The sequence below is a fragment of the Myxine glutinosa genome, chromosome 7, assembly GCF_964187855.1.
Source record: "Myxine glutinosa chromosome 7, kmMyxGlut1.1, whole genome shotgun sequence".
Taxonomy (NCBI): domain Eukaryota; kingdom Metazoa; phylum Chordata; class Myxini; order Myxiniformes; family Myxinidae; genus Myxine; species Myxine glutinosa.
In genome coordinates this window covers 108,634,365-108,778,543 of record NC_136267.1, presented here as the reverse complement: position 1 = coordinate 108,778,543, position 144,179 = coordinate 108,634,365, and positions in this window count along the sequence as shown.

Below are 144,179 nucleotides of genomic sequence, written 5' to 3'. Positions count from 1 at the left end.
CGTAATGCAGCTATTGACTTGATTCTGGTATCTAAATGTATGTTTTTGGGGGCAAGGAATCCAATGGTACCAATTTCAACTTAATATTATCTATCACAGTCTGTTATATAATTTTATTTGGAAATTATCTCGGCAAATATTGGATTCAACACAATACTTTGAAAAGAATGTCTTGGTTCTGTAAATATAAATAAATAAATAAACTATACTAAATCACTAGTAACAACTCAGACAAGCTCATATATACTGGCAGTCTAAAATATAAATTCATATCCCATTAGAAAACAAAGTGACCCATTCATTTGTGTTTTTCATATGCATATTTTATGTAACATTACATTCATATTGTCAATAAATACCAAACATGCATAATCCCCTTTTCCTAGACCCTTTAAGCCATCTTTTGTGTTTCTAGAGTACAGAAATTTCTTGTATAGGCTTCCATCTGTCTTGTTTCCTTAACAATGCACTGTAGCATGTCTTTAACAATGTTTACAAACATGACTCCACTACATGTCTTTAATCACAGCCCTGACCCAAATAAAAGAGTAGAGAGGCTGCATGTGTGTTGACCCACATCAACTGTGTTCTTTGTGTGTGGCTGTGTTTAAATCACCTTGTGACTCCACATAAATGAGTTAATTACATACAATCTGGGCTCAGCTAGACAACATTGTGTGGTCAGCAATGAAGACGAGAGTCTGAATTACATGTATGCAAAAGACCTTGTGAACCAGTGAAGCAAATACACGGGTAAGCATGAATTAAATCTAGGGCATGATATAATTTCCATGATGTTTACCTCTACACTCAATGGTGGAAGGAGGTAATGTTTTGATCCCAGCTTGTCTGTATGTCTGTTTGTCTGTTAGTCCACAAAATTCCAGACAAAGCTTGTAGTAGTGGTAGTTGTAGTGGTAGTGGTGATAACAGAAATTGTTATATAGAACTGAACTTATATTATTATTATATGCAGAAAATAACTTCATTTCTATATGCCCTGCAGTGGACAGGTTAATTGGTTTATGCACTGAAGGGGTCACCCTGGTGTGCACTGCTGTGTTCTGCCTCACTGAGTTGTTCAGGTATGATGTACTCAGCACAAGCTTACCTGATACACATGTGTGCTGGCTAAAACCACTTGTCTGGTGGGCACGACAGAGGCAGGTTGTCTAATAGCCAACCTGGTCTTACTTTTTTGGGGTTTATCTGAAATTCTTACTATAAGGCTTTAAATTAGAAATGTTTTATATAAAGTAGTATTTTGAGTGAAGTGTGTATTCCACACTGACAGTTTTGACATGTTCTGAATTTAACACGAAGGCTGTAATTAACAGAACGGGGTATGTCTGGAAAATGTACTGTCCAACCTAATAAGAGTTTAGACTGATTTATATTTAAATCTTGGCTGTGTAAATATTGTAAGAATTTATGAATTCAAATGTTTTGTAAATATTCAATAAATTTGGGAATATTTTTTAACTAAAGAATCTCATGTGATTTTATTTCTCTTCTTGCCTCTGGTATGGGTGAAAATTTAATTCCGGCATAATCTCACAAAACTAATTCCCTAAGTGTGCCAAGCTAAATGCTCTACGATATAGAGGAATTATCCTCCTCTCCATTAGTATGGCGGAGGAAACCCCTCTATTATATATATAACAAAATGTTAACATTATATCATTGTATCGTTGCAGATTCAGAAGACAGTTCCACCATGTCCAAGAGCTTCAGACTAGCTGATGTTGAGCGAACTTCACCATCAACATCACAGCACCTCACCACAACTGACTGGAAGTTATGCCTTATATGTCAAGAGGACAAGACGGAGACACTGACCAAACCTGACCAATCAAAGAGAAAAGACATTGGGAGTGGGTACAGTTCACTCGCAGAGAACTTGGTCAAATTCAGTGAACTTGGAGAGCTTCCAGGATCATTTCACCTGGAAAGACTCGATGATGGTCATGGCATTGAAGCTGCGATGGTTGCACACGGTGCAAAATATCATCAGACATGCAGGCTCCAGTACAACAACACCAAACTGCAGAGAGCACAAAAGAGAGCACTCAAGAAAGAATGTGAGAGCGATGAGGAACAAGCTGCATGCAAACGCACCAGGTTACATTCACGCTCATCGAGTACAGAGAAGAAGGTCCCAGAAAATTGTTTCTTCTGGGGCTGACAGTCTTCGGAAAGCTGCAACATTCCAAATGGACAAACGGGTGCGTGCCTGTGCAACCCTTCTTGGTGATACAGAACTGCTGGGCCGTCTCAGTGGTGGGGACATGATAGCGTTGGACGCCCAGTATCACCCACGGTGCTTGATAGGACTTTACAATCGCACAAGAAAGGCCCAGTCAACAGGATCACAGGACACAAAACAAGAGCGAGCAATGTCGGCAGTTGTCTTCGCTGAACTCGTCCTCTGCATTGAAGAAACCAGACAAGATGAGGAGACGGCACCAGTATTCAGATTGGCTGACCTTGTCCAGCTCTATCAGTCCAGAATGGAACAGCTAGGAGTCCAGCTCGACACGAGAGTCCACTCCACACGACTGAAACAGAGACTGTTGGCTCAGTTTCCTGACATGCGGGCACACACCAAGGGGAGAGACATCCTGATGGCATTTGAAGAAGATGTCGGTGCTGCTTTTGCCAAAGCCTGCGAGCTGGACAGTGATAGTGATGCAGTCCATCTTGCCCATGCTGCACAGATTGTTCGCCGTCACATGTTTGGAGAAGCCAAGCCCTTCACAGGATTCCCTGAAGTATGTCAAGAAGAATCTGTGGCACCGTTGCTGCTTGCCCTAGTCAGTATGATCCTAGAGGGACCCAGCATCAAGGAACAGATGGCAGACACTAACCCTGCAGCAATTGCCACAGCTCAGATACTGAAGTTCAACAGCATCAAACACAAGCGAACACGCTCACATCTGCATTGAGCTGGTTTCTTGCAAGTGCAAGAAAGGGTGTGTGAGGCGCTGCAAGTGCAAAAAGGCTGCCCTTCAGTGCACAGCCCTCTGTGTGTGTGAAGGGGACTGCACATGACGATGAGTCAACAACATACATGTACTTGTGGCAATGCTGAACTTGTTAACATGACACTGTTTATGTACACGTATCTTCAGTACCGGTATATACCTAGCCTCAGATACCAGTACACCTAGCCTCAAATACTAGACCATGTAGCATGTCAGTATTATACCTAAGACATTTACAGAACTAAGACATTCTTTTCAAAGTATTGTGTTGAATCCAATATTTGCCTAGATAATTTCCAAATAAAATTATATAACAGACTGTGATAGATAATATTAAGTTGAAATTGGTACCATTGGATTCCTTGCCCCCAAAAACATACATTTAGATACCAGAATCAAGTCAATAGCTGCATTACGTCCAGAGATAATAGCAAATGTAGATTTCAAGTGGCGGCCATTTTGAAATCCAATATGGCGGACATAAAGAGAGAATTTCAAGTGGCCCAATATCTGAAAATGTTCGCAACATATTAATGTACATTTGTGCCAAATTTGGTGCTTGTATCACAAAATGCACAACAGGTTTGCTATGCTGCTACACTAACCTGTCTTCAAGTGGATACATTTTCTCCTCTCCAGATTTTGTGCACAAAAATGTGAAAATGAGGCTAGGGTTACACATCTTCATAAAATGGCTTCCATTGTTGATCTATTAAATGCTGCTATATTGAAGCTTTTGACGTCCATAATGTTCACAAGTAAATGCTTGCAATCAAGAAAGCTAACTTAATATCTTCCAACTACTGTACAGCAAATCCATTGATGCAAATCCTCCCTACAAAACCTCCCCGCCTGAGGCCACCACAGAATCAGCTGTGGACCTAGCCTAAAGACCTAGTCTAAAGAGATGTATCCTGCAAGACAGCAGTGGGATTTGCAATCAGTTTCCTTCTCCGAAGTGGACTGCCTACCAACGCTGAAGAGCTCCACCTACCCTAGTTGGATTTTTTTTTTTTGGTATACAAGATCGAGGCTCATGTAAGATACTCCAGAGGCACAGAAAGGAGGAAACACATTTGGAAGTGAGGCAACCACAGACGCAGTAAGCCCCACTAAAATCAATCACCAAAAAAAAAAAAAAAACGGACACACAAAACATACGAAAAAGGGAGCGGGAGACAAGATGGGGAGAGAGAGGGAAGCACACAAGTACAACAGCAGAGAAGAGGGACAACAGAAGATCTGTGGGAGGGAGAGGGCTTGGGGGGAGGAGGCACGGGAAGGCGGGGGGTGGTGGGAAAGTATAAAACACATGGACACTGCTGGAACTTAGCTCTTTCACGAGCCTCGATTCAGTATACAAAAAAAACTTCCAGGAAAGAAGTTGGTATTTCAAAAAAAAAGTGGATTTGGGGTGAATTAATGGGGTAGAAGAGATCAAGGTTTTGGATGGGGGGAGACAAGAGATGGTGGTGAACAGCTGTTTTAAAGATACTCCAGAGGCACAGAAAGGAGGAAACACATTTGGAAGTGAGGCAACCACAGACGCAGTAAGCCCCACTAAAATGAATATGTGATACAACAAATTTGGTACAATGTTTAGTCGTCATGGTGATCAGTTACATCATAACAAGCTATTGTCACTCCCATACAATGCAAAATGTTGTGACAGGCATCGTCTCCAGATAACTCCAAAGAGTCGGCGTGTCTTTAAAGACCACGAACGTCGTTCTAGCCGCTCATCTCTGGCCAGCTCCCCACGCCCAGCAATCGACCGCGTTACCACTACCGATGAGATGATCATTATGGATGGTGTATCATTCTGGAAGCTATGTAACGGATGTTTATTGGCTGAGCGAACCAACGTTATGCGTCGCTTCCTGCGATCTACGAATCAATCTAAATCTGAGCAATGAACCCCTCAGTTGCATTACACCGCTATCAAAATGGACAGGGGCTAGTCAGGACACAAATTTTAAATAAATAAGGATCTGCATACACAATGCACGTATTTACAAAGGAGGCAATTCACAATTATATGTGTACAGAGAGAGCACTCATGCATTTCGCTTAATCCTCTAAGGCCTAAGTGAACATTCATGCCAACAGATCCTTGTACTGTCTTTTATCAGTCCAACATTAACATTGGCACCAATCATGCATCCGACATTGAGAGGAGAGATGGGCAAGGTGGCAAGATGACGATAAGGAGATAAAGAAAGGAGAATATGGGGACGTGTTGAGCCCCTGCACAACTTGCACTAGCTCAGTTGGGCTAACCCCACCTAACTTTGTCTAACTTTGTCTTTGATGATCTCAATGAAAACGAGAACGGAACTCCGTAGAGAACACATCTCCGCCAGGTTTGATGGTCTCAATGAAAACGAGAACGGAACTCCGTAGAGAACACATCTCCGCCAGGCTGAATAGTTTATGTTTTGTATCCCACTGATAGACCTGATCTGCATCTGGACCTGCACCAAAATCTAATTGGCTTGTTGTTGTCACGTAACCAACTCATCCATGATGTTTTGTCCATATCCATCCATGACTTTTTGAAATATCGTGCCATATATCGTTTTGGCCCCATCTCTCAATGGCGAAGAACCACTTAAAAACTTATTCCATCCAGATCCGGATTTGGACTTCACTAAATTGAATCAATTCGTCCTCATCGAACACACATGTCCACCAAGTCTCTTCCAAGTCCATCAATAAATCTTTGAGATATCCTGCTCATAGACAAATGAAAAATCACTCAGAGCGACACTTGGCAAAAGAGAACAAAGTAGAATGGCACTCAGTAGAGCATCCTTTTGACCTCAAAAATAATTAGTGGTTGAATTATGTGACCTGATATGCAAATCGTCTTCAAATTTTAAGTTATTTGGATGAAAATTGACAATTTTAGAAAGTTGGCCTATATTGACCTTTTGGCCTAGGTTGACCTCAAATATAATTGGTGGTTGAATTCAGTAAGCTGATATGAAAATCCTATACAAATTTCAAGTAAACCGAATGGAAATTAAGGATTTCAGACATTTGAAAAAAGTGGTTGCCCTTTGGACTATGTTGACCTTTTGGCTTATTTTGATCTAAAAAATAGATGGTTGTTGAATCGAGTTAGGTGACGTGCAAATCCTATTGGTTCACGAGTTATCAAACAGAGTGACCACTATATTCGTCATGGGTGTGTGTCTGTCTGTCTGTCTGTCTGTCTGTCCGTAGCATAACTACCCGATGATATCATCCGATCTTGATGAAACTTGGGTGGGAGGTTGATATCATGATCTAGTTGTGTCCTCTGTAGAGTGGGCGTATTGCGCCCATTGTGGGCGGAGCCACGCCTGAAAAATATGTCTTTTTAGGGGGTAATCGAGTTCAAGCTACATCTTCTCCGAGGGATTTGTTGGAATCTGACAGGGGTTTCAGTATTTGGTTAGGCCAATGTCATGTGTCTAGCCCCACGGAGCTCGATTTTTCATTTTCGCCCCAAGGTCAAGGTCACAAGGTCACGAAATTTAGAAAAGTCGATTTTTGATGGTTTTATTACATTGTTCGCTTCCTGATAGGGTGAAATGTCGTACATGATCTTATCCCTCTCAGGACCAAATTAATAATAACTGTAGGAAAAATCTGATATTTGAGGAAAATGATCCAATGGGAAGGTTATTTACGATTTTATGGAAATTTTTTATGTGACCGATACATGCAGTGCATTATGCGATGTTGCATATTTGCAACATTGGTCCGATTGGGAATTTTACAATGAATAAAACAGGTCTTATGAAGTTTGAATTTATTAAAAGTGTGGTCATCATATTCAGTGAAACGGTCTTTTACATGTTCAGGACAGTAGTTAAGTCTGTATTATGGATCAATAACATAATAAGAAAGCAAAATCAAAAGTTTAGTCATGCCCTGAAATTTACTTTTTCGTGTGATACTCTAAGTAACAGTTTTTGTCCTTTGTAAAGCACAACAGCACTTTGCACTTTTGGCAGGCCATTTGTGTGTAACCCTTGCTGCACAGCCTGCATCGTCCACGTTTTTCAGCATGGGTAGGAAAGTGATCGAGTCGATCGAGCCTGACATCAGCAGAAGGTGCGACGGTTCTCTGCTGTGGTGGTAGAGGCGGGGTGGGTGGAGGACTTCCATCTTCCAAAGAGGGTCTTCCTCTTTTTCTACTGCTCACGTCAGCGTGTTTCCCTACTTGATAAGTGCGTCTGCCACTTCAGCGTGGAAGTCGAGAAGTGGCATATACTTCTGCTGTTTCTGGTTGAGGTGACGCCGGCAGAGGAGCCAGCCATTGACCAGAGATAGGTCAATCAAATAGTACAAAATACGCAGATACCAACGGCGTGGGCGAATACCAATCCGATAAAGCGCCATGAGCATGTCTGCCAAGTCCACCCCACCCATGTTGGCATTGTAGACCTTGACAAGGTGGGGTCTGTCCACCTCAACAAAGTCCTTCTTTACTTTTGACCACCTTCTGCATTTATCCACGGGATCCGGCCCAATGTAGGATGATGTCAGCAATACTGCCTTATTGTCATACCACTTGACAATGGTCAATCCTGTGGTTGTTTCATATTTGACGTCAAACGAGCCACGCCCAGCTTTACCCAGTTCCTTGTCAGTTTTGAGGACACATCCACGTAAGTGGTTGCGGTTTATAGTAGCAACTGCTAGAATCCCCATTTTCTTCAATTCCACAAGTAGTTCAGGTGAAGTAAACCAGTTGTCGAAAAAACACTTGTAGTTCAGTCCTTTTGGTATCTCTGCTAGAAGACGCAGTACTACTTCTCCACCCACACCTAATCCACGTTCATTCGCGACAGTCCCTTTGCCAGTATAGATTTCAAAGTCATAGTTTATTCCACTCACACCTGCCCTAGTGAAAACCTTTATCCCCCATTTGTGCGGCTCGTTTTTTATGTATTGTTTCATGCTACTTCTGCCTTTGAAAGGGATCATTTGTTCGTCGATTGAGATGTTTTCTTCTGGTTCCACTTTCAAACAGTTTGCACGAACCTTCTCGAGTACTGGACGAACCTTGAACAATGGATCGTAACCAGGGTCACCTTTTTTTTTCAAATTGGTATTGTCGTTCATATGGATATAGGTTCTAAGGTGGTCAAATCTTTTCCTCTCATAACTCCTGCGACTGCTTCATAACGCGTAGTTTTTCGCCAGTACATGCGATAAGACGGCATATGTACTACAGTCATCATAATGTGCATGCCAATAAATTGCTCCATTTCAGCAGGAGTACTTTTCAGTTCTGGGGCATTCTTCATAACTGCATACAGGTTGGATTGTTCAGCTATAAATTCAAATACAGATTCGTCCATGAAATGGTGAAAATACCACTTTGGACTGGGTATTTCGTCTGGCGGAGGAGAAAATGCATGTCCCCGGAATGTTGAATCTACATCAGCCTCTGGGGGTTTCCTTTGCCTCCAGATAAATTCTTTGTTGACTCGAGCTGGTACTGGCTGGAGTTCTTCTTCATTATCTTCATTGTCATTGACTCTGACTCGGTGGACTTGATGGATTTCAATATCCAGATGACTCGGATCAGCTCTTGCCATTTGTTCCAATGTTTCGTCATCAAGGCTAGCATCTGAGTTGTCTGTTTCGCCATTTTCGTCGAAATCAGGATCAGCATCTTCATCGTCTGGCAAGGATTCATCGTCAGAAATGGCACCATCAGGAAGACAAACCATCTCAATCACCTCATCCGTCGTATATCTTCGTCGGCCAGCCTTGATACCAATTATAAAGCCTGCAAGAACAAACAACAATGCCAGAAACACTGCCCGGAATGAATACTCTTGGGTACCGAATTGCCGGGGGGGTTGGAATAAGCGGGGGGGTTGGAAAATTATGCCCTGAATAATAATTTTATAGAGATTATGCCCTGAATAATTCCCTTTAGTAATTAACAAACATAGGGGAAAAGAAAACCACCATATAATACATTGTAATACACAACACATGCAATCCAAAACAATAAACACATGACATCAATTGTTACCTGTATGGGCAAATGTTGCATATTTGCAACATCAAAATACACCAACCCCTAGGAATATAACCAACTGATATTATATTTCTTAACTCACATCTACTTTATCTATACATATTCAAGATTTCTCTTATACAGTATTGCGTTCAATAATGCAGATGATTCTTATGAAACTTACCTGAAACAGAAGCCTACAAAATCACCGATCCGGCAAGTATGGTGGCCGACATATTCAATGTAAGACAGACCAGCCACCTGGCGAGTTGCTTGGAAGCTGTCAGTTGCAATCCTGCAACAAAGTCCCGCACTGGCACCTAAACGTTTAGAAACACTAAAAAAAATGCAAGTACTGGCAATTAACTAATTGGCAATTAGCTGTTGCAAATTTGCAACGCCTGCCCGGAAAGGGCCCCTTTCACATACATTATCACATACATCATGAAATACAAGTTTTCCAACAAATTTCAGAATCTTCGACCTTTGACCTTTGAAGGTCACAAAGGTCAAATTTTCAAAGTTGTCGGAATCGAACCGAATTTTCGGTATTGTGTAGCTAACTAACCTCATAACTGATTATACATTATTTTCTATCTCATTTCAAGGTCAGTAATCCTCGTTTTGACATTTCCAGGCCAGCACCACACACATTTACGTACAGCTGGCTCTTAAAGGCCTGCGCACGCAGCGCATTGGGGCCCGATGTAAATAGGCATGTACACCGCATATCCGCATATCAGGGGCCGACACCTGCCACGTGGGCCCCCGAACCCCCAGTCCTGACCTGTTTCGGTGATAGTCCGTCCTTTGTCATTGAATACCGCTCGCTTGTGAACCATCGTCCTCTCCTGACTTGTTCAAATTTCAAGTCAATCAGATGAAAATTGAGGATTTTAGAAACTGGAAAAAAGTGGTTGTTCTTTGGCCTATGTTGACCTTTTGACCTAAAAAAAAAATACATAGAAATCTGTCAGACAACCCACTCTACCATTTAGTGAAGTTTTGTGAAGATCAGTAATTGTGACCTGTGGGCAAGTATAAGTGAGCGGACAAACACGCACACAAACACACAAATCGGAGTAATCAACATACTTTTCAAAAAAAAATTTTTGCCAAGTAACAAACAGACAAAAAGAGGTGAAAACAACCTCTGTCCACCTTCGGTGGTGGAGGTAATAGTAATTCCGACGTAAGTCCCGCCACAATACCATTGTAAGAATAAACAAGTCAGGAGACGACGATGGTTCACGAGCGAGTGATATTCAACATTGTTCGCTTCCTGATAGGGTGAAATGTCGTACATGATCTTATATTATCACATACATCATGAAATACAAGTTTTCCAACAAATTTCACAAAGGTCAAATTTTCAAAGTTGTCAGAATCGAACCGAATTTTCGGTATTGTGTAGCTAACTAACCTCATAACTGATTATACATTATTTTCTATCTCATTTCAAGGTCAGTAATCTTCGTTTTGACATTTCCAGGCCAGCACCACACACAATTACGTACAGCTGGCTCTTAAAGGCCTGTGCACGCAGTGCAATGGGGCCCTTTGTAAATAATCAGGAAGCGAACAATGTAATAAAACCATCAAAAATCGACTTTTCTAAATATGATGACCTTTTGACCTTGACCTCGGGGCGAAAATGAAAAATCGAGCTCCGTGTGGCTAGACACATGCCATTGGCCTAACCAAATACCGAAACCCCTGTCAGATTCCACCAACTCCCTTGGAGAAGATGTAGCTTGAACTCGATTACCCCCTAAAAAGACATCTTTTTCGGGCGTCGCTTCACCCACAATGGGCGCAATACGCCCACTCTAGGCAGGACACAACTAGATCATGATATCAACCTCCCACCCAAGTTTCATCAAGATCGGATGATATCATCGGGTAGTTATGCTGCGGACAGACAGACAGACAGACACACACCCATGACGAATACAGTGGTCACTGTTTGATAACTCGTGAACCAATAATTCTGCCTTGTCAAAGCTGCTTGGATAGCTTACGTGTTGTTTGAGTTGTTAGTTTGATGTTTACCCATTATCGGGGATGATTTTAGGGGCCGATATATCTCAGCCATGTCCCAGAAGTAATCTTTCCAAACATAGACAAAACCCTGATAAATTTTCTGAGTTGCAAGAGGCAGATGAAAGCCATCCCATGGATGGTCGAGGGTTTGTTAATTATGCTACCTACGGCTTTTGGGATGACAGCGATATTATGCTATTCCAACCATAGTGATACCGGAAGTGATAGTGATATTTTCACACTAGTCATTATCAGATGTATCAAACTTCATAAACGGTGTTCTTTCTGACGCCATGTTTATCTCAGTGCACAGCATACATTGTGGTGTCCAAAATTTAATCACATACTTTTGTTACCAACAAGGAAGACATTGCTCATGGTGTGTAAACCTCTTCCCATGCAGACAGCATATGGAGCGGTGATGTGTGTTTCATCACAGAAAGGCACCAAAATTGATTCAAGGGGACTGGAAATAGCTGAAAGGCACCGGAAGACACTCAATCAGGCAAAACTACTCATGTTTTCTCAATTAGATGAATTCTGAAAATACCCTCAAACTGTAACACAGAATTACAATAGCTGGTATCAAAGATCACAAAGTACAATCGCATGCTAACACTGTTTTAGGAGATGCACAATTAAGTGATGGTTCAGTAGTTTTAAACGATATTGTAATCTCGAGACAGTTTGTACCGTTTCAATAACGTGCACATTGAGTTGTGCCATTCCTCCACATGAGGTGCACCACCAAATTTGAAAATAGTCATGATTTATATTACGAGGCCGCCCTTTTGTCATCAATTTTTCAACAAACTTTTATGATGAGAACATAGAGAACACAAATTATTAAAATTTACATTTTGTTTTTATAAGCTGTTGTTTTCATCAAGTTTAGTTTGAGTACAAAGTAGAACCAGATGGTCTTTGCATTTTGGGATGCTTTCTGGTTTTACTTGATGTCGATTACATTTATACCTTTGTCGCCTCTAATACAAGAGCTCATATGGGCATGTGGCTTTCGCAATCATTTTTTTGCTAATTTTTTTTTTTTTTTGCATTTTTTTGTGCCCAAGTGTCTGGCTCCTTCCGTTCTGCCATATTTTTTATTTTAGTCTGGTGAGTATCCCTTTACTATACGCATCAAGCAAGACTTTTCAAACTAAACTAATTTCTTTAATTGCATTGCCTTGAAAGATGACACAATCCATGCCCGAGCTGCCAAGGTCTGTGCTACACTGCAGATGAAGGCGATTGGGTTGCAGGAGTTAAAATTGGGCTGGCAGGATGGTATGCCCACTCGTGTCTAGCCTGGGTTCGAATCTCAACCGATCAACTGTCATCATGGTATTTCACAGGCAGGGCATTCATCAATTTGTGTGCAGTCTCTCGAAGGGATGTTAACCTGGCGTCCTGTTTGCCTTAGTTAGTAGATGTTAAACATCCCACGGTGTCCCTTGCGAAGAGTCGGCGAGCTATTGCTGGCATCATGGCCAAATTCGGTTTCTGCTCCAATACTGCAGAGAAGTCAATGGAGAACAACCCAGTACAATCCTTGCCAATAAACTGCTTTAGCAGCACCGATGCTCTGCAACAGAGTATGGTACATCAAAATAAAAATCAAAAAACTAAATATATATATATGACGCCATGTTTTTGTCCACCTTTGGACAAAAATCTATATATATAAACGTGAGTTGTCTGTGTGTGTCCAGTTTTTTGTGTGTCTGCGTTTTATTCAGAGATGGCTGAACGGATCCTCATCAAACTTTCAGAGGTTCATCAGTGAGTGCCTGGGAGTGTTTTAGGCCAAAAAAAATAATTGAAAAACAAAAAGTTGTTTTTTTTGGAGTTAAAAAATAATAATAATGATAATAATAATAATTTTTTTTTAAAAATCGCTCGATAGTGCTGAAGCCTTTTAAAATTAATGACAGAGTTATATACAAGTACACATTCGCATAAATAAATACAAAACAATCACCAGACATTTGAACACAAATAAATCAAACAATTCCAGAAGTGTACGAAGTTGGTAGTACGACGCCGTTCTTCTTCCTGATTGGCAAAACACAACTCAGAAACGTTTGGCAACTTCCCCCCCCCCCCTTTCCCTCCCATTCCCCCTCCCCTTCCCCCCCCCCCCCTTCCTCCACTCCCCTCCTTTCCTCCGCCTCACCCCCTCCCCCCCTCCCCCCAACCCCCCCTTATGAACAAGACAGGTATGAACAAGACAGGGCAGCATGTAGAATCATAATAACATAATCATAATACTTTAAACAAACAAAAAAAATACCTATTTTGGGGGGAAACCCCTCCCCTCCCATCCCGTGTATGTCCTCAGACCCTAATTTTTCCAATGCCTTGAACAAACATTGGTACATCACGGATGATGAAGGTTGTGATGAAGTTTCGTCGAAATTGTGTGTGCAGGTTCTGAGGAAAAAAAGCAAATACCTATTTTGGGGGGCAACCCCCCCGTAGATCCCCAAAGAGGCATATTATTTTTAATGCCGTGAATAAACGTTGGTACAGAACAGGTGGTGAAGGTTGTGGTAAAGTTTCATCGAAATAGGGTATGTAACTACATAGAAGAAAGCAAATATCTATTTTGGGGGGTCAAACCTGAACCCACATTGACCCCTGTAGACGCCCTCAGACTTCGATTTTCTTATTGTTGTGAACAATCTTCGTTACATCACTGGTGTTGAAGGTTGTGGTAAAGTTTCATCGAAATAGTGTGTCTGGGATGGATTCTTGTCCCTACCAGCTCCCAGCTGATTTGTGGAGCGACAACCCGAAAGAATGGCCTCGTAAAGTAAACCACATGAAGAAACACCTCGTAAAGTAAACCACATGAAGAGACGCCTCGTAAAGTAAACCACATGAAGTGTCATCCCGTAAAGTAAACCACATGAAGAGACATCTCGTAAAGTAAACAACATGAAGAGACACCTCGTAAAGTAAACCACATGAAGAGACATCTCGTAAAGTAAACAACATGAAGAGACACCTCGTAAAGTAAACCACATGAAGAGACGCCTCGTAAAGTAAACCACATGAAGAAACACCTCGTAAAGTAAACCACATGAAGAGACATCTCGTAAAGTAAACCACATGAAGAGACACTCGTAAAGTAAACCACATGAAGAGACGCCTCGTAAAGTAAACCACATGAAGAGACATCTCGTAAAGTAAACAACATGAAGAGACACCTCGTAAAGTAAACCACATGAAGAGACATCTCGTAAAGTAAACAACATGAAGAGACGCCTCGTAAAGTAAACCACATGAAGAAACACCTCGTAAAGTAAACCAGATGAAGTGTCATCTCGTAAAGTAAACCACATGAAGAGACGCCTCATAAAGTAAACCACATGAAGAAACACCTCGTAAAGTAAACCAGATGAAGTGTCATCTCGTAAAGTAAACCACATGAAGAGACACTCGTAAAGTAAACCACATGAAGAGACGCCTCGTAAAGTAAACCACATGAAGAGACATCTCGTAAAGTAAACAACATGAAGAGACACCTCATAAAGTAAACCACATGAAGAGACATCTCGTAAAGTAAACAACATGAAGAGACATCTCGTAAAGTAAACCACATGAAGAGACATCTCGTAAAGTAAACCACATGAAGAGACGCCTCGTAAAGTAAACCACATGAAGAGACATCTCGTAAAGTAAACAACATGAAGAGACACCTCGTAAAGTAAACCACATGAAGAGACACTTCGTAAAGTAAACCACATGAAGAGACATCTCGTAAAGTAAACCACATGAAGAGACGCCTCGTAAAGTAAACCACATGAAGAGACATCTCGTAAAGTAAACAACATGAAGAGACATCTCGTAAAGTAAATCACATGAAGTGTCATCTCAAAGTAAACCACATGAAGTCATCTTGTAAAGTAAACCACATGAAGAGACACCTCATAAAGTAAACCACATGAAGAGACACCTCGTAAAGTAAACCACATGAAGTGTCATCTCAAAGTAAACCACATGAAGTCATCTTGTAAAGTAAACCACATGAAGAGACGCCTTGTAAAGGAAACCACATGAAGAGACATCTCATAAAGTAAACAACATGAAGAGACATCTCGTAAAGTAAACCACATGAAGAAACACCTCGTAAAGTAAACCAGATGAAGTGTCATCTCGTAAAGTAAACCACATGAAGAGACGCCTCGTAAAGTAAACCACATGAAGAGACATCTCGTAAAGTAAACAACATGAAGAGACACCTCGTAAAGTAAACCACATGAAGAGACACCTCGTAAAGTAAACCAGATGAAGTGTCATCTCAAAGTAAACCACATGAAGTCATCTTGTAAAGTAAACCACATGAAGAGACACCTCATAAAGTAAACCAAAACCAAATGAAGACATATTGTAAAGTAAACTACATGAAGAGGCACCTCGTAATATGGGGTTGTGTAATGGGTTCACCTTGTTATCGAAACTGAACGAACTTTTATTTAAAAAAGAAATTATAATTTTTAAAAATATATAATATAAAAATATATAAAATATAGTATTGTAAAAAAAAATTTAAAAAAAAAAAAAAGGAATACGTGTCAACGTTTTCGGAGCATACAAACAATGTCATGCAAATCGACGTTTTTATAATAAAGTTATTCCAAAACGAAAACCTGCCGGGCCTCCCAGACCCGTACTTGCACAGTCGGGTTAAGCTTAGCAGCATTAATTCGTTTTCCGGGTGGACAGCACTATTAATACAATGGAAGTATATCACAAAATGTGAGCTCTGTCGACTGTAACAGCATGGCTTGCAAAAGCAGAGTTCACCAATCGCTAGATATAGTAAATTTTGTCATATTTCACTCCAGATTTGGACATTATTTAGTCTAGAGCATCCATCCTCATATCCGAATACAGATTTTGATGATATGCTTCAATTATGTAACGATAATTATCGATCGTGTTTCCAAGGCAAGGCATGTTTGAGTAGGCCGAAACAAAATGGCGGCTTAAAAACCTAGCGAGGTGCAGTGGGCTGACCAAGATGGTGGGCCACCATATTGGTACACCACCACATTGGGTTTTTAGGGCGTAGCCCATCGGGCAGAGATGTCGAGAACAGTGTTTGTCCGTCTGTATGTATGTATGTCCCCTCAAACGTATACCAATCAGAGCTGAGAATCTGGTCACATGACAGGGTGATGTGATTACGTCTGATGTCATCATGGCGGTGCTGCAGATGACTCTCCATGCACCGCCATTTTGATTTATATGCCGTTCATGCCGAACATATCGTCAAACCTGTCATATATCACCATCGCCATGGTCTACCTTTACGTTTTTCATTCAGTGTGAAGCACAAACAAACCGATTGTTAAAATAATCATCAAATATCAAAAGCATCGGCGTTACGGCTCTTCCAACAATATGGTACGGTACGTATAGGCCTTAGGCGTTATGACTCACCGTCCACTTCGGACAAATTAAACCCAGGTTTCGTAATACAATGGTATCGTTTCGGTAGTGTCGTTTTCGTAGTAATAATATTGTTATGTCGGTGGGGTAGGGATTACCTTCGAACAGGTAGGATGTATAAATTAACATGCTCTGGATGTCGAGTAAGAACCATCACCATGTAGCAAGTTTTGTAGCAAGCCAACTCAATGAAAGGGGATTCTATAGTCAGAGAACCAGGGGGGACCCCACTGCTAAGAAAGCACAACTGGAGATTGCCAAAACACACCTGAACAAGCCAAAATCCTTCTGGGGAATGTCCTGTGGACAGATGAGACCAAAATAGAGCTTTTTGATAAAGCACATCATCTCTATGTTTACAGAAACCAAAATTAAGCCTTCAAAGAAAAGAACACCTTCCCTACAGTCAAACATGGAGGAGGTTCAGTGATGTTTTTGGGTTGCTGTGCTGCCTCTGGCACTGGGTGCCTTGAATGTGTGCATGGCATCATGAAATCAGGAGATTACTAAGGCATTTTGGAGTGCAATGTTCAACCCAGTTAGAAAGCTGGGTCTGTCGAAGGTCATGGGTCTTGCAGCAGGGCAATGACTCCAAACACACTTAAAAAAAACCACTCAGGAATGGTTCAAGACAAAACACTGGACTGTTCTGAAATGGCCAGCAATGAGTCCAGATCTAAATCCCATTGAACACCTGTGGGGAGATCAGAAAACAGCAGTTGAGAGAAGGCACCCTTCAAATCTGGGGGAATTGGAGCAGTTTGCAAAAGAGTGGGCCAAACTGCCAGTAGAGAGGTGTAGGAAGCTCATTCATGGCTATAGGAAGCGCTTGACTGCAGTTATTTTGTCCAAAGGCTGCGCTACCAAATATTAAGTCGAAGGTGTCAATAATTTTGTCAATGCCATTTCTTTTTATTTTCTGATTTAAAAGGATATATTAAGTTCTAAATCAAAAACAAAGGTTCTGTAATATTATCAGTGAAATAAGGAATTGTGGAGACCAAATACTTTCGTCAATTTCAACTTATTTTTCAAGAAAATTGTGAGTTATTTGAAAAAAGTGCAAGGGTGCCAATATTTTTGGCCACAACTGTATATATTCTTTACAATGAGACTTACAATTCTTTCTTCGCTGAAAACACTTTGAAGCATAGGCTTGTTGTAACAATGGCGTAGCAATAGAGAGAACTGGAAAAATTGAGCACTTAAACAGTTCCAACAGAGCTTCGGATGAGCAACGAGTTCATTAATGCATGAACATTCTCTGGGCAACAAATTTAATTCAAACCAAACTAATCCATTCTTTATATGATTATGGTAACAGAAGTTTTCTCAATGCTGTTAATTTCAAAAGTTTGATGTAACTCCACAAAATCCCTTCCACGAGTGTGTTCCTGCATATAAAAACCAGCCTCGGTGATCAAAACAACAGCTGATCTTTAAAAGTTCTTGTAATTGTTTGAGTTTTCAGCGTCTCCAACCACCCGGCCGGAACCTGGCCAGCATTAAGTAATGTCACAGTGGGATGCTGGAAGCCATGAATTTTTTTTAGTACATCAGGTGAATGTGACATGGTGAGATAAGCATGTTTCCAAGGCATGTCCTTTCCAAATTTCAGCTTCATTCAGTGTATGGGTTTTCTTTAGAAGGAAAAATTATGAATAAAAATGATGGTCAGTAATAAAACAGGAGTCTTCTGTTAAAATGGAATAAACGGCAGTGTGCAAACTTGGCAGAAACCCTGTGGAGAGGTGTCCTTCATGCTTTGGTATGCAAGCATCCCATGCTAATCCCGAAATGCCTTTGGCGCAGGATGGTGCCGACTTCGCTGTGCTGCTTCAGCCCGAAGCGCATACAGGAATGCTGGAAGTGCGCCATGATTTGGTCTCCTCATGTGCCATCACCATGTTCGCCCACATAACATTACTCTGCCATACCTTTTACGACGTCTGTCACTCGAGTGTGCACATACAATATCAATCGCACTAATTCTGGCATTCTGACCAAAGGCAGATTCAATGCTGCCAAAGAAGCTCCATGGCAATAATTACACTGTTTTCGCCATTACTCTTTCAGTGGTATAGTCAGGCTAGAAAATTGCAATTTGTTTGATGGTGCCGGTGGTAGCTCGCTTACTCTTCGCGAAGTACACTTTGGGATCTATAAGGTCCACCAACTAATTTTAGCAGAAGGGATGCCCAGCAGTTTAACGCCCGTCCGAGTGACAGCGCACACAACACCAGGATGGCAGTTTATAGGTAGGCCGGGATTCCAACCCTGGCCAGACAGCTCAGAAGTGCATGCGCATACTGCTCCGCCATTCCTGCCAGCACACACAAAATATAACAAAGGCATAATATGTTGCAATGTTTCTCTCAACCAGCTGTGCTTCGATGGCGTATGTCGTTACCTAAATGAGATCACATTTTTCTCAGCTGGAAAGCCTCGTGCTGTGCGAATCAATCACTGCTTCAGCCGAAGAAGAAATTCCCTGCAAATATTTAATGAAAGGCAATGCCTTTCGTCGGGGCATTTCACGCTTGTAAACTTGTACATGGGTTTTATCGTGCGTAGCTGAATGCATGCTTATGTTTATTGCTCTACCTTTTTCATCAATGTCGTAATAACAAATCACCGTATTTATGGGGCAGAATAGTAATTTAATCATATTATCCAATAATGCAGTAAATGATGCTTCCTGTGCCATTTTATGTTGTATGTTGAGTTTGCATATGTTGTTGTGACTTTCCATATGTTGGAAATCCAATCCATATATCCATATGTTGTTTCCATATGTTGACTTTGCAAGCATTAACTTTATTCTCAGAATCATCATGGAAACACACATTGCCTTTGGCAGCCAGGTTAGCTCGGTTTATACAAGGTTAGTGACAAAAACCTGGTTTTAATTGTTATTAAATCAGCAAACTTTTGTGAAACCATATAATTTATATGATACATAAGAACTAAAAGTTTGAATGTTCAAAATGTCCTCCTTGAAGTTTGGCACACTTTGGTTCTTCCAAAGAAGAACCAGCTTCTTACCCCCCAATCAATCACACGTTCTCCTGGGCGTGGCTATTGCTTGTTGGTTCTCCAAAGTCATTGTGGCGGCGGGGAATAGGTATGGAATAGTTTCTGATGACCGACTGAAGTGTTTTACATGACAATCTGGAAGCAAGCAGAAAAAATATATATAAAATGTCACAGCCCCCATGATTTTAGTAATTTTGCTGTGCAGAGTTAAAGGCCGTCAGTCGACCATCTTTGCTCGGATTACAAAACAAAATCTTCTGCATATGCACACTCTCATGAATCGTCTTTGTGCCAAGTTTGAACAAAATCAATGTACGCATGTCCGAGAAATGGTTGTGGACACATTTAATTACCAAAATTGCCACCAGTTGGCCATCTTGGAACTGATCTCAAAATAAAATGATACTCATATGCAACTAAGCCATCATTCATTATATCTGTGTGCCAAGTTTGAACAAGATCAGTAAATGCATGTCCGAGAAATGGTTGAGCACGTGTTCAATGCCGGGGTTTTTTTTACAACTAAAATGGCCGCCAGTCTACCAGTCGGCCATGTTTGATCGGATTGCAAAATAAAGTGAAGTGCACGTGCATGTCATCATGTACAGTGCTTGTGCCAAGTTAGTTTGAACAAAATCGGACCATATATGTCTGAGAAATGGTTGGGGCCATGTCAAAGTAACAAAATGCCCATCAGTCAGCCATCTTGGATCTGATCCAGAAAGAAAATGACTTGCATATGAAAGCTATCATTCATTATTTGTGTGCCAGGTTTGAACAAGATCGGTAAATGCAAGTCCGAGAAATGTTTGAGGACGTGTTCAGCACCAGGTCTTTTACAACTAAAATGGCCGGCAGTCGACCATCTTTGATCGCATCGCGAAACAAAATGATGTGCATATGCCTTCCATCACGTATTGTCTTTGTGCCAAGTATGAACAGCATCGGTCATTACATGTCCGAGATATGGTTGCGGACACATGGACGAACGGACTGACGGACGGTGGGGACCCAATCCATAAGTCCATTGGGGGCTAATAACCCTCATTACAGCATATTTGGGTGAAGGGATGTTCATTGGGTTCGCTTTGAAAACATTTTTCTGAACAAATCTACACAAAATATTAAGGTGAAAGGTCAGGAGATCTTGGAGGCCTGCAAGGTGCTTGGTTTCAACAGGATGGAGCAAATGCACATACTGCTCGCTTTTCTCTTAGGTGTCTCAACAATAATCACTTTCCTGGTAAATTTACCACCTGGTAAGCACAAAGAATATTTCTCGCATAACTCCAGAAAAATGGGCTGAACACGTGTATGTGTTGTACGTGTACAAAAATATTTGTCATGTGTGTATATATATATATATATATATATATATATATATATATATATATATATATATATATATTTGTATTGTTGTGGATATGAGGATTGTATTTTTTTTATTGTGTGTTGTATTAATATTGCTTTAGTCTGGACCCTCCTGCCTCCAGTGTTGTATAAAGGTCAAAGGGCATTCCCGTAGTTAATTCCATAAAGCATACACGTTAGCCAATCATAGATTTCCCCCCTTGTTGATAGATATATCTTTATTATGTGTATTAGGGTAAGGCCTTGTTTTCCATTAAGATGACACTCCATTGCACTGCATTAAATAAGAGTAGATCCCCTTCCTTTCACTTTCCCCTTTCATCATTGCCAAGTCTCGATTGCAAATTACATCCCCTCCAAAACCACCATTGAACATGTGCTCGGATCGGGGAAGAAAGGCGGGTCCCCACCTCGTCATAGAGAGGAGGAGTGAGTCAGCCCCACTCAACCAACCACGAACAAGGGGTTGGACTTGGAGAGGGTGTGGAGAGAAACATCAAGGAGGTTCGCGAAGGTTGAGGGGCGGGGCCTATATAACCCGCAGCGGGACGCTCCCCAAGCAGATGAGCTTTGACAAGAGTACATTGAGATCACCCAAGGAAGCTTTGTACACCGCAACGGCTGATCAAGTGGGCCGATGTTTGTTCCTAAGCTGGTGCCTTTCCGAGCAGAGTCCGAGGCTGGCATGTGAGCAAAAGAACATAGAGAACATTAAGGAGATCATCATCCAGGGAAGCACAAAGCCTGTTGTAGTCCTGGCAAAGCACGCGACGTCCACAGCAGCAGCAGCAGTGGCGGCCACAGCAGCAACAACACTCAACAGCCGCTTGGGGCCTGGACGGCGGTTTTGAGCAGGGCCGCGAAGGAACGGCGGCTGCCAAACGCGCCGATCGTGCTGCCGGACCCCTTGGACTTTCCTCTCCCTCCAGCCATCCACCTCCTGCTTGTCCATCCTTTTTGTGTACGTGAGTTTGTTCTGTTTGTTTTGTCCCTGGGTAGTTAATTAAGCTCGTATAAGCTAGCGTTGCACTGTGTCTCTAAAATCTTCTGTATATTATTTTCTTATCTTTCCTTCCCCTTGGTTTTTTTGAGCCTGTACATAGTAAATAAATTAGATTCGTATTTCCAACCTTTTTGTCTGCTTCTTCTTCACATCCGTGTCGCCTTAGTCTTTTCCCTATTGAATATCTGTGGCGCGATCCGGCCAACGTTTGGGAATCGGGTTAGTCGGGGTAACTGTACGACCGCGGGGCCATCCACTCGGCAAACACAACATCTTATCCGCGGGCCGTAACAATTGGTGTCGGGAGCGGGAACGGACCCGAAGCACGCGTAACGCGCTCAAAATTACAAGCCGCTGAAATTGTTTTAAAGACAAAACCCGAATTTTGAAATCGCGCCATGGCTGGTCAAGGCGACGGGATGTCGGTGGGAGAGATAGACGGGGTAGAATCGACCCAGGACCTGGGGGAAATGTATGTGGAGGAGAACAATGAGGAGGTGGTTGAGGAGGTTTCAGGCGCGCAAAATGGCGCTCTCACGCATGTGGTTGAAGGGTCCCAAAATAGCAGCGCCGCGGAGGGCGAGCCCGCGGTGGCGGCTGGGGACGCTGGGCAAACCGGGTTTGACCTCAGATTATTCTTGACCCAACTGAATGCAAAAATGGATAGGATGTAGGGCCAAATGGGGGCAATGAGGGACGAGACGAGGGCTCAGAGAGAAAAATTGGAGGGAATAAATGACCGGGCCAAAGAAGTAAATGAGGGACTGGCGAGGGACAAGGCCAGGTATGAGGCAAAGCGGGTGGAAGGGGACATTGACCGCGGGGTGGGCGAAAAGGTCCCAAGGGTGCACGAGGAGGTAACGCGGGTCAAGAAGCGCTGGTTGAGCGAAGCGGAGAAAAGCGCGGGTACAATGACGGGGGTAGAAATCACGACACGGGGTTTGGAAAAGCCGGCGACCGATGAGGTAGAGGGATTTTATTAAAGCCAACGGTCGTTGAGGTGAGTAAAGAAAAAGTGGTAGTGGGCATTGAAATTGAAGAGACCGGGGATTTAGAAAACCACTCGTGGCGGGAGGAAAAGATGGAAACTGTACAAAGTCCGTGCTCACATCACGATGCTGTGCTTAATCCTTATAAAGATTTGCAGGTGTTGGTGCAGGGAGGAAGAAGAACCCCGAAGGTGAGACGGGCTGCATGTGGTGCCGGGAGATTTTGTAAAAGGGGGTTTGGCGCGAAGAGAATTGTCGCGCGATTGGGATCAATATGGCACCCGGGCGTTGGTGAAGGGTCCGGTGTGAGTGGAAATAGCACGCGAGAAAAAAAAAAGTGTGCGTCAAGGGGTGAGCGTGTTACGAAGCGCGAGTGTGATACCGAGTGCGAGCGAGAATGCACGTCGGGGTGTACGGAGTGTGACACAGGGAGTGAGAGCGATACGGAGTGTACGTGCGAGGGTGAGAGTGACCCGGAGAGTGAGTTGGTGGTGGAGCGGGTGCGAGAATGCATGCTTGGAATGGTTGAGGGTGTGCAAGGAAGCACACCTGAGTTGGTCGTGGCGCGGGTGTGGGAGAGCCCATCTGAGCACGTTAGTGGGTGGATGCAAGGGTGCACGCCCATGGTGAGTGGTACGGAGTACGTACCGAGGGAGAGTGTGCAAGACGGTGCGCGAGGTGTGTTAGGGGAGTGTGTGAACGGCGAGTGTGCGCGAGAGGTGTGGTGTGTAACAGGGAGTGCGTTGGTGGAATGGACGGACGGCGTTGGAACGCCGGGTTTTGTGAGTGTCAAAAGGGTCGCGTGTGTGTGTGGGCATGCGAGTAAAGCATCGACGTTGAACGGGGTAGCGTTTAGGGCGACGGATAGCCGATGCGAGCACTTGGGGCGCGGTGCGCTTTGTTGGATGCCAGGCCCGGCGCGGATCGATACTGCGTCGCTTCTCTTCGAAGCGTCGTTGCCGATTCGGGCTTGGCCCCGCCCCGCACGGTCGAGTCCGGGCCTTGTCGGGCGAGGCGACCGGTCCGGTTCAAGGGCGAGGGGGAGATTGAGCCATCGGGCCCGGGACCGCAAGGTACCGAGCCGCGATGATGCGTGGAACCTCGGCCCGAGCATGCCTCCTCCCCAGAGTCGTGAAAGCCGGACGGATTCAACCTGCAGGCGACCAAACCACCCGAATTCATTGCGTGGCGTTGCGAAGCCGAGTTTAATGATGTCATGACGCACCGAGCCTAGGATATAGCGGACGATGATGATGATACTGATAGTGTTTTTGATCCGAAATTTAGAAAAGTGAATAGCATTGGCTGAAATTTGATGTGCCAAATTTATAGTGTGAGATACCCGATGTGATGGGATGGCAACTGCCATCTCTCACAGCGGGGGCAAAGGAGCACTAGATTTATGGGGTTTGGCAGTGAAAACTAGCCCGGGAGGGTTTGGATAATGTGTAGGGACCTAGAAGATGACATTAGGTAACGGTAAGATTAGGTAGTGACAATGATACCTGTAGTGGGGACGCAGGTAGATTAGTGTGGATGATAATGACGTGGTATGTGCTTAGTTTAAAGGGAAGACGGGGAGCACTAAGTTAGCAGGGCAACAGGTAGATTAGATGATGCCGTGTGTGAGGAACAGGTGAGATTGCACAGGTGTGCAACTGGACAGGTGAATGGAGCAGTGTTTGAGTGAGTGATGGTGATGTGTGTTGTGTTGACCAAATGGTCCAGGAAGGAAGGAGGGTGCAGGTGGCACCAGGTGTGATTGCACAGGTGTGCAACAACAGGTGTATTGTGAATGGTTGAGTGGAATAAATGGTAGTGTGGAATATCTGGAGTATTGGAATGGATGGTCGTGGGGTGAGTATGGTGGAAACTATGGAGTGGAGTGGATGGTGCGAAGGTGTGAATGGGGGAAGGATGGACCCCCATCACGAATACCCGGGGAGGGTAGTGTAAGTGTTAGGTAGAGGGTATAGGTAAATTGTGGTTGGATATTGGCATCTGTGGTGCGGGTGAAAGAATGGTAGTTGGATGGGTGCATTAGTATTGTGGAAATGGCTGGGCGTGTAGCCTGTTAGTGTGTGTAGTTGGTTTGGGCACTCCACCACTGTGAGGATGTCGGCCAGGTGAGGTCGCAGGTGGGCTCTGGGAGCCGCTAGTTGTTGTGGATGGGGCCCGAGGATCCGGAGGACGGACCTGGGTAGCCCAGTGCCAGAGGGCACCGAGGGGTGACAGAGCCAGGAGGGGCCTTCCCCAGTTAGATAGGTGAGGGAGAGGAGCTAGGTAAGCTCGGGTGGCAACTGCAGTGGTGGAGATGTGCAGGTGGGTAGACCTGCTGGGAGAGCTACACGCCCCAGTCCTGAAATTGTGCAAGGGCACAGGGAGTTGCATCGGGGGAGTCAGACCCCAAATTGAGAAGCACCACAGTTTGGTCAATGGGAATTGGTTTTTAAAACCACATAGAGTAAGATTGCCAATGGATTGGCAGGGAAAGACCCCGGTAGTGTAAAGTGTGTTAATGTCATTTAGAAAGTAGTTAGGATAAACATCTCCTCGCACCATCTGCATCCACTCACCTGAGATGACGTACCTCCACACCATGCCATGTTTTATTATTTTTGATGCGAATGTTTGGAATGTGAGATGCATCATGACGTGGGTGTGACATTGTGCTTTGATGTTCCATCTCTCCCTCCTTATGAGGATTGATGATGAATTGGTGATGGCAAATTTTGGTTAGAGGGATTGTGGAGACGAATTTGGTATAGGGGAAATATGGAGAAGACGTGACAGTCGTGACGAATTTGTAAATGTGTAGATTTTTGTAAATATGGGGTAGGGGCAAGGGTAGAGTAGGTGACAGGGGGGGTGACTTACGGAAGGGACGAGCTTTTCTCACTTCGCTCTCCATACGCATTTCGCCTTGCATTGCCTTGTTTGATGTGTACCCTTGTGACCTTACCCCTCACTCATCTGTCTCTCCCCCCTTCGTCTCCCACATGAGGACCTGTGCGCCACTGGGCGCCGAGGGGTGCGTGCGTGAGTCCGCCATTGTGCGCCCGGAACTCCCAGAACCAGCTATCTGCATCGATGCACCACATTATGGACCACATGTCTGTGGCCGAGCACCACTTATGGACCCCATGGGTTGGGGCATGGCCCCTCTGCTGGAACCGGCCATGAAGGCCCGAAATCTTGCTGGCGGACCTTGATCACAGGGCACCGATGCCCCACAGGTGAACCACACTAGTCGGCCCTGTGGGCCATAAATAAAATAAATAAAAATGGACACGTTGGGTGCATTTTAATAGTGCAAATAGGCCGCCAGCAAAGGAAGATGACAACACCACGAAAATAATAATAGCCAGCAGAGGGAGCCGAAGAGCAAGAGACCACCTGCAGGGTTAGGGGTTGTTGTTTTTATTTTTATTCATGAACAATGATGACTGTGCACCGATTGGTGCTTGAGGGTGTGTTGGTGCATTTTGGGTGCTTTCATGGTGCGTCGATGCAGAGCAGACTGTCTCCCCCCAGAAAGAACAATCACAGGTCCTGGGTTAGTTTTGTAAATAAAGTAACGTCATTGTAAATAATGCTCCCCACCGTCAGTGTATAGTTTGAAGACCATTCCGCAATTCGGTTAGCTGTGGGCGTGAGTCTGTTAGGTAGGGTGCAATGGAGCAGCGGGACATATTTATTTATGTTTTAAAACTGTCGCACTCAGGGTCAGGTTAAAAGTAGAGGGAACTACACCACGTGTCACACTAAGTTAAAGTTATAGGCCTGGGACGTGCCTAAGAGGAGGAGGGTGCAGTGTTGTGGATATGAGGATTGTATTTTTTTTATTGTGTGTTGTATTAATATTGCTTTAGTCTGGACCCTCCTGCCTCCAGTGTTGTATAAAGGTCAAAGGGCATTCCCGTAGTTAATTCCATAAAGCATACACGTTAGCCAATCATAGATTTCCCCCCTTGTTGATAGATATATCTTTATTATGTGTATTAGGGTAAGGCCTTGTTTTCCATTAAGATGACACTCCATTGCACTGCATTAAATAAGAGTAGATCCCCTTCCTTTCACTTTCCCCTTTCATCATTGCCAAGCCTCGATTGCAAATTACATCCCCTCCAAAACCACCATTGAACATGTGCTCGGATCGGGGAAGAAAGGCGGGTCCCCACCTCGTCATAGAGAGGAGGAGTGAGTCAGCCCCACTCAACCAACCACGAACAAGGGGTTGGACTTGGAGAGGGTGTGGAGAGAAACATCAAGGAGGTTCGCGAAGGTTGAGGGGCGGGGCCTATATAACCCACCGCGGGACGCTCCCCAAGCAGATGAGCTTTGACAAGAGTACATTGAGATCACCCAAGGAAGCTTTGTACACCGCAACGGTTGATCAAGTGGGCTGATGTTTGTTCCTAAGCTGGTGCCTTTCCGAGCAGAGTCCGAGGCTGGCATGTGAGCAAAAGAACATAGAGAACATTAAGGAGATCATCATCCAGGGAAGCACAAAGCCTGCTGTAGTCCTGGCAAAGCACGCGACGTCCACAGCAGCAGCAGCAGCGGCGGCCACAGCAGCAACAACACTCAACAGCCGCTTGGGGCCTGGACGGCGGTTTTGAGCAGGGCCGCGAATGAACGGCGGCTGCCAAACGCGCCGATCATGCTGCCGGACCCCTTGGACTTTCCTCTCCCTCCAGCCATCCACCTCCCGCCAGTCCTATCATCATTCCCCGTGTGAGTCTGTCTTTGTTTGTTCTGTCCTGGGTATTTAATTAAGCTTGTATAAGGAATTTGCACTGTGTCTCTAATATCTTCTGTATATTATTTTCTTATCTTTCCTTCCCCTTGGTTTTTTTGAGCCTGTACATAGTAAATAAATTAGATTCGTATTTCCAACCTTTTTGTCTGCTTCTTCTTCACATCCGTGTCGCCTTAGTCTTTTCCCTATTGAATATCTGTGGCGCGATCCGGCCAACGTTCGGGAATCGGGTTAGTCTGGGTAACTGTACGACCACGGGGCCATCCGCTCGGCAAACACAACATCTTATCCGCGGGCCGTAACAGTATGTATATCTGTGACTGTCTGTCTGTGTGTGTGTCTGTGTGTGTGTCTGTGTGTGTGTGTGTGTGTGTGTGTGTGTGTGTGTGTGTGTCTGTGTGTGTGTGTGTATTGTCGCACAACCGCCGAAATTAATATCTGGCGGTCGCGGATGCCGATCACGAAGGCTTTAACTCCGAGGCGGAAACTCAATGGCAGATTCCAAAATCTAAAACACCTAAGCGGGAATGGAGGGAAGTGGTGCAAGTCCCCGCAGCCTTAACTATTGAAATCAACCACCTGGTAAACTGCGTTCAGATATATGTACAAAAATAATGCAAGGGTTTACTCAGGAAAAGCAAAGACAGTAAAAACACATGCCGGTAATAAAATTTCCTACTTCGGGATCCCGCACACAACAGATTTCAAACACAAACAGGGGATGTGAATTAATAAAAAGAACATGTTATGTTAAATGTTTACGCGGAGCTCAGCTTATCTGTCTTTGTCGTCTTCTTCTGCTGCTGTCCAACACCAGCCCGCTCGGCCGGACCGCACACCACGAGCCTCATGGGTGAAGGCTTCAGCTTCACATGAGGCCAGCGGCTTCACATGAGATCGATCCCCACACGAAGCACGAAAAGACGGGAACGGAGAGAACGCAGGTGTGACTGCATGTCTCGTCCCTCCAACTCGCTTCATAACTGCCCATTGCCAACTGCGCACTGCAAAACCAACTCTCGACCACGAATCCACTCTCTACTGAACTGCCAGGGGCCAGGAGTGAACTCGTCTCAACTCAACACCAACTCGTGACTCATGGGCTGCGCGACTCTCAACTCTCAGCCCTCCTCCTCAGCTCCTGCTCAAATGCGCACACGAACTCTCGATCCAACTCCCAGCAAAGGCGTCCGGCGCTGTTAATATCCCTGGCTGGTGACGTCAGCTTTGGCACACTGTCCTGCCAATCAGAGCCTCCCCCGACTCGCCGGCTCGTCCAGGGGCACGCCCACTGCGCCACTCTCACTCCCGTCCCCTACTCCATGGTCACAGCACGTGCTAAGCGCAGTGGATAGGCCTCTCGGAGGTGTAAATGGTGGCGGCCAATTGTGGCGGTGTTCTGGCCTGATTTCTTCCTAAGTCATGTCAGGGGGGGAAGGGCGTCATTAATGTTGTACTAAAGGTCCTAACGAGTGTCTATGTGGTCTGCAGTGCCATAAGGGACAAAGGTTTGACTACCAGGTGAGACACACAAGGGCTCTACTCATTAACCCCTATACTACCTAACACATGAATCTCCTGGTAGATTCACAATCATACATCTTAACCCGACAAACGCCTACACATGACTTATTACAGGAAGTGTTCCTTATCGCGACATCTCGAAGCATGTTACCTACTCAGATCTACTCTGCTCTATATATATCACGACCCAAATTCGTAACAATATACATACAGTGCATTCAGAAAGTATTCAGACCCCTTCACCTTTTTCACATTTTGTTATGTTGCAGCCTTATGCTGAAATCGTTTAAATTCATTTTTCCCTCATCAATAGACACTCAAACCCCCATAATGACGAAGACAAAACAGGCTTTAAGAAAGTTTTACAAATTTATTAAAAAGAAAAAACTGAAATATCACATTGACATAAGTATTCATACCCTTTGCTATGACACTTTAAATTTAGCTCAGGTGCCTCCCATTTCTCTTGATCATCTTTGAGATGTTTCTACACCTTGATTGGAGTCCACCTGTGGTAAATTCAATTGATTGGACATGATTTGGAAAGGCACACACCTGTCGATATAAGGTCTCACAGCTGACAATGCATATCAGAGCAAAAACCAAGCCATGAGGTCGAAGGAACTGCCTGCAGAGCTCAGAGACAGGATTGTGTCGAGGCACAGATCTGGGGAAGCCTACAAAAAAAATCTCTGCTGCATTGAAGGTTCCCAAGAACACCGCGGCCTCCATAATTCTTAAATGGAAGAAGTTTGGAACAACCAGGACTCTTCCTAGAGCTCGCCGCCCGGCCAAACTGAGTTAAATGTCCTGTGAATAATAAATCGCTCTGTCCATCCCCATGAACAGTTACGAGCCCTCCGTGTTTGTCCCGTGCCTGTAATGTGCCACAAGCCAAACCCCATGTTGATTCCAGAGTGCTCAAAGCCATGCCATGATTTTAAGACCGAATGAGGGAAAGTCGTTGTAACGGTCTGGCATGGGCAGGGCTAAATGGTGGTGTGCCAATCGACACCGGGTTTTTCACCAAGAGCTCATTTTGATCCGGTGCTGGCCCCGCCCCACCAAGGCATTATGAAAGAGCTGCAGGGGAGCGGCTGAGCGCGCTCGTTCTGCCTTTGGTCTAATGGTAGCTCTGGTTCGGGTTCATCACTTGTGAAAGGACACTTGGGAGGTGGTGCTCATGTTGGCAGGAAGAGCTGGGGGTTGAGGCATTGGGACGGTCGGAGCGAGCAGACCATAGAGCCGAAGCCAAGCCACACTGCATATATCTTTTAGATCTCACACAGTCGGCTATTATCTCACTTTCTCGTCAGATCTTTCATAGTGTATAGATTGTTCTTATTGAACTCAAGAACTAACCCCACACTGAACATGAACGCCCTTGAGTTCCTGCCCCCCCCCCCACGCCCCCTTTGCATGATCCCACTTGCGCCCTGTAAATCATTACAATAAATACCTTGTTGATGCTTATTTCAAATCTGTCCACGTACATATTTTCCTCTGTTGATCCAGCGCTGTTCACACATTAGGTTCATCTGGGAGGTTATAATTCCCCAACTGATTGGCTCGTTAGTCTCATATTCACCCCACGGTTTAAATCTCAGCAGCATTAATCAAGATCGAATTTGGATAAGGTTGGTGCATATCGAGGGCGCGTGGCCCAGCCATAAGCCCACGTTACCTCCAGTTAAACGGTAATAGACGATGGACACTGGAAAATGTGGTTAACTGATTGGCACTTGCAGTTGACTAGCAACTTGCTGCGGCACAAAGTTATTCATGCGCGGTAGGCTCAGGCCCGGTCAGTCCGAGGGGGAACCGAGGATACCCCCCTCTTAGAAAACCTGAAATCCGTGACCGTAACCTTATGTATGGATTAAAAAATAAATAAATCGGTCCTGTTTTGAGCAAGCAGACATGGCATAATGGAGGAGATAGCTTACATATTATAATAATGCCCTTGACAAATCATAATTGGACTGCGATGGCTGCCTAAGCAATCCCAACAACCCATTCAGATATTCTAGTGCCAGGAGTGGAGCTTGGTGGGCATCCAACACCATATAGATAAAAAGTTGTGGCAAAAAAGAGATACCCCCTGGAACACCAGCTGTCAATGAAGTCTGGAGGAGAGGCGCTTGGTGAAATGTATTTGCAATTAAACTGTTGAAGCATGTGACATGTCAGCTATTTTTGTTTGTCGTGTAATCCCCATTGCTGCAAAATATGTTCAGGGCATGGAGTATTTCAAAAAGCCACCATCATTCTATTCATTTATTTCCTGTTGGAAGCTCATTGCAAACCCCTCATTGAGCACATCTGTATGTTTTTTGTTTTGTTTATTTTTTGCCAGGAACTGTTTTAATGCGAGACGAGACGGCGATCAACACCATGCATGCACACTCAATCCACAAGGGAAAGTTGGCAATTGAACACGTTAAGAAAACAAGAAGCCAATTATTACGATTAAATCCATCATGTTATGTGGGAAAATTGCAAGAGAATGCTCCAGACTGGAAAGTCAGCGAAAGATTCCTTTCCATAGCCAATGGAGAGGCTTTCCAGGAGGGCGGAGTGGGATTGAAGAGAGTGAGGGAGTTTGTTCCAGAGGCAGGAGCAAAGAGGAATGAAGGAGTGAAGGTGAGCAGAGAGTCTTGATTTTGGCAATGTCACCAGAAGAGGGTTGCTGGCAGATCTTGTGCGACCTGTATGAATATTTGGGGGACAGAGCACAGATAGAGCTGGGGGAGCTAGGCCAGATAGGGGTCGGTAGAAGAAAGAAAGACCACCTACCTGCCTGTGGTGAGTGAGTGAAAGGCCCTCAAAATCAGGTTCATCGCAGGAGATTCCAATGATTCTGAAAGCTTTGGTTTCAAAAGCATGAAGCCGAGCTAAGTGTGACGCAGGAGCACCAGCCCAAACAGGAGAGCAGTATTCCATTGAGCTGTGGATGAAAGCCTTGTATGTGGTGAGGAGCTCAGGTGTGCCAAGGAAGGACTTTACACGACGGAGGATGCCCATCGGCGACTGGCTTTGGAGGCCAGCTTGGAAATGTGGTTTTCCCAGGAAAGATCATGGCAGACAGTGAGACCCAAAATCTTCAGTGACAGAACTTCTTGGAGAGGATTGTTGAGAAAGTAGATGGGAGGGTTGTCCAGTCGGTCTTTTCGGAGGGACATAGTAAGAGTGTGAGATTTGTCAGGGTTGAAAGACATGTTCCACTTGTTTGACCAGTCTGTGATTTTGTCCAGGTCTGCAGAGTGTGAGGAGGCTGCAGATTGCCGATCTGAGGGATGAGGAATGGAACGGCAGAGAGTGGACTCATCAGAAAAGAGATAGAGGATTTTCCAGAGTCGGAGAGATCATTGATACAACAACAACAGGCATTTTAAGGCCATTTTCCCTGGGAGAGCGGGGGTTAGCCTTGCGGTCCCCATGACAATCTTCTCCATTTTGTCCTATTTTCTGCATCTCTCCTTGTTAACCCCCTTGCCCGCATTTCTTCTTCGACCATCTTCAGCCAAGTCTTTCTCGGTCTTCCCCGTCCTCTACTTCCTTCTACATTCATTTCCATCACTCTTCTCAACCAGTCACTTTCATCCTTCCTCAACACATGACCAAACCATCTCAAACTGTTTCTCTTCGCAGCATCCATCACAGGCTCTATTCCCATCATCTTTCGCAATTCATTGTTCATTGATGAAGACCAGAAAAAGCACAGGGCCCAGAACACTGCCTTGGGGAACTCCAGCCTGAACAGGAAGGGGAGATGAGAGAAATCCATTCAAGGCCACACGGGGGGAGGGGGAGGGAGAGAGGGGGGACAGGGGTGTGGGAGGGGGGAGGAGGGAGGGAGGGGGAAGGGGAGGGCGAGGTGGAGGGGGAGAGGGGAGGGTGAGGGGGGAGGGCGCGCGAATCGTCGAATCAGCGCGCTGCTCTGCCACCGATTCAGATTCCGTGTATAATATTCCTCGCTGAAAAAAAATATGGATCTAAAGATGAAAAAAAAAAAACCCGATGTGGTGTGAATGGCAATGTTCCTCGCTGAAATGTGAAAAAACGCAATCGCGCAGCAAGGAACATCAAGTGATCGCTCTGAGCGATCGATTGCAACTCTGCGTCGTGTCGTGGGCGTGGCCAACGTGCCCTCATGCTCCCAGGTGATTGGCTAACTCGAGCTCGAGAGAGCCATAATGCGCTACGTTATGGCAAAAAATATGGATCTAAAGATGAAAGAAAAAAAAACCCATGTGGTGTGAATGGCAATGTTCCTCGCTCAAATGTGAAAAAACGCAATTGCGTGGCAAGGAACATCACGTGATCGCTCTGAGCGATCGATTGCAACTCTGCGTCGTGTCGTGGGCGTGGCCAACGTGGCCTCATCACTCCCAGGTGATTGGCTAACTCGAGCTCGAGAGAGCCATTAATGCGCTACGTTATGGCAAAAAATATGGATCTAAAGATGAAAGGGGAAAAAACCTATGTGGTGTGAATGGCAATGTTCCTCGCTGAAATGTGAAAAAACGCAATAGCGCGGCAAGGAACATCACGTGATCGCTCTGAGCGATCGATTGCAACTCTGCGTCGTGTCGTGGGCGTGGTCAACGTGGCCTCATGCTCCCAGGTGATTGGCTAACTCGAGCTCGAGAGAGCCATAATGCGCTACGTTATGGCAAAAAATATGGATCGAAAGATGAAAGAAAAAAAAACCTATGTGGTGTGAATGGCAATGTTCGTCGCTGAAATGTGAAAAAACGCAATCGCTTTTCGCTCTGAAATACATGCGAACGCGTAACTGAGTTAATGGTGGTAAGGAACATCACGTGATCGCTCTGAGCGAATCAGCGCGCTGCTCTACCATTCCGGTCATAATATTCTTCGCTGAAATGCGCTGAGGTAAAAATATGGTAAAACAAATATTATGAAATAAATTTTTAGGCCAGCCATGTTCTTCCCAGGCTCAATGGCCATGTTTCTGCCAAATATCAAGTACGTGAGCCTCTCCGTTTAGGAGTCTATCGGTAACATTACACACACACACACACACACACACACACACACACACACACACACACACAAACTGTGTTTTATATATATAGATATATATTTGTGCAGCGTCTGTCCTGTCCTGTGTTGTGTTGTGTTGTCACTGAACTACTTTCTCAAACTTTTGTGAAATCGTACCAAACGTCGCACTGGAACCTTCTCACCACGCCACCATCACCACCTCCGAGCTCTGATTAGCAGCTCCTGCTTACCGTCAGCGTTTCTGCTGCTCCGCCCCGGTCCTCCTCTGCCTGCGTCGTGTTAACTCGCCCAATATGAACCAACGTTAACGCAAAAGGGATTGAGGCTACGGACGTAGGATGATCGGTGGCAGTAGGGCCTATTTTCTCCTGGCTCTTACTCAACGCAGACTAACAATGGAAAGGAACTAAGCTCACAAATACTAAGACATAACTATTCTATCGCGAGGCTACATGTTGCGCGTGTGACTAACTATGAGGGGCAAATTTTTACCCTTATTAGACTCACTGTACAACCTCAAAACCGCAACAATATATATATATTATATATCTATATATATATATATATTGTTACGGACCGCGGATAAGATGTTGGTTTTGCCGAGCGGAGGCCCCGCGGCCCTAACAGTTAACCCGACTAACCCGATTCCCGAACGTTGGCCGGATCGCGCCACAGATATTCAATAGGGAAAAGACAAAGGCGACACGGATGTGAAGAAGAAGAAGAAGAAGACAAAAAAGGTTTGCAATACAAATATAATTTATTTGCTATTTACAGGACCAAAGAAACCAAGGAAGAAGGAAGGATAATAAAATAATTTACAGAAGATATTAGACACAGTGCAACGCTAGCTTATACAAACTTAATTAATACCCAAGGACAGAACAAACAAAACAAACTCACGTACACAAGAAGGATGGAAAGGCAGGAGGTGGATGGCTGGAGGGAAAGGAAGGTCCAAGGATGCTGCAGCACGATCGGCGCATTTGGCAGCCGCCGTTCCTTCGCGGCCCTGCTCAAAACTGCCGTCCAGGCCCCAAGCTGCTGTATCTGAAGCTGCTGCGGCTGCTGCGCTGCTCTGTGTACGTCGCGTGCTCTTTTCAGCACTCTGGTCCAACCACACAACTGAACAACGTGCTTGCTTCTTGCCCAACTCTCTTGCTTGGTCCAACTTTGGCGAGCAAGGCGACGAATAGCAGGCTTTGTGTTTCCCTGGATGATCTCCTTGCAGTACCTTGCGCGCGCGCTTTTATAGCGCCTCCGGCGATCAAGCCGCCGGCCTTTAGGACACGCCCATCGGTCAGCTCGCCTCGGCCCTGATTGGTGGGCACAGGCCCTCTGACCGCGAGATGAGCACATGCTTAATGGTGGTTTTGGAGGGGATGTAATTGGCAATCGAGGCTTGGCAATGAAAGTTTTGGGAGTGGGAATGGGGAATGAAAGGAATCTATCTTGTTTCACTTGGTGCAATGGAGTGTCATTTTAATGGAAGACAAAGCCTTAACCTAATACACAGAATAAGGCAATAAACTACTCAACAGGGATATTATAGTGTCCTTCATGTATGCTTTATGGAACTAACTATGGGAACGCCCTTTGACCTTTATACAACAGACTGGAGGCAGGAGGGTCCAGAATAAAGCAATATTGCACAAAAATTTGCTATACAATACAACACAATAAAAAAAACACAATCCTCATATCCGCAACAATATATATATATATATATATATATATATATATATACATACATACACTGCATTCATAAAGTATTCAGACCCTTTGCTATGACACTTGAAATTTAGCTCAGGTGCCTCCCATTTCTCTTGATCATCTTTGAGATGTTTCTATACCTTGATTGGAGTCCACCTGTGGTAAATTCCATTGATTGGACATGGTTTGGAAAGGCACACACCTGTCTATAAAAGGTCTCACAGCTGACAATGCATATCAGAGCAAAAACCAAGCCATGAGGTCGAAGGAACTGCCTCCAGAGCTCAGAGACAGGATTGTGAAGAGGCACAGATCTGGGCAGGCCTACAAAAAAAATTCTGCTGCATTGAAGGTTCCCAAGAACACCATGGCCTCCATAATTCTTAAATGGAAGAAGTTTGGAACAACCAGGACTCTTCCTAGAGCTGGCCGCCCGGCAAAACTGAGCAATCGGGGGAGAAGGGCCTTGGTAAGAGAGGTGACCAAGAATCCGATAGTCACTCTCGCTGAGCTCCAGAGATCCTGTCTGGAGATGGGAAAAACTTCCAGAAGGACAACCATCACTGCAACACTCCACCGATCTAGACTTTATGGCCGAGTGGCCAGAAGGAAGCCAAACAGTTCAATCTTGGTTTCATCAGACCACAGAATCTTGTTTCTCACAGTCTGAGAGTCCTTTAGGTGCTTTTTTGCAAACTCCAAGCGGGCTTTCATGTGTCTTTCACTGAGGAGAGGCTTCCGTCTGGCCACTCTGCCATAAAGCCCAGATCGGTGGAGTGTTGCGGTGATGGGTGTCCTTCTGGAAGTTTCTCCCATCTCCACACAGGATCTCTGGAGCTCAGCCAGAGTGACCATCGGCGCCTTGGTCACCTCTATTACCAAGGCCCTTCTCCCCTGATTGCTCACTTTGGCCGGGCCGCCAGCTCGAGGAAGAGACCTGGTTGTTCCAAACTTCTTTCATTTAAGAATTATGGAGGACACTGTGCTCTTGGGTACCTTAAATGCAGCAGATATTTTTTTTATAGGCTTCCCCAGATATGTGCCTCGACACAATCCTGTCTCTGAGCTCTGCAGGCAGTTCCTTCGACCTCATGGCTTGGGTTTTGCTCTGATATGCATTGTCAGCTGTGAGACCTTATATTCCAAATCATGTCCAATCAATTGAATTTACAACAGGTGGACTCAAATCAAGGTGTAGAAACATCTCAAAGATGATCAAGAGAAATGGGAGGCACCTGAGCTAAATTTCAAGTGTCATAGCAAAGTGTCTGAATACTTATGTCAATGTGATATTTCAGTTTTTTCTTTTTAATAAATTTGCAAAACTTTCTAAAATGCTGTTTTCTCTTTGTCATTATGAGGTATTGAGTGTCGATTGATGAGGGGAAAAATGAATTTAAACGATTTCAGCATAAGGCTGCAACATAACAAAATGTGAAAAAAGTGAAGGGGTCTGAATACTTTCTGAATGCACTATATGTGTCATGTATAAAGGAAAGATATGGGAAAATAGAGTGGGTGGCAGTTTGGTTTTAGAGCCCCATTCAAATGAACTTTTGACACGATATGCAAATTAGCTGGTGCAAGTGGCATACGTTCACAGCACACGCTGCACAGAGCCATCTGTTGAACTAAAATTCGGCACGGAATTACCCACTAGGAAATGAGGAAAAGGGGGAAAACCTCTCTACCCTTCACCATCACATTATATTACACTGTAACCCACTACACAGGGGGAAGGAGCTATTCTAATCTTAGACTATGGAAATATCTACACTAAGGGACCTGTATGTTGGGTGCTGTTGCCATTGCCTTGTAGTTCATAAGCGTTGGGGTTGAATATCGAAATAAATATTACTAAGCTAATTTTTTCATAATTGCAAAATACCCCATTGAAGAACACTTCAAAGGTTTCCCATGTCTGCTTCCTTCACAACTCGGCTAAGTGTGTGTGTGTGTGTGTGTGTGTGTGTGTGTGTGTGTGTGTGTGTGTGTGTGTGTGTGTGTGTGTGTGTGTGTGTGTGTGTGTGTGTGTATATTTGACCAAATGGTTGCAAGCTACCAGCAAAACTTAATGTTGCTTAAATACTTTCAAAAAAAACTCTGCCAAAGCAGTTGGAGAACATCTTGAAGCTGTTGATTTTACAACAGGTAACATTGAAGAAGACTGGAAGTACTTTTAGGAAGCTGTTTACTCTACCTCACACAGGACCAGAAGGTGGACAATCAGACATCACCAAGACTGGTTTGACAAGAAGGTTGACATAAAACAGTTTCTTGATGAAAGAAACACCCTTTGCAGGACTCACCTAAGTGATCCATCATGCGCACCAAAACAATTAGCTCCATTCTCTACCAAGTGCAGCAAGCTTCAGTGTAAACTAAGGATTATGTGTGACAAATGGTGGAGTAATAAAGCCGTTGAAATCCAAAGCTATGCTGAGAAAAAAATTATCGTGCCCTTATGACTGTATTGTCCTCAACAAAATGTGTCAATGCCCCTCAAAAGTGCAGTTGGAGCAACTCCACTGACTGATGAGGTGCAAATACGAAATTGCTGGACACAGCACTTTAACAACTTGCTTAATTGTGAATCCAGCATCGACGAGGATGCACGGGAGCAACTAAATCGACTGCTAATCAAAGAGGTATTTGCATAAGAACCAACACTGATCAAAACCGCCAAGGCTATAAAGGTTCTCTCCTGTGGAAAAGCTTCTGGATCTGATGCCATCCCTGTTAACATCCCTGCCAAGGCTGAAGGTGAACACTTGGCTGTTGCAATAACAGAGCTTTTTAGAGAGATGTGGCACCTAGTTGTGATCCCACGAGACCTCAAAGATGCAGCCATCACCCACCTGTTCAAACGGAAAGATTCCAAGTCTATGTGGCAACCCCGAGGAGATGTCACTTCTTGTGACCTCTGGGAAGATCCTGACCAGGATACTTTTGAATCGCTTCCACCAGCCCATCATTGAGGCTTTTGTTCCTGACAGTCAATGTGGATTTAGAAGTGGTTGCAGGATATCTGATATGATATTCTTTGTCAAGCAATTACAAGAAAAGAACCAAAGATGTGCATGTAAATTCCAAAGACATGGATCTCTACCTGGTGTTTGCTGACCTAACAGATGCAGTTTAAGACTAGAACGGGCACTCGGTAGAGCGCATACCTTCGCCGCAGCTACTGTTCTGTACTTGGTAAAAATACGATTTTGACCTTTTCGTGACCTTGACCTTGACCTTTGACCCGATTGCTCCCAAAATCTAATCAAATGTGTCCCGTATAATAACCAATCATCCCACCAAATTTCATGCAATTCGGTTGAATACTTTTTGAGTTATGCGAATAACATACACACACACACACACACAGACATACAAATAAATACACAGCGATCAAAACATAACCTTCCGCTTTTGCGAAGGTAATAAAGAAATGTCATAAAGAAAATGTGATCAAGAAATGCAGTTTAGGATAAAGAAATTAGCAGACGCAGTTTCAGATAAAGAAATGTAAGGTGCAGATGCAGTTTAAGGTAAAGAAATGTAACAAAGAAAATGTGATAAAGAAATGCAGTTTAAGATAAAGAAATGTAAGGTGCAGATGCAGTTTGAGATAAAGAAATGTAAGGTGCAGATGCAGTTTAAGGTAAAGAAATGTAAGGTGCAGATGCAGTTTAAGATAAAGAAATGTAAGGCGCAGATGCAGTTTATGGCAAAGAAATGTAATAAAGAAAATGTGATAAAGAAATGCAGTTTAAGGTAAATAAATGTAAGGTGCAGATGCAGTTTATGGCAAAGAAATGTAACAAAGAAAATGTGCTAAAAAATGCAGTTTGAGATAAAGAAATGTAAGGTGCACATGCAGTTTAAGACAAAGAAATGTAATAAAGAAAATGTGATAAAGAAATGCAGTTTAAGGTAAATAAATGTAAGGTGCAGATGCAGTTTATGGCAAAGAAATGTAACAAAGAAAATGTGCTAAAAAATGCAGTTTGAGATAAAGAAATGTAAGGTGCAGATGCAGTTTAAGACAAAGAAATGTAATAAAGAAAATGTGATAAAGAAATGCAGTTTAAGGTAAATAAATGTAAGGTGCAGATGCAGTTTATGGCAAAGAAATGTAACAAAGAAAATGTGCTAAAAAATGCAGTTTGAGATAAAGAAATGTAAGGTGCAGATGCAGTTTGAGATAAAGAAATGTAAGGTGCAGATGCAGTTTAAGATAAAGAAATGTAAGGTGCAGATGCAATTTCAGATAAAGAAATGTGACAAAAAAAAAGTGATAAGAAATGCGGTTTAGATAAATAAATTAGCAGATGCAGTTTAAGATAAAGAAATGTAAGGTGCAGATGCAGTTTAAGATAAAGAAATGTAAGGTGCAGATGCAGTTTAAGATAAAGAAATGTAAGGTGCAGATGCAGTTTAAGATAAAGAAATGTAACAAAAAAATGTTATAAAGAAATGCACATTTAGATAAATAAATTAGCAGATGCAGTTTAAGATAAAGAAATGTAAGGTGCAGATGCAGTTTAAATAACGAAATGTAATAAAGAAAATGTGATAAAGAAATGCAGTTTTAGATAAAGAAATGTAAGGTGCAGATGCAGTTTAAGATAAAGAAATGTAATAAAGAAAACGTGATAAAGAAATGCAGTTTTAGATAAAGAAATGTAAGGTGCAGATGCAGTTTAAGATAAAGAAATGTAATAAAGAAAATGTGATAAAGAAATGCAGTTTTAGATAAAGAAATGTAATACTTAGGCAGTTAAGACCGATAAATGGGGCGTATCGTTCATTTTTTCAGGAAAGCACCAAATTTGGCACAGATGTAGTATGGACCTCTACAATTGTTTTCCTGAGGGGCGCCCAAAAATTCAGAACCCCTGGTGGCCGCCATATTGAATTTCAACATGACCGCCCTCTGTGACCTATTTCCCTCAATAACTTCTATACTATGAGCGATAACACCACAGTTCCAGTGTCTTACCCCATGTTTTCATGGTCTCTGAATCCAATGGGATCAATTGCATAAAGATTGGCATCCATCATCTTTAATTTCAAGATGGCCGCCATGGTGTTTCCATTTTCCTTGAATCTCTCATAGTATTTTAGGTAAAATTTCAATTCCAAGTGATACACATTGTTTTATTGGTCTCTGATAACAATGGAATGGTATTAATTAATCAAAGTTACACACAGTTGCAGTTTTAACTTAAAATATTGTGGGCACTTGAAAGGTGGAGGCTCTCGCACAGACGCGTAGTACTACAAGCACTGTCCATCGCAGTCACACAGTGATGTGCAGGGCAGATTTGCCCTGGAGCATTTACAGTTGCCTTTACAGGCCGACTTACAATGGCAGCTTGTAAGCTCTGAACATGCCTCCTGTATCAGTGGTATTGTGGTCCAAATTGGTGTCCAATAAGTCCCTGTTTTCATCCAGCCCCAATCAGCTGGTGATGGAAGTTCTGGGTAGGGCACAAGTGCCTGACTCCATACGTGTCCAGCCTGAAAACATGCACGTTTTGGGTGTTGTTCGAAGGCGTCTGCTGTTGGGGGAATGTGTTCAATTGTTCTTGCCTTCTTCGTGAACAAGTGTCAGCGCATATCATTCACTGTCTTTATCTCGGTAGTCTGGTCATAGAGGATGGCAACATATATTTCTATGCTCTGTAGTTCCATAGTAATAGCGTCCACAGATGGCCTAGAAGCGAGAGCATGAAAGGTCTGCGTGATGCTGGGGTATGCCTCCCAAACCTTCCAGGCTGTCTTTTTCCCAATTTGGGCAAAAAATGACACTGTGTCGCAGCCAGTGAAGGCATGAAATAATGGACATCCTGCGGCCAAGGCCGGTGGCAATTTTATGGATGGCAAGGTAGCGGTAGCTTTTACTAGTGCCAATGGCAATCCAGAGTTCCTCCACACCGTGTGGCTGGTAGGTAAAGTAGTGTGCTATTGCCAAGACCACAATATCAGAATCTACAGTTCGAATCAATACCCGTTTTCTCCCCTTTTTCACGGCATCCAGGACATGTAAAAGGACTCTTGTATCCGCTTCTTCTTGTGTACATGGGCTCAGGTGCTTGATGTCGGCATCTGGTTGCGATGTTAGCACGCTGTCACCAATAGTTGCATAGATCTCCTTTCCTTTCAAACCATCCACCACCATATGTGATAAGAATCTGAACAACTCCTCCTTGTTTTCATCATTCCGCAAGAAACTTTTCCAGTTCCCTGGTATCTTCGTTGCAGGTAGAATGCGATGGCGCGATCCGGACCCCCTCTCTTGACGTGTGGCAGATTTTAGGCTGTCTGGATGGTAGGTGTCCCATACAATGTCTACACAGCTGGTGTCTCGCAGTTGACCTTCAAAGTATGGGATGAAAATGTTCTGGCCATATTCATAGAAGATTTTTGCTGAGTCCCCTGGCAGAACGTGGACAACTGCCACCCCATCAAAGACCTTTGCCTCCACCTGTGGACCCACATGGACAGCAGGGGAAACTTTCTCCAACGATTGTAAGAGGTCCGATTTAGCGCCCTGCCGCATTTTGCCATTGTTGGTGATCGCTGGAGGAAACGCCTGGTTCTCATGGCAGAAGAAGTTGTCCAAGTCTCCTTCTCGCCGCTGACGCACAATGTACAATCGTGAAAACAGATGGCAGTCATTCTTGAGTTCTGCTATCATTCTCTTCACCTTTGATTTACCAACTTGCTTTGGACTATTGAAAAGTGGAAGCTTATTCCGAGAGATTACATCATCTATAGCTTTCTCCTGCTTCTCCAGACGCTCTTCTATGAATGTTTGGTACTGTGTTTTACCAATCTTTTTAACGTGCATGGCAGTCTCTCTAACGCTGGATGGCATTATTTCCTTCGATTCAAGTGATAGAAGATCATTGCTGTCATCTTCGAACGGGTTGCCCATCTCCTCAATGGTTGAAACAAGGGAGCGCACATCTTTGGCAAATGCTTGTTGTATACTACCAGTTTGTTCATGGTGTAGGTCCCTTTGCTCCTTCGGCTTCAAGTACAACTCTTCAAACTCTTCGATCATTCGAGCTACCTCAGGGCCCGCTGTCATCCACCTCCTCAGTGCAGCAGGGTTTTCAGTCAGGCCGACCGCTCCACCGTCTCCTTTCACGAGTACATTCAATTGTTCGTGAGCCTGATCGAGGCCTATTGATGAGAATTTCCGTCCAGTCTTGTTGGCAGTGAATGAGCCCTGGCAGAAGTTCTGGTAGACAAGTGGACTAGTTTCTCAGAGCGCCACCATATCTCGCACATGAACAGGCAACCATCTGGCATAGTTAGTGTGATCCATGGAAAAAAACCAGGATACTAGTTGTGCTGTGGACTCCACATAGAGTTTGAAGTTTGAGCAACGAATGGATCTGACAAACTGGAAGATGGACAGCTGGAAGTCTAAGACAGTAGACCAGTACAAAAACTGTGGATGGCTATCTCTTTGTCCTGAGCACCAGTCGTCAAAGCTTCTTGGTTGATCTGTGACATCCAGATACGTTCCATATGCTTTCTTCTGCAAAATGTGTAGTGCGGCTGCTGTGACTTGGTGTGCGTGCCTGGCTTTGCACAAGTTGGATGCATGGATTAGAGAATCAGCTGTACCCGCTGTAGCGATGTTAGCCTTGGTTATGGCATTCGTCCATCCACTGCCGTCCATGAAATCACCAATTGTCTTGAGGGCAGCCATCTCCATGTGCAGTGGCCCCAACATCATAACCAATTTGTCTTCACCATAAAGTTCAGGATGACTCCACTGTATCCGCTTGCCAAGTGCATAGAGGGCTTGATCCATCGTGATGACTGGTACTTGCTCTGGATTCAGGAGTTGTGTGGCAGCCTTTACAACTTTTATGACATGAGTGATCATGGCAACAGATGTTGATTTTTCTCTAAACATTGGCATCAAGGCTGTGGTCACCTTCGGCTTCACCATCTGATGTAGGTGGCCAGCATGATATGCAGCCCAAGATATGAACTCATCACGATCTGATTTCCCTGAATCATACCATCTTTTCAGTTCCTCCAACCAGTTTGTCTCCAACTTTCTGTCTTGCACCCATGCATCAGACATTGCCTTTACAGGCCCTTGCAGTTTCGGCGCGAAGAGGTGTTTAGGAAAGCAATCAGCAGGCAACACACTTGTGTAGGTTGCAGGGAGTGGTTGAATTTGTTTGGGTCCCTCTTTCGATATTATCAATCTTCCACGGTCTTCTCCAGGATCATCCTCTGTTGGGTGCTGGCAGAGCGATATCGCAGTTCCATGGAAGGAATCCTTTGCAGTCACCGAGCTGGGATTGTGGTCGATATTATCTGCTTGTGCTGTCGTGAAAACGCCAGAGCGTAGCTTGGGAGGACAAACAACACCATCGGCCTCAAACTGTTGAATAGCAGCATTTGCAGCACTCGCTGACAATCCCAGGATGCGGTCGTACAACACACACAGTCCTAGACTATAGAAGCGATCTATGAGCTGCCGAATGCACGTTTCAGAATGTACTTATAATGCTATGTACATTGGTACCGGATTTTCTCGGTCTCTGTTGTGGCGAACGGTTTCCCTTTCCTTTGCTGCTGATTTCACACTATTAAATGCAAGCAACTGTGCAATAGTCCTACCTGCTTTTGCAACTGACTCCTCTTTCCCTGTCTGATGCACAATGCTAGGACCTTCTAAAATCATGGTCACCAGAGCTAAGAGAGAACTTGGAATGCTGGCATCTGCGAAAGTCCCATCAAAACAATAATTCCCTTGAAAGATCTCTTCTCACTATCTGTGCTGCCCTGGCCAAGTTAATAGCTGCAGCATCGAAGTCGCTTTCGCAAGCTCTCTTCAGAGCATCCCCAACATCAGTGTCAAAGGCTAGCATCACATCATTACCCTTTTTACTGGCTGACAGGGATGGACAGTATGACAGTAAGCTGTCTTTCAAACGTGTGGAATTCACATTGACATCCTCTCCAACACCAAGGTCTATCAGTCGGTCTTTGTAGATGTTCACTAAATCTGCTAACCTAAAGACAGTGGCAAGACCCTGCTCACACTTCCGTGCCTCTTCAATGTAAGACAATAATTCAGCAAAGGCAATGCTACGACACCTTTGATCCTCTTCCCTGTCTGCTTTGTTAGATTGATGACCTAAGAACACTTTAGAGGCACGGTTGTAAAGTGCACTTAGACACTGCTTATGATACCTAGCCTCAATAGTCACCATATCTCCTCCAGCAAGTTTTCTTAGCAAGTGAGTGTCTTTCAGCATTACAGCATAGCATCGGACATTTTCGTCTAAACCAAATGTAGAAGCCCTATGGAGTCCAGCATCTCCACCCAGTCCATCACAAAAGAAACAAGTTGGTTCTGATTGCTCACTATGAGACGACGTGTTTTCACTGGACTACCTCCCTGCTGTGCTTCTGATCCATCTAATGTCCGCTTCTTGGCAGAGGCATACCTATCAATTTTGGAGACAGAACGTTTACTTCTGCAGGACTTATGCCATGATGCAGTGTTCGATATCAATGTCATTTCAATGCCATTGCCGTCATCAATGCGATCGAGGTCGATCTTGAATGGATCGTAGCCCTTTTCCTGTGCTAACTTCAGCTGACCATCCAACAACTTGTAGCTCACATCAGCATCCAAGCGTGTGCCCCTCTTTGGCTGTTGAAGCGATTCTGATGTCGTCTCTTGACAAAGGACACACAGACTCCAGTCAGTTGATGGGATGTCTGGTGGATCATCATGGCTCCCACTAGGGCGAGGTTGAACCAGGGTGAATTTCTTGGACATTTTCTCAATCTGAAAGAAAGAAATAGGACTTGAAAAATATATATAATTCATACATAAAATAAAAGTGACATAATGGACATGTATTACACAGATAAAGTATTATTATTATTGATTAGATTGTGATTAGATAAACTAATTAAATAATGGCAATCAAACGCTGTGGCAGACACGTCTTACATGGCATACTATAGTGTCGAAACATTACATTTGGTGCTAGATGGAGTATGGACCTATACAATTGTTTTCCTGAGGGGAGTTCCAGTGTCTTACCCCATGTAACTTTGATTAAATAATACCATTCCATTGTTATCAGAGACCAATAAAACAATGTGTATCACTTGGAATTGAAATTTTACCTAAAATACTATGAGAGATTCAAGGAAAATGGAAACACCATGGCGGCCATCTTGAAATTAAAGATGATGGATGCCAATCTTTATGCAATTGATCCCATTGGATTCAGAGACCAGGAAAACATGGGGTAAGACACTGGAACTGTGGTGTTATCGCTCATAGTACAGAAGATATTGAGGGAAATAGGTCACAGAGGGCGGTCATGTTGAAATTCAATATGGCGGCCACCAGGGGTTCTGAATTTCTGGGCGCCCCTCAGGAAAACAATTGTATAGATCCATACTACATCTGTGCCAAATTTGGTGCTTTCCTGAAAAAATGAACGATGCTTCCTCTTAACTGGCTAACTATAAGGTGCAGATGCAGTTTAAGATAAAGAAATGTAAGGTGCAGATGCAGTTTAAGATAAAGAAATGTAATAAAGAAAATGTGATAAAAAATGCAGTTTTAGATAAAGAAATGTAATAAAGAAAATGTGATAAAGAAATGCAGTTTTAGATAAAGAAATGTAAGGTGCAGATGCAGTTTAAGGTAAAGAAATGTAATAAAGAAAATGTGATAAAGAAATGCAGTTTTAGATAAAGAAATGTAATAAAGAAAATGTGATAAAGAAATGCAGTTTTAGATAAAGAAATGTAATAAAGAAAATGTGATAAAGAAATGCAGTTTTAGATAAAGAAATGTAATAAAGAAAATGTGATAAAGAAATGCAGCTTTAGATAAAGAAATGTAACCTGGTGTTTGGCTAGCGGTTAGGGTGCCGGCTTAGGATCCTAGGCTAGGATCCTGGGTTCGAATCCCGGTCGATCGCTGAATTAACGCCAGGGGGGTTGACTCAGCCTGTCATCCTTCCGAGGTCGGCTAATTGAGTACCAGTTCACTGGTAATTCCCTGTTTGTCGTTAAAGGTGGCAAAAAGGGTTGGCGTCAGGAAGGGCATCTGGCTATAAAACATTGCTTCAAAAAGGGGACCGAAAAACAACAACAACCACGGTCCCCAAAAAAGGCCAACCCCTGCTTTGTGGGGAAAAATAGCCTCTAAAGGTGGTTATTTTATTATTATAATAAAGAAAATGTGATAAAGAAATCCAGTTTTAGATAAAGAAATGTAATAAAGAAAATGTGATAAAGAAATGCAGTTTTAGATAAAGAAATGTAATAAAGAAAATGTGATAAAGAAATGCAGTTTGAGATAAAGAAATGTAATAAAGAAAATGTGATAAAGAAATGCAGCTTTAGATAAAGAAATGTAATGTGCAGATGCAGTTTGAGATAAAGAAATGTAATAAAGAAAATGTGATAAAGAAATACAGTTTTAGATAAAGAAATGTAATAAAGAAAATGTGATAAAGAAATACAGTTTTAGATAAAGAAATGTAATAAAGAAAATGTGATAAAGAAATGCAGCTTTAGATAAAGAAATGTAATAAAGAAAATGTGATAAAGAAATGCAGCTTTAGATAAAGAAATGTAAGGTGCAGATGCAGTTTAAGATAAAGAAATGTAATAAAGAAAATGTGATAAAGAAATACAGTTTTAGATAAAGAAATGTAATAAAGAAAATGTGATAAAGAAATGCAGTTTTAGATAAAGAAATGTAATAAAGAAAATGTGATAAAGAAATGCAGTTTTAGATAAAGAAATGTAAGGTGCAGATGCAGTTTAAGATAAAGAAATGTAATAAAGAAAATGTGATAAAGAAATACAGTTTTAGATAAAGAAATGTAATAAAGAAAATGTGATAAAGAAATGCAGTTTTAGATAAAGAAATGTAATAAAGAAAATGTGATAAAGAAATACAGCTTTAGATAAAGAAATGTAAGGTGCAGATGCAGTTTAAGATAAAGAAATGTAATAAAGAAAATGTGATAAAGAAATACAGTTTTAGATAAAGAAATGTAAGGTGCAAATGCAGTTTAAGATAAAGAAATGTAATAAAGAAAATGTGATAAAGAAATGCAGCTTTAGATAAAGAAATGTAAGGTGCAGATGCAGTTTTAGATAAAGAAATGTAATAAAGAAAATGTGATAAAGAAATGCAGCTTTAGATAAAGAAATGTAAGGTGCAGATGCAGTTTAAGATAAAGAAATGTAATAAAGAAAATGTGATAAAGAAATGCAGTTTTAGATAAAGAAATGTAATAAAGAAAATGTGATAAAGAAATGCAGTTTTAGATAAAGAAATGTAATAAAGAAAATGTGATAAAGAAATGCAGTTTTAGATAAAGAAATGTAAGGTGCAGATGCAGTTTAAGATAAAGAAATGTAATAAAGAAAATGTGATAAAGAAATGCAGCTTTAGATAAAGAAATGTAAGGTGCAGATGCAGTTTAAGATAAAGAAATGTAATAAAGAAAATGTGATAAAGAAATGCAGTTTTAGATAAAGAAATGTAATAAAGAAAATGTGATAAAGAAATGCAGTTTTAGATAAAGAAATGTAATAAAGAAAATGTGATAAAGAAATGCAGCTTTAGATAAAGAAATGTAAGGTGCAGATGCAGTTTAAGATAAAGAAATGTAATAAAGAAAATGTGATAAAGAAATGCAGTTTTAGATAAAGAAATGTAATAAAGAAAATGTGATAAAGAAATGCAGCTTTAGATAAAGAAATGTAAGGTGCAGATGCAGTTTAAGATAAAGAAATGTAAGGTGCAGTTGCAGTTTAAGATAAAGAAATGTAAGGTGCAGATGCAGTTTAAGATAAAGAAATGTAATAAAGAAAATGTGATAAAGAAATGCAGCTTTACATAAAGAAATGTAAGGTGCAGATGCAGTTTAAGATAAAGAAATGTAATAAAGAAAATGTGATAAAGAAATGCAGCTTTAGATAAAGAAATGTAAGGTGCAGATGCAGTTTAAGATAAAGAAATGTAATAAAGAAAATGTGATAAAGAAATGCAGTTTTAGATAAAGAAATGTAATAAAGAAAATGTGATAAAGAAATGCAGTTTTAGATAAAGAAATGTAAGGTGCAGATGCAGTTTAAGATAAAGAAATGTAATAAAGAAAATGTGATAAAGAAATGCAGCTTTAGATAAAGAAATGTAATAAAGAAAATGTGATAAAGAAATACAGTTTTAGATAAAGAAATTTAAGGTGCAGATGCAGTTTAAGATAAAGAAATGTAATAAAGAAAATGTGATAAAGAAATGCAGCTTTAGATAAAGAAATGTAATAAAGAAAATGTGATAAAGAAATACAGTTTTAGATAAAGAAATTTAAGGTGCAGATGCAGTTTAAGATAAAGAAATGTAATAAAGAAAATGTGATAAAGAAATGCAGTTTTAGATAAAGAAATGTAATAAAGAAAATGTGATAAAGAAATGCAGCTTTAGATAAAGAAATGTAAGGTGCAGATGCAGTTTAAGATAAAGAAATGTAAGGTGCAGTTGCAGTTTAAGATAAAGAAATGTAAGGTGCAGTTGCAGTTTAAGATAAAGAAATGTAAGGTGCAGTTGCAGTTTAAGATAAAGAAATGTAACAAAGAAAATGTGATAAAGAATCTCTCAACTCTCAACTAAAGAAGCTCGAGAGCTCTCAACTCACCTCCCAAGCAAGGCTGGTTTTGACACTGGTCAGGCACTCTACACATGTCAATGCCATGTTGAAATGTTGTAGTCTGAAAACGTCTGACCAAAATCAAAGAGTAGAGCCTGGTGTTGGCTTAACGGTTAGGGTGCTGGCTTGGGGGTGGGAGGGGGGGGGGGGGAGAGGGGTTGCCTCAGCCTGTCATCCTTCCGAGGTCGGCAAATTGAGTACCAGCTCACTGGTAATTGGGGCACTGCATCAGCAGCACAAACGCACTTCCAGAAAGATTACAAACAGGTTGCATACGAAAAAACAACAACTCAGAGAGTAGTTAATGCATATAGAATGGTTTACCTGGCAAGGTAGTGCTAGCAGAAACTATAGATAGGTTTATATTTGAATGAGACAGGTACCAATAAGCATTGGAGATGGAGGGGTATATTGATATTGGCACGAGTTTTCGGTTGAGTTTCGATGAGTGATTGTGTACATCTGTGCTGAGCGATATATATGAGAAGCTCTAGTCCAGGGAAAGTGATTGGTCAGTGTTATTTATTTTTCACCTCTCAACCCACTCCACAAAAAAATAAAATAATAATAATAAACCAAAAAACAAATTTCCGCCATTTTAAAAGTTTAACACCTTGGTGATATCCCTGAGCCTGCGACCGAAATAGATTTGTTATACAGATCTATTTAATCTGGTGTTGGTGTAGCACAGTCATGACAGACCTAAACCCCAATGGCCTCCAACTGCATCAAATTTTCTTGTTGTCTTGTGCACTGAAGACAACCAAAGAACATCTTTCATCGGATGAGTACAAAGGATTCAAAATGGTGCCTTTATGAATAGTAATGAACAATAAATATGTATGAAAATCGGCCAACAATATCAATAAGGTTATAAATATGCATGAGTTATGTTCATTATTCAGAGTTGGTATGTTCATTATTTTGTGGCTGCAAGTGGTAGTGAATATGCTGTGCTGGTTTGCAGCGGCCATGCTATTGTCAGGCCTTACACAGTACCCAGAGAAATGTAGAAGAATCTCCAGCTCCACTCACTTTTTGTTGATCTCTTTGTCCAACTTTAGGAAATCACATACGATCTTGTCAAAATTATGTATAAATAAAATTTCAAAATAAAGAAGGGCACGACATAACACCTTTAAACAACAACAACAACATGCATTTTAAGGCCATTTTCCCTGCTAGAGCGGGGGTTAGCCTTGCGGTCCCCATGACAATGTTCTCCATTTTGCCCTATTTTCTGCATCTCCCCTTGGTAACCCCCTTGTCCGCATTTCTTCTTCCATCATCTCTAGCCAAGCCTTTCTCGGTCTTCCCCATCCTCTACTTCCTTCTACATTCATTTCCATCACTCTTCTCAACCAGTCACTTTAATCCTTCCTCAACACATGACCAAACCATCTCAACCTGTTCCTCTTCACAGCATCAATCACAGGCTCTATTCCCATCATCTTTCGCAATTCATCATTTGTCTTCCTCTCTCTCTCTCAACGACACTCCGCACATCCACCGAACCATTCGCATTTCCACCCTTTCCAGCCTTCGTTGCTGCTCTACGTTCATTACCCATGTCTCGCTCCCATAAATCATAACACTTCTCCCACATGCAGCATACACCTTTCCCTTCAGCTTCAACGACACTCCCCTCCTCATCAGCACGGCACTCAGTTCCCGAAACTTCTTCCATGCACATCTCACTCTAGCAACCGTTGCCGAGTCTGATCCACCTTCTCCATTCAGCATGTCTCCGAGGTAGCAAAATGTTTTCACACCTTCCAGCTTCACGCCGTCTCCAAGATCCAACTCAACAACTCAACCTGACACCTTTAAGATGAATCTAATTAAACTGAATGCATTTATCAGCAATTTGTTGGTGTGAAAATATGATCAATCATTGCTATACATACAGTATTTTGGTTAAATCCACACTGTTGATGCTTCAATGATTGGGTAGTGGTTCTGTGATGTGGATGAGTAAAACGAACCTTTGACAACATTTGGCTGAAGAGCAATTCCACTGAAATATATGGACCAATTTCCGTTTGGAGAAAAGGAAAACAAATCCATGGCACCACTTGGACTGAATTGGTCGAGCTTGTCCACACCAGATATAGCAAGAGACAGTAAAGATGGTCGACAATGACATCACTATAATGCTTCAATAATTCCAGTTTGATTTCACAAAAGCCAGGAGCCTTTCATTATTTTAGTTATTACACACCTGATTTCTTCACAAGTGGCAGCATCTACAGTGCCTTCAGAAAGTATTCACACCTCGACTTTTTTTCAAATTTTGTTGTGTTACAGCCTGAATTTAAAATGGATTCAATTGAGATTTTTTTTGTCACTGATCTATGCATAATACCCCATAATGTCAAAGTGGATTTAAAAAAAAAAGAATTATTTACAAAATAACTAAAAATGAAATACAGAAATGTGTAGATTAGTGCCAATATAGTTGATGTCTTGGTGGCAGATGTGATTGGATGACCACTCTTTGGGCCCCATTAGTCATTTTCTTTACAACATCGAGGCTCTTGTATAAAGTGACAATGAGCAACATTTGGACACAATAAGATCATCAATTAATAGGAAAAGAGAAGAGTGGGAGGAAACACAGCAATCTGAAAGTAAGATGATTGGGCTAGGCAGGTTCAATGGGGGTAAAACATTATTGTGGGTAAGGATGTACAAAGAGGGGAGGGTGACATGAACCGGCAATGCAACATCTACTTGAAACACCTACAACACCTACTTCCAGCTCAATGGAATATTGCTCTCCCCTCTGGGCTGGTGCTCCTGCCTCACACCTAGCTCGTCTTCATGCTGTTCAAAACAAAGCTATCAGAATCATTGGAATCTCCCGCGATGAAGCTAACTCTGAGGTCCTTTCACTCACTCACCGCGGGCAGGTTGGTGGTCTTTCTGTCTTCCACCGACTCCTCTCCGGCCGAGCCCCCCCAGCTCTGTCTGTGCTCTGTCCGCCAAATATTCCTACAGGACGCACAAGATCTGCCAGGAACCCTCTTATGGTGAAACTGCCAAAATCAAGATGCTCTGCTCACCTTCACAATTTCATTCCTCTTTTCTCCTGCCTCTGGAACAAACTCCCTCACTCTCTTCAATCCCACTCCTCCCTCTCGGTCTTCAAAACAGCTGTTCACCACCATCCCTTATCTTTCCCCATCCAAAACCTTGATCTTTTCTACCCCCATTAATTCACCCCAGATCCACTTTTTTGAAATACCGACTTCTTTCCTGAAAGTCCCAGCTGTGTCCATGTGTTTTATACCTTTCAACCTCCCCCCCCCCCCCCCCTTCCCATGCCTCCCGCCCTCCTCCCCCCAAGCCCTCTCCCTCCCACAGATCTTCCGACGTCCCTGTTCTCTACTGTTGTACTTTCCTCTCTCTCCCCATCTTGTCTCCCACTCCCTTGATCATATGGTTTTTGTGCCAGTTTGTTTTACGTGATTAATGTTAGCTCTTACACGAGCCTCGGTCCTGTACACAAAAAAAAAACCCAAGGAGGAAATAATGGCACAAGTCAGCTTCAGAAAGGTGGTTCCACAGATGGGAGCAGTGAGAAACAAAAGAGTTGGCATGTGCAGTCAGAATGAATATTGAAAGTTTAACCAGCAGAAAATGAAGGCATGCATTGCGCAGATGCTGGGTAGCTTTGGAGGACCGAGAGACCAGATGAAGGTCGTTTAAAGCAGAGGTCACCACCCAGTCTTCGATGTGATAGCAACAGCCTGGAGGCTTTGGCCTCATCAGAGGATTCCAACAATGTTGAAAGCTTTAGATTCCACTGAATCCATAAGAAACAGCTGTTATGCTGGGGGAACAAGAGCAAAGGGGAGTACTCCATTGGACTATGGGAAAAGTCCTTAACGGTTGAGAGTAGATCTGATTTTTTGAGGAAAGACTTGCAACAATAGAGGATACCCAATCTGCGGTTAGTTTTCGAGACAAGCTTTGTTCTATGATCGAGGTCATGGCAGATTTGAGATGTAACTGTTCAAGAGACAACCTCTTCCATTGGGTGACCATGTGATTAGATAGGTGGGTTCATTTGTAGATACTTTTACAACTGTGAGAATTTCTGAGATTGAAAAACATGTTCTATTTGGCAGTTGAGAATTTAATTTTTTTGGGCTGTCTGCCTGCAAGTGGGATGGATTACTGTATAGCACAATGTGGAGTCCTCTGCAAAAAGGATGAGAGGGTTTTGCATAGTATTAGAGAGGTAATTTATGTTAATGACTAACAATACTGGAACACTCCATCCTCCACTGTGAGATAAGAGTAGAGGATTCCAAGCGTAGCAATGTGATGACTATGTGAGTGGAAGAGGTCAATTTTTTGGAAATAAGACACCCCAGGAATTGAGCTTGGAAGCTGAGCAGGATGCCAGATTGTGTCAAATTCCCGAGGTAGGTCCATGGAAATAGCGCTGACCTCTTGTTTGAGGTTTATGGCTTCCAACTTGTCGGTCAGGACAGAGCTGAGTGGTTGGGACAGAATCCAAACTGATGTTCAGGGATCAGGCCGTTTGAAAACATGAAAGACTTGAGAGACATCAGCAGTAATGGTGGATTTCATGATTTTGCTTCTAATTGGAAGCAAGCTTGCTGGTCTCTTCTCTTTTTGATAATGTTATCATAAATGCATCTGATGTTCCCTTGTTCTGCGGCCTGATCTGCCCGAGGTATTCTTTTCTCCAGAAAAGCTTCTTTGTCCTGGCGGAGGCAGATGTCTATTTCAAGCAATGAGCTTCAGCTTGGTAGGGATAATTGTGTGTGCAATCTTGCTTTATGGCAGTTCTCAATGATGTTAAGATTATCATCTGAAATCCAAACGAAGTTGAGGAAACAACTTTGCATATGGCTTTCTCAATTATTCTTTCTAAACCAAACCATGCTGTAAAATATTGAAATATTCTGTGTTTTACCTATGCCATTTTACCTATTGCTATCCCATGTTACATTGACCTGTGTTGCGCTGTAGTATGCTAAAACATACCACATGTGATATGTAGGTGTCATATAAATACTATTGTGTATTGTTAGCCCGTCCCCCGGGAAGCGGGATAGAGGGTTTTGCAATCACTTGTGTGTGTGTGTCTCGTTGGTTGTTATCTACAAATACGAGTTTCAGTAGGTGGAACAGAGTCCTCCCAGGTCTCGATGTATCCATCTTTGTGTGTGTGTGTGTGTGTGTGTGTGTGTGTGTGTGTGTGTGTGTGTGTGTGTGTGTGTGTGTGCGCGCGCGCACATGTGTGTGCTTGTGTGAGTGTGTGAGTGTGCGAGTGTGCGAGTGTGCGAGTGTGTGCCTGTTTGTGTGTGCCTGTTTGTGTGTGCCTGTTTGTGTGTGCCTGTTTGTGTGTTTGTCTACGTCTGTCTGGACCATATCAATTTTACCATTTGAGCAATTGTCATCACATTTTCAACACAGCTTTATTATGAGAACTAGCGCGACTCGGCGCGCTCCATGCGCCTCACCACACGTCGTTTCAGAGGGGTAGGCATCTTTGACCATTTTGGTGTCTTTTGGGTTTCATGGTGTTTTCAGTCTTCAGGAACATTTGGGTCTTCAGGGTCTTTTGGATCCTCTGGGCCTTTAAGGGTATTTTGGGTCTTTAAGGTGTTTTGGGTCTTCAGGGTCTTTTGGGTCTTTGGTGTCTTCAGAGGCTTTTGGGTATTAAGGGTCTTCGGTGTTCTTTGGGTCTTCGGGATCTTCGGGGACTTTTGGGTCTTAAGGTTATTTTGGTTGTTATTGGTCTTTAAGGGTCTTTGGGTCTTTTTCGGTCTTCGGGGAGTTTTGGGTCTTCGGTGTGTTTTGGGTCTTCGGGGTGTTTTGGGTCTTCGGGGTGTTTTGGGTCTTCGGGGTGTTTTGGGTCTTCGGGGTGTTTTGGGTATTCGGGGTGTTTTGGGTCTTTGGGGTGTTTTGGGTCTTCGGGGTGTTTTGGGTCTTCGGGGTGTTTTGGGTCTTCGGGGTGTTTTGGGTCTTAGGGGTGTTTTGGGTCTTCGGGGTGTTTTGGGTATTCAGGGTCTTTTTCAGCCTCAGGGCCTTGAAGGGTATTTTGGTTCTTTGGGGGGTCTTCAGGGTATTTTGGGTCTTCAGGGGTCTTGGTGGTCTGAATTCTTGGGGGATTTAAAGGGTCATCAAATGTCTGAGGGGTCTCAGCAGTCTTAACGCAATTAAGAGGGTTAATTAAGAGGGTGGTAATTTTATTTGAAGAAGAATAAGACGTTTCCGTCGCATATAAACATACGGACCAAACGACATAACCATATACGTTTGCTCTATTATAATAAGATATGGAGAAGCCAACTTAATAACTTGGTCAAAGGGCAAAGGTCAGCGTCACATAAAATCGTCAATTTTCTTGCAATCGACCTAAAATTTTACGAACTTGCATATTGCGTCAATGAATTAGTTCACCAATCAAAAGCTAGAAGCCAATTGATTTTTTTTAGATTAAAAGGTCAAAGGTCAAGTTTGCATAAAATCGTCAACTTTCATCCAATTGAACTGAAATTTTAAGCATTTGCATATTGAGTCACTGAATTGGTTCCCCTATCAAAAGGTAGAAACCGATCGTTTGTTTTTTTTTAGAACAAAATGTCAAAGGTTAAAGTTGCATAATATCATCAATTCTCATCTGATTGACCTGAAATTTAAAGAATTTGCATATTGGGGTCACTGAATTGGTTCACCACTCACAAGATAGAAGTCAATTTTTTTTTATCAAAAGGTCAACGTTGCATAAAATTGTTCATTTTCATCCAATTGATTTGTAATTTGAGCAGAGTTTGCATATTGGGTCACTGAAGCATATTGCTTTTGAGGTCAAAAGGTCAAGATCGCCTAAAATCGTCAATTATTTTGTATTTTTTAGCTGTTTTCATCATGTTTAGCATATGGAAGAATAATGAATACAAAGCAGATGCAGACAGGCTTTGAATTTTTAGTTTACAGTTGCATTATAGTTTACAGGATTGGGAACTCTGCGTTGGGCAAGTGGTGTACCGATGGCAATCACAGGATAGCTTTTATGCCTCCGTCAACAAAGTCGCCAGGGGCATTATGTTTTCAGGTTGTCCGGCCGGTTGTCCGGCCGGCTGTCCGTCCGTCTGTCCGTCCGTCTGTGATAAGTTTTCGTTACAGCGTTAACTTGAGAATGGTTGAAGGGATCTTTGTCAACCTTGGTGCAGGTATGTATAATAAGGTAAAGATGAACCGAGTAGATTTTGGGGTCACGAGGTCAAAGGCCAAACGCCAGGGGTCGTGTTAGGTAAAAATCCTGTTTCTGCGATAACTTGTGAACCAGTGATGGGATTCTGACCAAATTTGGTACAATTATGGAGAATGATGTAAAGATGAACTGATTCGATTTTGGGGTCAAGAGGTCAAAGTCTGTAATAGGTATATAACTTGAGAATGGCTGAAATTATCTCATTCAAACCTGGTACAAGTACTGTATGTATAATGATGTATAGGTTAACAGATTCGAATTTGGGGGTCAAAAGGTCAAAGGTCAAATCTGTAATAGGTCTATAACTTGAGAATGGCTGAAGTTATCTATTTAAAACTTGGTACAGATATGTATAATGATGTAAAAATTAACTGATTCGATTTTGGGGTCAAGAGGTCAAAGGTCAAAGTCTGTAAGAGGTCTGTAATTTGAGAATGGCTAACGGGATCTAATTCAAACTTGGTACAGACATGTATAATGATGTAACGACTAACTGATTCGATTTTGGGGTCCCGAGGTCAAAAGCCAAAGGTCATATCAGGTAAAAATGTGATAACCTGTGAACAACTGAAGGGATTTAAATTAGAACTTGGTACAGATATGTATAATGATGTAAACATGAACTGATTAAATTTTGGGGTCTAGAGGTCAAAGGTCAGAGGTCATGTCCGGTAAGAATTTGATAACTTGAGAACAGCTGAATGGATTTAAATCAAACTTTGTACAAGTATTATTATGATGTAATAATGTGGGCGGAGGCATATCATTTGACATCGTGACGTCGAAGAGTGTCGTTCTAGTTGCCTTTGGCCAAGTAACCAAAACCCACATGATGCTGGGATGTGAACAGAGCCACCAGATGAAAACATCGGGAAAGCAGGACGAGCTGGAGACCAAGTCAGTTTTATAAAGTGAATTGATGTAACAAAAGGAAACGGGTTGGGAATATACAAGAAGCAAACATTAATCAAATGGATCCAACTCATTAAACTATCTCCAAAGTAACCATTACTGGCATACGGTAAGTCGGCAAAATGGACACGGCTTTCTCCCTCCTAGCTCCGTTTCGAGCAGCCTCCCAGTGTCGTGTCTACCAGGTTCTCCACCCCGATTCTCCTGCCTTTTATAACCACGCTCATCTATGTCACCGATGAAGATTCATACCCCTCTCCTCCCCCTCACAATTGTCCCTTTATTCAGTTGGTGAATGGGGCGATCACCTTTCATGACTTTCCATTTGCAAAGTGACAAGACCATTGAGAAAGCCTCAAAGGTTCTCCTGCCTAAACTCCAGGCCTGATAGCTTTCACAGACACTACAAAAGCACATACAGAAGTAGCAAAGGAAAGTGACGGAAGGGGAGTGACTGTAGTGCAGTGTAGTAACTCATTAATGTTTACGGCGTAGTCCATCAGGCATAGCCGTCTAGAACAGCATTTGTCCGTCTGTATGTATGTATGTATGTATGTATGTATGTATGCATGTATGTACCCTCAAACGTATACCAATCAGAGCTGAGAATCACATGACAGGGTGATATGATTACGTCTGATGTCATTACGGCCGTGCAGCGGCTGACTCTCCACACACCGCCATGTTGATTATTTGCCGTTCATGCCGAACTTATCGTCGAACCTGTCATATATCACAATCGCCATGCTCTACCTTAACGTTTTTCATTCAGTGTGAAACACAAACAAACCGATTGTTAAAATGACCATGAAATATCGAAAGCATCGGCGTTATCTTTTCCAACAAATACGGTATGGTACGTATAGGCCTTAAGCTTCATGCCTCATCTTCGGACCGCTTCGGACAAATTAAGCCCAGGTTTCTTAATACAGTAGTGTATCGTTTCAGTCGTATCGTTTTCGTAATAATAATAATATCGTAAATATAACCACAACACTTTAATCCCAATGTCATTAATGGGACGTTAATGGATTGAAGCGGTGTATGGTTCATGATCAATGAAGATCGGTGTTTGGCACTAATATTAATAACCGAGGAAGTAAGGAATTCACCTCGGTTTTTTTAATAGTAATAACATTTTCGAAATAATAACGTAACGTTAATATTATAGTAGATCTAATCATAACATTAATCCCTTACTTGTGACTGAAAACGTACGGGAAATTAAAATATATCATGTTCTACATATTAAAGAAGCGGCTGTTTTGTGTCCGTTACATCATTACGTCTATGATGTTATTACGACGGCTGACTCCACCGACCAACATTTTAATTTACAAGTAGGCATACACCCGCTCACTACGTGAGCTGCAGAAAGAGCCATGCCTCTTTGGGATATATAGATTACAGTAGATCTATGGTCGGGTCTCAAGAACATTGGGTGTGTTCATTTACCAAGTTTACTGTGGAGAAATCATCATGTGGTTTAAGCATTCCATTCAAAACCGTTAAGGAACGGCTGGATTGGCAAGCGCGAGCCAGCTGCTTGGTAAATGAGCACACCTCCAACCTTTGTGGGGTATATAGATTTTTTATTTTTTTTGTATACTGAATCGAGGCTCGTGAAAGAGCTAACATTTACTTCACAAACAAATCAACCAGACAAACAAAATACCCAAAAAGAGGGAGCGGAAGACAAGATGGGGAGAGAAGGGGAAGCACACAAACACAACATCCGAGAGCAGGGAGATGTGTGGAAAGGAGAGGGCCCGGGGGGAGGAGGCATCGATTACAGTAGATCTTTCCTCAGTTCTGCAAGTAAAACTTACCTCATGGGTGTCGAGATTCCTCTAAATTTGTTTGTTTAATGTTATAAGCAGCATTAGCGACTGTTTGAAAAGCTAATAATATGTGTTTGTGATTTATAATATTTCACAAGTCCGGCAACGCCGCCATTGGACTTTTGGTCTTGTTTCTTTACATTTTGCTAATCTTATAATAGAGCAAACGCATATGGTTATGTCGTTATTAGTCCCCCACCGGTGTACACCGGAGGAGACTATAGGTTTGCACCCCGTCCCTCTGTCCGTCAGTCCGTCAGTCCGTCACGCAAAGAACAGTTTTCCGGACTTGTTTTCTAAACTCTTAATGCTAATGATTTCAAACTTGGCATATGGTTTCCTCATGATAAGTCACAGATCGAGGTCGAACTTCACGACGTTTCGATCATTTTTGACAAAGTTATGGCACTTTGAACTTTGGAAATTCTGATAATTCTGATGATCCTTAACTCAGTGCCATTTTAAGTTTTAATTTCCTTTAAAAAAGATTTTCTCTTTAATAGTTGGACCGATTGAGATCAAATTTTCACCGTAGGGGGGGCTCGGTCTGTAGAATATTTTAATGGTAATTATGACGTCACAGGTCACGTGGTTCGGCCGCCATATTGTTTTCCATGAAAGCACGAAAACCCCTTTTTCTCTGCAACGGCTGAACAGATCGAGGCCAAACTTTGCAGGCAGAATCGCATACCCATGACGAACAAAAAAGTCAGTAAGCATGACGTCATGCGTCACATGGTTTCAGAGTTCTGACGTTTTTAAGCATGAACCTTTAAAACCGAGCTCCTCCCTCATTTTTGATCCAATCGAGGGGAAACTTCACAGATCTGTTCACCATATCGATATACTAAAATGTCCTTTTGGAATTTGCGATAGGGCACGTGGTTTGGCAGATATCGTTAATTAAGCGAAAATATATTTTTTAAAATGGATATCTCTTGTTTATTCTAGAGTTCTTCTTAAGCCGCACCGCACGCCCTCAGCCTCGTCTCGCGAACGTCAACAGCGCGACACAGCGCGCGCTTTCCGGAGGGGCAGAGCCAAGCCGAAGAACATATATATACACATCGATAATTGATCGTGAACCGGAAAATATAATAAATTACTGATATTTAGCGACTCGAAAGGTTCTTTATCAACAACTTGTTTTCTCGTGCTTCTGCTGACCTGTCTGCAAGGTGTATAAATCGAAGTCCCGAGTGTGAATCACAGGTGAGCCCGTCCTGAGGTAATTTGCGATGGGGAACGATTCAGAACCTGTGGGTGAATAACCCTTTTTAATTTCCCCAACAGTTTTCCGGACGACAGACTGCCCGTAGGGGGGACATGTATTGCACCGCAATACTCAGAATGCTTGTTAGTCCCCTACCGGTGTACACCAGAGGGGACTATAGGTTTGCACTCCGTCCGTCAGTCTGCCCGTCCCTCTGTCCGTCAGTCCGTCACGCAAAGAGCAGTTTTCCGGACTTTTTTTCTAAACGCTTAATGCTAATGATTTCAAACTTGGCACATCGTTTCCTCATGATAAGTTACAGATCAAGTTCGAACTTCACGACGTTTCGATCATTTTTGACAAAGCTATGGCACTTTGAACTTTGGGAATTCTGATAATTCTGATAATCCTTAACTCAGTGCCATTTTAAGTTTTAATTTCCTTTAAAAAAGATTTTCTCTGCAATAATAGGACTGATTGAGATCAAGTTTTCACCATAGGAGGGACTCGGTCTGTAGAATATTTTAATGGTAATGATGACGTCACAGGTCACGTGGTTCTGGCGCCATATTGTTTTGCATGAAAACACGAAAACCCCTTTTTCTCTGCAACGGCTGAACAGATCGAGGCCAATCTTTGCAGGCAGAATCGCATACCCATGACGAACAAAAAAGTCAGCGAGCATGACGTCATGCGTCACATGGTTTTAGAGTTATGACGTTTTTAAGCATGAACCTTTAAAACCGAGCCCCTCCTTCATTTTTGATCCAATCGAGGGGAAACTTCACAGATCTGTTACACATGTCAGTTTACTAAAATGTCCTTTTGGAATTTGCGATAGCTCACGTGGTTTGGCAGATATCGTTAATTAAACGAAAATATTTTTAAAAATGGATATCTCTTGAATCGCTCTATTGATCGACGTGAAACGTCATACTGTAGTATAAGTCATGGAGAGTAACAAGTGTGCGAAAGTTCAAGATGATTGGATGTACGGTCTGGAAGCTAGAAGTTGTTATTGCGTGAAGAAGAAGAAGAGGCGTCAAGTGTGCGGATTTAATTATTTATCACATGTACAGACTGAAAGCATCGTTGGACACGACCTGTCGCGGTCATTTTAACCTCAAATAAAATTATAATTTAAGATTTGTCAATAGCTGAGGTATATTAACAAACGAATAAAACAGATTTGGTAAAATTCTGACTTTTTAAACTCGATCGCATTTGACAGAGTTGTGACAAGCTGAGGAAGAAGAAACCTCGCATTGGCTTCTCCAATGTGCCATAAAAAAATGGATATCTCTTGAATCGCTCGTACCTCAGACCGTGAGTTGGTAATAATTTATATAATTCACACAGTGCAATACGTGCAGGCCGCTCCACGGAGCGACCTTGCGGGCTTACCAACGAGGCGAGGCGTGACATACGTGTCTCAGCATACCTCAGATCAAGTTTGAAAACCAGCATCAACCGTGCATAAATTTGCATATTCGATCATTTTTGACAAAGTTATGGCACTTTGAACTTTGGTAGGGGACATGTATTGCAGCACAATACTCAGAATGCTTGTTTCACTATGTTTTCGGCGACGAAAACGTCTTCTTCTTCTTCTAAAAATTACCACCCTCGAATTAACCCTCTTAATTGCGTTAAGACTGCTGAGACTCCTCAGACTCCTCAGACCTTTGACGACCCTTTAATTCCCCCAAGACCTTTCAGACCACCAAGACCCCTGAAGACCCAAAATACCCTGAAAACCCCAAAGACCCAAAACACCCCAAATACCCAAAATATCCTTCAAGGCCCTGAGGCTCAAAAAGCCCCAAAACACCCCAAATACCCAAAATACCCTTCAAGGCCCTGAGGCTCAAAAAGACCCTGAATACCCAAAAACCCAAAACACCCAGAAGACCCAAAACACAAAGAACACCCAGAAGACCCAAAACACCCCGAAGACCCAAAACACCCCGAAGACCCAAAACACCCCGAAGACCCAAAACACCCCAAAGACCCAAAACACCCCAAAGACCCAAAACACCCCGAAGACCCAAAACACCCCGAAGACCCAAAACACCCCGAAGACCCAAAACACCCCGAAGACCCAAAACACCCCGAAGACCCAAAACACCCCGAAGACCCAAAACACCCCGAAGACCCAAAACACCCCGAAGACCCAAAACAACCCGAAGACCCAAAACAACCCGAAGACCCAAAACAACCCGAAGACCCAAATAACAGCCCGAAGACCAAAAACAGCCCGAAGACCCAAAACAGCCCGAAGACCCAAAACAGCCCGAAGACCCAAAACAGCCCGAAGACCCAAAACAGCCCGAAGACCCAAAACAGCCCAAAGACCCAAAACAGCCCAAAGACCCAAAACAGCCCGAAGACCCAAAACAGCCCGAAGACCCAAAACAGCCCGAAGACCCAAAACAGCCCGAAGACCCAAAACAGGCCTCAGACCAAAAACAGCCCGAAGACCAAAAACACCCCGAAGACCCTTAAAGACCAAGAAGAACCAGAAGACCCTTGAGATCCAAAAGCCCCTGAAGACCCCAAAGACCCAAAAGACACCAAAGACCCTTAAGACACCAAAGACCCAAAAGACCCTGAAGACCCAAAATACCCTTAAAGGCCCAGAGGATCCAAAAGACCCTGAAGACCCAAATGTCCCTGAAGAGCCAAAACACCATGAAGACCCAAAAGACACCAAAATGGTCAAAGATGCCTACCCCTCTGCAACGACGTGTGGTGAGGCGCGTGGAGCGCGCCGAGTCACGCTAGTAATTGTAATAAAGCAAACGTGTGAACACTATTTAGCCAATCAGTGGCATCCTTCCAGAGAGCCAATCAGCGTGGCAGACATTGCAAGCTAGACTTACATGGAGAACTGGTCTGACACAGTTTGAGCATGAAGCGTACTTTTCCTTGCAACACTTTGATTTTTATTCACGAGTCACGAAACATGTTAATATTCAATGGGGACTTTTATTCTGCACCATCGAGACCATTGGCCAGATGTGCTTTTGGGCATCTGTGCTACAGTGAAATCTGATCTGGGTTGCAGGGCAGCTGAGTTAGTTTTTGGATCAACACTTTGCCTTTCTGGGCAATTTGTGGCCCCGACGAACATTCACACCAGTTTGGACCCAAGCAATTATGTGGACTGACGGTTGTGGAAGTGTAACTCAGTGTAACTTATTAATTGGCACTGGTAACTTATTAATTAACACTGGTAACGAAGCAGATACATTTTACATGCAAACTCTGTGAAAGACGAGTTTGTAAATGAGTGTCAGGAATGCGCCCGAACATGATAATCTCTTGTCCACCTGGTCACAGCCCCTGGCTGAAGCACCCCCCTATCGTTTGGTAAATGGAACTCACAACAGGAGGGGAGCGAGCTGATGCCAGGACTTGGTACATGCATGACCTCGGGGCATTAGCGGAGAAAGGATTAACGGTCAGCGGACAGAGGATTAAGTCCAGTTTGTCCATATAAACGAGAGCAAACGTTGAGTCGAGAGGACTTGCTACCAGGAGCTCTGACCAACGGGAGTGGCGGAGGAACATCAGCAGAACGAGAAGGAAAAGCAAAAAGAGTTAACCTGGTCCATTGAATTATGCGGTATTATTTGGTAAATGGAATGAAGTGAATAACCAGTTAATAAACCAGACCTTTTGTAAACCTGTGTCCGATCATTGGAGTCTTGAGTCTCTCAGCTACAAATTCTCCCACAATCTGGAGGCACCGCTGACATCAATTGTACGAACAAGTCTTTAAAAAAAGGTGAGTGTGTCTTGTTTTGTCCAATATGATTACGAACTTGGAAATAGTTTTGTACATACATGGGGAAGGAGGTGGTTCTGGGGGTTCCGTGCGCACCGATGCCGCGATAGGTGGCGTGAGCCATCACGAATGGTACTTCGATAAACGACTGTAGCAATTTATTCGTGTTTTTTTTTTTTAATGATTTCTGTAAATACGTATTTTTGCGCTGGTCATTAAGGGTCTTACTGTGACCTGGGAGCAAACGGAGCATGCGTGCACCTTGCGACCATTTGCTTCCAGGACGTGTAAGGCCGGTACACTCGTTTACACACCCGTACACGTATAAAGTACTTCTTTTTTTTTGCACTTGTTCAAAGCACTCGACTTGCTCGGCGAGCGACAGGGAACCGGGAAATGGAATTATATTTATATATATATATTTTTACCTCATTCCAATTTATGGTATTGCGACAAAACGGCTTATATCTTTGGAACGACTGGTCGGATTTAGACAAATTAAAACTCGTTCGATCAACAAATAAATTCATGACAGACAATCCCACCTCATGCCGGTCCAGAATTAGTGTGAAAGATGGCGATTGGATAAAAATTGCATACCAACACTCCCTCACTGTCCCTTATTGTCCCTCATGTCCATTCCGGCACCCTGTCTCTTGCTCCCGCTCCTTTTCCCTCCCTTTACTTCCCATTGGCGGACGTTTTGCGAGAAGCAAAGCGTTTTGCAGGACGCTTCCAGGAAACAAAACCAGTGCTGTTGTTTGTTTTTTTTTACGAAATTTGCCAGATAAAAAGCATGGGTGACACGGACAAAATGATTGGATTTTGGTGAAGACCCAGAGGCGAATCCGGCTACGAGAATTGTTTAAAGTGATTCTTCACCATAAAGAGATCGGGTGAAAAGCGATATACATGATATTTAACATAATATACTTATTAATGTTATTATTTTAATATTATTCATATATTAAAAAAAAAAGTGACAAAAACAAGCCGATTCCATTTTTGGTTCAGGTCCGAATCCAGATCCGGCCTATCAGTGGGATACAAAACATAAACTGTTCACCAAGGCGGAGATATGCTCTCTACTGAGCATCGTTCTAGTTGTGTGTTTGTTCGTCTGGGCGATATCTTAGCCATCCTTTGAGATAGGAAGCTGAAATTTGGGGAAATTGGTGAACAAGTGCTTTTGAAAAATAATAATAATAATAATAATAATTCTGTATTATTTGGTTAACCAGTTTGTGTGAAACCTCAACCTAAATATAAAAATTGATCTGCTTGGTGTTAGTTTAAGGGCTGTTCCAAATTTATCCTGATTATGAGAGATAATTACAGGAAATGTGTACTGTTCTTGTTTGGTGATTATGAGACAAAAACAGCAGAGTGGGAATCGGCAGACAATGGAACAGCTAGCGACGAGTGTTTGTGAGTAACAACCACCCTCTGGTCGAGGCTCATAGGAGGGGTGATGCTTACTGATTCGGCACGCTTACAATAGGTGTTAATGGTGGGATGTCAGAGGTTTTGGTGTGGTTTAATGTTCACACTGTTTTGGAAAATAATGCTCGATGCAACATGATCCTAAAAAGAACCCATCCCTACATCGAAAGATCAGGAAGGGAAGGAATGGAAAATTTGAAGTATTAAAGTTACGGAACTCAAAATGTCTGGGTTTGGATGTAGTCATTAAAGGATTGAGTCATTCATTGGTGTGAGAATGGTCCTAACATTTTGATAAATGTTTGATAATGGTCCTGGTAATTTTAGTCTGGTAAGGTAAGGTAAGGTTAGTCCTGGTAAGGTATATTGCTGGGGACCCGAGGATGTGCCTTTTCAAGGTTTGAAATTAATCGGACAAGTGGTTCCCAAGGTATGGTCACCGTACTCGCAAGCCGTTCGTTTTGGCTTTGCGAATGGACCAAACCATTTCATGTAAATAGAGGGGGGGGGGGTTCTGTGGTCGTTCGCTTTGGCTTTGCGAATGGACCAAACCATTGCATGTAAATAGAAGGGGGGTTCTGTGGTCGTTACTGCCACGTGGTTTCAAAGTTTTTGTTGTTGTTTGCACGCATGTTTTTTTTTTTTTGCAAGCACGTACGGGCAAGCACGTACGTGCGGGCACGCCCTAGTATATATAAATAGAGGTAATATTGAGTTATGGAATTAATTGCTTTCAACAATGCAAAGGGTGACAAGATATGGGATTTTAATGGGATTTTAATGGGATTTTAATGGGATATTGGTTTAGGAATGTTTAGAGGTCATTGCAATGTGATAATCTACAACGTTTCACTTTCGTTGTTGCAACGTTTTGCTCCAACGTTTTGTGAACATTTAAATGTTGGGTTTTGCTGACGTTTCCACAACGTCGCCACAACGTTTCACTTTCGTTGTTGCAACGTTTTGCTCCAACGTTTTGTGAACATTTAAATGTTGGGTTTTGCTGACGTTTCCACAACGTCGCCACAACGTTTCACTTTCGTTGTTGCAACGTTTTGCTCCAACGTTTTGTGAACATTTAAATGTTGGGTTTTGCTGACGTTTCCACAACGTCGCCACAACGTTTCACTTTCGTTGTTGCAACGTTTTGCTCCAACGTTTTGGGAACATTCAAATGTTGGGTTGTGCTAACGTTTCCACAACGTCGCTACAACGTTTCACTTTCGTTGTTGCAACGTTTTGCTCCAACGTTTTGGGGACACTCAAATGTTAAATAAATCGGATAAGAATTCACGAGTTATTTAATGATGAGCGATTAATGAAGTACTTATTTAATTAATTACATTTCTTATTAAATTACAGTAATTACATTACAGTAATTACCTGAGGTAATTACAGTAATTACAGTTCCGGTAATTACAGTAATTACAGTAATCATTACAGTAATTGCAGTAATCTTATTACAGTAATTACATTACATTAACTCAGGCACCTTTTGAGTAAGGAAGCTGATATTTGGACATGACACTGACCAAGTGATGTGGCTGTCAAGGAAAATATTGATTTATTGATTAATCATTTAATAAATTAACTCGTTGATTTATAAATGACTTATTTAATTAAAAGTCCTCAGAAATACATCTTCGGATGAAATACTTACAGATTGGTTATGCTATGAGCCAATTGATTAAGGAAAATATTTTGTGATGGCCATATTGGCAATTTCGTGGCCATATTCGTGGCAACTCAGTTAGTGCCACTGCACCTTTAAAATGCATCCCTGCGTTCATTTTTCGATCGATTGAGTTGAAATTTTGAACAATCGGATCTGGACTGTCGTTGTTAACGACTCTAGCACGCACTCGTCCAATCAGGATGGAGCGGTATGGTCCCCGGATCATCACTGCCGCAGTTTTTAATTAATTTTACTTTTTCTCTTGGTCATATAATTTTGAAGACATGCATGTCATGATAGAGGAAATGTTTGTTCTGTTAAACAGAATAAATGTTGTTTATTTGTGTGGGTGTGTATTTTTGTGTATTTGGGATATATTTTCACGACTAATTCCAGTTATCGTCCTGCAAAATGTCTGCTCGTTCTTTTTCCTTTGAGTCGTAAATTCCTGTTGAACTCTCATTAAAATGCGGAATTAAGTACGCTGTGTGATGATGGAGATCCTTGATGACGAATCAGGAATAGTGAATGAGCAAACAAATATCACGGATGGTACACCGGATAAGGAAAATGTAGATGAAACCCCTTTTGCTCAGGTGCTGTGCAGCGCTGCACAAAGATCCATATGAGCGGGGCCTGGGTGCTGTGTAATTAGTACACAAAGAGCCAATTACTAGGGTGCTGAATAAACACAAAGATCCATTTTTTGGAGCTGGTTCTCCCGGTGCTGTGATTTATTCAAAGAACCAAATCTTGTAAGAATTAAGATATGATTTGTCGACATTATAAATACTTTAATATATGTAACGATTTTGTAACGATCATCCTGCAAAAGGTCTGCTCGTTCTTTTTCCTTTGAGTCGTAAATTCCTGTTGAATTCTCATTAAAATGCGGAATTAAGTACGCTGTGTGATGATGGAGATCCTTGATGACGAATCAGGAATAGTGAATGAGCAAACAAAATAACGAATGCTGCGGCTGGAGCAGTGAAAGCGATTTTTGAATTGTTCAATGATTATTCGATATTGTTATGACTTATTGTCAATAGGTATACTAAGTGGCCATGAGGTAGCCTGTTGCTATGTACAGTTTTATTCTATTGTTGATTATACCACATAGCTGTGGTGATAAAGGAAATGTTCGTTTTAAATAGATGATTATGATAGGACCATGACTATAAAATCATGATGATTATTATGAATGATATCATAGGGTTCAAATGCAGAATGCTGCATGAACTTGGGAAAGAACTTTCAAGCCCTATGGGATAAATTGGGTGTTACAAGCGATGGAGTTTCAAAATTTAGCATGATTGAAGGAATTTTACAGTCTTATTTCAGGAGTTTTACGAAATTTATATTGCCAAGAGATTTGGGTACTATTAAAAGAAAAATAATGAGATATTTTTCCCAAAGAACTTTAATATCTGCCATCCATTTTGGCTGTCTCACGAATGAAGGATGAGTTGCCTTTAGTGGTTGCAAAGAAAATTTGTGGAGACCAGGCAAAATGGGGAAATATGTCAGATATGACCCTAGGACAGGACGGTGATTCATCAATTAACATGAGGTACGAACCAGAGGTGACGGTCAATGGATGGACCTGTCCTGACATCATTGGGGAAAGGGCTTATGCAAGGAGTCATCCAAAATGATTAATTTGATTTATTGATGAATATTGATGAATTAATTGAAATTGAATAATTGATTGAATTATTAATTGATTGAATCTAATTGATTGAATTTAATTGAATAAATTTAACTGAATAAATTGAACTGAATAAATTGAATTGAATATATTGATTGTTTGATTGATGAAAATGCGGTCTCAAGAAAGAAGCTTTGATATCTTTGCGAGATATTAACAATGTGGAGACAACCTGGGAAAATTGAGCAAGGTGGTGAGTTTATATACAGATATATATGTGCGGTTACCATTGTGTGATTTCCCCGTCAACAGAGCGGACACCTGAGGATTCACCCATTTCATACTGACCCTCCGGCTCATCTGCAAATACTGATCTGTGAGATTGGATTGTGCAAAAGCCACAGCTGAGGGAGATTCTCTGGAAATCACCGTGTGAACAGGTGGAGAGATCCTTCCTGGAGGTACGAGTGAAGCTTTAGAGGAACCTGGAACAAGCTACAACGCATCCAACGCTACTTTGATAAAAGGTGGAACAAACTCCAGTAGATTTTATTTATAGGACATATAGTATAGGTGTGTACAGGTGCATTCCAAAGCGCAGATCCTAGTAATCTACCTGGTACATTGAGGGAATATTGAGTGTTATTCACATACAGGCAAAATGGGAAATGGAGTCTGCAAGGGTAAACAAGGTCAGCTAGACTTGTCCCAAAGAGGCGCTTGCGTCAACCACATGTATCAGCAATATGGTCCACATTCACTTAAAGATTTGGAATCTTGGCATGAATGGACAAAAGGGAGAAAGAAGGAATTCCCCAAGGATGGCACGTTTGACAGGAACACATTGGAAACACTCAGAGAAGAATTAGAAGCAAGAGACAGACAGAAGTTGAAGGTGGATTGGAAACCATTTTATTACTGGGACATCGAGTCTAGAGACAGGGAGACCAAAACGAAAATGGGGGGTGTGAAGAAAGAAATGAAGCAGATACAACATAGGTTGGAAAAGGTATCCACTCAAATGCCTCTTGAAGTTAGCAATGGAAAGCGATCCCAGTCCAGATTGTACCCAGACGCAAGGTCATATGAGATAAATGAACTAGAAGAGGAAACTCCTCCACCCTATCGGCGACATATTGTATATCAGCCACAGGAAGTACAGGCACCCGTACCTCTACCTGCCGAAGGGCCAGTACAGAGTGAAACGATTGGCTCTAGCCGACAGAAGACAGGTGAAAGCAGTGCCCCAGTTGAGGTGACTACCCCAGAGGGTGCAACTGGAGGACAGGAACCGACTCAAAGTGGGCAAGCAATACAACCAGCTGCAACAACTTCAACATACGTCCCATACCACCATACAAGGAGTAAGGGTTCTGTGATGAATGCCAATCTATCCAACGATCAATATGATCTGCCAATGAACATTCAAAACTTGACTCTCCCACAGGGAGGTTTTGAACAATGTGGCGTTATGAATTTCCCGCAACGGCAATTTCCAGGGGCAAATGAGGAACGCCCAGATTTGATGTATAGACCTTGGCAAATACACCAATTAAAGGCATTACAGAGCGATATGCCATCAATCAAAACAGATCCACTTCAATTCGCAGAAGAGCTACGATTGATTGTGGAAACGCAATTGCCGACTATAAGAGACATGGAAATACTCTTAAAGTGGGTAATTCCTAATACCACCACTTTGAAGACATTAATGAGTGAGGCAAACTGGGTACATGCAGTAAATGGAGAATTAGACATACCCACGGAGGCTAAAATGACACAGATAAATAAATTAATAGAGGCCATACAAAAATTGCCGCCCGTGACTGATTGGAATAAAGTGGTTACGTGCAAACAGAAAACAGGAGAGGATGCTAGTGATTATTTAGACAGATTGCGAGATGTTTTTCGACTATATTCGGGAATAGACCGGGCACAAATCGACAATGCCCTAAAACCCCTTTTTATTAATGGTCTGTTGCCGAAATTGAAGAGTGAAGTGGAAAGACAGTGTATTGCTTGGGAAGGCAAGCCGATGCAAGAAATATTGAATTATGCTTTGCATCATCAGCGAATTCAGGCCAGGAACAGTGCTATAAATGCCGAAAAATTGATGCAACTACAGACACAAGCCCTGATGATTACGAACCAATGCAATAGGTTTTCTATACAACAACGTAACAATGCAACAGACAACAACTATGAATCAGGAGATAACCAGAGGTCAGAATGGCAACCCAAAGACCCAGACATGCAGCCCAGAAAGACAAGTCAACAAGTGGACAGAGCAGGTAACGACAGAAGCCGGTGCTTCAACTGTGGAGAGATGGGACACTGGATAAGGAGATGCCCATATCTGAGCAGAAGACAATTTCGACAGGGAAACCAAGGACAAAGAAACCAAGGACAAAGAAACCAAGGACAGGGACACTACCAACTACCACCACCTCAGCCAACATATAGGGCTCCATTGAAGAACGCCCCAATTAAGGGAGGACCTCAGCAGAATAGATGGTCTGAAACGCCCTTCTGACTAGACCAGAATGACCAAGTGGCAGCACTTCCGTTAATTTCAAAGTCGGCTGCACAGGAACCAAATGTTAGTTTGACAGTAGGCGGACGCAAGGCTCCTTTCCTAGTTGATACGGGAGCCACTCGTTCCACGTTGCGTCGAGCAGATTTTCCCAATATACCATTGTCAAAACACTATACGACGGTGGTAGGAGTATCAGGGGTTCCCATACATACGCCTGTCACAAAGGAATTGCGTGTCCAACTTGGCCCATTGACTGCACAACATGCCTTTCTTGTGGCATCTGGCGTTCCAGTAAATTTGATGGGAAGAGATTTATTGTGCAAATTGAACTGTACTGTCATATGTAAGAAAAACGGAGTGTATCTAGAAATGCCAGAACATTCCCACGACTTCGTCATTGATATGCTACAAAGCGCAATAGAACCAAGAACACATCGATGGGAAATCAATGATACACAAATGGCAGAACTTTTGTACGATAGTTTTATGACATTGAAGGTTGCAATGCCCAAAGTACAGGAGTGGGTAGACAGCTACTTGATGGACTCTCTGAAATGGCAGACTGATCTTCACTGTACGACATGTCATGACCCTATAGGGAAGGAGGTGTCCTATGCAGAGAAGGTTTCTAGATACCTGGACACAAGGTATGATGTACATATAACATCATTGTGGGTAGGAGAACAGGGAATTGGCATGTCAGTGTCTTTGACGCCAGATCAACAACTCCTGTGGAATCAACCAGAAACAACAACCCCACACGTCACCTTAGCGGTGGCACAAGGATATGAAGCAAAAGATGTTGGAACAATGATTGCAACTTTGAAAGATTGCAAAAACATGAGATACATGGGAGAAATTCAACAAGCCCCACTTTATGACTTAGATGGAGACGGATTTTGCTGGCAGCTTGTAGAGCAGGCGCTTTCTTCAACCTTCATCATGATTGATGAACCAATTAACACTAAAAATGTTGGGCTATACCTACTCAGCTCCGACACCAACGGGGATCCGGACCCACTCGATCAAATACCAACATGCTTGTGGACAACGCATCCGAATGATGTGGGACGGATCAAGAGCGTGGCACCGGTAAGGATCACAGTAGATGATTCTAAGCCACTGCCTAGAAAGCGCCAATATCCATTGAGACCAGAGGCAAAAGCTGGTATTGCACCAGTGATTCGATCATTGGCGGATCAGGGAGTTATAGTTCGCACCGTGAGCATGTGCAATACTCCTATTTTACCTGTGAAGAAGCCAGGCAAGACTACCTGGAGATTTGTACAGGATCTTCGAGCAATTAATGATTGTGTCATCCCAGCCTATCCGGTGGTCCCTAATCCCATCACTGTACTGTCAAGTATTCCAAGCAATACAAAGCTCTACTCCGTGGTGGACTTATGTTCGGCGTTCTTTAGTGTACCCATTCATGAGGATTCGCGTTATTTGTTCGCGTTCACGTACGAAGGCTCACAGTTCACTTGGACTGTTCTACCACAAGGGTACACAGAGAGCCCAACTTTGTTTTCACGTGCTCTACATGAAGACCTCAGCGACATTGAGTTTCCTGGAGGCTCAGTGATGGTACAATATGTTGACGACCTTCTCATATGCTCGACTTCAAAGGAAGCATGTAAACAGGACACTGTTGTGCTACTGACAGCATTAGCAGACAAAGGCCACAAGGCCTCGAGAGATAAGTTGCAATTCTGTAAGGAAGAGGTGAAATACTTAGGACATATTCTGAAAGGAGACACGAGACGACTTTGCCCTGAACGTGTAAAGGCGATCAGGGCACTCCCAAAACCTACAACTGTCAAGCAGATGAAATCTTTCCTGGGGACAACAGGGTTTTGCCATCAGTGGATTGCTGATTATGCATCACTGACTCGCCCTCTGCTGGACATCAGCTTACCAAACAGTCCAATTCCTTTGAAATGGACCCCGGAGGCTGAACGAGCTTTTACGACATTGAAAGATACCTTAGCATCAGCTCCTGCTTTAGGACTGCCGGATTATGAAAAAAATTTCTTTCTCTACTCACATGAGAAAGGAGGATTTGCCCAATCGGTGTTGGCGCAAAAACATGGGGGAAAACTGCGCCCTATAGCGTATCACAGCACTCGATTGGATCCAGTAGCACGAGGGTTTCCACAGTGCTTGCGAGCAGTGGCAGCAGCATCGTATGCAGTAGAAGCCACAGCTACAATAGTCCTGGGGTGCCCCTTAATTCTCCTTGTTGAGCATGCCGTGGCGACGGTTTTGCTGAAGGCAGGAACACAGCACCTTTCAGCATCAAAGGCTACAACGTATGAACTAGGATTGTTGGCACCGTCAAACCTCACCATTCAGCGTTGCCCAATGCTGAACCCAGCATCTATGTTGCCAACAGAGGAAGATGGTGAGCCCCATGATTGTGCAGAGGTATTGGCACATGCACTAGTGCCTCGCATTGACTTGAAGGACATTCCCATCCCAGACGCAGATCTGGTACTGTATGTTGACGGATCATCATCAAGAGCATTGGACGGTACACTACTGACGGGATATGCAGTATGCACAAATGCTGAGACATGGGAGAGTGGGAAATTACCAAACACTTACTCGGCTCAACAGGCAGAACTGTATGCATTAACTAGAGCCTGTCATTTAGCGGAAAGCCAGAGAGTAACCATTTATACAGACTCCAGGTATGCGCATGGGGTCGTTCATGATTATGGTGCTCTCTGGAAACAGAGAGGATTTTTGACATCTTCGGGAAGCCAAATAAAAAACGGGAGGTTGATTGCTAGCCTCTTGGAAGCAATCCTTCTACCATCGGCCATTGCAGTGGTAAAATGTGAGGCCCATACACAAGGAAGAGATGAGGTCTCACAGGGAAATGCAAGGGCGGATGAAGCAGCGAAGCTTGCGGCACATTTGGAACAAGACCCGGTGATCATACAGGGACCTGTAAGGGTTCCTGAAAATACCCCGACACTGCAAGACATCAGCGCTATGCAAGAAGTGGTGGAAGACCGGGAAAAAGAGGTATGGGTACAGACTGGATGCACATTTGACAAAGAATCTAAATTATGGACTACTCCCGATGGACGTGTTGTCGCCCCTCGCCAATTGTTGCCATGGATTGCTCGTCTGGCTCATGGAGTGAGTCATACAGGTAAAGGAGGAATGTGTGCATCAGTGTTAAAACAATGGTATGCACCTGGGTTTACACTTGTGGCAGAGCAATGTTGTGCTACATGTCAGGTGTGTCAGACGTATAATCCAGGCAAAGGTGAAAAGACTACACCAGGAGCTCATCCCGCACCGTCAGGTCCGTTTGTACATTTACAGATGGATTTTATCCAAATGGAAAAGTGCGCTGGATTTCAGTTTGTCTTAGTGATTGTAGACATGTTTACAAAATGGGTAGAAGCTTACCCTTGTCGACATGCAGATGCCAAAACAGTGGTGAAGATTCTGTTGAAGGACTTCATATGTCGCTTTGGAGTTCCTTGCAGGATTTCTTCTGATCAGGGTACGCATTTCACAGCAGATGTTATTAAGGAATTGGGTAAGACAATGCAGATAAACCTTCATCTTCACTGTCCTTATCACCCCCAATCGGCGGGAGCAGTGGAACGACATAACGGAGTAATAAAGAACAAGCTGGCCAAAATCTGTGCGGACACTAACTTGAAATGGCCAGATGCCATTCCACTTGCACTCCTCGCAATGAGGGCTACTCCCAATAGGAGAACGGGATTATCCCCGCATGAAATCTTGATGGGGAGACCAATGCGGGTACCTCATTCACCTCCCCTGATGATCAAGGAGATGGATATTCACCAGATGGATGATTTGATGTACTCTTTCTGTATTGAATTGACCAAAATCGTGAAGATGTTTCATTCCCAGGTGAAGGAAGCTTTACCAGAACCTGCAGAGAATGAGTGTCATTCTTTTCAACCTGGAGATTATGTGTACATCAAAATTTTCAAACGAAAAACTGCGTTGACACCACGATGGTCAGGACCACATCAGGTGCTGTTGACAACGCATACTGCAGTAAAATGCCAAGGCAGACCAAGTTGGATTCATGCCTCTCATTGCAAGCGAGCACATGGTGCTAAAGTGGATGGCCCCACAGAAAATGAGGCTGCACCTAGCAGCCCAGCAGAACATTCAGTGGCGGATAAATGATACTCGTGATTTACATTCATTTGAATTACATTTTAACGCCCCTTGTAGTGATTGATTATTTCATCATGTAGTAGTCCTACTTGAGATAGTGACATTTATTTGCCTACATGACATACAATTGCCTACTGATATTAGTACAGCATCAGTGATAATGTAGCACAATTACACTCATGATCAAGGGAGTTAGGTGGACCCCGGGATATAAGGGAATCAGGGAAAGGAAAAAATCAGATTTATGTTAAATAATAAGGAATTTTTAGGGATTTTCTTTCATTAACCTGTTAGGAAGTTTGTTAGTTACGATGTTGAATTTTATTGACATGTAATTATGTTATAGGTACGGACATATACAAGGGGTAGCTCACATGTTTTACAGATGGATACAGGTGGGACAAAGGGAAGCACCTTATCAAGACAAGCCGACCAATCAAGGGAAACCAGAGACTTCTACTTCAGATACTCCTTGAAAATGGTGATATTTATCCTAGGAATGGGTTCTCTAGTAGTGGGGACTCTGTGTTGTATAGATTATTTTGGGGTAATGAGGGAACAAAACGCAACACCAGCAAATGATATACAGATATATGATCATGCGGAACGACAAAAGCAGAAGAGAAGTTTGATGAAGGATAAAGACACACCTTTAGAACCCGATGGATTACACGGGATTAATACTTTTTTACATTTAGCCCATACAAGGGCTGCTATAGCAAATGAAAGTAATTGTTGGATATGTACACAAATGCCGCATTCTAGTGAGATCGGAGTACCATTGGAGGCAGTTCCTTTTGGTTGGGCAGAGTTATGTAGCCGCTTCCCTCACACCCTGATAACATCAGATTTTAACGGCCAACTGTCCGGGGAAGAGGGATGGAAAAAAGGGGGATATAATTGTAACCAATTTAAGGACAATTATAGACCTACATATGATAAGAACAAAATGCCCTCTTACATGACCGTCCAGCAGCAAATAACAGGATTAATGTGTATCACCAGACCCCAAACGCCTACGCATAACAGGTCTATGGGAACCTCTAAATGCCACAATTATGGTCGCAAAGAAGGCTGGATGAGAACACCTGTCCCACTAGGACCAAATGGCATGAAGGGTTTAGCTTTATATTGGGAAGGCATGTGGGGAATGGACAACACATGGACATATAATAATACGTATTTTATATGTGGACACAAGGCATATCCGTATCTTCCCTCGGGATGGTTTGGAACATGTTTTCTGGGGTTTGTGCTTCCACACATGCGCCTGTTAACAAAGTCACCAACGCATATCCTGCATTCTAGGCAGAAAAGAACTATTAGCATGGGGGAATGGATTGGAATGGTAATATTTCCATTTTATGGAACCTGGAAGGCAGGGCGAGAACTCAGGCACATGGCATTGGCTATGGAGAAGTTGGCAAATAAAACAGCTAGTGGATTGGAAAAACTTACAAGAGAGCTGGCAGCAACAAGAACGATGGCATTACAAAATCGTATGGCATTAGATATGCTGTTAGCAGAAAAAGGAGGTACATGTGCAGTCATTGGTACAGATTGCTGTACGTACATACCTGATGATTCAGAAGAAATTTATAACATAGCCGATACAATCAGACAAGAGGGAGCAAGATACCACGATTATATAAAAGGGGGTGCCTTTGCATGGTTGGGAAACACATTTGGAGGGGTGGTAGCTAAGATACTCCAATATTTATTTGTTGGTTTAGTAGTTATATTGGCAATTGTTTTAGTGGTGGCTTGCTTGAAAGCCTTAGTGACGGTGTGTTTGAATAAGGTAACCAACAACACGATGATAACGCATGAAGTGACAAATGAGGAAAGAAATGTGGAACCAGAAAAGGAAGACTTTTATGGCGACATAAATACTGAGATTAAAAGATTAAATCAAGTGATGTTGCAAATGAATACAGTAGAATTAAGATAATGGCATAACGACAATGTTATGAGTTGTGCCAATTACAATATCAGTGAACTCATATCACCACGAGTGACACACTGTTAGGAAAAAAAAAGGGAAAAGAAAAAGTGGAGAGGAATTATGGTAATAATACATTATGCTTAATTTGTTGGTTTGGGAAAATTGTTGTTGGGAATTAGATATTCCCGTTTGTGATTGTAATCATATACAATTAATTTTCTTAGAGTAGTGCTAAAATACCTGCATGAGTTAATTTTTGAACTATATTAACCTGAAAGCAATTGTGGATGCTATTCTTAGTTTAGTAGTGAAATACATACCTGATTTAATATTATTTGTGTGACGCATATAAATGAATATAACTTTTTGTGTTAAGGAAAAACAACAAATTGTTGAATGTGAAACTGTCGGAAGATATACATGATTATGCTGATTTCATGGTAAGATGCACCCTATCTGATCCAGTGTGTGCGGAAAGCAGATTCAGATGTGACTGAGCATAAGGATAAGACGAGATCACATTTTGGAGGGATTGCTAACGGAATTGGGAAGAAGTTCGAGAAAGAAAATTTGTGGCTAAAAAATGAAGTTAATCGTGGCATACACCCTCTTTCTCAAAGAATGATGAAGACATTCTCCCATGTAACTTGGAGATGAATGCTTACCTTCACCAAGGAAATTTATGTGACCATTTGCCTGGATCACACTGCAACATATGAAAGAAAGGCGATCACTTACTCTTGTTCGAAGGCTTCGAACATTCACCACATCAGAAGTTGCAGGACAACGACATTTTACCTGCAACCTCTGTGAAATGCGGGGACATATGTTATTACTTCACCAACGTCCGGGGAACCAGCATGGAGCTGCAAAAAACGGCTGTGCCCTTGTCACAACAGCTGTGCACGATTCTGCTGGTTGCTCCTGGTAAGGACCATGAATGACCTGAACACCATGGTCCCAACATCATTGTGGATGCATCCGGCATCCCTGTTCCACATCTTGCTGGCCAATCAACGTCACACCAATACTTGCTGCCCACTCACAATGAGGGAGGAGGCAAGTCGACTACAACTGGGTGAAGGCCTTGTTCAGGAATTACTATGGTTTACAGCAAGAAGTGGCAAGAATGCTACAAGGAGAGCAGGGTCAGTCTATGACTCCGAAATGTTACCACAACAGCGAAATCCTACACGAAGTAGTGCAGGAGCTATGAAGACATTAGGAGAAAATGTTTCATACCAGGATTCAAACACAAGTGATCAGCCCTTCCTTTCAAACAAAGTCAACATTTGTGTGGAGGCAAACGTTTTTTGCCAGATGGTGCAGATGCTTTATAAAACTTGAAAATGAAGTGAAATTGTTGTATCTTGGTGATGGTGAAGTGTTGTTTTGAAAATATATTTGTGATGCAAATGCAATAGATTGAACGATATGGAAGGAGTCAATGACCAACGAAATGTTTTGTGATTCTTGCAGGATGACGGTGTATGCCCAAGGGAATTTGATTACCAAAGTGATTGATTATTTACTTATACTTGTAATGATGTTTACTTGTAGTGATTGATTGTTTACTTATATTGATGTTTAGATTAATGGTTAATATAAACAAAAACAAAAAGATGAGGGAATTGTGGAAGTGTAACTCAGTGTAACTTATTAATTGGCACTGGTAACTTATTAATTAACACTGGTAACGAAGCAGATACATTTTACATGCAAACTCTGTGAAAGCCGAGTTTGTAAATGAGTGTCAGGAATGCGCCCGAACATGGTAATCTCTTGTCCACCTGGTCACAGCCCCTGGCTGAAGCACCCCCCTATCGTTTGGTAAACGGAACTCACAACAGGAGGGGAGCGAGCTGATGCCAGGACTTGGTACATGCATGACCTCGGGGCATTAGCGGAGAAAGGATTAACGGTCAGCGGACAGAGGATTAAGTCCAGTTTGTCCATATAAACGAGAGCAAACGTTGAGTCGAGAGGACTTGCTACCAGGAGCTCTGACCAACGGGAGTGGCGGAGGAACATCAGCAGAACGAGAAGGAAAAGCAAAAAGAGTTAACCTGGTCCATTGAATTATGCGGTATTATTTGGTAAATGGAATGAAGTGAATAACCAGTTAATAAACCAGACCTTTTGTAAACCTGTGTCCGATCATTGGAGTCTTGAGTCTCTCAGCTACAAATTCTCCCACATGGTGAAGCACAATGAGTGAGTTATATCACACCCCGTCATAATTCATCAGGGTTCCAAACATGGGAACAACGATATTTTGTCATGTACCCATGTTTTTGTACGGGACGACACTGACATGACTTCTCTGCAACCTCCCAACCACATCCCCTTCCGAGTCATTACCAGGAAGGTCAAGTACTTCTTGCTTGACTTCAATGGGAAGTCTGCAATGGTCAGTTTAGACAGACTCATGGTTGCCCACACAGATAAAAAGTCTGATACAACTCATCCTACTGTTATAGCTTGCTGTTTCTACTCCCCTCAACCACTACTTTGTTGTGGAGCATTGTGCTCAACAAAATGGCAGCCCTTTTTTTAGGAACATAGCTCACCATGGTCATGTTGCCTATGAATCGAAATTCAGTACTGTGAAGCTCTCATTCTTTTTTGGATTTCATCAGCACAGGGATATCAGGCTTATTTTGGCAGAGCGCTTCCACAAGTGTCAGTCCTTTTGCAAGCAGCTCTTCAGCAATGTGCATGCTCGTTTAAAAAAAAAAAAAAGTTAATGGTGTTGATCCTCAATTGACCGCACAATTGATGCACAACTTTTGTTCTGGGATTCCATCTTACAAATACCATTGTTGTGTTTCAAAGAGTTGCCGGAAGGCCTCTGAGTACTCTCCGGACATTTTATAAAAAGTAGACAACAGTGACACTATTTGAAGTCAACATCCACGTTGTTATACACCACATGACCAAAAGTAAGCGGACACTCCTTATAATTAGTGGGTTCGGCTATTACAGCCACACCCATTGCTGACAGGTATATATAATCAAGTACACAGCATGCAATCTCCATAGACAAACATTGGCAGTAGAATGGGCCGTACTGAAGACCTGTGACTTTCAACATGGCATCGTCATAGGATGCCACCTTTCCAACAAGTCAGTTTGTCAAATTTCTGCCCTGCTAGAGCTGCCCTAGTCAATTGTAAGTGCTGTTATTGTGAAGTGGAAACGTCTAGGAGCAACAACAGCTCAGCCGCTAGGTGGTAGGCCACACAAGCTCACATAATGGGGCTGCCGAGTGCTGAAGCGCGTAGCGCGTAAAAATCATCTGTCCTCGGTTGCAACACTCACTACCGAGTTCCAAACTGCCTCTGGAAGCAACGTCAGCACAATAACTGTTCGTCGGTAGCTTAATGAAATGGGTTTCCATGGCTGAGCAACCGCACACAAGCCCAAGATCACCATGCGCAATGCCAAACGTCGGCTGGAGTGGTGTAATGCTCACCGCCATTGGACTCTGGAGCAGTGGAAACGCGTTCTCTGGAATGATAAATCACGCTTCACCATCTGGCAGTCCGACGGACGAATCTGGCGGATGCCAGGAGAACACTACCTGCCCGAATGCATAATGCCAACTGTAAAGTTTGGTGGAGGAGGAATAATGGTCTGGGTCTGTTTTTCATGGTTCGGGCTCTGCCACTTAGTTCCAGTGAAGGGAAATCTAAACGATACAGTATACAATGACATTATAATGATTGTGTGCTTCCAACTTTGTGGCAACAGTTTGGATAAGGCCCTTTCCTGTTTCAGCATGAAAATGCCCACGTGCACAAAGCGAGGTCCATACAGAAATGGTTTGTCGAGATCTTTGAAGGTTCGTGAAGGTATTATTTTCGGGTGAGTTTAGGGCTGAAATGTGTACAACATGTACACATGTTGCATGTTGCATGTTGCATGTTGTGCAGTGTGTAGAACATGTTATGCAGTTATTTTGCAAAGTTACACATCATTCTGGAAACTAGAGAGCCTAAGCTTCAATTTGATACCACTTTCAACTTGTTATATTTCCGGTAGGGGTATGTCCATTTTTAGAGCTTCTTGCCGCTGGTCTACAAACTCAAAATATAATTTGTGCCAAGTTTGGTCACATGCCCGAAAAAGGCCAACCCCCACCATGCGGGTAAAAATGGCCTCTAAAGGTGGTTCTAAAGGCGGTTCCAAGTTTGGTCACAATCCCTTCTGCGGTTTTGGAGAAGAAGTTGCAAATGTTTACGGACGGACTGACTGCCTGACTGACTGACTGACGCTCCATCGCATAAGCTCCCCTGAACTTCGTTCCAGGTGAGCTAAAAAAAACTATGAAGAAGAAAACAACAAGAGAAAACAAAATCACATGTGGAAACCGTGAAATGGGGAAACAAAAGCAGAATGTGACAACTCCCCCTGGAAAAGAAAAGCTGGAAAAATTCTGGAAAGGAATTTTTGAAGATCGAATATAGCATAACAAGGAAGCATAATAGATCTCAAACTTGGAAAAGAAGAAGCAACATCTCCAGGAAATGCCCCCATTGATATTATTAATCAAGAGAAATTGGAAAACAACTTCAAAAATGCCAAACTTCAATAGCCCAGGCCCAGATGGAATTCCAAATTTCTGGCTGAAACAACTTGATGCTCTTCACAATCACTACACCAGGACATTTTACAAACTGATCCAAGAAGAAAAGACGGTGGATGCGTGGCTCGTAGAAGGGAACACCTTTCTCATCCGAAAATCGGAGAACACCCAACTTCTCCACAAATACATGCCTACCATCAATACAGGCAATAACATGCCTACCGACCACATAAAAACTGCCAACAGGAATCATTACATAAATGATGTACCATCATCTAACACAGCAAGGAGGTTTAGAGGCAGAACAAAAGGGATGTAAGACACGTTGTTAATGACCACCTATGACTGAACAAGACCATACGTGAAAATTGCAAAATGCGAATAACTAAATTGACCACCACCTGTATAGACTATAAGAAAGCTCTTGACAGTGTCCCACATTCATGGGTGATAAAATGCATGTAAACATACAAAATAAATCCCCAAATAATGAAACTGATTGAGAAAGTAATGGAGCTCTGGGATACCACATTGATATTACAACTCTCAGAAGTCATTATCGAAATCCCACATGTGAAGATACAGCATGGGATCTTCTAGGGAGACAGTCTTCCCCCCTTCTGTTTTGTCTGGCTCTGGACACACTAGGTAACCTCATCAATGAACAAGGACACAGATACACCCTAACAACCAATAGCAGAACATCCAAAGAAATAGGAAAGGTGACACATCAACTATACATGGACGATTTAAAGCTCTTCGCACCAAATGATGAAAAATTGACAAAACAACTACAACTAGTGAGACGGTTCTCTGAGGTCAGTTAAATGGAATTTGGACGAGACAAGTGTGTCAAGTGCACATTCCTGCAAGATAGACCAACAAAAACGGACAAAATAAAAATCGACCTTGAAACAACAACACAGGAGCTAGACAACGAAGCATCTTACAAATACCTTGGAGTAGAAGAAGGCCACCAAATTTGTCGTAAAAATGCACAAAGCAATTACTAAAGAATACCTGCGTAGAACGAGGCTGATCTTGAAAACATATCACACCTCAAGAAACAAAGTCAAAGCAATAAACCAACTAGCAGTACCAATGTTTTAGTACAGCTGCGGAATAGTAAACTGGACACCAGCGGAAAAAAAATAAATATCAAAACAAGGAAACTCCTCACTATCCACAAAATGTTCTACAAAATTCCATGCATCCCAAGAATGTACCTGCCGAGGAAAGGAGGTAGCGGCCTGATGGAACTCAATCAAGAGCACAAAGTGCCGAATATCGGATTAGCAGAGTACGAGAAAAGCTCAACAGACTACCAAATACAATTATTTGTGTACAAGCAGGTCCTCAATGCCAAACAGGAAATCAGAGCCGGCTCCCTTGACATATCTCATGCCTTCGATACGGTCTGGCACCCCGCCCTGCTCACCAAACTCTCCTCATATGGTATCCATGGAAACCTCCACGCATGGCATGCAGACTTCCTTTCTGGTCGCAATCAATGTGTGGCCCTGAATGCCCGCACTCGTCTCCTCTTCTCCCCTTCCTGTTCAGGATGGAGTTCCTCAAGGCAGTGTTCTGGGCTTTTTCTGGTCTTCATTAATGATCTCTCCGACTCTCTGAAAAATCCTCTCTATCACTTTGCTGATGACTCCACTCTCTGCCGTTCCATACCTCATCCCTCTGATCGGCAGGCAGCAGCCGCCTCACTCTCTGCAGACCTGGACAATATCACAAACTGGACAAACAAGTGGAACATGTCCTTCAATCCTGACAAATCCCACACTCTCACTTCGTCTCTCCGAAAAGGCCGTCTGGACAACCCTCCCATCTACTTTCTGAACAAACCTCTTGAAGAAGTTCTGTCACGCAAGCCTTTGGGTCTCAATATCTGCCATGATATTTCCTGGGAAAACCACATTTCCAAGCTGGCCTCCAAAGCCGGTCGGCCGACTGGGCATCCTCCATCGTACCAAGTCCTTTCTGGGCACTTCTGAGCTCCTCACCACATACAAAGCTTTCATCAGCAGCTCAATGGAATACTTCTCTCCCCTCTGGGATGGTGCTCCTGCCTCACACCTATCTCGGCGTCACGCGGTTGAAACCAAATCATTCAGAATCATTGGAATCTCCCACGATGAAGCTGATTCTGAAGGCGTTTCTCTCTCTCTCTCTCACCACAGGCAAGTAGGTGGTCTTTCTGTCTCTACAGACTCCTCTCCAGCCATTCTCCCCCTGCTCTGTCTGTGCTCTGTCCCCCAAATATTCCTGCAGGACACACAAGATGTCAGCAAAAACTCTTCTGGTGAAACTGCCAAAATAAAGACTCTCTGCTCATCTTCAGTCCTTCATTCCTCTTTTCTCTCACCTCTGGAACAAACTCCCACACTCTCTTCAATCCCTATCCTCCCTCCAGGTCTTTAAAACTCCAGGTCTTGGAACCCGCTTCCGGTCCGGTATGAAGAGGACGCAGGCGTCACATGCTCGCCGCTTCTTCGACCGGGCCACTGTCAGTTGCTTTCTTTTTTGGTGGTCGTGCGGATTTTTTTGGCCATTGAGTCTGCCCTCTGCATAGCCCCGGCTCTGCTCCCTGCTTCGCCTGCCCGGCTCCTTCGCCTGCTCGCTGTTTCCTCGGGCGCGCTCTCGTGGGTTGTGACCATCGCAGCGGTTTGGTGGCGGTTTCCCGCCGTGATCTAGACTTGTAGCGGCGGCGGTCGATTTCCGCTGCATTTGCCGCTTTGCCGTGATCAACCTTGGCCTCGTGATCGTCTCTTTGCTCCTGCCTGCCCTCTGCTTGGTCCCGGCTCTGCTCCTGGCTTCACCTACCTGGCTCCTTCGTTTCCTCGGGCCTGCTCTCGTGGGTTGGGACCATTGTTTCACCTCCTCAACCTTGGCCTCGTCTCGTCTCTCTGCTCCTGCCTGGCATGGCTCTGCGGTACTCCGCCGCAAGGCTCCTTCTGCTCAATACCCGCTCCACCCCATCATGCATCTCTGCCATCAAATCAAATGGACTCCTCCGATGACCCAGGTACATTCACCGTGGCTCCGGTCGTAAGTTTGTTTATTTGCAATCAGGTCACTCCATCCCCGTCCTCTGGTCGGCTCAGCGCACTCTCACTCTTCGTCGCAGCGCACCTGGTCACAGCAACGCACACGATCGCACCTCCTGCCTACGAACCCTGCTAAATCACCTGAATTCATCCCTGCTGTTCAAAACAACATCAAGCTCACCCTGTTCAACACCCGGTCCCTCAACAACAAATGCCTCATCCTGAACGAATACATCCTGGATAACAAACTGGACTTTCTCTGTCTCACCGAAACCTGGCAACAACCTCTGGACTACTACACACTCAACCTCACCACACCCAATGGATATTCCTACGTCAATAAACCACGCTCGGAGGGCCGAGGTGGTGGAATTGCCGTTATCCACCGTCAAGACATCAAGACCAACCTCATCTCCATATCATCTGCTCCATCATTTGAACACCTGGCTTTTAAACTCTCTGGTCGCACGCAGTCAGTCATGGCTGTCGTCTACCGCCCTCCCAAACCACACCCATCATTCCTGTCTGACTTCTCCTACTTTCTGACCCAGCTATGTTCCCTCTCCCCCTCAATCCTCCTCCTTGGTGATTTCAATATCCACATGGACTCCACTGACTCCACAATAACCACTGACTTCACTGATTTACTCACCTGCTTTAACCTCACTCAACATGTCGACTTTCCTACCCATATCCGTGGTCACATTTTTGACCTTGTCTGCTCCACTGGATTAAATTTGCACCATCTCTCTGGCTCCGACCTCACCCTCTCTGACCACTTAGCCATCACTCTGACCATCAACATCCCCGCCCCAACACCAAGGCATTATCGCACTATCAACTTCCGTAAGCTAAACGCTCTTTTACCTACCTCATTCTCATCCACCCTCTCTGAAAAAATGTCCGCTTCTCCCTTCATTGACCTCCACACCCCTTCCGACCTCACTGACTACTACAACCACACTCTCTCCTCCTGCCTTGACCAGCTTGCGCCTGTAAAAACCAAAACAGTTTCTTTCACCCATTCTGCTCCCTGGTTTACCCCTGAACTCCGCCTGATGAAAACTCGTGCTCGCCAACTTGAAAGACTCCACAATAAAACGGGTCTCACAGTTCACTCCCAAGCCTACAAGGACCACCTACAACACTACAAAGATGCCCTCTCCCGCGCCCGCTCCGCCTACTACTCTCAAATTATCCACTCTGGCTCCGGAAACCCAAAAGCACTCTTCTCGACAATAAACAAACTCCTCCGCCCCCTGAACACCACCACCCAGTCATTCACAGTAGACAACTGCATCTCCTTCCTCTCTTTCTTCCAACGCAAAATTGACAACATCTACAACAGCTTGACCACCGCCGCACCCGCTCCCCCTCCAACCACCTGCCCCCCCTTGTCCTGCCATCCCCTGTCTCGGTTCTCCCCAATCTCCCCGACTGACCTCTCTGAACTCCTCATAGGAATGAAAACTGCCACCTGCACTCTTGACCCCATCCCCTCCAGCTTTGTCAAGGCCTCCCTCCCTGCTCTCTCTCCACTTATCATTGCAACAATAAACTCCTCCCTGTCTACAGGCATCGTCCCACCTTCCCTCAAAATTGCTGCTGTTACCCCCATTCTAAAAAAACCTGGTCTAAACCCTGACACCCTAAACAACTTCAGACCCATCTCCAACCTACCCTTTCTGTCAAAAGTTTTGGAACGCGCTGTAGCCACTCAACTCAAACATCATCTCTCTGCCAATAACCTGTATGAAACATTCCAATCCGGATTCCGGTCCAACCACAGTACTGAAACTGCTCTCCTCAAAATCGCCAACGACCTTCTCCTCTCCTCTGATGCTAGCAACCTCAACATTCTCGTCCTCCTCGACCTCAGCGCTGCCTTTGACACCATCGATCACACCATCCTCCTCACCCGACTTGAATCCACCTTTAACGTTACCGGCACTGCCCTCTCTTGGTTTAAATCATACCTCTCTGACAGACGCCAGTTCATCTCCATCAATAACTGCAAATCCCCCACTGCTCCTCTCCCCCAAGGTGTCCCCCAAGGTTCAGTTCTTGGCTCCCTCCTCTTCTTCCTTTACCTGTCCCCCCTCGGTCACTTAATCCGCCGTCATGGTCTCCAATTCCACTGCTTCGCCGATGACATCCAGCTTTTCATCTCCACCAAGTCCGTCTCCACCGACACCCACTCTATCCTGACAAACTGCATCACTGAAATAAAATCCTGGCTTCAAATCAGCTTCCTCAAGCTTAACTGTGATAAATCTGAAATAATCATCATTGGCCCAAAAACGCTCACAAAATCCACCCATAACTTTGCCCTCAACATCGACGGTATCCCAGTATCCACCTCCCCTCACATCCGGAATCTTGGCGTCATCTTTGACCAAACCCTTTCCATCGACAAATACACTAAACAGATCACAAAGTCAGCCTTCTTTCACCTGAAAAACATTGCGCGTCTCTGCTCATCCCTCTCCTCCACGGCTGCAGAAACCCTCATCCACGCCTTCATCACCTCCCGTCTGGACTACTGCAATAGCCTCCTCTATGGTTCACCCTCAAAAATCACCAATAGACTCCAATACATTCAGAACTCCGCTGCCCGTCTACTCACCCATTCCCGGACCCGTGACCACATCACCCCCGTCCTTTACAGGCTTCACTGGCTCCCCATCCCCCAGAGAATCCAGTACAAAATCCTCCTCTTGACATACAAAGCCCTCCATAACCTGGCCCCATCCTACCTGGCTGACCTCCTCTCCAGACACACTCCCACCCGCAACCTCCGCTCTGCTGGTACCAACCTCCTGACCCCCTCCATCCGGACCAAATTCAGATCCTGGGGGGACAGGGCCTTCTCCATTGCTGCTCCCACCCTCTGGAACTCACTACCTCACACCATCAGAGACTCCTCCTCACTCACCACATTCAAAACATCACTAAAGACCCACCTGTTCAACACTGCATTCAACATTCAACCCACAGCATTTAACCCCTGACGATCTCTTCTCCTTCTCCCTCCTTTTGCTTTAAATATTTCCCTATTGATTCTTGTCTTTTTGCAATTGTTGTTTTCATGTATTGTTATGCATTATGTTTTCCACTCTGTCAAAGCGCCTTTGGGCTTCTGGAAAAGCGCTATACAAAATAAATGAATTATAATAATTATTATTATTATTATTATTAAAACAGCTGTTTACCACCATCTCTTATTTTCCCACATCCAAAACCTTGATCTTTTCTACCCTCGTTAAAACGCCCCAAATCCGTCTCTTTGAAACCCCAGCTTCTTTCCTGGGGATCCTAGAAGTGTTCATTTGCATTGTACCGTGTACCCCCCATAAACCCCCCTCCTCCTCCTCCTCCTCTCCCAGCCCGCTCCCTTCCACAGATCTACCGGCGACCCTGTTCTCTTCTGCTGTTGTGCTTGTGTGCTTCCCTCTCTTCCCCTCTCATCTCCTGCTCCATTCATTGCACGTTTTGTGTGTCTGTGCATGTTTTACATGTTCAATGTGTTAGCTCTTACACGAGCCTCGATTCTGTATACCAAAAAAAATAAAAAAGTCATAAAAGGTATCTTGCACTCACCTTGCAAAAACTTCCAAATACAGGTGTGATTAGAAGATATCATGCACCAAACCGAAACAGCAATGATTACAGCCCCAGCGATTGCAAAAAAGACAAAATAAAAACAAGATGAAATACCAGCAGATATATAGTGACAACTGGGAGAAAGACAAAAGAGCAGGGGGGCGGGGGCGGGGGGGAGTGTTGGACAGATTGGGGATAGACAAAGAAGGATCACTGGAATGGCTAAGAAGAGGTCAGCTCAAAAAGGACAGAGAGCTAATCATTATTAATGCCCAAAACCAAGGCCATTACACCAATGGATACAAAAAGGTGGCAGGACTGAGTCAATCGAACAAGTGTAGGTTCTGCAAGGTAAAAAACAAAGCACGAGTCACCTCCTATCGGGATGTAAAAAACTCATGTCAGAGCAGCTGTACACCCAAAGGCACAACAAGGTATGTAGAGTAATCCACTGGCACATCTGCAGAAATTTCAATATCCCAGTTCCACAAAACTCACGGAAATATGAACCAAAAGCAATCATTGAAAACAAGGACATAATGCTGACATAGGACCTGATGATCCCATCCAGTGTGAACATAGAAAACAAAAGCAATGAGTCCAGACAAAGTACTCAGGAACAAAAAGGAAAAGACAGCATTGCTGATTGAGATATCAGTACCCAGCAACTTTGGCCTAAATAACACAGAAATCAAGAAAATGACCAAATACCAAGACCTCAAGAATGAAGTGAAAAGATCCTGGAAGCTGAAGAGTGCCAAAATTGTACCAGTGAAAATTGGGGGAACGGGAATGATAAAGAAGAACCTTACAGAGATCTTTAAAAACATCCCTGGGAGCATTACCACAAATGAACTACAGTTGGAGGCTGTACGGGGCTCAGTGACAGTGACGATCCTGAAAAGATCCCTTGGAATAAAATTCTGAGAAGTACACAACTTCACCCAACTTAGCCCATGAATCGCAATCCTTCACCGAAGCGACGGTGGATACTTCGAATCTGGGAGGACTCGGTTCTACACTCTAAAACCCAAATTATGGAGATAACCAGGGGCGTTGATCGCAATTGAAAAGTGGGGGGGACATTGTCTGGGCAAATTATATTTGAAGTGACAATGAGAAGCCGATTGTTTTTTGGTCATTTTCATGAATTTGATAAAATCGCATAAATAGTCACCAATTTGAAATCTGATATCAAACTTCAAATGATTTGGTGATATATCAGGAAGTCAGGAGACTTCCTATGTAGGAATGACACACAATTCCTCAAAAAACAAAATCTACCAAAATACGAACTTGTAAACCGATAAAAGTACCAACCAATCAGTCACCCGTGGAGGATTTCACATCAAAGAACACTCATTAACCATCTTGTTCTTTCAAAAAAATTATTTTAGAAATTACATTTTTTTGTCATTAAAAAAAATAATCAAAGATTTTTCATCTTGTGACAAATCTGCGACATCAGCACACAAAAGGTTAAACATTTGTACAGTATCGCTGAACTACAAAATTGACAGAACAAAAATGTCCCATTTGTAATTCTTCTTTTCGGACAGCAACTCAACATTGTGTTGAGCTCGGTACTTTGTTCCAACGCGAATCTAATGCGTTTTATAGTGGGAAGATGCATAACACCTCAAATTTTTCATAACTTGAAAGGGTTCCACGAAAAGTATGAGTAACTGTGTATTTACACATTGGCCAATGAAGTGCCAAGATGGGTGGGTGGGACAACGGCTGTCAATCAGCCTGATGTGGGCGGGGCCACAAGACACATTGGACCGTATGTACTAATTAGAATGTTACATCGTCTATAAAGTATGTACAGTGCTGTACCATTACAATGCGAGTACGTCTCTAAAGCTTGGACAACAACAATCTCACACACACACCTCGTTTTTTAACTTCTGTTCCTCACAATTCTGTCTCTCTCTTATTCACAGACACACACACACACACATTATATATATATATATATATATATATATATATATATATATATATATATATATATATATATATATATATATATATATATATATGTATATATATATATATATATGTATATATATATATATATATGTATATATATATATATATATGTATATATATATATATATATATATATATATATATATATCTATATTATAATAGCCGAAGATGATTCTGTCTGTCTGTCTGTCTATCTGTTGGGTGTCTGTCCGGGGTGTGGCTTACTCGGTTTGCAGAGTAGCTCCACCCATAGCTCCACCCATTCTGGGAGTGGCTATAAACAAATATCCACCATTTTATTAACTCGCATAGCTTTGAGTCCTGTTTTGTAGGCCCGTGGTGTCTTGCTCTCCCCCAGTTTTATTTCAAATCAAATTCGATAAATCATTTCATTTTTCACAGTCGCTAACATAGTTTTAGACTCGGTTGAAAAAAAACGGGAAGAAAATCCGATGAAAGTTGCCGTTTATAGAACGAAATGAATTCTCAAAGGCCTGTAACTTCAAGGCCATTGAGTCTCTCTCACGCCTTTATCTCCAATCTAACTCACCATATGATTTCATTTTTATCGATGGTTTTACTTTTAGACTCGGTGTCAGCAATAATTGAGAACAATCCACACACGCGGGAAAATGCAGAGATATATTTTTTAAAATCGCGTCATGGTGTATCATACACCGCCCAACATGACACCGCCGGCAATGTGTCGATATATATTAAAAATTCGCTTTTGCTTTTCCGTTATGATATATTACTATTTCGTTTGATGATAGTCGTCACAAAAACGTCAACAATGATGCCGACATATATTTCTTCGTTTTTATTTCATTCAACATATTAGCCGGAAGTAAAATATGTTTCAGGAAATTACCGAGAGATATTTCTTCGTTTTTTTTATTAGTTATGTGCGCATACACTTTAAATAGGTTTATTTGAAATCTTTAATTTTCCACAAACATTCCACACACGCGGGAAAATGCAGAGATATATTTTTTTAAATCGCGTCATGGTGTATCATACACCGCCCAACATGACACCGACGGCAATGTGTCGATATCTATTTTAAATTCGATATATCATTTCATTTTTCACAGTTGCTAACATAGTTTTAGACTCGGTTGAAAAAAAACGAGAAGAAAATCCGATGAAAGTTGCCGTTTATAGAACGAAATGAATTCTCAAATGCCTGTAACTTCAAGGCCATTGAGTCTCTCTCACGCCTTTATCTCCAATCTAACTCACCATATGATTTCATTTTTATCGATGGTTTTAGAGTCGGTGTCAGCAATAATTGAGAACATTCCACACACGCGGGAAAATGCAGATATATTTTTTAAAATCGCGTCATGGTGTATCATACACCGCCTAACATGACACCGACGGCAACGTGTCGATACATATTAAAAATTCGATATATCATTTCATTTTTCACAGTCGCTAACATAGTTTTCGACTCGATTGAAAAAAAACGGGAAGGAAATCCAATGAAAGTTGCCGTTTATAGAACGAAATGAATTCTCAAACGCCTGTAACTTCAACTTCAAGGCCATTGAGTCTCTCTCACGCCTTTATCTCCAATCTAACTCACCATATGATTTCATTTTTATCGATGGTTTTGGACTCGGTGTCAGCAATAATTGAGAACATTCCACACACGCGGGAAAATGCAGAGATATATTTTTAAAAATCGCGTCATGGTGTATCATACACCGCCCAACATGACACCGACGGCAACGTGTCGATATATATTAAAAATTCGCTTTTGCTTTTCCGTTAAGATATATTACTTTTTCGTTTGATGACAGTCGTCACAAAAACGTCAACAATGATGCCGACATATATTTCTTCGTTTTTATTTAATTCAACATTATTAGCCGGAAGTAAAATATGTTTCAGGAAATTACCGAGAGATATTTCTTCGTTTTTTAAAATTAGTTATGTGCGAATACACTTTAAATAGGTTTATTTGAAATCTTTAATTTTCCACAATATAATTTACTTGCCATTTATCATTTGATGATTACGAGACAAATTCCTCTTGAGGATCGTGACAATTCATGCGCTGCGTGGAAACTTCTATTTCCAAAATGAATGAGACGATCGATGAAGAACGCAGACTTGAACAGGATGCAGCAAGAAAACGAATGAGACGGGCGAACGAGTCCATCGACGAACGTCAATGCAAACTTGCGGGGTCACCCGTGGGAATCCCACGGGCATGGATGTGTGTGACATTTCGACATATTGAGTTAGATGCTGCACATTCATTTTTACAAAATGGTTACTGGCAAGTCATCAGATCCAGAAATGGTGTAAAAACCACCGTTTAGAGGCCATTTTCCCCGCAAAGCGGGGGTTGGCCTTTTCGGGGACCGTGGTAGTTGTTGTTTTTTTGTCCCCTTTTTGAAGCAATGTTTTACGGCCGGATGCCCTTCCTGACGCCAACCCTTTTTGCCGCCTTCAACGACAAACAGGGAATTACCAGTGAACTGGTACTCAATTAGCCGACCTCGGAAGGATGACAGGCTGAGTCAACCCCCCTGGCATTAATTCGGCGATCGACCGAGATTCGAACCCAGGATCCTAAGCCGGCACCCTAGCCGCTAGCCCAACACCAGAAATGGTGTCATGAACACAATTTATTTACGCACAAGCACAAAAGCAAGACGGGCCGATTTCCGATTCCGACGGGCGAGACGGGCCGATTTCCGATTCCGACGGGCCGATTTGGAGCAAGAAAAAGAACGAGACGGGAGCAAAAGGAGAGAAACGAGACGGGGAAAGCCGATTGGAGAGGCGAGTGAGGCGCGATTGGAGAGGAGTGTGAGGCGCGATTGGAGAGGAGTGTGAGGCACGATTGGAGAGGAGTGTGAGGCGTGATTGGAGAGGAGTGTGAGGCACGATTGGAGAGGAGTGATTGGAGGGGAGTGTGAGGCACGATTGGAGAGGAGTGTGAGGCACGATTGGAGAGGAGTGTGAGGCGCGATTGGAGAGGAGTGTGAGGCGCGATTGGAGAGGAGTGTGAGGCGCGATTGGAGAGGCGTGTGAAGGATTGGAGAGGAGAGGAGTGTGAGGGATTGGAAAGGAGAGGGATGTGAGGGTTTGGAGAGGAGAGGAGTGCTAGGTGGAGAGAGGAGAGTGTCAGGTGGAGACAGGAGAGTGTCAGGTGGAGACAGGAGAGTGTCAGGTGGAGAGGAGTGAGGGGTCACATATTATGTGAAATAAATAAATTGTGTTCATCACACCATTTCTGGATCTGATGACTTGCCAGTAACCATTTTGTAAAAATGAATGTGCAGCATATAACTCAATATGTCGAAATGTCACACACATCCATGCCCGTGGGATTCCCACGGGTGACCCCGCTAGTATATATATATATATATATATATATATATATATATATTATAATAGCCGTAGATGATTCTGTCTGTCTGTCTGTCTATCTGTTGGGTGTCTGTCCGGGGTGTGGCTTACTCGGTTTGCAGAGTAGCTCCACCCATAGCTCCACCCATTCTGGGAGTGGCTATAAACAAATATCCACCATTTTATTAACTCGCATAGCTTTGAGTCCTGTTTTGTAGGCCCGTGGTGTCTTGCTCTCCCCCAGTTTTATTTCAAATCAAATTCGATAAATCATTTCATTTTTCACAGTCGCTAACATAGTTTTAGACTCGGTTGAAAAAAAACGGGAAGAAAATCCGATGAAAGTTGCCGTTTATAGAACGAAATGAATTCTCAAAGGCCTGTAACTTCAAGGCCATTGAGTCTCTCTCACGCCTTTATCTCCAATCTAACTCACCATATGATTTCATTTTTATCGATGGTTTTACTTTTAGACTCGGTGTCAGCAATAATTGAGAACAATCCACACACGCGGGAAAATGCAGAGATATATTTTTTTAAATCGCGTCATGGTGTGTCATACACCGCCCAACATGACACCGCCGGCAATGTGTCGATATATATTAAAAATTCGCTTTTGCTTTTCCGTTATGATATATTACTATTTCGTTTGATGATAGTCGTCACAAAAACGTCAACCATGATGCCGACATATATTTCTTCGTTTTTATTTCATTCAACATATTAGCCGGAAGTAAAATATGTTTCAGGAAATTACCGAGAGATATTTCTTCGTTTTTTTTATTAGTTATGTGCGCATACACTTTAAATAGGTTTATTTGAAATCTTTAATTTTCCACAAACATTCCACACACGCGGGAAAATGCAGAGATATATTTTTTAAAATCGCGTCATGGTGTATCATACACCGCCCAACATGACACCGACGGCAATGTGTCGATATCTATTTTAAATTCGATATATCATTTCATTTTTCACAGTCGCTAACATAGTTTTAGACTCGGTTGAAAAAAAACGAGAAGAAAATCCGATGAAAGTTGCCGTTTATAGAACGAAATGAATTCTCAAATGCCTGTAACTTCAAGGCCATTGAGTCTCTCTCACGCCTTTATCTCCAATCTAACTCACCATATGATTTCATTTTTATCGATGGTTTTAGAGTCGGTGTCAGCAATAATTGAGAACATTCCACACACGCGGGAAAATGCAGCTATATTTTTTTAAATCGCGTCATGGTGTATCATACACCGCCTAACATGACACCGACGGCAACGTGTCGATACATATTAAAAATTCGATATATCATTTCATTTTTCACAGTCGCTAACATAGTTTTCGACTCGGTTGAAAAAAAACGGGAAGGAAATCCAATGAAAGTTGCCGTTTATAGAACGAAATGAATTCTCAAACGCCTGTAACTTCAACTTCAAGGCCATTGAGTCTCTCTCACGCCTTTATCTCCAATCTAACTCACCATATGATTTCATTTTTATCGATGGTTTTGGACTCGGTGTCAGCAATAATTGAGAACATTCCACACACGCGGGAAAATGCAGAGATATATTTTTAAAAATCGCGTCATGGTGTATCATACACCGCCCAACATGACACCGACGGCAACGTGTCGATATATATTAAAAATTCGCTTTTGCTTTTCCGTTAAGATATATTACTTTTTCGTTTGATGACAGTCGTCACAAAAACGTCAACAATGATGCCGACATATATTTCTTCGTTTTTATTTAATTCAACATTATTAGCCGGAAGTAAAATATGTTTCAGGAAATTACCGAGAGATATTTCTTCGTTTTTTTAAATTAGTTATGTGCGAATACACTTTAAATAGGTTTATTTGAAATCTTTAATTTTCCACAATATAATTTACTTGCCATTTATCATTTGATGATTACGAGACAAATTCCTCTTGAGGATCGTGACAATTCATGCGCTGCGTGGAAACTTCTATTTCCAAAATGAATGAGACGATCGATGAAGAACGCAGACTTGAACAGGATGCAGCAAGAAAACGAATGAGACGGGCGAACGAGTCCATCGACGAACGTCAATGCAAACTTGCGGGGTCACCCGTGGGAATCCCACGGGCATGGATGTGTGTGACATTTCGACATATTGAGTTAGATGCTGCACATTCATTTTTACAAAATGGTTACTGGCAAGTCATCAGATCCAGAAATGGTGTAAAAACCACCGTTTAGAGGCCATTTTCCCCGCAAAGCGGGGGTTGGCCTTTTCGGGGACCGTGGTAGTTGTTGTTTTTTTGTCCCCTTTTTGAAGCAATGTTTTACGGCCGGATGCCCTTCCTGACGCCAACCCTTTTTGCCGCCTTCAACGACAAACAGGGAATTACCAGTGAACTGGTACTCAATTAGCCGACCTCGGAAGGATGACAGGCTGAGTCAACCCCCCTGGCATTAATTCGGCGATCGACCGAGATTCGAACCCAGGATCCTAAGCCGGCACCCTAGCCGCTAGCCCAACACCAGAAATGGTGTCATGAACACAATTTATTTACGCACAAGCACAAAAGCAAGACGGGCCGATTTCCGATTCCGACGGGCCGACGGGCGAGACGGGCCGATTTCCGATTCCGACGGGCCGATTTGGAGCAAGAAAAAGAACGAGACGGGAGAAAAAGGAGAGAAACGAGACGGGGAAAGCCGATTGGAGAGGCGAGTGAGGCGCGATTGGAGAGGAGTGTGAGGCACGATTGGAGAGGAGTGTGAGGCACGATTGGAGAGGAGTGTGAGGCGTGATTGGAGAGGAGTGTGAGGCACGATTGGAGAGGAGTGATTGGAGGGGAGTGTGAGGCACGATTGGAGAGGAGTGTGAGGCACGATTGGAGAGGAGTGTGAGGCGCGATTGGAGAGGAGTGTGAGGCGCGATTGGAGAGGAGTGTGAGGCGCGATTGGAGAGGCGTGTGAAGGATTGCAGAGGAGAGGAGTGTGAGGGATTGGAGAGGTGAGGGATTGGAAAGGAGAGGGATGTGAGGGTTTGGAGAGGAGAGGAGTGCTAGGTGGAGAGAGGAGAGTGTCAGGTGGAGACAGGAGAGTGTCAGGTGGAGACAGGAGAGTGTCAGGTGGAGAGGAGTGAGGGGTCACATATTATGTGAAATAACTAAATTCACACCATTTCTGGATCTGATGACTTGCCAGTAACCATTTTGTAAAAATGAATGTGCAGCATATAACTCAATATGTCGAAATGTCACACACATCCATGCCCGTGGGATTCCCACGGGTGACCCCGCTAGTATATATATATATGTATATATATATATATATATATATATATATATATATATATATATATATATATATATATATATATATATATATATATATATATATATATATATATATATACCCACCTGGCGTTAATTCCCGGTCGATCGCTGAATTAACGCCAGGTGGGTTGACTCAGCCTGTTATCCTTCCGAGGTCGGCTAATTGAGTACCAGTTCACTGGTAATTCCCTGTTTGTCGTTAAAGGCGGCAAAAAGGGTTGGCGTCAGGAAGGGCATCCGGCCGTGAAACATTGCTTCAAAAAGGGGACCAAAAAAAACAACAACAACCACAGTTCCCGAAAAAGGCCAACCCCCGCTTGCGGGGAAAAATGGCCTCTAAAGGTGGTTATATATATATATATATATATATATATATATATATATATATATATATATATATATATATATATACAGTGGGGAGAACAAGTATTTGATACACTGCCGATTTTGCAGGGTTTCCCACTTACAAAGCACGACAAGGTCTGTAATTTTTATCATAGGTACACTTCAACTGTGGAAGACGGAATCTAAAACAAAAATCCTGAAAATCACATTGTATGATTTTTAAGTAATTAATTTGCATTTTATTGCATGAAATAAGTATTTGATACATCAGAAAAACAGAACTTAATATTTGGTACAGAAACCTTTGTTTGCAATTACAGAGATCAGACGTTTCCTGTAGTTCTTAACCAGGTTTGCACACACTGCAGCAGGGATTTTGGCCCACTCCTCCATACAGATCTTCACCAGATCCTTCAGGTTTCGGGGCTGTCGCTGCGCAACACAGACTTTCAGCTCCCTCCAAAGATTTTCTATTGGGTTCAGGTCTGGAGACTGGCTAGGCCACTCCAGGACCTTGAGATGCTTCGTACGGAGCCACTCCTTAGTTGCCCTGGCTGTGTGTTTCGGGTCGTTGTCATGCTGGAAGACCCAGCCACGCCCCATCTTCAATGCTCTTATTGAGGGAAGGAGATTGTTGGCCAAGATCTCGCGATACATGGCCCCATCCATCCTCCCCTCAATACGGTGCAGTCGTCCTGTCCCCTTTGCAGAAAAGCATCCCCAAAGAATGATGTTTCCACCTCCATGCTTCACGGTTGGGATGGTGTTCTTGGGGTTGTACTCATCCTTCTTCTTCCTCCAAACACGGCGAGTGGAGTTTAAACCAAAAAGCTCTATTTTGGTCTCATCAGACCACATGACCTTCTCCCATTCCTCCTCTGGATCATCCAGATGGTCATAGGCAAACTTCAGACGGGCCTGGACATGCGCTGGCTTGAGCAGAGGGACCTTGCGTGCGCTGCAGGATTTTAATCCATGACGGCGTAGTGTGTTACTTATGGTTTTCTTTGATACTGTGGTCCCAGCTCTCTTCAGGTCATTGACCAGGTCCTGCCGTGTAGTTCTGGGCTGATCCCTCACCTTTCTCATGATCATTGAGGCTCCACGAGGTGAGATCTTGCATGGAGCCCCAGACCGAGGGAGATTGACTGTCATCTTGAACTTCTTCCATTTTCTAATAATTGCGCCAACAGTTGTTGCCTTCTCACCAAGCTGCTTGCCTATTGTCCTGTAGCCCATCCCAGCCTTGTGCAAGTCTACAAATTTGTCCCTGATGTCCTTAGACAGCTCTCTGGTCTTGCCCATTGTGGAGAGGTTGGAGTCTGAGTGTGGACAGGTCTGGAGACGGCTTTGCGGTCGGTCTTTGCGGTCTTTGTGGTCGGAGACGGTCTGGAGACGTCTTTTATGCAGATAACGAGTTCAAACAGGTGCAGTTAATACAGGTAATGAGTGGAGAATGGGAGGGCTTCTTAAAGAAAAAACTAACAGGTCTGTGAGAGCCGGAATTCTTACTGGTTGGTAGGTGATCAAATACTTATTTCATGCAATAAAATGCAAATTAATTACTTAAAAATCATACAATGTGATTTTCAGGATTTTTGTTTTAGATTCCGTCTTCCACAGTTGAAGTGTACCTATGATAAAAATTACAGACCTTTACGTGCTTTGTAAGTGGGAAAACCTGCAAAATCGGCAGTGTATCAAATACTTGTTCTCCCCACTGTATATTATATATATATAATATATTGTTACGGTACGCGGTTAAGGATGTTATTTTTACCGAGCGGTGGTGTAACCGCGGCCGAACAGTTGTTCCCCGACTAAACCCGATTCACCCGATTCACCCAAACGTTGGCCGTATCGCGCCACAGATACTCAATCTGGAAAACTCTAAAGCGACTGATTGCAAAGAGGAAGAAGAAGACGTACAGAAGAGTAACGGGGTTTATTATGTACACATACACAAGCAAGAAGAACAGTCACGATTATTTACAGGGGACATGAGACGCAGGCGACACAGTGCAAATTACTAGCTTATCTAACAGGCTTACTTAATACCCAGGACAGAACAAACGAAGACACAGACTCACGCGGGGAATTGCAGAGTGGATTGGCTGGAAGGAGGAATGTTCAGTGGGTCCGGCAGCACGATCCGTACGTTCTGCAGCCGCCGTTCCTTCCCGGCCCTGCTCCGAACTGCCGTCCAGGCCCCTAAGCGGCTGGCGAGCGTTGTTGCTGCTGCTGCTGTAGACGCTGCCGCTGGCGAGCAAGGTGCCGAATAGAAGGCTTTTGCGCTTCCCTGGATGACCTCTGCTTTGGACCTCACAACTCAGCTCTGGTCATAGCTCGTCTCTCGTAAAAGCTCCTCTCCTTTCTGTAAAAGCTCATCTCACCACGCAGCTCAGCTCAGCCTTTCAGCTCATCTCTTGGACTCATCTCCTTTTCGGGAACGTCCCGCCGTGGGTTATATAGGCCCCGCCCCTCAACCTTTTCGAACCTTCCCCCAAACGTTCTCTCTCCGCCCTCTCAAGCCAAACCCCTTGTTCATGGTTGGTCGAGTGGGGCTGGCTCACTCCTCCCCTCTCTGACGAGGTGGGGACCCGCCTTTCTTCCCCAACCCTGCCTCGTGGTCAATGGCGGCAATTGGAGGGGATGTAATTGCCAATCGACGAAAGGGGGAATGGAGGTTTTTGGGAATGGGAAGGAAGGGAATCTACTCTTATTTCACTCGGTGCAATGGAGTGTCATCTTAATGGAAGACAAGGCCTTACCCTAAAACACATAATAAGGAAATAAACTACTGAACAGGGGTATTCTATGATTGGCTGCCGTGTATGCTTTATGGAGTAATTATGGGACGCCCTTTGACCTTTACACTACGGAGGTATTTACAAGGATCATGACATTTACAAAGGGTGATCTTTACAACAATTTACACTACAACAACAACAAAAAAAAAAACATTCTCATATCCACAACACTGCACCCTCCCCCTCTTAGGCACGGCCCGGGCCTACAACTTAAATTTAGTGTGACACGTAGGTGTAGTTCCCTCTACTTTTAACCGGACCCTGAGTGCGACAGTTTTAAAACATAAATAAATGTGTCCCGCTGCTCCATTGCACCCTGCATAACAGACTCACGCCCACAGTTAACCGAATTGCGGAATGGTCTTCAAACTACACACTGACGGTGGGGAGCATTATTTACAATTGACGCTACTTTTATTTACAAAACTAACCCAGGACCTGTAATTGTTCTTTCTGGGGGGGAGACAGACTGCTCTGCATCGACGCACCATGAACGCACCTATAACGCACCAACACACCCTCAAGCACCAATCGGTGCAGTCACCACAGTTCATCAATGTTCAATAAAAATAAAATCAACAACCCCTCACCCTGCAGGTGGTCTCTTGCTCTTCGGCTCCCTCTGCTGGCTATTATGATTCTTCCAGATGTTGTCATTTCCTTTCATTTTCTTACTGGCGGCCTATTTGAGCATAAAAATGAAATGCACCCAACGTGTCCCTTTTATTTATTTATGGCCCACCAGGCCGACTACTGTGGTTCACCTGTGGGGCATCGGTGCCCTGTGGCCAAGGTCCGCCAGGAGGATTTCGTGCCCTCATGGCCGGTTCCAGCAGAGGGGCCACGCCCCAACCCATGGGGTCCATAAGTGGTGCTCGGCCACAGACATGTGGTCCATAATGTGGTGCATCGATGCAGACAGCTGGTTCTGGGAGTTCTGGGCGCACAATGGCCGACTCATGCACGCTCCCCTTGGCGCCCAATGGTGCACAGGTCATGTGGGAGACAAAAGGGGGACAAGACAAATGAGCGAGGGGTAAGGTCACAAGGGTACACATCAATAAGGCAATGCAAGGTGAACTGCGTACGGAGGGCGAAGTGAGAAAGCTCGTCCCTACCGTACGTCACCCCCCTGTCACCTACACTACCCTTGCCCTTACCCCATATGTACAAAATCTACACATTTACAAATTCGTCGCTACTGTCACGTCTTCCCCATATTTCCCTTATACCAAATTCGTCACCACAATCCCTCTACTTCAAAATTTGCCATCACCAATTCATCATCAATCCTCATAAGGAGGAAGAGATGGAACACAAAGCACAATGTCACACCCACGTCATGATGCGTCTCACAATCCAAAACATTTGCACATAAAAAATAATCAAAACAACCTGGCATGGTGTGGAGGTACTTCATCTCAGGTGAGTGGATGCAGATGGTGCGAGGAGATCTCAATCCTAACTATCCTCTAAATGACTAACACACGTTACACTACCCGGGGTCTTTCCCTGCCAATCCATTGGCCAACTTACACTATGGGTTCTAAAAAGCAATTCCCATTGACCAAACTGTGGTGCTTCTCAATTTGGGGTCTCACTCCCCCGATTCATCTCCCGGTGCCCTTGCACAATTTCTGGGCTGTGACGTGTAGCTCTCCCAGCAGGTCTACCCACCTGCACACCTCCACCACTGCAGTTGCCACCCGAGCTTACCTAGCTCCTCACCCTAACCTAACTAACTGGGGAAGGCCCCTCCTGGCTCTGTCACCCCACTCAGTGCCCTCTGGCACTGGGCTACCCGGGTCCGTCCTCCGGATCCTCGGGCCCCATCCACAACAACTCTACCGGCTCCCAGAGCCCACCTGCGGCCTCACCTGGCCGACATCCTCACAGTGGTGGAGTGCCCAAACCAACTACACAAACTAACAGGCTACACGCCCAGCCATTTCCACAACACTAATGCACCCATCCAAACATCATTCTTCCACCCGCACCACAGATGCCAATATCCAACCACAATTTACCTATACCCTCTACCTAACACTTCCACTACCCGCCCCGGGTATTCGTGATGGGGGTCCACTCTTCCCCCATTCACACCTTCGCACCATCCACTCCACTCCACAATTTCCACCATACTCACTCCACGACCATCCATTCCAATACTCCAGATATTCCACACTACCATTTATTCCACATAGCCACATACACCTGTTGTTGCACACCTGTGCAATCACCTGGTGCCACCTGCACCCTCCTTCCTTCCTGGACCATTTGGTCAACACCACACGCAATCACCACTACTCCCTCCTACACTGCTCCACACACCTGTTCAGTTGCACACCTGTGCAATCACACCTGTTCACTATACACTTCTAAATACACCTCCAACACTCACACGGCATCATCTCATCTAACTACTCCCCTCTGAAACTTGCGCTTCCCAGTCGCCCCTTACATTATTGCGCTCCCTCGTCATTATCATCCACACTAATCTACCTGCGTCCCCACTACAGGTGTCATTGTCACTACCTAACCTTAACGTTACCTAATGTCAATCTCTAGATCCCTACACACGATATATCCTAACCCTCCCGGGCTAGTTTTCACTGCCATACACCCCATAAACTAGTGCTCCTTTGCCCCCCTCTGTGAGGGATGGTGGATTGGCCATCCCATCACATGGGGCATCTCTTACTATAAATTTTGCTCGTCCAATCCCAACAAATCAAAAATTTGCCAATCATCTGCCAATCACTGTACCATTACCAATCATCACTCTGCCAAGCCTTTACCAATCATCAAATTTTGTTTTTCTAATTTCGGGGCCAAAACACTATTCTCGTCATTACAGTCTACTTACTAATGCCTCTCGGTGCGCCAATTCACTTCCAGAGCTCGGCTTCGTACAGCCGAGCAATGAATGCGGGTTCTTTGGTGCCGGCGGCTGGATACGTCCGGCACTTGGTGCAGGGAAGGAGGTTTACCCGGGCCGAGATCCCACGCACCACCTCGGTACGGAGCCATCCAATGGCCCGATCTCGACCTGCCGGAAAGCCTCAACAAAAAGTGGTCGCCATGACGACCCTTCCTTTCGGGCTGCCCGTTCCGCCCAGCGGAGCACGGACGCGGCCGTTCCAAGCGCGGCCCAGCGTGGATCACGTACGGCGGTCTTTTCGGACCCGCCGTGGTTCGGATCCCCGCTGGTCCTCGCGATACGCGAAACCCGGCACGCACCGAGGGCCCAATTCGGCTATAAGTCGCTCTAACCGCTAACCCGGTTACCGTCGATGCCTCGCCTGCATGCTTACACCCCGCAGCCCGTTCCTTGCTCATACATCCAGCTGTTCCCATGCTCCTCGTCATTGCACCTTTTCTTACACACCCAGGTACACTCATTCCGCTCACAGACTTGGTCACACACCTAACCACCGAACACCTTGGCACACATTCGTCGTTCGCACACCTCACCAACACACCTCTTCGCGCCCCCTCCTCGGTCACCTCCTCTGTGACAATCACAGGTGTGCTCTCACTCGCACACCCAACCACGTGTCTCACTACCAATTCCAGCGTGCATTCCCACACACGCTCTACCATTCCAGGTGTGCTTCCTTCCATTACAGGTGTACTTCCTCTCTCACCTGTCACAACCAACTCACGCTCCGTGTCACTCTCACTACTCTCACCTCCACTCTTGACAGCGCACTCACCCTTACTCTCGACAGCGCACTCTTTCCTCATGCACCTGTCCGTTACACACCTTTCTCGCGCACACTCTTGCGCACACTCTCCCGTTACACCCTCTGTAACACTCACCACAGGCATGCATTCTCCCTCACTCTTGACCGCGCACTCTTTCCCCATGCACCCGTCCGTTACACACCTTTCTCGTGCATCCTCTTGCGCACACTCTCCTGTTACTTCCTCCGTAACACTCACCACAGGCGTGCATGCTTCCGTTACATCCCTTGTAACACTCCTCACTACGCGCTTCCATGTGCTCCCTCGCACACGCGCTACGACCGACTCACTCTCGACAGCACACTCATTCCTCGGCGCGCACTTTTTCCTCACACACCCCAGAGTCGGACATTCTCGCACACCTCCTCCTTCGCACACCGTACCTGTCGCACACTTCACCAACGGCCTCTCACGAACACCCGGGTCCACAACAACCCCCAAGCCGACTGAAGCTCCCCTCACATCATATGCATTTTCACGTATATCGCCACTCACCTTGGCACCTCGTCTCCGCACCTCCTTCGCCACCTGCAAACTCTTTATTTGGTTAGTGAGCACACCATTATGAGTTGAGCACGGACCTTGTACATATTCCATCACCTCCTCCTGTATTTCTCTCTTAGTTTCTGTCCGTCTCTTCTTAATTTCACTCACCCCTTCTTCCACCTCCTCTAATTTTTGCCCTCACCTCTTTTATTTCCCGGTGCGTCTCCTCAAGTTCGTCCTCTAAGGCTATCTTGACCATTTCTATGTGCGTCCTCACCTGCCGGTCCTTCGTCTCCATTATCTCTGTCACCTCGTCCAACCTCATTGTCAGTCCCTCACGTACCATCTGACATTGCTTCTGTGTCGCTCTCAAGTCCTTTTTTATGTCGTTTTGTGTCGCTTTTAACCCTCCTAGTACCGCAGTGTTCCTTTGAACCTGCCCCGTTAGTTCTTTTTGTCCCTCCGTCAGCTGTTCTACCTCCTCCGTCAGATCTTCTATTCCCCCCTGTAACCTAGCCGTTCCATTTCTCACTTCTTTCTCTATACGCTTTTCACCTCGCTTTACCTCCTCGCGTACCCCCGAGACCTCCTCACTTACACCTCGTTGTATCTCCTCCTTCATCTCCTCCCTCTCTTTTGTAGATGCCGCCCTCATCTGTCCCAATTCATCCCTCTGAGCATCCAATTTGGTTTCTACCCCGATTTTTACCTCCTCTATCTGCTCTCCCATTTGTTTAATTTCTCGGGCGGATTGCTCCCCTATCTCCCGCAATTTGTCTTCCATCCTATTTTCTAACCCCATTAACCCATTCTTTACCTCTTTTATCCCATTGTCTAACCCCTCAAATTTTTTTTCTAATCCCTCACCGGTACCCCTCGCTTCGTCCCTCATTACCCGCAATTGCTCACCCTGAGCATCCATCCGGTTCCCCATTTCGCCCCCCAATCGCTCACTATCAGCCCTTGCTTCGTCCCTCATTCGCTCACTATCAGCCCTCACTTCGTCCCTCATTCGCTCACTATCAGCCCTCAATCCCACAATTTGGTTTCCCAACCGCTCACCCTGAGCATCCATCCGGTTCCCCATGTCATTCCTCAGGTCTTCACTTGTCTGGACCATGAGCGCCTTTATTTGTATCATAAAGAGGTCCCAATTCACCGAGATGCTGAGAATAGAGGGGGAGAAATTGAGTAATAAAATGGAAAACAGAGTAAGCAAATTGAAGCAACAACGAACAGAATGAGGGCCGATAGGGAGGAAAGGGAGCAGAGGGACAGAGACCGCAAGTTGGGCGAAAGGGTCCCAGGGGTGCACGACGAGGGAACGCGGGTCGAGAAGCGCTGGTTGAGCGAAGCGGAGGAAAGCACGGGTACAATGACGGGGGTAGAAATCGCGCCACGGCTGGTCAAGGCGACGGGATGTCGGTGGGAGAGATAGACGGGGTGGAATCGACCCAGGACCTCGGGGAAATGTATGTGGATGAAAGAGAGGAGGAGAACATTGGCAATGTGGTTGCGGAGGTTTCAGACGCGCAAAATGGCGCTCTCGCGCACGAGGTTACGGGCGCGCAAAATGGCGCCTTTGCGCACGCGGTTACAGCGGCACCAAATCTGGCGGCGCCCGTGACCGTAGCAGCACCGGTGAATTGGGATCTCTTTATGATACAAATAAAGGCGCTCATGGTCCAGACAAGTGAAGACCTGAGGAATGACATGGGGAACCGGATGGATACTCAGGGTGAACGGTTGGGAAACCAAATTGTGGGATTGAGGGCTGATAGTGAGCGAATGAGGGACGAAGTGAGGGCTGATAGTGAGTGAATGAGGGACGAAGCGAGGGCTGATAGTGAGCGATTGGGGGGCGAAATGGGGAACCGGATGGATGCTCAGGGTAAGCAATTGGGGGTAATGAGGGACGAAGCGAGGGGTACCGGTGAGGGATTAGAAAAAAAATTTGAGGGGTTAGACAATGGGATAAAAGAGGTAAAGAATGGGTTAATGGGGTTCGAAAATAGGATGGAAGACAAATTGCGGGACATAGGGGAGCAATCCGCCCGAGAAATTAAACAAATGGGAGAGCAGATAGAGGAGGTAAAAATCGGGGTAGAAACCAAATTGGATGCTCAGAGGGATGAATTGGGACAGATGAGGGCGGCATCTACAAAAGAGAGGGAGGAGATGAAGGAGGAGATACGACGAGGTGTAAGTGAGGAGGTCTCGGGGGTACGCGAGGAGGTAAAGCAAGGTGAAAAGCGTATAGAGAAAGAAGTGAGAAATGGAACGGCTAGGTTACAGGGGGGAATAGAAGATCTGACGGAGGAGGTAGAACAGCTGACGGAGGGACAAAAAGAACTAACGGGGCAGGTTCAAAGGAACACTGCGGTACTAGGAGGGTTAAAAGCGACACAAAACGACATAAAAAAGGACTTGATAGCGACACAGAAGCAATGTCAGATGGTACGTGAGGGACTGACAATGAGGTTGGACGAGGTGACAGAGGTAATGGAGACGAAGGACCGGCAGGTGAGGACGCACATAGAAACGGTCAAGATAGCCTTAGAGGACGAACTTGAGGAGACGCACCGGGAAATAAAAGAGGTGAAGCAAAAATTAGAGGAGGTGGAAGAAGGGGTGAGTGAAATTAAGAAGAGACGGACAGAAACTAAGAGAGAAATACAGGAGGAGGTGATGGAATATGTACAAGGTCGGTGTTCAACTCATAATGGTGTGCTCACTAACCAAATAAAGAGTTTGCAGGTGGCGAAGGAGGTGCGGAGACGAGGTGCCAAGGTGAGTGGCGATATACGTGAAAATGCATATGATGTGAGGGGAGCTTCAGTCGGCTTGGGGATTGTTGTGGACCCGGGTGTTCGTGAGAGGCCGTTGGTGAAGTGTGCGACAGGTACGGTGTGCGAAGGAGGATGTGTGCGAGAATGTCCGACTCTGGGGTGTGTGAGGAAAAAGTGCGCGCCGAGGAATGAGTGTGCTGTCGAGAGTGAGTCGGCCGTAGCGCGTGTGCGAGGTAGCACATGGAAGTGCGTAGTGAGGAGTGTTACAAGGGATGTAACGGAAGCATGCACGCCTGTGGTGAGTGTTACAGAGGAAGTAACAGGAGAGTGTGCGCAAGAGGATGCACGAGAAAGGTGTGTAACGGACGGGTGCATGGGGAAAGAGTGCGCGGTCAAGAGTGAGGGAGAATGCATGCCTGTGGTGAGTGTTACGGAGGAAGTAACAGGAGAGTGTGCGCAAGAGGATGCACGAGAAAGGTGTGTAACGGACGGGTGCATGGGGAAAGAGTGCGCGGTCAAGAGTGAGGGAGAATGCATGCCTGTGGTGAGTGTTACAGAGGGTGTAACGGGAGAGTGTGCACAAGTGTGTGCGCGAGAAAGGTGTGTAACGGACAGGTGCATGAGGAAAGAGTGCGCTGTCGAGAGTAAGGGTGAGTGCGCTGTCAAGAGTGGAGGTGAGAGTAGTGAGAGTGACATGGAGCGTGAGTTGGTTGTGACAGGTGAGAGAGGAAGTACACCTGGAATGGAAGGAAGCACACCTGGAATGGTAGAGCGTGTGTGGGAATGCACGCTGGAATTGGTAGTGAGACACGTGGTTGGGTGTGCGAGTGAGAGCACACCTGTGATTGTCACAGAGGAGGTGACCGAGGAGAAGGCGCGAAGAGGTGTGTTGGTGAGGTGTGCGAACGACGAATGTGTGCCAAGGTGTTCGGTGGTCAGGTGTGTGACCAAGTCTGTGAGCGGAATGAGTGTACCTGGGTGTGTAAGAAAAGGTGCAATGACGAGGAGCATGGGAACAGCTGGATGTATGAGCAAGGAACGGGCTGCGGGGTGTAAGCATGCAGGCGCGGCATCGACGGTAACCGGGTTAGCGGTTAGAGCGACTTATAGCCTAATCGGGCCCTCGGTGCGTGCCGGGTTTCGCGTGCCGCGAGGACCAGCGGGGATCCGAACCATGGCGGGTCCGAAAGGACCGCCGTACGTGATCCACGCTGGGCCGCGCTTGGAACGGCCGCGTCCGTGCTCCGCTGGGCGGAACGGGCAGCCCGATAGGAAGGGTCGTCCTGGCGACCACTTTTTGTTGAGGCTTTCCGGCAGGTCGAGATCGGGCCATTGGATGGCTCCGTACCTAGGTGGTGCGTGGGATCTCGGCCCGGGTAAACCTCCTTCCCTGCACCGAGTGCCGGACGTATCCAGCCGCCTGCACCAAAGAACCCGCATTCATTGCTCGGCTGTACGAAGCCGAGCTCTGGAAGTGAATTGGCGCACCGAGAGGCATTAGTAAGTAGACTGTAATGACGAGAATAGTGTTTTGGCCCCGAAATTAGAAAAACAAAATTTGATGATTGGTAAAGGCTTGGCAGAGTGATGATTGGTAATGGTACAGTGATTGGCAGATGATTGGCAAATTTTTGATTTGTTGGGATTGGACGAGCAAAATTTATAGTAAGAGATGCCCCATGTGATGGGATGGCCAATCCACCATCCCTCACAGAGGGGGGCAAAGGAGCACTAGTTTATGGGGTGTATGGCAGTGAAAACTAGCCCGGGAGGGTTAGGATATATCGTGTGTAGGGATCTAGAGATTGACATTAGGTAACGTTAAGGTTAGGTAGTGACAATGACACCTGTAGTGGGGACGCAGGTAGATTAGTGTGGATGATAATGACGAGGGAGCGCAATAATGTAAGGGGCGACTGGGAAGCGCAAGTTTCAGAGGGGAGTAGTTAGATGAGATGATGCCGTGTGAGTGTTGGAGGTGTATTTAGAAGTGTATTGTGAAAAGTGTGTGGTGAACAGGTGTGATTGCACAGGTGTGCAACTGAACAGGTGTGTGGAGCAGTGTAGGAGGGAGTAGTGGTGATTGCGTGTGGTGTTGACCAAATGGTCCAGGAAGGAAGGAGGGTGCAGGTGGCACCAGGTGATTGCACAGGTGTGCAACAACAGGTGTATGTGGCTATGTGGAATAAATGGTAGTGTGGAATATCTGGAGTATTGGAATGGATGGTCGTGGAGTGAGTATGGTGGAAATTGTGGAGTGGAGTGGATGGTGCGAAGGTGTGAATGGGGGAAGAGTGGACCCCCATCACGAATACCCGGGGCGGGTAGTGTAAGTGTTAGGTAGCGGGTATCGGTAAATTGTGGTTGGATATTGGCATCTGTGGTGCGGGTGGAAGAATGATGTTTGGATGGGTGCATTAGTGTTGTGGAAATGGCTGGGCGTGTAGCCTGTTAGTGTGTGTAGTTGGTTTGGGCACTCCACCACTGTGAGGATGTCGGCCAGGTGAGGCCGCAGGTGGGCTCTGGGAGCCGGTAGAGTTGTTGTGGATGGGGCCCGAGGATCCGGAGGACCGACCCGGGTAGCCCAGTGCCAGAGGGCACCGAGTGGGGTGACAGAGCCAGGAGGGGCCTTCCCCAGTTAGTTAGGTTAGGGTGAGTAGCTAGGTAAGCTCGGGTGGCAACTGCAGTGGTGGAGGTGTGCAGGTGGGTAGACCTGCTGGGAGAGCTACACGTCACAGCCCAGAAATTGTGCAAGGGCACCGGGAGATGAATCGGGGGAGTGAGACCCCAAATTGAGAAGCACCACAGTTTGGTCAATGGGAATTGGTTTTTAGAACCCATAGTGTAAGTTGGCCAATGGATTGGCAGGGAAAGACCCCGGGTAGTGTAACGTGTGTTAAAGTCATTTAGAGGATAGTTAGGATTGAGATCTCCTCGCACCATCTGCATCCACTCACCTGAGATGAAGTACCTCCACACCATGCCAGGTTGTTTTGATTATTTTTTATGTGCAAATGTTTTGGATTGTGAGACGCATCATGACGTGGGTGTGACATTGTGCTTTGTGTTCCATCTCTTCCTCCTTATGAGGATTGATGATGAATTGGTGATGGCAAATTTTGAAGTAGAGGGATCGTGGTGACGAATTTGGTATAAGGGAAATATGAGGAAGACGTGACAGTAGCGACGAATTTGTAAATGTGTAGATTTTGTACATATGGGGTAAGGGCAAGGGTAGTGTAGGTGACAGGGGGGTGACGTACGGTAGGGATGAGCTTTCTCACTTCGCCCTCCGTACGCAGTTCACCTTGCATTGCCTTATTGATGTGTACCCTTGTGACCTTACCCCTTGCTCATTTGTCTTGTCCCCCTTTTTTCTCCCACATGACCTGTGCGCCATTGGGCGCCGAGGGGAGCATGCGTGAGTCGGCCATTGTGCGCCCGGAACTCCCAGAACCAGCTGTCTGCATCGATGCACCACATTATGGACCACATGTCTGTGGCCGAGCACCACTTATGGACCCCATGGGTTGGGGCGTGGCCCCTCTGCTGGAACCGGCCATGAGGGCACGAAATCTTGCTGGCGAACCTTGGCCACAGGGCACCGATGCCCCACAGGTGAACCACAGTAGTCGGCCTGGTGGGCCATAAATAAATAAAAGGGACACGTTGGGTGCATTTCATTTTTATGCTCAAATAGGCCGCCAGTAAGAAAATGAAAGGAAATGACAACATCTGGAAGAATCATAATAGCCAGCAGAGGGAGCCAAAGAGCAAGAGACCACCTGCAGGGTGAGGGGTTGTTGATTTTATTTTTATTGAACATTGATGAACTGTGGTGACTGCACCGATTGGTGCTTGAGGGTGTGTTGGTGCGTTATAGGTGCTTTCATGGTGCGTCGATGCAGAGCAGACTGTCTCCCCCCCAGAAAGAACAATTACAGGTCCTGGGTTAGTTTTGTAAATAAAAGTAGCGTCAATTGTAAATAATGCTCCCCACCGTCAGTGTGTAGTTTGAAGACCATTCCGCAATTCGGTTAACTGTGGGCGTGAGTCTGTTAGGCAGGGTGCAATGGAGCAGCGGGACACATTTATTTATGTTTTAAAACTGTCGCACTCAGGGTCAGGTTAAAAGTAGAGGGAACTACACCTACGTGTCACACTAAATTTAAGTTGTAGGCCCGGGCCGTGCCTAAGAGGAGGAGGGTGCAGTGTTGTGTATATGAGAATGGTTTGTTTTTTATTGTATTGTATTGGAAATTGTTGAGTAACATTGTTGGATATGGCCCCTCCTGCCTCCGGAGTTGTGTAAAAGTAAAAAGGGCGTCCCGGTAGTTATTCCATGAAACACCACATTGCAGGACCCGATAAAACACTTGTTCAACAGTTTATATCCTTATTATGTGTTTTAGGGTAAGGCCTTGTCGTCCATTAACATGACACTCCATTGCACCGAGTAAAAGAGATAGATTCCCTTCATTCCCATTCCCAAAAACCTCCATTTCCCCTTTCGTAATGGCCAAGCCTCAATTTGGCAATTACATCCCCTCCAAAGCCGCCATTGACCACGAGGCAGGGTTGGGGAAGAAAGGCGGGTCTCCACCTCATCATAGAGGGGAGGAGTAAGTCGGCCCCGCTCATCCAACCCAGAACGAGGGGTTTGGCTTGAGAGGGCGGAGAGAGAATGCTTGGGGGAGGTTCGTAAAGGGTGAAGAGCGGGGCCTATATAACCCGCGACGGGACGTTCCCAAAAAGGAGATGAGTCCAAGAGATGAGCTGAAAGGCTGAGCTGAGCTGCGTGGTGAGATGAGCTTTTACAGAAAGGAGAGGAGCTTTTATGAGAGACGAGCTATGACCAGAGCTGAGTTGTGAGGTCCAAAGCAGAGGTCATCCAGGGAAGCGCAAAAGCCTTCTATTCAGCACCTTGCTCGCCAGCGGCAGCGTCTACAGCAGCAGCAGCAACAACACTCGCCAGCCGCTTAGGGGCCTGGACGGCAGTTCGGAGCAGGGCCGCGAAGGAACGGCGGCTGCAGAACGTACGGATCGTGCTGCCGGACCCAGTGGACTTTCCTCTCCTTCCAGCCAATCCACTCTGCAATTCCCCGCATGAGTCTGTGTCTTTGTTTGTTCTGTCCTGGGTATTAAGTAAGCCTGTTAGATAAGCTAGTAATTTGCACTGTGTCGCCTGCGTCTCATGTCCCCTGTAAATAATCGTGACTGTTCTTCTTGCTTGTGTATGTGTACATAATAAACCCCGTTACTCTTCTGTACGTCTTCTCCTTCCTCTTTGCATTCGGTCGCTTTAGAGTTTTCCAGATTGAGTATCTGTGGCGCGATACGGCCAACGTTTGGGTGAATCGGGTGAATCGGGTTTAGTCGGGGAACAACTTTTCGGCCGCGGTTACACCACCGCTCGGTAAAAATAACATCTAATCCGCGGACTGTAACAAATTGCAGATTGGCAGATTGGCAGATGATTGGATGAGTCCAAGACATGAGCTGAAAGGCTGAGCTGAGCTGCGTGGTGAGATGAGCTTTTACAGAAAGGAGAGGAGCTTTTACGAGAGACGAGCTATGACCAGAGCTGAGTTGTGAGGTCCAAAGCAGAGGTCATCCAGGGAAGCGCAACAGCCTTCTATTCGGCACCTTGCTCGCCAGCGGCAGCGTCTACAGCAGCAGCAGCAACAACGCTCGCCAGCCGCTTAGGGGCCTGGACGGCAGTTCAGAGCAGGGCCGCGAAGGAACGGCGGCTGCAGAACGTACGGATCATGCTGCCGGACCCACTGAACATTCCTCCTTCCAGCCAATCCACTCTGCAATTCCCCGCGTGAGTCTGTGTCTTCGTTTGTTCTGTCCTGGGTATTAAGTAAGCCTGTTAGATAAGCTAGTAATTTGCACTGTGTCGCCTGCGTCTCATGTCCCCTGTAAATAATCGTGACTGTTCTTCTTGCTTGTGTATGTGTACATAATAAACCCCATTACTCTTCTGTACGTCTTCTTCTTCCTCTTTGCATTCAGTCGCTTTAGAGTTTTCCAGATTGAGTATCTGTGGCGCGAAACGGCCAACGTTTGGGTGAATCGGGTGAATCGGGTTTAGTCGGGGAACAATTGTTATGGTACGCAGTTAAGGATGTTATTTTTACCGAGCGGTGGTGTAACCGCGGCCGAACAGTTGTTCCCGGACTAAACCCGATTCACCCAAACGTTGGCCGTATCGCGCCACAGATACTCAATCTGGAAAACTCTAAAGCGACCGAATGCAAAGAGGAAGAAGAAGACGTACAGAAGAGTAACGGGGTTTATTATGTACACATACACAAGCAAGAAGAACAGGCACGATTATTTACAGGGGACATGAGACGCAGGCGACACAGTGCAAATTACTAGCTTATCTAACAGGCTTACTTAATACCCAGGACAGAACAAACGAAGACACAGACTCACGCGGGGAATTGCAGAGTGGATTGGCTGGAAGGAGGAATGTTCAGTGGGTCCGGCAGCACGATCCGTACGTTCTGCAGCCGCCGTTCCTTCGCGGCCCTGCTCCGAACTGCCATCCAGGCCCCTAAGCGGCTGGCGAGCGTTGTTGCTGCTGCTGCTGTAGACGCTGCCGCTGGCGAGCAAGGTGCCGAATAGAAGGCTTTTGCGCTTCCCTGGATGACCTCTGCTTTGGACCTCACAACTCAGCTCTGGTCATAGCTCGTCTCTCGTAAAAGCTCCTCTCCTTTCTGTAAAAGCTCATCTCACCACGCAGCTCAGCTCAGCCTTTCAGCTCATCTCTTGGACTCATCTCCTTTTTGGGAACGTCCCGCCGCGGGTTATATAGGCCCCGCCCCTCAACCTTTTCGAACCTCCCCCAAACGTTCTCTCTCCGCCCTCTCAAGCCAAACCCCTTGTTCATGGTTGTTCGAGTGGGGCTGGCTCACTCCTCCCCTCTCTGACGAGGTGGGGACCCGCCTTTCTTCCCCAACCCTGCCTCGTGGTCAATGGCGGCAATTGGAGGGGATGTAATTGCCAATCGACGAAAGGGGGAATGGAGGTTTTTGGGAATGGGAAGGAAGGGAATCTACTCTTATTTCACTCGGTGCAATGGAGTGTCATCTTAATGGAAGACAAGGCCTTACCCTAAGACACATAATAAGGAAATAAACCACTGAACAGGGGTATTCTATGATTGGCTGCCGTGTATGCTTTATGGAGTAATTATGGGACGGCCTTTGACCTTTACACTACGGAGGTATTTACAAGGATCATGACATTTACAAAGGGTGATCTTTACAACAATTTACACTACAACAACAACAAAAAAAAACAATTCTCATATCCACAACAATATATATATATATATATATATATATATCTGTATATCTGTATATATATATATATATATATATATCTGTATATCTGTAGATATATATATATATATATATATATATATATATATATATATATATATCGATACATATATATATATATATATATATATATATATATATATATATATATATATATATATATATATATATATATATATATTGTGGTGCTGCGCACACACGACTCGATTGCCAGAGAGGTAGGCCACAATGCGTTGGTATAACAAAGAGTCTTTATTCAAAGCTCGTACTTCAGCACTGGGCGGGCTCGAGCTTAGAGCCCGCATATATGTCCCGAGGCCACGCCTAGTCCCCGGGCGTGGCCGATCGGTCGAAAGGCGGGGCATGTGCTTTCGCTCCCCGCCTGGACGCTCGCGCCACCCACTGGTGCGCGGAATTATTGCCCCTTGTGCCCGCCACACGCGCCCCCCCAGAATTCCCACGCACCTGAAGGGTGAGTTTGCGGGGAAGCTGAATGACCCGGCCGAAACGCCCCCTGGCGATGGGTGCAGGGCTGGGGGACGGCGGGGCTGGGGGGTGCCGGGGGTCCGACCGTCGGGGGGCGGCCTCGACGTGGAGGCAGAGCTGCTTGCGGGGGGTGGTCCAGATCGAGGTGGGCTGGCTTGAGGCTGTCCACGGAGATGTGATCCGGGGCACCGCCGATGTCGATGGTGAAATATTTGTCCCCGGTCTCCAGCACGCGGAAGGGCCCGTCGTACGGGGGCCATAGCGGTGCCCGGTGGGCGTCGTGCCGGACGAAGACGTACTTCGCCGTGCGAAGCTCCGTGGCGACGTGGGAAGACGGGCAACCGTGGTGTGCCGTCGGCACCGGGGCGAACCTCCGGGCGGTCTCCTGAAGGGCGGAGCGCTGTTGCGCCGCGGACCAAGGAGCCGTGGAGTCGGGGATAAATTCACCCGGTACCCGCAGTGGTTGCCCGAAGACCAGCTCCGCCGAGGACGCGCGCAGGTCGTCCTTGGGCACCGTCCTGAGGCCCAGCAGGACCCAGGGGAGTCTGTCAGCCCAGCCACCGTCACAGAGGCTGGCCCGGAGGGCGGCCTTCATTGAGCGATGAAAGCGCTCGCACAGGCCATTTGCCTGGGGGTGGTAGGCCGTGGTGTGGTGTAGTTTCACACCGAGCCCTTGCGCCACCGCGGCCCAGAGCTCCGAGGTGAACTGGGGGCCGCGGTCGGATGAGATGTCCGAAGGGGCACCGAACCGGGCAACCCAAGTGGCGATGAAGGCTTGCGCCACATCAGCCGCAGACGTCGCCGCCAATGGGACGGCCTCCGGCCACCATGTGGTGCGGTCTACCATGGTGAGGAGGTGGGTGAACCCCCGCGAGGGCGGCAGAGGTCCCACCAAGTTGACGTGCAAGTGGTCGAACCGACGCTCGGGCACCGCAAACGGGGCCAACGGGGCCTGGGTGTGGCGGTGGACCTTTACGCGCTGGCACGTGAGGCACGTCCTGGCCCAGTCGCGGACGTCCTTCCTGAGGCCATGCCAGACGAACTTCGCCGCGACGAGCTTCTGGGAGGCCTTCGTGCCCGGGTGGGACAGGCCGTGAATGGCGTCGAACACTGGGCGCTGCCGGGCCAGCGGGCACGATGGGGCGAGGCCGGCCGAGGGAGATGTCGCACAGGAGGGCCGCGCCCAAGGCGTCGAACGGCACCTCGGTGACGCGGAGGCCCATGACGGCGGTCTGCAAGGTCTGGACGCCGCAGTCGGCGGTCTGGTCCTCCGCCATCCGGGCATAGTCGATCCCGAGGTGGACCGCGTGCGCGACGGACCGGGAAAGGCAATCCGCCACCGGGTTGTCCTTACCCGCCACGTGATGGATGCCCGTCGTATACTCGGACACGGCAGAGAGGTGACGCTGCTGCCATGCCGACCATGGCTCGGCGACCTTGGCCATCGTGAACACAAGCGGCTTGTGGTCGACAAAAGCCGTGAACGGGCGGCCCTCCAGCAGATGGCGGAAGTGTCGGACCGCCAGGTGGAGCCCGAGCAGCTCGCGGTCGAAGGTGCTATAGCGGCGTTGGTGCGGGCGAAGCTGCCGGCTAAAAAACGCCAGCGGTTGCCAAGCACCACGCACCCACTGCTCGTGCACCGCGCCCACCGTGTAGTCCGACGCGTTGGTGGTGAGGGCGATCGGCGCATCGGGCGCCGGGTGCGCCAGCATGGTGGCGTCGGCCAGGGCTAGCTTTCCGCCCGCAAACGCCACGGCCATCGGCTCCGACCAGGCGATGTCACCTTTGCCCGGCTTGCCCCGGGGGGCCTCGTGCAGGGGGCGGAGGAGCTGGGCGACGTGGGGCACGAAGCGGTGGTAAAGATTTACCATGCCCAGGAACTCCTGGAGCCCCTTGATCGTGCGGGGTCGCGGGAAATCCCTGACCGCCTCCACCTTGGCCGGTAAAGGGACGGCCCCGTGCCTGGTGATGCGGTGCCCCAAGAAGTCGATGGTGGCGACGCCGAAACGGCACTTGGCGGGGTTGATGATTAGGCCATGCTGGCCCAGGCATTCGAAAAGCGTGCGGAGGTGGAGCAGGTGCTCCTCCCGGGACGCGCTCGTGACTAGGATGTCGTCCAGGTAGACAAAGAGGAAAGGTAAGTCGCGCAAGACGCTGTCCATAAGCCGTTGGAACGCCTGGGCCGCATTCTTCAACCAGAAAGGCATTCTCAGGAACTCGAAGAGGCCGAAAGGGGTGATGATGGCCGTCTTCGGGACATCGTCCGGTTGGACGGGGACCTGGTGGTAGCCCCGGATGAGGTCCACCTTGGAAAACACGGTTGTGTTTGCCAACCGGGCAGAAAAGTCCTGGATATGCGGGACCGGGTAGCGGTCGGGGGTGGTGGCATCATTGAGCCGGCGGTAGTCCCCGCACGGCCGCCATCCCCCGCCGGGCTTCGGCACAATGTGCAGAGGAGAAGCCCAAGCGCTGTTGGAGCGCCGTACGATCCCCAGCCGCTCCAGCGTGGCGAACTCCGCTTTCGCCAGGGCGAGCTTCATGGGTTCGAGTCGGCGTGCTCGGGCATAGACCGGCGGCCTTACCGTGGGTATATGGTGCTCCACCCCGTGTTTAACAGCCACCGCTGAGAAGGTGGGCCGCGTGAGGGCCGGGAAACTGGCTAGGAGGCGGGTAAAGTCGTCCGCTGCCGGAAGCGTACAAACTAAACTCGCCGGGATGGAACCTTCCAGCAAGCCGCTTGGCAAGCCGCTCGGTGAGCCGCTCAGTGAGCCGCTCAATGAGCCGCTCAGCGAACAAGTGAGCGAGCTGAAGGTTTCGGCCTGGACGAGCCGTTTGCGCTTCACATCGACCAACAGCCCATTCGCACATAGGAAGTCCGCGCCCAGCAGGGCTTTTGGCACGCTGGCGGTCACGAACGACCATTGAAAGCGCTGCCCTTTGAACCGCAGTGAGAGGCAACGCTTCCCGAATGTGCGGATGGGTGTACCGTTGGCGGCAAGCAAAGCGGGGCCCCGTCCGTGGTTTGCTTGTCGGACGCGGCGGCGGGGAGGACGCTTACCTGCGCTCCTGTGTCGCAAAGAAAACGGCGCCCGGACAAGGTGTCTGTGATGAACAGGAGGCTGCCGGAATGGCCGACGCTCAGGGCCGCCAATGAGCGCCGGCCCGGTCGTTTCCCGACCTGTCAAAAGAGCACGGCGGGTGACACGTTTTGGCCTTGCGGCCGAACCTGGCATGGTAGTAGCACCAGGTTTGCGGCGGTGGCGGCCGCGGAGGCCGTGGTGGTGGCGGCGGCGGTAGTGGGCAGGGCGCAGCAGTGACCACGAGGGAAGCCGGGGGCGCTGTAGCCTCTGCCCCAGGATCCACGACGGCAGCACCGTAAACCGACCGCGTGTCGCAGGCTGCGAAAAACTTGTCGGCCTCTACGGCCAGGGCGCGGGGTTCCTTTCTTTTGGAACCGGCCAGCGCGAGGCGTACCTGTAGAGGTAGCTGGCGTAGGAAAAGCGCCCGGAATATGAAATCCGGGGGCTGGTCTCCAAGCAGTGACAGCATAAAATCCATCTGGATGGATGGTCGTGAGTCGCCGAGGGCGGGGAGGTCCAGGAGGCGGTCGGCCCGTTCGATCTCCGTGAGCCCGAACGTGGCGAGGAGGAGACGTTTGAGCACCTCGTACTTGTTGTCGCCCGGCGGGCGCCGAAGGATGGACACGACTCGGGTGGCAGTGCCGGGCCTGAGGGCGGCGACCACGTGGTAGTACCGGGTCTCGTCCGCCGTTATGCCTCGGAGCTGAAATTGAGCTTCGGCCTGCACGTTGGAAGCCATGGCGCGTTCGGTGGTCAGCAATGGCTGAACCAATCGGGGTCACCAGTGTGGTGCTGTGCACACACAACTCGTTTGCCAAGAAGGTAGGCCACCACTCGTTGTACAAACCAAAACACTTTATTCTAGGCTCGCACGTAAGCACTGGGCGGGCTCGACTTTCGAGCCCGCATATATGTCCCGAGGCCACGCCTTGCCCTCAGGCGTGGCCGGTCGGCTGAAAGGCGGGGCATGTATTTCAGTTCCACCCTGCGCATCGTGACGCCTTTGCTCCCGGCGTGGCCCGAGCCGCGCTTCCACGCCCGGTCGCTCGCGCCACCCACTGGTGCGCGGAATTATTACCCACTGGCATTGTGTCCGCCACAATGTCATGTTGAGGTGTATGGAGAGCAGTAGCATAGACACAGCAGACGAGCAGATTAATAAGTGCTTCCACGACATGACATTCTAATTACAAAATAAATCAGAAAGAACAATCAGAGAGTACAGACCCTCGCTAGGACGTGTTTTCAGTGGTTTTTAAGGCTTTTGTGTTAAAACAAATATGGCGGCCGAACCACGTGTGCACCTAGACTCCATCAACACATCATGGACAGTTTATTTGCCGCCAACACAATGTCGTTTGTTTATGTTTGTTTACACGTTTACGTTTTGTATCTCACCGATGGGTCATATCTGCATCCGGACCTGAAACAAAATCGAATCGCCCTGTTCTTGTCAATTACCCAACTCATCCACCAAGTTTTTTGTCACAAGTTGTCCACAACTTTTTGAAATAACCTGTTCACAGACAAACAAACAAACAGGTGTGAAAACATAATCTCCATCCACCTTTGGTGGCGGAGGTAAAAACTGTAGTTTCTGCATATGTTTATGTGCAATAAATACATGTGAGTAAGGGTTACATGCATTAGGCCACTGATTGTGTAAATGTATTGGCCTGTAATTTCTTCTGAGTGTTTTAGCATGCTGAGTAAGACGTACTGAATGATTATAGAACAGAATTAGGCAATAATCAGACAAAATAATATATTTAGGAAAAAAATAATTTTATCATCGCGTTAATTATGTGATGATCGATGCGTGTACAAATTTTCAAGTTCATTGGACCATCGACGGCTGAGATCAGTCAGGGAAAGCTCAAAATCACCCCGTTCAGTTCGGGTTAAGGTCCCGTCAAAACAAAATCTCACGTGCTTAGTTAGAAAACTCCACTTTGGAATTATCCAGAGGTTAGGATCATTTGGTGGAGAACGTGGATCTGGACCGATGGCCTATAAAATATTTCACCCATATAGGGCAGGTATTTGCGAGTAGGAACAACCCAAGATCTACACCTGGTGGAAAGGATTGTGTTTGTCATGCACCCCCAGGGGGAACATGTACTAGGGGTCAAAAGGATAGTCTGTTGGGGACAAAATATCATCAAAAGGAAGCTCCATGGGCTTTGTAGATATTTCTTCCCATTAACCCAAACATTCCTTTTCCTATAAAATAGAAAATAAACAACACGATCCCTTCAGTGTGATCCCCATCTCGCAAAAGTATCACATCATATTATTCCACTTTAAAATGATTTATACAATCAAATTAAATGCGCAAGAATATTATTACATTTTGACCTGTAAAACTGAGCCCAAGGCTCTATTGTCTCCTTTGTCTCTCGATGTGACTTTCTCAGGATAGCCACAGATAAGATAACGTGGTGAAATCATTGCTGGTGTTCTGTGAAAACCATTCCCCTCACATCCATATCTGATGTCACTGCGTAATAATATTTTCGTATGTTTGTCTTTTTCTTTTATCATAGTTTGGATCACCGCATAAAAGTGTTACAATCATATATATAATGCTACAATAATAAATCATATAATAATGTTACAAGAGCATGGAACCTCTGTATTCGATAGCACTGTCTCGCTTTGATTGAGTGGATAGTCAGGTTCACTATGTTAACAAATATAATTTCGTTCAAAATTTTGGTAGATTAGCAAAACTATACATTTTTGGAATATTCAGAGCATGAAGAATCCAAAAATTAATGTTTACATTTCCGTAGACACCTTTGCGAAAATGACCCTCAGGACAGTGATGAAGATAGTCAGGTTCACTATGTTAACAAATATAATTTCTTTCAAAATTTTGGTAGATTAGCAAAACTATACATTTTTGGAATATTCAGAGCATGAAGAATCCAAAAATTAATGTTTACATTTGCGTAGACACCTTTGCGAAAATGACCCTCAGGACAGTGATGAAGATAGTCAGGTTCACTATGTTAACAAATATAATTTCTTTCAAAATTTTGAGATTAGCAAACCTGTACATTTTTGGAATATTCAGAGCATGGAGAATCTGAAAATCAATGTTGGCATTTGCACAGACACCTGCATGGCCGCCATTTAGGATTTTGAAAATGGCCGCCATAAAATACATATTTTGCGCGATCTCGGCTTCTAGTCAACCTAGAGACTTAATTAAATATGCTAATCCTATGTTTTCTGGGTCAAGGAATCCAATAAAGGCCTCAAAATAGTGCTCAGGATTATAGAAAAGCAACAAACAAAGGTAATTGAAAACCATTGTCTTTATATTTGTGATATAACTGTATTACATAATACATGATATTGCAAGTCCTTTGAAGTTATAGGTTGTTATAGGAAGTTATAGGTAGTATCAGATTGAACTATAAGTCCTATACACAGGATCTACGAGGTCTATACCGTTCAGGAATATGCTTTTACAGATCTTCATCACTGTCCTGAGTGTCATTTTCGCAAAGGTGTCTACGCAAATGCCAACATTAATTTTTGGATTCCTCATGCTCTGAATATTCCAAAAATGTATAGTTTTGCTAATCTACCAAAATTTTGAACGAAAAAACATAGTGAACCTGACTAGGAATTATTGATGATGTAATTTATTGTTTGAATTTAATACCTGCTTGATTCTTATTGTTTTCGTAATAGAATCGTTTGGTATTTGCTATGCTAGTTAAGTAAATAGTAGAGAAATGTGAACGAGATTGATTTTAAAAATTTTTTTTACAAACAGCCTGTTACTTGCTAATCATCATGTGCCAAAATTAGTTGACTTTTTTTAGACAATGGCATAGCTGGGTGGTGGCTGGGCAGGGACGTGTCAGGGGTGGTGAAAACCATTCCCAAACAAATTATGGCCTTGGAGCAATGAGCAGCCGTGCAATTGGCCCTTGAGAAGCAATGGCCTTGCCTGGCAAGCTGGACATAAAAGACCATGACCGAGAGACGGAGTGAGCAAAAAAAGGAGAGGGGTCTGAAATAGACTGGGGGGAAATAGACTGAACAAGAAAGGTGAGAGTACAGACTTTGATAGATGGAGGAAGCAGATCAAGGAGAGGAGAAGCTGGTGATCAACTCACTTTGATGGAATCACATCCCATCACATCACATTGTATCTTTCTCAGGGTAGGTATTTTCCCTTTTCAACGAGGGTGCCCTTGAGAGGCTTGGTGTTCATCGGAGGCTAGCCTCAGTGGAGCCCAAGACAGCTATCTGGAACATCTTTTGTTGGAGTGCATTGCATTATAGTAAGGGAAACATATGAAAATCTGTTAACTAAATTGTTACCAAAAAATTTCTTCACCAATGTTTGTAAAGGTGTGTAATAACATGTGTTAAAATGTTGAAGGTCAACTCCCGTGGGAAACCCAGAAAAAAAGCTGTTGAATTCGGGTACCGAAAAATTATTTTCGAGAATTTTTATTTTTTTTAATCGGCCCTTAAGTAACTTATGAGGGGTCAAATAAGGGTTTTTCATGATTCTGAGTTGATTGTTAACATTTATATTTCACCACAGACACTCCTTTGTGGAAAAATAATTTCTAAATATATCTCATTTTCTACTTTGCAGGACATGGATTCTAGCAATATGGATGAAGACGTTACTCCACCTGTGCTCAATTGCTTCATCTGTGCACGCTCGGATACACCAGCTGAAAGGCTCATACAGGCAACTCCAAAGGGATACTCAACTTTATTGAAACAAGCAGAAACTGTCGAAAATGTTACTGTTGTGGAACGTATGAAGGAGGCTCAAAAGGAAGGAAAACTGAGGTACCACCAGAAGTGTAAAAATGATCTGTACAACAACTTTGCTGCAACCACCAAGAAGTCAGCTCAAGCATCAAAGGCAGAGAAAGAGTCATCAAAGTTGAAGAGAAGACGCACTACTTGTGAGTTCAGTTCATCAACTGGCTGCAGTTCTAGAAGATCACAGTCAGTTGACCTCCTGTATAAGGATGTATGCATTCTTTGCAACCAACCAGCCCAGCTCTACAAAAATAATCCAGCACAAGCTAGAAAGAAATACAGAGTGCCAGATAATTTGACTGCAGATACACTGAAGGCAAGCTTGCTGAAGACAGCACGGAGTCGCGGGGATGACTGGGGCACTGAAGTCACTGGACGCCTGGAAGGTGTGGAAGTGTAACTCAGTGTAACTCATTGGTTGGAACTAGTAACGAACCAAGGTACGAGCAGGTGGTCGTAAGAATGTTAGAAATGTATCTCACTCTGTTAAAGCTGGGAGTCCATTGTCCACCTCCTGTACAGCCCTGGGCTAGAGCACCCTCCTACTGTGTAAATGGAACTCACAGCAGGAGGGGAGTGAGTTGGTGCCGGCAGGGCGATTGTGGATGACCAAGGAGCTTTAGCGCACGAAGGATTAACATTCAGCAGACAGGGGATTAACTCCAGTTTGTCCATATAAACCAGAGCAAACGTTGAGTCAGGACCACTTGCTATCAGAAGCCCTGCCTGACGGAATGAACGCGTACCACGGGTTCGGCGCTGCAGCCACGAAAGAGGGACTATGCGGATAGAGTTAAAATGGTCCATTGAGTTAAACGGTATTATTTGGTAATGGAATGAAGTGAATAACCAGTTAATAAAGTTGTGACCTTTTGTAAAACCTGTTTCCGACCATTCGCGTCTTGAGTCTCACGCACCACTTTCCCCCACAATCTGGAGGCACCGCTGGGATTTCGAGTGGACGTCGCCAAAGTAAGCATGGCGTCTTGGGGATCTGCCCATTATGAAATATGAATTCTGAAGATGGAGGATTTGGTGTGTGGGACTTGTGATTGTCCATAGGTAATCCAAGGATGAAACGTTTTAGATGATTCTATTATTCGTGAGCTTGCGAGGATATGTACAAAAGCCTTACTCTGGTCTGCGGGCAAATCGGCTCATGAAGTGCACCATGAGGCGATTTGTTTGCCGGTTCGGTAAGGTCCGTACACGTGTACAATCGTGTACATCCGTTTTAAATAAATATTTTTTTTCAGTTTTCCCGCCATGTCCAAAACTCGTAGTGCCTTTGTGGAAAAGCAATGGCAGACCACCCATTGTCACCACTTTCATGAGCTCAGAGAAATAAAAAATTCCAAATTCCACTCTGATGGCTCAATGGAAATAGGCAGCAGAATGAAAATCAACAGACAATGGAACAGCTAGCGACGAGTGTTTGTGAGTAACAACCACCCTCTGGTCGAGGCTCATAGGAAAAGTGATACTCATTGATTCGGCACGCTTACAATAGATATTAATGGCGAAGGTTGTGGTTGGTTCGATTTTGCGAAATGAACGTTCTTTGAACAAAGTTTAATGGGATTTAAAAAAAAAAAAAAAAAAAAAAAAAGGATGTAAGGGTGTAATGTAATGTAAGGATGTAAGGTAAAATTGAGTTATGGAATTAATGGGAATCAATTGGACAACGACAAGATCTTTAAAGGTAAGTGTGTCTTGTTCTTGTCAAATATGATGTACGAACGTGGGAATAGTTATTCTGTATATACATGGAGGATGTGGTGTTTGGGCTTCTCCACTCACTATTGGTGCACGGAAGCCCTGATAAGGAAAATGTAGATGAGACCCCTTTTGCTCAGGTGCTGTGCAGCGCTGCACAAAAGATCCATATGAGTGGGGCCTGGGTGCTGTGTAATTAATTAGTACACAAAGAACCAATTACTAGGGTGCTGAATAAACACAAAAGATCCATTGGAGCGGGACTCCCGGTGCTGTGATTTATTCAAAGAACCAAATTTTGTAAGAATTAAGATATGATTTTTGTCGACATTATAAATACTTTAATATATGTAACGATTTTTGTAACGATCGTCCTGCAAAAGGTCTGCTCGTTCTTTTTCCTTTGAGTCGTAAAATCCTGTTGAATTCTCATTAAAATGCGGAATTAAGTACGCTGTCTGATGATGGAGATCCTTGATGCGAATCAGGAAAAGTGAATGAGCGGACAAAGTCACGGATGGAACATTGACAAACGGTTTTATCTATTATTCGTGTTTTTTTTCTCTAGCGATCTGTAAATACGGGTTTTTTCGCTGTGTAAATAAATGCGCCAGTTCGTCTGACACGCGTCACTGAGAAACGCGCGTCTGTAGGCTTGCCTGCAGTTGGGACCGTGTGTTGGCAAGGAGGCGTACGTAACGATTATCCGAGGAGTGTAACAATTTTTGTAAAATATGTATTTTTGCGCTGTCTAAGTAAAATGTGCCAGTTCTGACATGATAATTAAAAAACCCTACGGAGCACGGCGAACGGACCGACCCATGAAGTGCACCATGGGGGCGATCTGTTTTCCGAGGTCTGTAGGGCACGTACATTCGTACACTAGGGCGCGTACACCTGTTTGCACACGCACTTTTGCTTAGCACTTGTAAACGTACCCCTGAGCTGCCCGCTCAGGGTGTGCGATTAAGGCAGCGGGCAATGGAATTTTATATACAGATATTTTTTTTTGCACTTGCTCAAAGCACGCGACTTGCTCGGCGTGCGACAGGGAGCCGGGAAATGGAGTTATATTTATATATATATATTGAGGAGATATGGGATTTTAATGGGATTTTAATGGGATCGGATTTATATATATATATATTGAGGTAATATTGAGTTATGGAATTAATTGCTTTCAACAATGCAAAGGGTGACAAGATATGGGATTTTAATGGGATTTTAATGGGATCGGATTTTTATATATATATATTGAGGTAATATTGAGTTATGGAATTAATTGCTTTCAACAATGCAAAGGGTGACAAGATATGGGATTTTAATGGGATTTTAATGGGATCGGATTTTTATATATATATATTGAGGTAATATTGAGTTATGGAATTAATTGCTTTCAACAATGCAAAGGGTGACAAGATATGGGATTTTAATGGTATTTTAATGGGATCGGATTTTTATATATATAAATTGAGGTAATATTGAGTTATGGAATTAATTGCTTTCAACAATGCAAAGGGTGACAAGATATGGGATTTTAATGGGATTTTAATGGGATTTTAATGGGATTTTAATGGGATTTTAATGGGATAAATATAGAAGATGTTTGTTTTTGTCAAGAGAAAGTGACAAATGGCGGAGAAGTCACAGAGGCCGGGTTTTGGGCCTTTGACAGCAGAGAAATTGTGTTTTGACAGCAAAAGACTTCCAAATAATGTTGTTGTAAGACGTTTCCACAACGTCGCCACAACGTTTCACTTTCGTTGTTGCAACGTTTTGCTCCAACGTTTTGGGAACATTTAAATGTTGGGTTTTGCTGACGTTTCCACAACGTCGCCACAACGTTTCACTTTCGTTGTTGCAACGTTTTGCTCCAACGTTTTGGGAACATTCAAATGTTGGGTTTTGCTGACGTTTCCACAACGTCGCCACAACGTTTCACTTTCGTTGTTGCAACGTTTTGCTCCAACGTTTTGGGAACATTCAAATGTTGGGTTTTGCTGACGTTTCCACAACGTCGCCACAACGTTTCACTTTCGTTGTTGCAACGTTTTGCTCCAACGTTTTGGGAACATTCAAATGTTGGGTTTTGCTAACGTTTCCACAACGTCGCTACAACGTTTCACTTTCGTTGTTGCAACGTTTTGCTCCAACGTTTTGGGAACATTCAAATGTTGGGTTTTGCTAACGTTTCCACAACGTCGCTACAACGTTTCACTTTCGTTGTTGCAACGTTTTGCTCCAACGTTTTGGGAACATTCAAATGTTGGGTTTTGCTAACGTTTCCACAACGTCGCTACAACGTTTCACTTTCGTTGTTGCAACGTTTTGCTCCAACGTTTTAGGGACACTCAAATGTTAAGTAAATCGGATAAGAATTCACGAGTTATTTAATTATTAGCGATTAAGGAAGTACTTATTTAATTAATTACATTTCGTATTACATTACAGTAATTACATTACAGTAATTACCTGAGGTAATTACATTACAGTAATTACAGTTCCGGTAATTACAGTAATTACAGTTCCGGTAATTACAGTAATTACAGTAATCATTACAGTAATTGCAGTAATCTTATTACAGTAATTACATTACATTAACTCAGGCACCTTTTGAGTAAGGAAGCTGATATTTGGACATGACACTGACCAAGTGATGTGGCTGTCAAGAAAATTTTTGATTTATTGATTAATCATTTAATAAATTAACTCGTTGATTTATAAATGACTTATTTAATTAAAATTCCTCAGAGATACATCTTCGGATGAGATACTTGCAGATTGGTTATGCTATGAGCCAATTGATTAAGGAAAATATTTTGTGATGGCCATATTGGCAATTTCGTGGCCATATTCGTGGCAACTCAGTTAGTGCCACTGCATCTTTAAAATGCATCCCTGCGTTCATTTTTCGATCGATTGAGTTGAAATTTTGAAAAATCGGATCTGGACTGTCGTTGTTAACGACTCTAGCACGCACTCGTCCAATCAGGATGGAGCAGTATGGTCCCCGGATCATCACTGCCCGCAGTTTTTTAATTAGTTTTACTTTTTCTCTTGGTCATATAATTTTGAGGACATGCATGTCATGATATAGGAAATGTTTGTTCTGTTGAACGGAATAAATGTTGTTTATTTTTTGTGGGTGTGTATTTTAGTGTATTTTGGATATATTTTCACGACTAATTCCAGTTAACATCCTGCAAAATTTGCTCGTTTTCTGGCCGAGTCGAAATTGCGTTGAGGTCCTATGGCATGCGCCATTAAAAGCGCTGTGTAATGGTTGAGCTCCCTTTATTTCGTTTTGGTCATGCGGATGAGCAGACAAAATGACGAATGCTGCGGCTGGAGCAGTGGAAGCGATTTTTGAATTGTTCAATGATTATTCGATATTGTTATGACTTATTGTCAATAGGTATACTAAGTGGCCATGAGGTAGCCTGTTGCTATGTACAGTTTTATTCTAGTGTTGATTATACCACATAGCTGTGGTGATAAAGGAAATGTTCGTTTTAAACAGATGATTATGATAGGACCATGACTATAAAATCATGATGATTATTATGAATTATATCATAGGGTTCAAATGCAGAATGATTGCATGAACTTGGGAAAGAACTTTCAAGCCCTATGGGATAAAGTGGGTGTTACAAGCGATGGAGTTTCAAAATTTAGCATGATTGAAGGAATTTTACAGTCTTATTTCAGGAGTTTTACGAAATTTATATTGCCAAGAGATTTGGGTACTATTAAAAGAAAAATGATGAGATATTTTTCCCAAAGAACTTTAATATCTGCCATCCATTTTGGCGGTCTCACGAATGAAGGATGAGTTGCCTTTAGTGGTTGCAAAGAAAATTTGTGAAGACCAGGCAAAATGGGGAAATATGTCAGATATGACCCTAGGACAGGATGGTGATTCATCAATTGACATGAGGTACGAACCAGAGGTGACGACTGATGAGATTCGATCTCAGTCAATGGATGGACCTGTCCTGACATCATTGGGGAAAGGGCGTATGCAAGGAGTCATCCAAAATGATTAATTTGATTTATTGATGAATATTGATGAATTAATTGAAATTGAATAATTGATTGAATTGTTGATTGATTGAATCTAATTGATTGAATTTAATTGAATAAATTTAACTGAATAAATTGAACTGAATAAATTGAATTGAATATATTGATTGTTTGATTGATGAAAATGCGGTCTCAAGAAAGAAGCTTTGATATCTTTGCGAGATATTATCAATGTGGAGACAACCTGGGAAAATTGAGCAAGGTGGTGAGTTTATATACAGATATATATGTGCGGTTACCATTGTGTGATTTCCCCGTCAACAGAGCGGACACCTGAGGATTCACCCATTTCATACTGACCCTCCGGCTCATCTGCAAATACTGATCTGTGAGATTGGATTGTGCAAAAGCCACAGCTGAGGGAGATTCTCTGGAAATCACCGTGTGAACAGGTGGAGAGATCCTTCCTGGAGGTACGAGTGAAGCTTTAGAGGAACCTGGAACAAGCTACAACACATCCAACGCTACTTTGATAAAAGGTGGAACAAACTCCAGTAGATTTTATTTATAGTACATATAGTACAGGTGTGTACAGGTGCATTCCAAAGCGCAGATCCTAATCTACCTGGTACATTGAGTGAATATTGAGTGTTATTCACATACAGGCAGAATGGGAAATGGAGCCTGCAAGAATACACAAGGACAACCAGAGATTCCACAAAAAGGTACTTGTACACATCATATGTATGACCGTTATGGTGCCGAAGCTATAAGGCAGGTCGAGAATTGGTATTTGTGGACAAAGGGACATGATGAGGAGTTTCCAAGAGATGGTACATTTGAGCGAAGTCGATTGGAAAGATTGGAACAAAGATTGAAAGCCAGGAAGAGACAGAATCTAATGGTAGACTGGCTTGCATTCCATCTTTGGGATGGTGAATCCAGACAACGGGAACAGCAAGAACGGATAACGGATCTAGAACTTAAAATAAAAAGGATACAGGATACAGTGGAGGAGACAAATGCACAACTGCCCTCGAAATTAGGAATGAAAGTGACAGTTGTCCCATCTGATTTCCAGTTGTCTCCCCAAAAAGGACGGTACAGAGAATTTTTTCGTGTTTCAGGAGATAACGAGAGATTGCAGTGGCAACTCAGGGATGTAGAGATGCAGCCCAGCAATACAAGTGCACAGGTGCACAGACCAGGCAACGACAGAAACCGGTGTTTCGAGTGTGGAAAGATGGGACATTGGAGAAGAAGATGTCCGTATGTCAACAGGAAGACAAGTTCATGGGGCAAACCAAGATCAAGGGTACCAGTGCTTACCGGTACCTCAGACAATGATTAGGCCTTCATTGCTGCAAATCCCAAATGATGATTGGCCTCAACAGATTCGATTACTGGACAAACATGAATAACTGTCGATGATTCTTGGGTCTGAAAAGTTGTCGGAGCAAGAATTATTCATTTTTCTTTTGCTTGTAAGCAAATTGATAATTAATTGATCAAATGCCGAAATTGGATCTTTTATGTTGGGCACAAAATTTTAAATTTACAAAGTTTGGAACAATTGCTTTGCAATTTTTTTGGCAAACCAAGTGACAAGAGTCACATCATGACCAGGTGGGAATTTCGGACTATTGTTCCACACGAATGATAGGTCAGTGGTCGACTGACATACAAATGGGTGGGTAGTCAAATTTGGATAAATTATTGTGAGAACTGAAAGGGTAATGTCAATGTGACATCATAGGGGTTTTCTAAGAATAAACTTTTTGGTCCATTTGTGTATTAGCGCTTATAAAATTGAAGGACAAATTTTGAGAAATTGAAATAAAGTTGACACCCATCCGGATCTGTAAATAAGGGTTCCAACGCAAACAAATACGCATAGTGCATGCGTGTGTGGGTATTTTGTGTGTCAGTGTTTTTTTGTTTTTGTGTATCAATCTTACAAGATTGTTGACACCGACAGTGTGCCTTGTCTGGAAAATAGATAGTTCCATGGGGATGGGATCGCATATCGAGAGAATTCGTAAAATAAAAAAAATAAAAATAAAATAGAAATATAATTTGATTATAAAAAATTATCACTTTTGTCAAGGGAGATGGAGAATAAAGATTTGATTTGCTGAGTTATGAGCAGCTATTCATTAATAGTAAAAATTGGGAGTAATCTTGGGATTCCATTGTGATCGAATTTATATGAGAATCAAAGCTATTTATGGATATGAGCTTCATTAAAAAAAAATGTGGGAGTACAAAATTAGCCAAATTTAGGAGAGGTCTTACACTGACTTCCCAGAGTACTCTGCTCACGGATTTTTATATATATAAACTTGAATTTTATCAGCATATAAATTGTGCTGTATGTATGGATGTGGTTTAGGCATAGATGATATGGGAAAATAGTAAAGAAAATTTTGCTGGTTTGAACTATTGTGAGTTTTCAGTTCTGGAGTTCAAACAAAGTCACTGGTTAACAGATGAGAAAGGATAGTAAATAAATTATTCGATGCTGGGCAAATTAAGTACGATATTACTAAGACTTATGAGAGCTATTGTTCTTCCTTACAGCAGTGGAAAATTATTGGGAAAAAATTAGATCCAACATAATGAATCTATAAAAGAATGTGATGGGGATAATATCCTCAATTTGTACTAATTATTTGATTGTGGGTAAAGGAATTAATTTATCGTAGTGGATTGTTAACAGCAGCCTGAAAATGTCCTGAGAGTGTGCATCCATGTAATCAGAAATCCCAGATTTGTTTTTACAAACAACATTTTGGTAGAGGTCTTGTGTGGACGAACACTTCCTTGGTAGATAAAAAACGGTACTGCATGCTGGCAGCCACTTTTGTGGCCAGTTAGGCCAAACAAATTGAGAGGAAATTGTAGTTAAATACGTAAGTTACACATGGCTATTTGAAAAAAAGGAAATTTGTTGAGATGGGAAACATTTTTCGAAGGTGTATTAAAGTGTTATAATATGACATGTGGCAAGGCAAACTATTGGATGGGAAAATTAGATCTGGCTATAGAATAAATTTATTGACCCCTTGAAGTTAATTCTTCGAATCATTGTTTCACTGGCATTTTTGTTCAAATTGGAAATAGTTTGGTAGAGCTTTGGTTAAAACCTTTGGTTGCGGTATCTTGGAACGAAATGACAAACCATAGGATATTGATAAGAATAGGAAAAATATGGACCCAAAATAGAAAGTTGGATTCATGCCCCCTCATTGCAAGCAAGCACATGGGGCTAAGGTGGACGATCCCACAGAAAATGAGGCTGCACCTAGCAGCCCAGCAGAACATTCAGTGGCAGATAAATGATAGTCGTGATTTACAGTCATTTGAATTACATTTTAACACCCCTTGCATTGATAAACATTACATTTTCAACATGTGATATTCCTACTTGGGATAGTGACATTTATTTGCCTACATGACATACAATTACCTGCTGATATTAATACAACATGAGTAAAAATGTATCACAACTACACTCATGATCAGGGGATTGAGTTCAACCCCGGGAGATAGGGGGATCAGGGTAAGACAAATAATCTGATTTATGTTACATATTAAGGGATTTTTCTTTATTTACCTGTTAGGAAGCTTACAAAGATTAGGAAGTTTGGTATATAATGTTGAATGTCATGGACATATAATTATGTTATAGGTGTGAACATATACAAGGGGTAGCTCACATGTTTTACAGATGGCTACAGGTGGGACAAAGGGAAAGACCTTATCAAGACAAGCCGACAAATCAGGGGAAAACAGAGACTTCTACTTCAGATACTCCTTGAAAATGGTGATATTCATCCTAGGAATGAGTTCTCTTGTAGTGGGGACTCTGTGTTGCATACATTGTTTCGGGGTAATAAGAGAACAAAACGCAACATTGGTGGCCGACATACAGATATATGATTATGCGGGACGACATAAGCAAAAAAGAAGTTTAATGGAAGAAAGGGACACACCTTTAGAACCCGATGGATTACACGGGATTAATACTTTTTTACATTTAGCCCACACAAGGGCTGATATAGCAAATGAAAGTAATTGTTGGATATGCACACAAATGCCGCATTCTAGTGAGAACGGAGTACCATTGGAGGCAGTTCCTTTTGGTTGGGATGAATTATGTAGTCGCTTCCCACAGAGGTTGGTAGCAACAATACGACCTGATTTACCAATGTCGATGATGCGAGGGGATGCTAGTTGGGAAAAAGGGGGATATCAATGTGAGGAATTTGAAGACAGTTATAGGCCTAAATATGACAATGAAGTTATGCCCCCTTACGTAACTATTCAACAACAAATAAAAGGGCTCCTATGTTTCATCCGACATCGAACCACAGAGAATAATAAGTTGATGGGAAACTCCACCTGCCACCATTATAGTTACGAGTTGGGCTATATGAGATTGCTTGTCCCAGTAAAGGACACTAGCTTAAAGATGATATCTTTGTATTGGGAAGGAACTTGGATGTCAGATACGACATGGACCTATAATAATACATATTTTATATGTGGACACAAGGCGTATGCGTATCTCCCACTGACATGGTCAGGATCATGTTTTCTTGGGTTTGTGCTTCCACACATGCGCTTGGTAACAAAGTCACCAACGCATATCCTGCACTCTAGGCAGAAAAGAACTATTAGCATGGGGGAATGGGTTGGAATGGTAATATTTCCATTTTATGGAACCTGGAAGGCAGGGCGAGAACTTAGGCACATGGCATTGGCTATGGAGGAGTTGGCAAATAAAACAGCTAGTGGATTGGAAAAACTTACGAGAGAACTGGCAGCAACAAGAACGATGGCATTACAAAATCGTATAGCGTTAGATATGCTGTTAGCAGAAAAAGGAGGTACATGTGCAGTCATTGGTACAGATTGTTGTACGTACATACCTGATGATTCAGAAGAAATTTATAACATAGCCGATACAATCAGACAAGAGGGAGCAAGATACCATGATTATATAAAAGGGGGTGCCTTTGCATGGTTGGGAAACACATTTGGAGGGGTGGTAGCTAAGATACTCCAATATTTGTTTGTTGGTTTAGTAGTTATATTGGCAATTGTTTTAGTGGTGGCTTGCTTGAAAGCCTTAGTGACGGTGTGTCTGAATAAGGCAACCAACAACACGATGATAACGCATGAAGTGACAAATGAGGAAAGAAATGTGGAACCAGAAAAGGAAGACTTTTATGGCGACATAAATACTGAGATTAAAAGATTAAATCAAGTGATGTTGCAAATGAATACAGTAGAATTAAGATAATGGCATAACGACAATGTTATGAGTTGTGTCAATTACAATATCAGTGAACTCATATCACCACGAGTGTCACACTGTTAGGAAAAAAAAAAAAAAAAAAAAAAAAAAGGAAAAAGAAAAGTGGAGAGGAATTATGGTAATAATACATTATGCTTAATTTGTTGGTTTGGGAAAATTGTTGTTGGGAATTAGATATTCCTGTTTGTGATTGTAATCATATACAATTTATTTTCTTAGAGTAGTGCTAAAATACCTGCACAAGTTAATTTTTGAACTATATTGACCTGAAAGCAATTGTGGATGCTATTCTTAGTTTAGTAGTGAAATATATACCTGATTGAATATTATTTGTGTGACGCATATAAATGAATATAACTTTTTGAATGTGTTAAGGAAAAACAACAAATTGTTGAATGTGAAACTGTCGGAAGATATACATGATTATGCTGATTTCATGGTAAGATGTACCCTATCTGATTCAGTGTGCGCGGAAAGCAGATTCAGATGTGACTGAGCATAAGGATAAGACGAGATCACATTTTGAAGGGAGTGCTAACAGAATTGGGAAGAAGTTCGAGAAAGAAAATTTGTGGCTAAAAAATGAAGTTAATCATGGCATACACCCTCTTTCTCAAAGAATGATGAAGACATTCTCCCGTGTAACTTGGAGATGAATGCTTACCTTCACCAAGGAAATTTATGTGACCATTTGCCTGGATCACACTGCAACATATGAAAGAAAGGCGATCACTTACTCTTGTTCGAAGGCTTCGAACATTCATCACATCAGAAGTTGCAGGACAACGACATTTTACCCGCAACCTCTGTGAAATGCGGGGACATATGTTATTACTTCACCAACTTCCGGGGAGCCAGCATGGAGCTGCAAACCAATGGCTGTGCCTTTTCACAACAGCTGTGCGCGATTCTGCGGGCCACTCCTGGTATGGACCATGGATGACCTGAACACCATGGTCCCAACATCATTGTGGATGCATCCGGCATCCCTGTTCCACATCTTGCTGGCCAATCAACGTCACACCAATACTTGCTGCCCACTCACAATGAGGGAGGAGGCAAGTCGACTACAACTGGGTGAAGGCCTTGTTCAGGAATTACAATGGTTTACAGCAAAAAGTGGCAAGAATGCTACAAGGAGAGCAGGGTCAGTCTATGACTCCACAATGTTACCACAACAGCGAAATCCTACACGAAGTAGTGCAGGAGCTATGAAGACATTAGGAGAAAATGTTTCATACCTGGATTCAAACACAAGTGATCAGCCCTTCCTTTCAAACAAAGTCAACATTTGTGTGGAGGCAAACGTTTTTTGCCAGATGGTGCAGATGCTTTACAAAACTTGAAAATGAAGTGAAATTGTTGTATCTTGGTGATGGTGAAGTGTTGTTTTGAAAATATATTTGTGATGCAAATGCAATAGATTGAACAATATGGAAGGAGTCAATGACCAACGAAATGTTTTGTGATTCTTGCAGGATGACGGTGTATGCCTAAGGGAATTTGATTACCAAAGTTATGATTATTTACTTATACTTGTAATGATGTTTACTTGCAGTGATTGATTATTTACTTATAATTGTATTGATGTTTACTTGTAGTGATTGATTGAGTACTAGTATTGATGTTTACTTGTAGTGATTGATTGTTTACTTATATTGATGTTTAGATTAATGGTTAATATAAACAAAAACAAAAAGATGAGGGAATTGTGGAAGTGTAACTCAGTGTAACTCATTGGTTGGAACTAGTAACGAACCAAGGTACGAGCAGGTGGTCGTAAGAATGTTAGAAATGTATCTCACTCTGTTAAAGCTGGGAGTCCATTGTCCACCTCCTGTACAGCCCTGGGCTAGAGCACCCTCCTACTGTGTAAATGGAACTCACAGCAGGAGGGGAGCGAGTTGGTGCCGGCAGGGCGATTGTGGATGACCAAGGAGCTTTAGCGCACGAAGGATTAACATTCAGCGGACAGGGGATTAACTCCAGTTTGTCCATATAAACCAGAGCAAACGTTGAGTCAGGACCACTTGCTATCAGAAGCCCTGCCTGACGGAATGAACGCGTACCACGGGTTCGGCGCTGCAGCCACGAAAGAGGGACTATGCGGATAGAGTTAAAATGGTCCATTGAGTTAAACGGTATTATTTGGTAATGGAATGAAGTGAATAACCAGTTAATAAAGTTGTGACCTTTTGTAAAACCTGTTTCCGACCATTGGCGTCTTGAGTCTCACGCACCACTTTCCCCCACAAAGGGATCAACGACTTGGTAGCAGAAGAAACACTGTACCATTTGCGATGCAAACTTATGTTTGCGAGAGGTGACAGTTTGTCCAAGACTGATGAGGAAGGAAAAAGGAAGAGAGGACAGAGGAGTATTGATGAGGAGCGAGAGGCAGTTTTTATTGAATTCTGCGAATGGTTAGACTCAGAATTAGAGCATGGGGTAATGAACATGGACCAAGTCCATGAAAAGCTGCAGGAGTTTGATCAGTCACCAGAGAAGAGCCTTTCTTATTCAAAGCATTGGCTAAAGATAAAACTTCTAGAGAAATACGAAGACACCTTGTATTTCACAACACAGGAAAGAAGGGCAGATGTACTCTGTCTCAATGATGGCACTGACAATATTCTGCGAGAGCATCATGCTAATCTTGACCATGGAGATGAGAAGACTCAGATCATAAAGACGGCACTCAAGTTCATATCCAATGATATTGCCTTGATTGATTTAGGTCCAAAGTCATACCCCACCACACACAGTATGACTGACATCGATAGTCAGCTGACACTTGTTCCTGCAAGCCTTCAGATGTTCTTGAGACCGATTGTCAAGACAGACGAAAGAGTTGCCGTTTGGGGGCAGAATTTTATTAAGGCCTGTCGACCTCGGTCTGGAGTATTGCCACACCAAATGGGGCTTGCCATACAACTTGATCATAGATTTGGGTCAAAATGGATGCTCAACAAGTTCCACCGGCTGGGATACACTGAGTCTTACACGGAGACACAAAACTACAAATACTGCTTCCTTAATAGTAGGAGTGGAGATGATGTTCCAGATACTTCTGGCACTCTTGACACCATTGTGGAGGAAACCGATGAACAGATCAATGATGAGGTTGCGGTTGATGCTGCGCTTGAGGATCAATCAGTGATGACAGCCAAAGTGCCAGCCAGTGAAAGTGAATTGTCAAGTAATGATCAGGTGGTCTTTATGGAGGTTGGGGAAACAAACAATGCAGTCACTCAGTTTGTTGGAGACAATATAGATTTAAACATTGTCTCTATTCACGGAAACACTCCCTTTCACTCAATGGGTTGGATCGAAGTCACCTCTCCGGCACCACCTTTGCCAGATCCACAGACAACAGCAGCTTTCCCCCGGGTGAAGTTGAAGGCACTCGACAAAGCTAAGATCCTGAGAGGAACTGAAGTAAAGATTATTCCATTTACGAACAGGAAACAGATAGGAACGAACGCGATCATGTTTCTCCCCCTCGATGAGCTTTCCTCCTCCCTGGCTCATGATCAGCCACTCCTCACTCCAGGTGACACACTCTGGGCAGCGGGGTGGGTGATCAAAGCCAACGATCCTGAGTTCCCACACTCCAACTGGAATGGCTGGATGAAGAGAATCCATGCTAATGATGCAAAGCAGAGCACACAGATCGAGTTCCTCCCAGTTATTGAAGGAGACCCTAATGACCTCAACACCATCTTCACCACTCTGAAAGAGTGCATACGGCGCGCTGGGGTCGCTATAGTGACCTTTGATCTTCCGATTTGGCTGAAGGCTGTGAATATAATAAAGCAGGCAAATCTACCCGTCATTCCAAGGTTGGGTGGTTTTCACCTGCTGAAGTCTTATCTTGGATCAATGGGTAACATCATGGAAGATTCTGGACTACTAGATGTGATCCAGTTGATCTATCCTGGAAGTACGACAGCCAACCACATCATGGATGGAGGATGTTTTGACAAGGCAATCCGTGTTCACCTCCTCATCGATGCAGCCATCTATCAACACATCATGAAACTTGCCTTCACTGAGGAGGAGCGTGGTGACATGAAGACCTTCATGGAGAAGGTGGCTGATGGGAAGATGGGAGCCAGTCATGATGTTGTTGAGTCTGAAGAAGACATAGACAATGACTGTTGAAACTTCTGACATTGTGAATGAGAAATAACTCTTGAGTATTATACATGTATGTGAAATAAAAGCTACTTTGTGTGTAAATGTAAAAGTGAAAATATAAATGTTAACAATCAACTCAGAATCATGAAAAACCCTTATTTGACCCCTCATAAGTTACTTAAGGGCCGATTAAAAAAAATAAAAATTCGCGAAAATAATTTTTCGGTACCCGAATTCAACAGCTTTTTTTCTGGGTTTCCCACGGGAGTTGAACTTCAACATTTTAACACATGTTATTACACACCTTTACAAACATATTGGTGAAGAAATTTTTTGGTAACAATTTAGTTAACAGATTTGTGAAATATCTCATAAAATGCCCTTACTATTAGCAAGGATTGTGACCAACGGCCAGGCCATCCATCATGCTGGAGTGATTCTCAGCAGCAAGGCGGTGGAAGTATTTCTTATACGAGACTGGCATCAATCTAAACCAGTATGATTTGCATTGAGATGTGAAACAAAGCACCGTTTTTAGAACCATTATGCTGCAGTCATCATTTGATGTTATTTTCTCAGACTGATTTGTCTTCTGGTTCACAATTGCATTTTACTATAAATTAGTTGCAGCTGCATATAATGCTCACAACACTGTTAAGTCGACCATACTATGCTTCCTTTTAAAATAGAGTTGCAACTACTTATATTGCTCACTGTCTCGTCAAAATGATCATCACATGTTGGACATTACGGGTCAAATTTACGAAAGGCATTTAAGAGTTAGACGCGTGTAGAATCGCAAATCGTGTGATGACCACCTGTTCAAAGTTAGATGGCAATTGCTGAAGAGTTATTATCTAATGTGGATCAAAACCTAATCTCAAGCATTTAAATAACAAAGAAACTTTTACACGTCAGCAAGGGCAAATATAAGAGTGCATTTAAGGCCTTGAAGCAAGCATTACATGGCTTACAATTGGTAGTTTACATGGGACGGTGAATACATATGGATGCATCATAAGTGCTTGAATTAGCTAAAGAGGGGGCAGAAGAGGATAGGAATAGAGCAGATCACAAAAGTGCAATTAAAACTTGCAATCTGATGCAGTCCTCTGGAGAAGTATGACAATGTCAACTTTGTCCGGCGTTACAGACTCTCAAAGGAATTATTTTCCTTGACTGCTGAATCTAATGTAAAATGACCTGGATCAACCTATGATGAGGGGCAATGTGATGAATCCCCTCCAACACTCGTCTGTGGCACTTCGATTCTATGCAAGTGCATCATTTCAATTGGATGTTGGAGATATGTGTGGTGTTTCACAGGCTAATTGGCTGTTTGGACTCGCACAACTAAAAGGCTGCTTATCTCCCTTCGTAAATTGCTTTTAGACGTGTGATTAGTTGTGTGCACATACAATGATGTTTTTTCGGCCCTAGGGCTTAAAATCATATAATTACACTAAACTAACCCAGTATTACACACAAAAAATGACCCAGGCAAGGTCAGCATTCATGGAAATTTAAAGTATGCTGGTGAAGGAACTGCGCTCCAACGCGAGTCGAAAGAATTGACGCGACCAAAGACGGAATTCGTCCGAGTTGCTTTATTGAAACAAAACAGCTCAGGTATTCTGACAAGCCCGTTTTTCGGGCAACAATATATATACACATTTATGTCGGGAAGTTTGCCCGGCAAAAGCTATACCGGGCATGCCCGGGTATCAAGGGCGAGCCTTGGAAAGGCGAGTCTGGACCTGCCCGGGCGTGTTTGGCTGCGGCCTGGCAAGTCGAGGCTGGGCGTGCCCGGGCGCTCTGGGCGAGCACTGGAAAGGTGATAGCGGGCATGCCCGGACGCTCTGGGCGAGCCCTGGAAAGGCGATAGCGGGCATGCCCGGACGCTCTGGGCGAGCCCTGGAAAGGTGATAGCGGGCATGCCCGGACGCTCTGGGCGAGCCCTGGAAAGGCGAGAGCGGGCATGCCTGGGAAAGACGAGACCGGGCGTGCCCGGGAGGTTCGGGCGTGCCCGGGAACAGTGAGTCCGGGCATGCCCGGGAGAGGCGCGTCTGGCCGTGTTCTGGCCGGTGCAAGGCGATTATGTACATCCAGCGGTAACCGCTACACACGCCCCTCCAGAATCGACCTGCACCGGCAGGGTCAATTTAAGGGGGGTCCGGATGACCCGGCCGAAGCGACCCCTGGAGGGTCGTGGGGAGGGGTCTGACGTGGTGGTGGGTGGTCGAGCGGGGGGAACTGTGGACGGGGGGCGGCCTCGCCGCGGAGGAAGGGCCAACCGTGGTGGTTGGTCGACGTCCATGTGCGCCGGTTTGAGGCGGTCCACAGAAATCCGGTCCGGCCGGCCGCCGAAGTCGACGATGAAAGACTTGTCGCCCCGTCGCAGGACCCGGAAGGGCCTGCCGTACGGCGGCCGGAGTGGCCCCCGGTGCGCGTCATGACGCACAAAGACGTACTCCGCTGTGCGAAGCGCCGGGGGGACGTAGGACTGGGGGCCACCGTGGCGGGACGTCGGCACGGGGGCAAATCGTCGGGCGGCCTCCTGGAGGTCCGAGCGCTGGCGAGCGGCGGACCAGGGACTGGTAGCGTCAGGCACGAATTCGCCCGGGACGCGGAGTGGCTGCCCGTAGACGAGCTCGGCGGCGGATGCCTGGAGGTCTTCCTTGGGGGCCGTGCGAAGGCCCAAAAGGACCCACGGCAGCCGGTCGGCCCAACCGTCGTCCTGAAGGCCGGCCATGAGTGCGGCCTTCATGGAGCGGTGAAACCGCTCGCACAACCCATTGGCTTGGGGGTGGTAGGCCGTGGTGCGGTGCAGCGTGACCCCCAACGAACGGGCGACCGCGCCCCAAAGCTCAGACGTGAACTGTGGGCCGCGGTCGGACGAGATGTCCGCTGGTGCGCCGAAGCGCGTGACCCAGGTGGCGATGAACGCCTGCGCCACGTCGGCGGTGGTGGTGGAGGTGAGGGGCACGGCCTCCGGCCACCTGGAGGTCCTGTCCACCATGGTGAGCAGGTGGGTGAACCCCCGCGAGGGGGGCAGGGGACCCACCAGGTCCACGTGGACGTGGTCGAAACGCCGTTCAGGCACGGCGAAAGGTGCCAGCGGGGCCTGGGTGTGGCGGTGGAGCTTGGCTCGCTGGCAGGCCGTGCAGGCGTTGGCCCAGTCACGGATGTTTCGTCGAAGGCCGTGCCAGACGAAACGCGCCGACACCAGCTTCTGAGAAGCTTTCCGGCCCGGGTGAGAAAGGCCGTGGATGGAGGCGAAGATGCGGCGCTGCCAGGAAACGGGCACGATGGGGCGAGGCTGGCCCTGGGAGACGTCGCAGAGCAGGACGGTGCCCGCGAAGGGGATGTCGGCCAGGCGGAGGCCCGTGTCCGCCACGCGGAGTGCCTGCACCGAGGAGTCGGTGGTCTGGTCGGCCGCCATGAGCGTGAAGTCCACGCCGAGGTGGACCGCGTTCGCGCTGGCCCGCGAAAGGCAGTCGGCCACGGCGTTGTCTTTGCCGGCGACGTGCTGGATGTCCGTGGTGAACTCTGACACGGCGGAGAGGTGGCGCTGCTGGCGGGCCGACCACGGCTCCGTGACCTTAGCCATTGCGTAGACCAACGGCTTGTGGTCGACGAAAGCCGTGAACGGGCGGCCCTCCAGGAGGTGTCGGAAATGGCGAACGGCCAGGAATAGCCCGAGCAGCTCGCGGTCGAACGTGCTGTAGTTTAACTCGTTCGGCCGGAGTTGCCGGCTGAAAAAAGCGAGTGGCTGCCAAACCCCGTCCACCCATTGCTCATGGACGGCGCCCACCGCGTAGTTGGAGGCGTCCGTAGTGAGGGCGATGGGCGCGTTGAGCACCGGGTGAGCCAGCAGCGTTGCGTCGGCGAGGGCCCGTTTGGCACTGGCGAAGGCCGCGTCCATGGCCGCGGACCAAACAATGTCATGCTTGGCCGGCTTGCCCCGGAGGGCCTCGTAAAGGGGCCGCATGAGCTGAGCAGCGCGGGGCACGAATCGGTGATAAAAATTCACCATACCGAGGAACTCTTGGAGGGCCTTGATGGAACGGGGACGCGGGAACGTGGTGATGGCCTCGACCTTGGTCGGCAGCGGCACGGCCCCGGTCTTGGTGATGCGGTGGCCCAAAAAGTCAACGGTCGTCGCGCCGAAGTGGCATTTGACCGGGTTGACAATTAAGCCGTGCTCGCTGAGGCGACCGAACAGTGTTCGGAGGTGGAGGAGGTGCTCGGCGCGGGACGTGCTGGCGACGAGGATGTCGTCCAGATAGACGTCCAAAGAAACAGCAGGTCGCGCAGCACGCCGTCCATCAAGCGCTGGAACGCCTGGGCCGCGTTCTTGAGGCCAAACGGCATCCGCAAAAATTCGAACAGGCCGAACGGCGTGATGACGGCCGTCTTCGGGACGTCGGCCACCCGGACAGGTACCTGGTGGTAGCCCCGTATCAGGTCAATTTTCGAAAAGATGACCCGTCCCGCCAAACGGGCGGAAAAGTCCTGAATATGCGGGATCGGGTACCTGTCGGGGGTGGTAGCGTCATTGAGACGGCGGTAGTCGCCACACGGGCGCCACCCACCCCCCGGCTTTGGCACGATGTGCAGTGGCGAGGCCCACGCGCTATCGGAGCGCCGCACGATGCCGAGGTGCTCCAACGCATCGAATTCGGCCTTTGCCACGGCGAGCTTGGCTGGGTCGAGGCGGCGGGCCCTGGCGTAGACCGGCGGGCCCGTAGTGGGTATGTGGTGCTCGATCCCGTGCCGCACCGCGACGGCCGAAAACGTCGGCCGCGTGAGGGCCGGGAATTCCACGAGCAGGCGAGCGAACTCGTTCATTGCCGGGAGGGCGCACGCCAGTTTGGTCGGCGCGGAGCTGCTCATTGTGCACGCCAGGGAGCTGAAGGTCTCGGCGTGGACAAGGCGACGTCGTTTGACGTCGACCAGCAGACCGTGCGCGCAGAGGAAGTCGGCGCCCAGCAAAGCCACGGCGACGCTGGCGGTAACAAAAGTCCATTGAAAGCGCTGG